This window comes from Crinia signifera, chromosome 5 (genome assembly GCF_055691185.1).
Source record: "Crinia signifera chromosome 5, ASM5569118v1, whole genome shotgun sequence".
In the NCBI taxonomy this organism is placed as follows: Eukaryota; Metazoa; Chordata; class Amphibia; order Anura; family Myobatrachidae; genus Crinia; species Crinia signifera.
The window spans coordinates 126,552,697-126,696,875 of NC_139221.1; the positions used below are offsets into that span (position 1 = coordinate 126,552,697).

General features: G+C 43.3%; 1 protein-coding gene across 1 annotated transcript; it reads left to right on the plus strand.

Annotated features, from left to right (window-relative positions):
• The first annotated feature begins 26,148 nt into the window (after window positions 1-26,148).
• PXDC1 (PX domain containing 1) lies at window positions 26,149-95,556 on the plus strand. Its single transcript, XM_083188010.1, has 5 exons — window positions 26,149-27,339; window positions 59,308-59,399; window positions 62,086-62,203; window positions 82,427-82,538; window positions 94,167-95,556. Exons 1-5 carry the CDS (start codon window positions 27,084-27,086, stop codon window positions 94,282-94,284), a joined length of 696 nt encoding a protein of 231 aa, XP_083044136.1. The 5' UTR covers window positions 26,149-27,083; the 3' UTR covers window positions 94,285-95,556.
• The last annotated feature ends 48,623 nt before the right edge of the window (window positions 95,557-144,179 follow it).

The following is a 144,179-nucleotide window of genomic DNA, read 5'->3' on the forward strand; positions in this document are numbered from 1 at the left end:
AAAATGACCAAGAAATGTATTAACAATGATTATAGGTCATAACACATTTAGATAAAATACATATATAAAATGTAGGTAAAATTGAAATTAAATAAAAGTATACAATAAATAAAACACTGTGTTGGTAGGGGATGCAGTCAAAATCCCGACGGTCAAAATCCTGGCAACCATTGACCGACGGTCAAAATCCCGACAAGGTCAAAATCCCGACATTTAAAATCCCTACATGGTCAAAATCCCGACATGGTCGAAATACCGACAAGGTCAAAATACCGACTTTTAAAATCCCGACAAGGTCAAAATACCAACATATAGAATGTAGACAGGTGAAAAAGTCAACATGACTTACGTTTTTTTCACTGTTTTTTGACCCGACATGTGCCGACAGGCGATATTTTCATGCCCTACCACCCACTAGGGCGTGATGAGAGAATAAAATAGTGTGCCGAGCACACCGTGCCTGAAGCATTGCGAGCAAGGCGAGCGATGCGAGGGGCTGTGGTTGACTTCCAACTGTGTCCATGTCGGCTGTGTCAACATTCGGGTGAAAAAACAGTGAAAAAACCCATGCTGACCTCACGATCTGTCGACCGAAAGTCATGTTGACTTTTTTCACCTGTCTACATTCTATATGTCGGTATTTTGACCATGTCGGGATTTTTAAATGTTGGTATTTTAAATGTCTGTATTTTGACAGTTGGGATTTTGACCGTTGGGATTTCATACCGAATCCGTTGGTAGGACTTAGACCATATGTATGCCAGGGTGGATTGGTATGTTCCGTCTTGGCTGATAGTCTGTTTGGAGGTATGAGGTGGATAGCATATAGCATATGATGTGCCCACTGGACTTATAGTTACCCAGCACCTCTACAGGATGCCAATCCCTTGGGATAGCATTGCAGCAGTCATCTTCACGATCTTGCGGCAATATATCAGGTTGATGTTTTTGTAATCCAAAGTAAGTCAGAAAGGTATTCTCTCCACAAAACTTAGCTAGTTAGAAGCCAAAGTCAGCCACAGTGTAAGGCTGGTACCTTGAACAGCACTTTGAAGAAATCCCCAAATCCTTGCAAGGGTCAAAACATGGCATAAAGGTCTGGTCCCCAAAACTACTGATGCCTTTTGCTGTTTAGGTGATGCTTTGCAGAGCAGAACAGTGGTGACCACCTCCACGACACTGAGGCCCATGGGAGGGAGAGTGGGACAGTGTCCAATTAGCGGGGCTGTCCTGCTATAATAAGGAGGTATGCTATACCTAACACTAACACTAACCCAACACCTAACCCAAATTCTGTACTCTCAACATTGTAACTGCCTACATGTTCAATGATGACATTTAGTCCATGTCAGCTTTTTGAACATCAACATAATAACTATATACTCCTAGAGACACATACTGTAGGTTCCTATAGTGTATTTCTATCTATATCTGATGAGCTGGAAGTTGCAGAAATGCATGTTTTCTGTGGCTATAGTAATGAGCTGAATGTGAATTCGTACATCAATAAAGCACAGTATAAAACATTTTAGATTTAACAGCTATTATGTCTTTGCAGCAATCCTGCAATTATATTTGTCTTTAGGAAGTTAGTGTACTTATGCCTGAAAACAAATCAGGCTAATACCACAATGTGGCATGTCTACAAAACAAAACTGCTGACTGCGCACAAATATCAACCACATCCTACTTTCTAAACAACAGAATGGCGAAGACAGCATTGATTTGTTGTTAGCAGTCAGACATTGTTTTAACAGCAGCTTCCGTTAGTTAAATGCATTCAGTACAAGATGAAACCTTTTTAGTACATGACAGTGATATTTATAGTATTTCCACTGGCCAAAGTTCTCTTTTTCTCCTTTAAACACAGAACTGATACAAATCTTCCTATCTTCTTGTTTCAGTCTTGTGACAGAAGCAGTGTCATATCCACAGCCCATGCTCATGTACAGTCAGGGCCGCAATCAGGGGGTGCTATGGGTGCAACTGTCCCGGTCAGTTTTGTTGCACATTCCACCCCCGACCGATGGTGGGCCGCATCTTGCCAGCCACCTTCATTTAACAGCGTAGGGCTGTGGGTCATAAACTGCTGCAGTCAGCCAGCCTCCTTCATTTAACCGCGGTGGGCCGCGGGTTGTCTGCTGCCGCAGCCCAGCACACACCGCCCGCATCCTCCTTCATTTACCAGCGCTGGGCCGTGGGTCTCCTGCTGCCCGGCGCTCAAGCAGACAGCCGAGCCTCCACATAAAGCCCCTACTACCATGTGGCGTGACTTTTTGACATCACGCCGCGCCAGCAGCCATCCTAAAGAGCAGGGAGCTGAGCAGCTGGTCAGCGTTAGACTGTGATGCTGGCTACAAGGAGTAAGGTAATTTTTAAACCGCACAGCAGTGAGAGGGGGAAGGGAGAGGGACCGGGGCTCTGTCTATTTAATCAGTCCTGGGTCCCGCAATTTCTGATGGCAGCCCTGTCTACAGGATTTCTTAAACATCAGCTAAAGGGCTGATCCTATTAACCGCAAAGGGTGCGAGTTCCCTTTAATGCTGAAAAACATCACCCGAATTAACCCTAACTCGCACCCTTCACAGGGCTGAATTAGCTGAAAATTGCTCGCACCTCTATGGCAATGCGAGAAGTTTTCAGCGAATTCGGCCCGCCGTAAAGTGCACCCGGTGTCGTGACAATTTGCAAACACTAGGCGCATCCACACCCTTTGGGTGTAATAGGATTGACCCCACTATAATATACCTTTTTAGAGTCAGTGCTTTATTATTTTACTGACGCTTGGATGGTAGTGGCAGGCTTTAACAGCTCAGTTCCGGGATGCGGTCTTTCAACAGTGTCTACGAAGACAGTCAAAAAGTCGATCACTATTGGTCAACAGTCAAAAGTTTAACACATGAAAAAGGTTTACATGAGTTTTTCATGAGTTTTTTTTAACCAACATAGAGGAAGAACAAAATAGTGCGCCCAGCGCAGTGAGGCTCCATGCCCGAAGCATGGCGAGCATAGTGACGCGGTACTTTTTTTTCAATGTCAATCTTTTGACCATGTCGTTCTAATGCATGTCAACCATTTTTCATGCGTCGACCTTTTGACTGTCTACCTAGCCCATACTCCTCAGTTACTTTCCCTAAACAAAGTGAAAAACAAGTTCTGATGTTTGCATTGGAACAAGTCCATGATATTGATAAATTGCAGTCCAGGAAGTTTTCCAATACATCTCTTTTCTATTGATAGGGCACTGTGCCTAACAGGCATGCATGGTGGCTAGGGATGTAGAAAACACCTTCAGCAGGTACCATTGAATATGAGTGCACCGATCTTAACTTGATCTTGCAACAACAATATTATTATTAACAATTAAGGCACCACAAAGTTCTGCAGTACAATATAGAACATACAAGTAAATACAGGTAGCTAACCAGCGTTTAGCATGCTCCGTGTGTAAATAGGGCAGTACCACAATCTGACATGTCTATCACATAAAATTGCACCTGCACCTTTGTCTCCTGTAAGACTTTTGGTAAAAATTATCTCACATAAATTGGTAAGGATATTGGGTAGAGCTGTGCCAGTCACACAGAAATCACAAACTTATTATGCGGGTGGACCCTCTTTGTGCACTATTAGTATTCAATATTTCGATATGCGAGGGTGAGCTACCATAGACAGAGAATGAATATATTGGGGAGGACAGAGAAAGGGTGTCTTTGGTTGGTGCAACAACAGAGAATTTAATAATAAAACATGACTTTTATTGGTTTCATTAAAATAGTTGCGAAGATATAAAAAAACACGAACAACACATACAGTAGGACAACATTGAGTGATTTAAAAAGGATATAATATAACCTCACCTAGTGGGACCCCACTTCACACTGTCCCTGAATAATTTTATAAAGCACGGTGGTTGACATATAGGTACTTGTGGAGTATCACGGCTCCCATCGCATGCCATATGTAGTGGCATGCGATGCGATTTGTATGTATTTTTTATGCATTTGTCATAAAAATCATATGCCATGGCATCGCATGCGATGCGATGCCATGGCATGCGATTCTGATCACAAATGCATCCAATTAGTATTAAACATGTTAAATGTCATTTTTCACACTGTACCACCCCCACTATCAACGCCAACCCGAAGCGTGGTGAGCGCAGCGAGCCCGCGAGGGGCGGCGGTACGCGTCCTACGACCTTTTCATACCCCCACTATCCACGTCGACATGGAGTTGAGAATAGAAAGTGTGGCGAGCGCAGCGAGCCACCGAGCCCGAAGCGTGGCGAGCGCAGCGAGGGGACGCGGATACCTTCATAGGTATCGGCGTACCCTCGCGGCCTTCACAGGTATCCGCGTCCCCTCGCGGGGCTCGCTGCGCTCCCCACGCTTCCGGCTCGGTGGCTCGCTGTGCTCGCCACACTTTCTATTCTCAACTCCACGCCGACGTGGATAGTGGGGGTATGAAAAGGTCATAGGACGCGTACCGCCGCCCCTCGCGGGCTCGCTATGCTACGGGTTGCCGTTTATAGTGAGGGTGGTACAGTAACAAATGCCCTTTGGGGTGCATTTAACATTATTTTAACAATGATTTCTGTGAAAAATGTCATCGCATGCGATGGCATGTGATGCGATTTTTTCCTGTGCGATGCCCATCGTGGGAGCCGTGATACTCCACAAGTACCAAAATATAAGAGTGGAAAAGTTATGTCTGGTATTGACAGTTTTACAGTGTGTATGCTTATCCAGGATGTAACAATTATCAGATACAATGTATATATTCCTGGGGCTCACTATGCAGTAGCGATAAATGCCTGAACACGGGTGTGATCCCGTTTCAGCGCTACCGCTGGCTGGAGCCGCTAGTTCCACAGCCTGTGTGCTGACAGCAGAGCTGTGTCTGAGGTGTGCCGCCATGCACTACCTCGCTCTTGCGTGTCAGATCAGACAGGAGTGTGCACGGCTTTTGCGCTAGAGTCCGTGTCACTGTACTACAGGGAACCGTGTGCTACGGATACCCTGTGTCGCCACCTGCCTAAACAGATCAAAATACAATCATATGGGGGGAAGGGAAGATGAGTTTAACACACTAGGTGTGCAGTCAAGTGTACGCTTTCGCAAGAGCTTCTTCAGGACCAACAGTTGGTCCTGAAGAAGCTCTTGCGAAAAAACTGTCAAATACCAAAACTGTCAATACCAGACATAACTTTTCCACTCTTATATTTCAACCACCGTGCTTTATAAAATTATAAAATTATTCAGGGATAGTGTGAAGTGGGGTCCCACTAGGTGAGGATATATTATATCCTTTTTAAATCACTCAATGTTGTCCTATGTGTTTTTCGTGTTTTTTTATATCTTCGCAACTATTTTAATGAAACCAATAAAAGTAATGTTTTATTATTAAATTCTCTTTTGTTGCACCAACCAAAGACACCCTTTCTCTGTCCTCCCCAATATAAAAATTATCTCATTTGCACTTTGAAAATGCTAGACGGCCTCTGCACAGAAAGTTTGACTCATATTCCTTATTTCCTTATTTATTATGTACTGTAGCCACCGTATTGCTCACAGAGAGCTGAAAGCAAGTTCCATGCAGTAATTTGACAGCCACTATATGCACAGTGAGTATTGCGAGATAAGAATGCATTTTAACTGTGTGCGCATTCTAAATGTAAACATGCTGCTTAATCAGCAAGCGGGTTTAGATAGAATGCCTGAGCTGGTAAAAGGTGCACTGCACCTTTGAGTGAGTTAGGCTGTGTACACACGGGGTAGATTTGGAGTGTGCACCAGCGATAGGTGCGTGCTCCCGTTTTCTCCCCCGTAGTGATCGCTGGTCGCAGGAACATGCTCCAGCTGATTTCCACTGCCGGGCTTCTCCGGCAGTTTCTTTTTCATAAGCGACCATCTCTGGTCGCTCATGTAAACGGGGCACTGAGCGATATATCGCTCATCGCGAATGATATATCGCTCAGCGATATATCGTTCGGCGATATATCCCCCCCTTGTGTACGGGGCTTTAGACTGTCTGGCTTGTTAATTCCATTATGCTACCAAACGTCTGACCAATACTTCACTACATGCATTGGATTCCACTCTTGACTAGCCCACATGCATGTACTGGTTTTCACACATGGGCCCTTATTCAGATCTGATCGCAGAACAAATATGTTCTCAAAATGGGCAAAACCATATGCACTGCAGGTGGGGCAGATGTAACATGTGCAGAGAGAGTTACATTTGGGTGGGGTGTGTTGAACTGAAATCTTAAACCCCTTTCAGACAGAAAAGTCTGAAACTCCCAGCAAATACACGGCATTTCAAATGCCGTGTCATTTTGCTGGGAGCAGCCTGACCCCCCTTCACACAGAAGAACAAATTACCGGGTTGAAAATTTCTACCCGGTAATTTGCTGAATATCATGGGTATTTCTTCTGTGTGAAAGGGTCAACCTGGGTCAAAAGCTATGAGCTTTGGAATTGATCTCCAGACAGCAATCTGATGCATACAGATGTAGCCGGCCACATCTTTGCAGGGGCTGGCGATTCTATCGCCATCCCCCTCCAGCGGCCAGCTACCGACAGGGGTGTGTGCACAGGAGACGCTCGCGCGTGGCAACGGAGCCTGCCGCCGGTCCCCCTCGCCGCCCCGACCCCCCCCAAACTGGGCAGCATCTCCCTGAAGCGGTGACGGGCAGGGAGACGCTGCCCAGCCACCGTGATACTGGGACTCCAGTCCGTATTGCCGGCGCTCGCCAACGAGCTCCATCTGTACACGTGAAAAACCTAGGCCCTTATTCAGATCTGACCGCAGTACAAATTTGTTCTCAAAATGGGCAAAAACCATTTACATTGGGGAAGATGTAACATTTGCAGAAAGAGTTAAATGTGGGTGGGGTTTGTTGAAACTGAAATCTAAATTGCAGTGTAAAAATAATGCAGCCAGTATTTACCCTGCACAGAAACAAAATAACTCACACAAATCTGACTCTCTCTGCGCTTGTTACATCTTCCCCACCTGCTTTGCACATGGTTTTGCCCATTTTGAGAGCAAATTTGTACTGCGATCAGACCTAAATAAGGACCCTAGTCTATTTTTATACAACAGCAATTATTGTAATACTGTAAAAATGTATCCATAACTACAAAATTACATTTTTTATGAACTGCAAAACTTATTTTACAAATTCAACAAAAAAGTAAAATTTTTATTCTATATGGTGCGGTGGGGCCAAATGAAATAGGGTGTGAGAATCAGAAAGTGAGAGATTTTGGGAGAGTTTTCCCATTTGTTTAAAGCGGCAATCATTTACATTGTAAAACCAGGTTGATTTTTCCATGTAATTGATTGCCGCTGTAAAAAAAATTCGAAAACTCTCCCAAATATCTCACTTTCTGATTATCACACCCAATTACATTTGGCCCATAATGTCATCCAATATTAAAGCAGCCCAAAAATATTTTTCGGTGAATTTTCTTATCACATGAAGGCAGTAATGCGGCAAAACTGTGTCTTTTAATTTAAACCTAATCACCAAATTGTCTGCACACTATGTGAAAGCACGTCTACGTAATATCCTGTTGTTCTCAGTAAAGAACGCCCTTTATAAATGAATGGCCGTCAGTCTCCTTGGAAATCTGTGGAACATTCACATTGTGCTGTACACACCCATTTGCTCACATGTCAAGTGTAAGAAGTCAGTTTACTGAGTAACATTCCAGACATATCCCAGTACCATAACAATAACTGAGCCACACTTGTTTTATTATAATCCTGGGAAAGGCAGCCCATTCCCTTCTACAGGGGAATATATGTACTGTCCTAATAAGCAAGCTCTAAGCACAATACAATGGCTCCTTAAGAAAGGGAAAATGAGGAATTCTAGTACAGGAAGGAAAGCTTCCTGAGCTCTTAGGGAATAGATGTCCTACGGTACATGGGAAAAGAGCAATTAATGGAATTACACTGAAGATGAGCACATACTGTGTATGGATTATATAAGTTAGAATTCAAGACTGATATACCAAAGTGGGTTCATCCATCTGGACACAATCAAAAGTTTTGTCCATGGCCTTTCACCTTTTCACAGCTTCAAATATATTCAACATGTTCTAACACTTTTTACTACATCCACCACATGTTCATAGTAGAGATACAGAAAAACAAGTATTAACTGTGTGGACTCTTATTTGCAGAGCATAAAGGGAAAATCTTAAAAGACAAAAAGTGAACAGGCACGTGTTTCTACATCATTGCTGGGTCAATGAGTTTATTATACATTGCAGCAATACAGAACACATTTTATGCCTAATTCATTCACTCAGATTGACAAAATCCTGCTGCTATGCAGATGTTTACTCTCCCTCACCCACAGCCTAAGCCTGCCAACATAGAATTCCAGCAATATGTGCATGAGCAGCAAAAGGCCACCTATCAGCATTGTGGTGTCACTTGGAGGCAATCTTGGGTACTTGTTTCCTAGCACGGCCACAATCGGGAGTAATCGTGTACCTTAACTTAAGGTACACGATTACCCCCGATGGACCCGATTTCCTTTGAAATCAGGTCCACTTGGCCGGCTAGGATAAAATATCGGGGGCATCGCGTCGGTCGGGACCGTTAACAATGGTCCCGACGCGACCGACGCGATGCCCGCGATTTCCCCATAGGCTTTAATGTTAAAAAATATTTTAACATTGAAATCGTGTCGGGAAAGGTAAAATATCGGGGGCATCGCGTCGGTCGGGACCATTAACAATGGTCACGACGCGATGCCCCCGATTTTTCCATCGGGTTCAATGTTAAAATATTTTTTGACATTGAAATAGTGAAAAAATGTGAAAAATGTGAAATGGGCCAATATGACCCATTTCACATTATAGATGTCCCCGTCGTCACCCCACGATAGACGCCAACCCGAAGCGTGGCGAGCGCAGCGAGCCCCGCGAGGGGACGCGGATACCTTCACAGTTATACGCGTCCCCTCGCGGGCTTCACAGGTGTCCGTGGCGACGCGGACACCTGTGAAGTCCGCGAAGGGACGCGTTTACCTGTGAAGGTATCCGCGTCCCCTCGCCACGCTTCGGGCTCGGTGGCTCGCTGCGCTCGCCACACTATTCTATTCTCAACTCCACGCCGACGTGGATAGTAGGGGAATGAAAAGGTCGGAGGACGCGCACCGCCGCCCCTCGCGGGCTCGCTGCGCTCGCCACGCTTCGGGTTGGCGTCTATCGTGGGGTGCGGTGTACGCCGTTAAATTTGGGGGGGTTGGGAATATTTTTACATTGAATTCAATGTAAAATCGGGTCCCAGGGACCCGATTTACATTTCATTAAAAAAAAAAAAACGGGTCCAAAATCGGTCGGTCGCGTCGATCGCATCGCATGCGACCAAATCGCATGCGATGCGATCGACCCGATTTTTCCGACACGACCACCCCGATGTAAATCGGTGTGGCCGTGCTAGGAAACAAGTACCCAATCTTGCAAAGCAGGTCCCTCACTGATGGATATAAGGTAATGCTATGACAAGATGTTGCTACCCAGTGGTGCCAGGATGGGTGGGCAGTACTAATTACCTGGCACAAGCTTGTTGGAGGTTCCCAGTGGAGGTTCGGCCCAATTCAGCTGCTGTAGAAGAAAGCAGATGTATCCTGTTCAACCATCAGTACCCCCTGTGGCGCTGCAAGAATTGCTCCACTATCTTTTACAGTGTTTGAGGGACATGGTCAAGGCTGCTCGGATGTGGCCACATGCTGGCCAGTACCCTGGTCCGGATTCACTTTAAGGTGACCTTGGTGTTACCTAGAAATTAATATTGAACCACCTAGTAGTGAGGCTGCATCAGAAATCAGATGTAGCTGAGGTAGATCCTTCTTGGGTGAAAAAAGGGATTATGACTTTTTCATATATACAGTATATACAGTTTATAGACCAATTCACAAGACTCTGCTTGATGCAAAAATGTATGCTATGGTAATGAACCTTGCCACAATCCTATTAACACCAATTGTACACTACAGTATGTAGACAAAAGAGTTTGGATACTGACAGCAAACAGAACAATGGTATTTTAGTGAGGTAAGTTCTTTGTAGGTTCACCACATGCATTGATATTGCAGGCACCCTTCTTGGCAAACTATACACAAACTCCTGGGCAATAGCAGGCTTTATGTTCTGCCATTATGGTTAACCTGGCCTAGAATGCACCTGTCACCCCAATTCCTTACAGAGGTTCTCAATTTAGTTCAGATACAGTACAGATTTGTACTCTGACATACATTATATAACTAGTGGACCCATGCCAAACCAGATGAAACAGCCCCACAGGTGTATCTATAATGGGTGCAGTGTGTCTGGTGCACACGGGCCCCTGAGTCAGGGGGGCCCACACCATGTACACTGCACCCATTTTTCCAATACATTCCCTCTGGAGTCCAGCTGCAACAGGATCCACAGCAGCCATTTTTCCAGTGATCTGCGCATGCGCAGTGGAATCTGAGCGCTCTAGTGCTCAGACTCCACAGCGTAGAGTGTAGCAGCGCTGTGAAAATCACTAGTGGCTGCTGTGCCATGTTTCTGGAGGTTTTTGCATGTGCAGTAGGGTCTGAGAGCTCTATTGCTCAGACTCTACTGCTCTTGTCAGAGAGGAGGGGGCCCGGCCGGAGGAGACTGCACATGGGCGTCCTCCTCTCTTAAGACAGGGCCGTAACTAGGGGGGGGGGCTGGGGGGTCACACGCACCGGGCGCTGGAGGTGAGGGGCGCTGTGAGGTCCGGTGACAGGTGTGTGGACGCTGTAGCGGCATGTTACTTTGACTCCGTCCATCTCCTACTAGCGCGGCTGCAGGAAGCGCTGATGACTTCGAAAAGACTTGCCGGACGCTGATTGGCTGAATTCAGCCAATCAGCGTCCGGCAAGTCTTTTTGAAGTCATCAGCGCTTCCCGCCGCAGCGCTAGTAGGAGACGGACGAAGTCAAAGTAAGATGCGGCTACCTGCAAGGCGGTGGGCCTGCCCAGGGCTCCCACTCTGTGAGCAATCATCCAGGATGGCCCCAGCCAGCTTCAGAGAACTCTTCATACAGCAGCAACAGTCCGCACACATCCAACCGGTACCACTACTCCCCCAGCCCGCCCATGGCCAATGGAGGCAGCAGGGATGGTGGCTACAACAACGGCATCAACGTAAATGGCAGAGATCAATATACACCCCTGGCCAGGTCTCTTAACGGATCCTATGCCAGTCCCTACACATCCTATATGGCACCGCCTCTGGCCTCGGCCTGGTCTGCAGGGCCCTTTGACAACTCCATGCTCCACAGCCTTCAGAGCAGACCTTCACCCATCCCAGTAAGAGGACATCCTGGAGGTAAGGACACCAGCTGTTATGTGCAGGTCACATCAGTCTATTCTGATGACTAACATATGATTTTATATATTTGTATTACTTTAATGCTTTATAAGAGCCTCTTCTCACTTATATAGTGACGTGTGTTCCACATAGCAATCATTGTACACAGCGAGTGCTTGGTGTCACTCTCAGGATGCTGGACATGGTTCCTATGCTAGGAGTCAAAGGCTGTTACTGTGTTTTCTATAGTAATCATTAACCACAGCTACCTTACATAACGTGTACCTACCTGCTGAGCAAATTGTCACTGCATGACGTCCTAACACAAGTTATGTTACACTGAATGCAATGTAGGGGGAGAGAGAGAGAGAGACCTGTGGTTATATCGATGACGCTATATATTTAATTTATTACGAGAGATCATGCTGATAATTACTGACTCTAGGATATTTCTAGCATGTATTTGTATTCATATGAGATATCTGGTAGGCCACAGATAATTGCTGGACCAATATCACATAGCACTTATAATAGGCGCAGCTGGTTTTGATGGCTGTGTAATAGATTATGTGTAGGGAACTGTTAAATCATCATCATCGTCGTCATCATAATAACCATCATTATTATTATTATTGTACTTGTATTGGGCCTTTGCCACGCCCCCAAATTAGGCCACGCCCCACGAAAATTTCGACGCGCCTCCGGCGCGCAGCACCATCCCTGGGGGAGGGGGCACCAAAAGACTGCCTTGCCCCGGGCGCCGGAAACCCTAGTTTCGGCCCTGCTTAAGACGCTCCTGCCCACAGGTTAATGTAACCTCCTCCATGCTTTACTGTAGGTATTCTCCTGGCAATCATCAAACGCATCCATCTGATCTGATGTACATGTTTGGATTTTATAACTTGTCTGCTGCAGGTCACACCATTTTTCCTGCACAGGGGTGCCCAATCAATTTGGTTTGAATCGTGTATTAGCATGCTAAGCAGATTTATGTAATCTATCAATACCTTTTTCACTGAACAGTCATAATCCATTTAGCTTTACTTGATTGTAATGTGTTTCACAAAATTGCAGCTCAGCAGAACAGAAAAAGTTATGCTTTTTTTTTTACAGTGCAATGAACCCTGGGGTCAGGGCTGGGGTGGTAAAATAAACATCTGCTTTAACAGACTGAACCTGTTTGTGATCTGCACAAATCATACCTCTGATGTACAGGTTATTAAGGATAATGTAGGAACATGCAAAAACGCATCCCTTTAGTGTATACTCCATTTCACCGTGCAAAATGAGAATACATCTTTCACTTATTTTGAGTTTTCTTATCTTTTCGATTACCTTTTTCTGTACGATTTACTGTACAGTACTTACATTTAATACCCATTTAAAATATATTAATTGTAAGCATACAGCAGGGCCCTCCTACCTCCAAGTCTGTCTGTTGTTACCCAGTTTGTTTTATCAGTCTACAATTGTAAAGCGCAACGGAATCTGCTGCGCTATATAAGAAACTGTAAATAAATATTAAAGTAGTGTAAAAAGTAATGTAAGAGTAGTGCTGTTCTTTCATGTAAGCACTGCTGTCACATCATAGGGCAGTATTTAATGAGAAAAATTCGCCCTGTTTTATGGCGAATTTGTGCTTTTTTCGCCTTGGACAGAGCATTTTGCTCTCCAAAAGCGAGCAAGCCTATTCAATGTGAAATATTCGCCGTCTTTTTAAGTGATTTTCGCCGTCTCTCTCCGTGTAGCAATTCTCCATCTTTTCATGGAGAGCTGGAATGTGAACTTTTAAACTAAAAGTTTTTTTTTTTAATTTTGGTGTAAAAAAATCAGGATTTTTTTTCTGTGAAGGGGCATGTTATTTTTATTCATGTGCTTATAGCACATTAATATATTTAATTTTAAAAAATATATATTTTTAAAATTATTATTTTTTTTTTTTACACAGAGCAGCCAGCAGGGGGCCGGAGCTCTCGAGCCGCTCATTAGATATTCATATATTCACTGCATCTGATCATTACATATGCACGATCGGGTGCAGTGAATACTGGGTCCCCCGCTGGCTATAGGGGGGGGCAGCTTGTGCTGCCTGGGTCCCGGGGAGCCCACCTCCCCTCCACATATGTTCTGGGGCAGCCAGAGAGACTTTATTCTCCCTGGCTGCCACTGTCCCACGGCTCCCTGCCGCGGATGCTCGTCCGCTGCAGGGGTTAAGACTCGCCGCGAGTGGCGGCGAGTCTTAACCACATTGAATAGAGCGAGCAGGAGTGGCAGCGAGCCCTCCGGAACAGGGCGAGTGCATGGCGAGAGAAAAAATCTCTCGCCATGCACGGCGAATTTTTTTCATTGAATACTGCCCATAGACATTAGCAGTATTTAGATGAAAACCAAAAAAGTTTAACTCAATGAAGAGGATGGTCCTAAAGTAGTTATAGTTATTATTTTACCCTTTTCAGAATGTGATCAGTAGACCGACATCGGAATCCCAACTGTTAAAAGCCCGACAGTCGACACCCCGAATTATGGGGGGTAGTCTCCTCGACCCCTATAGAGGGAGAATAGAACCTGTGGCACACATTATGTCCTAGGTAGCCAACCCTAGTCCTCGAGAGCTACCAACAGTGCATGTTTTGCAGGTCTCCTCACAGAATCACAAGTGAGCTAATTAGCTCCATCTGTGTATCTTTTAAAATGTGTCAGTGATTAATGAGTGCAGCTGTGCAGCAGCTAGGTTGTCTGGAAAATGTGAACTGTTGGTAGCTCTCGAGGGCAAGGGTTGGCTACCACTGCATTATGTGATACAAGCAGATCTCAAAATTAATCTAATAAACAATATACACTAAACATCGGCACTCACCTTTCCTAGTTTTGGGGTGCCCTATGGCTTGTGACCACATTGTTTAAACATAAATTGTAGGGGGCTCTGCACTCACAAAATTAACTGATAATAATAAATAGTGGAGATTTAGTTCATGAATTGATCAGTGCATTTAAGCCTGCAGCCCCCTCCTGCTTAAATGCATTGATCAATTCATGAACTAAATCTCCACTATTTATTAATATCAGTTAATTGAGTGAGTGCAGAGCCCCCTACAATTTGTTTAAACAATGTGGTCACAAGCCATAGGGCACCCCAAATCTAGGAAAGGTGAGTGCTGATGTTTAGTGTATATATTGTTTATTAAATTAATTTTTTAATTAGTCTTATTGTGGTCAAATTCTCTCATGCACCCTGTTTTAACCTATACTTTATAGCTCAGGCATGTCCAAACTATGGCCCTCCAGCTGTTGTAAAACTACAAGTTTCATAATGCCTTGCCACAGTTTTGCTATTAGGAAATGCTAAAACTGTGGCAAGGCATGCTGGGATGTTAGTTTCACAACAGCTGGAGGGCCACAGTTTGGACATGGCTTTCATAGCTTATGTTAACCACTTCCCTAGATGATTAGTGACAGGTGTGTTGGTAAAACTGCTCACCTTTAAAAGCATAGTCTGCTGGATTTGATCACTTCCAAAACATTCTTGAATTTCTGGCAATGTATTTTCATGTTCAAGCCAAAGCTAATGATTGTGCGTAACTGTGATCTATTCATTTCCAATGCACTTAAAAATTACCTGTAGATAATCTTGATCCTCATTGCAAATGGGTTTTAGTTTCTGCTGACCCTGTGTTAAGACAGAAATGTACCATGTTGTGCAACTTATTTATGTTTTCCTGAAGTTATGCCATACTTGCCTACCTGACCCTCTCCATGCAGGAGAAAATGCTCTGCTCCTGGACTTCCCTGGTAATGTACGATTGCCAGCACCTGTAGTGAAACACCTTTACCCAGTTCCCCACAGGTGATGGCAATCATACATTACCAGGGAAGTCCAGGAGCAGAGCATTTTCTCACGCATGAAGAGGGTCAGGTAGGCAAGTATGAGTTATGCACACATATTTGTATTGCATATCATTTTATATTTCTCTAGATTTTTAAAAAATGCCCAAATAGTAGGATATATAAAACTCATTAATGGATTTTCAGATTGCAATTGTTACTTTTAGTAAATCCATTGTGTACTCTTTGTAACTTCAATTATTTCTCGATAGAGTGGGGGAGAGTTGTTTATTTTTTTTGCATATAACACAAAATTGCTGTCTGGCTACAACCAGTCAACCGTATCAAATGCAAAGACCTGGGTTGGTACAGGGGTAATCTTTGGTAGGCTCCAATACCTGAGGTCCCACACATTCCTCCAATGTCAGGTTCCAGACTCTGCATTCAAATTATACATCGTTACTGTAATAGATGGTCATTCTCTGGCCATAACCATTAATAATGCCCACCTACCACTGCATTTCCTGCGTGGATCCTCCTTACCCCTCTGACACCGCATGGTTGTGTGGTATCATGGAGTAATGACAATGAATTCATCTCCCTAACTACATATGATGACTGACAAACAAAAAAACACAGAAATATGCTCAACATGCTTAGGGGTCTATTCATAAAGATAGGGCATTCGCTCACAGTTAGTTTCACAACAAATTGTGTCATATCAATGCGATATATCTTGAAGTTACAGATTTATTTAGAGCTACTAGTCCAGACCTGGCCAACCTGTGGCCCTCCAGATGTTGTGAAACTACAAATCCCATCATGCCTTGCCACAGTTTTGCTATAAGGGAGTGTTAAAACTGTGGCAAGGCATGCTGGAGAGCCACAGGTTGGCCTGTCCTGTACAAGTCCTATAAAGTGATTAAGAAGCCATCCCCCCAAGATCCAGGTAAGAAATGCGGTACTTCAAGTGATTGGGTTTACAGCAAGAACGTGACTGTGCATACCCTGGGACACGGTTGAACCAGATAACAGGCAGAGCAGTTGGGTTGGAACATCTTGCTCTTCTGCTGCCTCCTCTTTGTCTCCTTGTATTATACTGGGGAAAGAAGCACATCATCGGGACTTCTCACAAGCAGGGCTGGATTTGTGGAGGGGGAGGGTCTCCCTTTCAACCGGCATCTCCATCCCTGGGCCCATCCAGTACCCCATCATACTGGCCCCATCTGACCTTAAAGTACTCATAATATAAGAAATAGGCCACATTTCGCCAATTTAACCCTTTATTTAAATGGGGCCTATTTGGTAAAGATTAGCAGTGGTGGCTGCAGTGCGGGGGGGCAGTTAGCACATTTGAACATACCGTACACACAGATATGTATGCAACATATGTGCTGGCTCCAGAACCCCAGGTACAGTATAGTTAGTGTTATGTCTATCACATATTTCAGTATGATGTAGATATATTCACCCTAATCAATCAATCACACCAATGCGAAAATCTGAGATTTCTCCACAGTAACCCATTTTATGAATAGGAGAAAGCATTGAACAGTCCTGTCATCACTGTTAAAGGGTTTTCTCTGCTACATACAGTAAGTAGACCCTATAATGGTCTTATAATTATGGCTTTATCTCTGTCTACTTTATTACTTTATCTCTCTCCAAGGGTAAGTACATATACCTCTACATTTTTAAATTAACCAATTATTTCATAAGTAAATTTACCTGGATCTGATGGTGAATAGGGTCTACCACTCCCAGGTTACCTTCTTAAAGCCCCTAGAACAGGGGTGTCAAACTCAAATTCATCGGGGGCCGCATCAGCAGTTTGGTCACCCTCAAAGGGCCGGTTGTATCTGTAGGACTATGCGTCCACTCTTTATTATCATAAATTATTGTCACTGCATTCAATTATTACTGTTTTTTGTAATAATGTAAGTAATAACTAGCAGGGAAAATGGCTGGGGGCCTGGGACAGGGCACAGTGACGTGACGTCAGATCGCCCAGCAGGTGTCCTGGGCCTCTGGGTTCTGGACTGGTGGTGACAGTGGGACAGATAATGATAATGACCCTGGACAGGCAGCCGCAGCAGCATGCACGTCACGGTGTCACTGGCACTGCTGTCAGGCGGGCGTGTGTCACACATGGCAGCGCCGTAGCCGCTGCCCGCAGGAGGAGCCGGGGAGGAGTCGGGCACGTCACACAGTGACACTAACAAGTCTGTGTTCACTGTCCTGCCTCCCTCCTCCTCACAGCGAGCGCCGCGGCGGAGTGACTGTGTCACCCGGCTTCCTCACGTTGTTAGGTATGTCTCTCAGTTACGAGTCGTCATGTGAGTGTCACTGAATGTGATGTGACACTCACACTGTGATGGCTTCCCGCAGTAATGTAATCGGCGCCAGGCGGGGGTGGGTGGCGGCGGCTGCGCGGGCCACATGACGAGGTCTGGCGGGCCGGATTTGGCCCGCGGGCCTTGTGTTTGTGTGTGCCCTAGAAGGACTGGACGTGGCCTCTTCTGTTTAAGCTTGGGTATGGAACATGAGCAGGGAAAGTTAAGTTTATCTTTTCACACAAGTAGTATGTTACTACAAGAATCAAAGATGACAGCTAATAATCCTCTAATAATGTATAGGGCAGTATTCAATGAGGATAATTCACCCTGTTTCACGGCGGATTTGTGCTATTTTCGTGTTGGAAGGTGATTTTTTGGGTCAGAAAGCGAATCACCCTATTCAACATGCACTTCTCGCCATCTTTCTAAGTAATTTTCGCCGTGTGTCACCGTGTAGCAAATCGCCATCTTTTCATGGTGAAGTGGAAAGTGAACTTTTAAAATAAAGTTGTTGTTGTTTTACATTTGGTGTAAAAAAAATCAGGAATTTTATTCTGAGAAGGGGCATGCTATTTTTATTCATGTGCTTATAGCACATGAATATATATTTAATTAAAAAAAAATATTATTTTTTTTTACACAAAGCAGCCAGCAGGGGGGCGGGAGCAGAGAGCCGCTCATTACATATTCATTTATTCACTGCACCCGATCATTACATATGCACGATCGGGTACAGTGAATACCTGGTCCCCTGCTGGCTCTCCCGGGGGGCAGCCTGTGCTGCCTGGCTCCCGGGGGAACCCACCTCCCCCCCACATACGTTCTGAGGCAGGAAGGGAGACTTCCATCTCCCTGCCTGCCACCGTCCTCAGGCTCCCTGCGGCGCCCGCCACAGGGGTTCACACTCGCCATCAGGGGCAGCAAGCCCCTGCGACGTTGAATATGGGGGACAGCGAGGCTCCGGAACACGGCAACTGTGCAGCGAATCCTAAACAGGATTCGCTGCACACCTTGAATATCCACATTGAATACTGCCCATAGTCTTCAGGCCCTTAATGGATTGCTAATCCTACAGTACATTAAGCTGAGCTTTCTAAGGTTTGATCTTAAGGCCAGAGTTATTTTAAAGATCACATCCGTGGGGTCCATCAATGAAATGTTTATTGGTTGGGGGGAGGGGGGGCAGTTTAATTGTACTCGGCCACGAGCTACATGCTGTTGTCTTGCCATCTATACAGCACCCAGCATTCTGCTATCCAGGTAGCAGGTATGTACTGTAGCTGCATCTGTGATAAACAATTGTTGCTGTCACTAAATAAACACTCAGAAGATTACATAGAAAGAGTTCAATGCACTATGCAAAGCAAGCAGTGAGAAGAGCACTACGTGAGGCCCAACACAATGTGACGGTAACATATTACTATGGAGGTGACAATTGACTGATTATCTATAAATCCTTGAGACACATGACTGTGATCTTAATCATAATGACATGATTTATTTTAAACACTTCTTTTAGAGATGTGACATGTCAATCATTCGACTTGTATGCTACATGTGTAAACAAGTTAAAAATCAAGGGCCTTAATTCAGAATCAGTTGTAGTTTTTGTTTTTGCGAAGTAGTGCTGTCACTAGCATGCAGGGGGTCGCCCAATTGCAACTGCATCACAAAGATGTGAACACTTTGCTGCACATCAATCGAACACATCTTATGGGTAGCCTGCTGCCTGCGCACTCTAGCTGCGAAGGCAGGTGCCGGGCCACCAAGTTTGGGCCGCATGTCTAGAGCCGGCCCTAGGCATAGGCAACCTAGGCAAATGCCTAGGGCGTTTGGAATGCCTAGGGGCACCAGCAGCTTCTGCTGATTAAAATGATATGCAGCATGTCTATATTCTGTGTGTGAGGGAGGCTGTATCTGCATACAAAATAGTGTATTAATGGAAATCACTGTAACATAGCATTCCATATGCAGGTACAATGGTACTAAGGTAAAGTGGTACTACTGTGTGATATAACATGAATAAGGGACAACATCGCATGATATAATGTGAATAAAGTTGCACTACTGTGTGGCATAATTTAAATTGGGGGTACTATTGTGTGGCCATGCCCCTTCCCAGCAAGAACACACCCCTGTTTAGGCTGCGCGCCGAATGTGGGCATTGTTTCTATTTAAAATATTGTGGGTGGGATCACCATAATGATAGCTGCTATGATGAGGGTTGATGGTGCTGGGAAAGGGGAGCAGGGTCAGATGTGGAACTAGTGGCAGTGCTAGGGGGCACCCACCAAAATCTTGCCTAGGGCGTCATTTAGGCTAGGGCCGGCTATGCGCATGTCATCATCATCAGCTGGTGTGACGGACATGCCGGCATTGTAAGGATCGTGCCCATGCAATGCCATGTTGATGACCCGGCAATTCAGCATTGCCAACCCCCACCCTCCCCACTGCTAGCCTATAGACTGCAGTCACATTTTTCTGAATGGGACTGCCGTTTCAGGGCTCAAGCATGTGTGTACAGGCCATTCCCCCCACAAAGCCGCATTGAAGCCGTAGTAACACCATGTTGACTCTCTCTGCACATTTTACATCTGTCCCACCTGCAGTGCACATGGTTTTGTCCATCTAAGAAGGATTTTGTCAGAAAGAGTGACAAAAGTTACAAAAGTTCTGTTATGCCGTGTTCTCACTGCGAGTGAGAAATACACGGCTTTTCCCCGGCATTTACTGCCGCGCTGGACCCCCGTTCTCACTGCAAGGCAAATTCCCAGGTGAAGAAGTTCTACCCGGGACTTTGCCTTTTAACATGGGTTTTTCAGCAGTGTGAACGGGTCAACCCGTGTCTGCATACCCGGATCTCAGACACGGGTAAAAAGAAGGGTTTTACCCGTGTCTGAGATCCGGGTATGCGACCCGTTCACACTGCCAAAAATCCCGTGTTAAATAGAAAATTCCTGGGTCTACATGCTAGACCCGGGAATTTGGCTGCAGTGAGAACGGGGTATTACACAACTTTGTTTGGATCCTGTGGATTTGCAAGTATAAAAACAATACCAATCGCTGAACTTTCCTCATTCTCACTTTAAAGATATTATACACTAAGTAGCGAAGTATTTCAATATACTGTATACAGTAATTTGGAAATTCCTCAAACAGCACTATCATTGTCTGCTGCTGCTCCTGCCCACCTGAAACAGTTCAAAAAGAAGAAAACAGATGTTTCTGAGCAGAGAACATCAGGTACATGTAGCAAAACAGACCTGGCAGGTACGGCAACAACTGTAGCATAGTAAAATCCACATCTTATGAAGCTTACAACAATTTAAACTGAATACATTGGGAGATGGCCTCTAAAAAATGTTTTCACAGTCTTCCTTCATTTTCTCTCAATCTATACATATTTCGGTACTTGTTTCCTAGCACAGCGCCCGTCGTGGGTCATCGCATACCTTAAGTTAAGGTATGCGATGGACGCGACCGACGCGATTTTAGGGCAATTTTTAGCCTTTTCCCCGACAATTAAAAAATCGCGTCCATCGCATGCCTTAACTTAAGGTATGCGATGCGACCGACGCGATTTAACATTGAATGCAATGTTAAATTCCTAAGTAAAATCGGGTCCATTGTATGCCATTATAATGGCATACAATGCGACCGATGCGATGGACCCAATTTTACATAGGGAACAATGTTAAATGGCCCAAGCTTCGGGCTCGGTGGCTCGCTGCGCTCCCCACACTATATAAAATCAACTCCACACCGACGTGGATAGTGGGGATATGAAAAGGTCGGAGGACGCGTACCGCCGCTCCTCGTGGGCTTGCTGTGCTCGCCACGCTTCGGGTTGGCGTTAACAATGGGGGGGCATTTGAGCCATCAGGGTGGGGATACAATGAAAATTGGGGTCTGGGGGGCATTTAACATTGGGGCCAATGTAAAACCGTGTCTCAGGGATCATTTTACATTGGTTCTAATGTAAAAATCACGTCGATCACGTCGATCACATTGCATGCGATTTGGTTGCATGCGATGCGATCGATGCAATTTTTTAGGTCCCGATGGATACAATTTTTATCGCTGGCGCCATGCTAGGAAACAAGTACCCATATTTCATACATTTCCAAACCATGAGACACAGATAGGGCTGTGTTGAGAGCAGTACAGTCAGTACCACCACCTAAGGCCAAGTTTACAGCATGATTGTTGCACTGGTAGCACCTGTCTCCAGATCGTGTGGTGCCTAGAGGGGAACCTCACTGCCTGGGACTTGGCTGAATGTGTCCAAATAGGGCCTACACACATCCCGATTTTGGCCAGAGATATAGCATGCCAGATTTAGCATAGCAGATTTCCTTTGAGCACAAAATCATCTATATTGCTTAGAACGTGCAAAATGTGTCAACGATATGCCTCAGCGATTCTGCTTAGCGATTTAAGCATGCCAGATTGACACCACACAAAAGGCACCCGATATGCAGGGTCTTGCTAAACGATTTTGCTAGATTGATGGGACATGCTCATTCTTCATCTTAATGCGATTTAGACACGCGGGGCCGCGCATCTATATCGGTTTAGCCCCCACACACACACCGATGTATGCTTAGTTTCTAAGCGACCTTGCTAAATCGCTTAGAAAATGGCACAAAATCGGCATGTGTGTAGGCCCCATTAGGGCATTCCTAGAGCTGAGATGGCTTCTTATGGCCTTCTCTTCTGACATAGAGCATGAAGCCCCCTGGCATCGAGCAAGAAACCCCTAGCAATGAGTATGTAGGCTAGGCAAGCAGCACTTATGTGGCATAATATGTAATGGACATTATGCTGTTTGGTATAATATGTAATGGGCATAACGGTGTGACATAATATATAATGGGTTTTATGATGTGTGGTATAATATGTAATGGGCATCACGTTGTGTCATAATGTGTAATGGGCATTACTGTGTTTGGCACAATGTATAATGGGCATTACAGTGTGCGGAATCCTGTCACAGTGTATCAAAGAGGTGCTAGCTGGTGCAGTGTGCCTAAGGAGCTCTAGCTGGCACAGTGTGTCTAAAGGGCTATACCTGGCACAGTGTGTCTAAGTAGCACTACTGTGTGGTGTAATGAGAATTGTTACTATTATGTGGTGCACGCTGTCCCTGTTTTAAGTATGAATTGATACTCCAGCCACATTGTAGCTCCACCCACAATAGCTACAGTGAGGGGTGATAAAATCTATGTTGGCTTACCAACAAAATTATGCTTGGGCCAGCCCTGGATGTTGTCCAATATTGATACATTGGGCAGCATCGCATCCCCCATAGAAACCTATGGGCAATGCAGCTGCCGGCAGAGCAGGAGGGATTGCAGCAGGTACTATAGTCGTGCCTATTTTTCTATTAGATTTCAATGCTGCGGGGTCATGGGATTGCATTGGAATAAAATGCGTCTGAAAACTGGTCAATGTCCATTTGATATCGATTTGATTTTGATCTGATTTTGCATATATAACCAAAATCGAATAGAAAAATAGACCAAATCGAACTGTGTGTATGAGACATTAGAATGATGTCTTTCACATACATGCCTTACTGAACATTTTCATGTGTCCGAATGCAAGGTGTTGTAACGTTAGAAAAATGTATGTCAAATACAACTGAGCCCAGCATTTTGACTTAAGGAGCCCACACACGCACCAATGCCGGCAGTGCGATGCTATGCGATGGGGAGCGCGCTCCCGCGGCACCTCATCGCACAGTACAAAAAGTATGTGCTGCACATACTTTTTGTACTAGCTTTTTCTAGCATAGCATCGCATCGCATGCACATCGCATGCACAAGGCAGGGATCGGTGCTTGTGTGGGCTCCTTTACTTTTTAGATATTTCATTTTGGTACTTATGTAATATCTGGGCTCCCGTTTTTCTTATGAGACCGCGTCCCCTCGCCACGCTTCGGGCACGGTGGCTCGCTGCACTCGCCACACTATATAAAGTCAACTCCATGCGTAGTTGGATAGTAGGGGTATGAAAAAATGGGGTGCATTTACCATGGGAGCCCAGATAATACATAAGTACCTTTGTTTCAAAGTATCTCAATGTAACAAGTAGTCTAGAATGTGACAAATTCGGTAGATTCGGTAGAGATTGTGGGTGAGAGGAGAATGATCAGCAAGATAACATCATTATTGGATAATGCTTCACACCCGCTCAAAAATGTTTTGAAGGATCTGTGCAGCACTTTCAGTGATAGGTTGCTTCACCCTTGATGCTCAATGGAGAGATATCGCAGATCGTTCCTTCCGGCTGCAATCAGAATGTACAACTGTCATGGTCTGAAGAAGACCTGCATGTTCCTAGATTCTTGAGTTATATTGTTTGGATCTTATCTTATTATGTGTGTTCTTATTATTATGCTATTACTCTTATCTGTTTTTGAACCTTGCTGTAACACTGAAATTTCTCCATTGTGAGACGAATAAAGGAATTCTATTCTATTCTATTTAAATGAGTTTGGATTACTTGTAACAAGAGAAATGACTAAAACTGGACACACGCTACATTGATTCTTTGATCAAAACCACAACCAACACAAGTTTGTAGCCACTGAAAAGCCCCAAATTCTGCAGTATTAATTATACAATTAAACAAAAAATCTGCCTCATACAAAGATAATTTGCATATGTCCATCCAGAAGGATGATGGGGTACATAAAAATAATAATAGAAAAAATGGGGGCCCATTTTTCAATGAGCTTTAGCTATTAAACGCTTGTAGCATATGAAAAATGATGCTCTAGCCAATCAGCTCCCAACATGACAGTTAGGAGCGGATTGGCTGGAGAACCATTTATCATACTGCAAAGAGTTGTAAATAGCTAAAACTCATTAATAACTGTGTCCTATGATCTGATTATGATGAATTGAAATTGATAACAGACCCAAACTCAGTTCTTTGGTTTATACTATAGTATGAAATGTGGAATCTGTGCATTCACATGCACTGAAAATGCAACTGCATTCTATGGGCTGGCGGGTGCGGTGACGCAGCATTGCATTGACACGGCATTACGGGGGCACAGTCCGGACAATGCAGGTGCGTCCAGACTGTGATGTCACATGCAACTGCTGCTACCCTACACATCTCGGCCTCTTGTCTGGCTTTGCGGCTCGGCTGTGCAGTCAGGGAGCTACCCTTAGCATGCAAGCACTTCACTGTTAAAGTATGCAATTGTATTTCAGGAAAGGACTCAGCATGTGCGGCAGCCTTGCTCTGTGCTGGGTGGCCCCCTGAATGCTGCTGCTAGGAGCTGTAGTTATTCGCACAACTACAACTTTTACCGAATTAGGCCCATAGTGTGCACCTAGCAAAATATTAGTGACAGCTAGGAAAATAGAGATGTTCTGAATAAGCTGTCGGAGAACAGAATATATTCTTCCCTGTAAATAGGTTGGCCAATCCTGGGATCGTCGGGATCCTGGGATTTGCCCCCCCCCCCCCAAATGCCGGCAGTTCAATCCCGGGATTGGAGTTTCCAATCCCGGGATTTCAGGATTAGACTGCGCATGCTCAGACACTGCCTGGCTTCGCCTTTCCCCCAGCAGTGGGTTTCCATCAGCCCATTCACCTGGCAGCACCACACATGTAAGTAAATACGCGGGGTGGCCGTGGTGGTTTTTTTTTATTAGGGAAGCCAATCCAGGGAATCTCATGATTGGGCATTTTTCAATTCCGAATTCCGGGATTAAAAAAATGCCCTGAGGTTGGGATCCCTACCTCTAAGATTTACCAGGTAGGCATGCCACTGTGAGACACACTAAAGCAGGGGTTCTCAAACTCGGTCCTCAGGACCCCACTCAGTGAATGTTTTGCAGTTCTCCTCACAGAATCACAAGTTAAATAAGTAGCTTCACCTGTGGATGTTTTAAAATGTGTCAATGAGTAATGAGTGCACCTGCCGGGTGACCTGGAAAATGTAAACTGTGCTGTTCTGAGGACCAAGTTTGTGAACCCCTGCACTAAAGTATTTTATACAATATGTATTCACAGATCTGTTTAATCTATGCTTTCAACAGTTACTTTAGTCCAATGGTTCCCAAACGGTGTGCCTAGGCACCTAGGGTTAGTGGTCAGGGACAAAATCAAATTATTTATGGTCAAAGTGACAGGCAAATCCAGTGCTAGTGGCTGCGATTCATAAAACATGTGGACAACCATAAGCACAACTGTGCACACCACATAACTGACCCATAGGGTGACAGTAAGCATAATTCACTTCATTCTATATTTTTCCTCAAAATGCATCAATAAAAATACACTTAACCTAGCGGTGCTATGAAAAAGATGCTGATAGTCTCTATGGTGCTTTGAGCCATAAAAGATTGGGAACCACTGCTATAGCCCCAAGTAATGCAATAATAATGGATCTATTCTATAACAATTGTTTGTTGTTGTTCTTAACTGTCCCGTGGTATCTGCGTGAGTTTATCATTGAGGAAGAGGATGCCAGTAGTTTTTATGTGTCTGATCATGATCACATATATTTCAGGAGGGTGCTGAGGGCGGTACGGTACCATATTGGCTACACTCCTGTGCCTCCCAGTAACTTGGCATGTGACAGCCCGGAGAGGGAGCCTGACCTCAGTGTGATCACTCCGCATTCCTGGCACTATAGAGCCAGCCCCAAGTTCTCTCCCAGCGGATACATAGCTGCGAAGTTAGGGAAGAGCCCCAGCCTCCGTCTCCCCCCAGCCAGGGTTGTGCTGCTGCTGCAGCCTGTGTGTGGGAGAGAGGGAGGTACTCAGGATACTGCTCATCATCATCAGTAACACCAGACATCCACAGGCAGCAGCCGAGGGCTGGGGAACTAAAAGTTGGAGCGGACACGTAGCCTGCTGCCATCGCCCTGACCCTGACAGCAGCAGCAGCCTGGCCCCGGGCATCCTCCTGCCTCCACGACGCTTTCTGATCACCTGTATGCGGAGTCTACAGTGTCCTGATCGACGTTCCCGGCTACTTACCGATGTCACAGAGGAGATACATCCCCCGTGCAACACTTTCCAGAGGCAATTAGTGGCTGCGCAGCTTCCAGCAGTGGGTCTCGCTTTCTTGTGACGCGCGGGCTCTCTACTCCTGGGGGCAGTGTATCAGTTATATTTATCAACGTGAGGTGTATATCGCCGGAGGGCTGAGGCTGAGCTAGCGGCACACACTACAGCCCGGGGCTCCCATTTCCAGGCGCCGCTGCGATGCTCGGGGAGGTGGAAGCTGCAGATGGGCGTTCTGTGAGTGCCTGGCAGTAGCAGCCGGGTAACGGTGCAGATAACAGGGCTACCCGGGCCGCTGCTATACATGTGCCCCGGATCACCTTACTGCCCCATCTGATAACTCCTGGCACAGTGTCAGGCGTCTGAAAAGGGCCTGCAAGTCGGTCACATCTGCATACAGCAGCTCCCTGTGGGGGATCGCGTTACACCCGTGCAGGAATCTCCTTACACCCAGCGTATCAGTGGCCCAGTTGTGGAGAGAGCCGAGTACGCGGTGGCTCCTGTTGGGATGTGGGTGCCAGGGTCTGCAGCGGGCTGAGGATGGCATCGGCTGTGTTTGAGGGCACCTCCCTGGTGAACATGTTTGTCAGGGACTGCTGGGTGAACGGGATCAGAAGACTCATCATAAACCGGAGAGGGGACGAGGAGGAGTTCTATGAGATCCGGACTGAGTGGTCAGACAGGAATATACTGTATCTGCACAGGAGTTACTCCGACTTGGGGCGACTTTTTAAGAAGTTGTTGGAATCCTTTCCGGAAGATCGTGGGGAGCTGTCACAGTCATCTCTTCTGGAAGGTTGGTGGTCACTGGCACTTTGTAAGGGACAATCCTTTTTTTCCACAAAAGTGTCACTCTTATCATCACACTAATATATAGATATATCTATGTGTGCCTGTCTATCTATTTGTGCTAGATATACCCCATCACTTTACAGTTAACAGTAGTAAAAAATAAACTATTTATCCGCCTGTATATATTATGGATTGCATATACAATGTGATCTGGGCGAGATCTTACCGCCAAGGCCTAACAACTGAATATATGTCTCTGCGGACCAGGGACAGAGGGCGGGATGTATTAATATACATCGCCGCCCTTCGCCGCCTGTCCACTGCGATGCCAGCGCATATGTACTAACATATGCTGCTGGCATCGCGATGCAGTGACGGAGGTACCGCGATATCTGGAATTTGGTGTGCGGGGGGGTCTCCGTCACATCCCTGCCCCCTCCTGCATACCTCACATCGGGGACAGCTAAGCAGGCTGTCCCCGGCGCCTCCTCCTCCCCCCTGCAGCCGGAAGGATGACCGGCTGCCTCACTAGGGGGGGGGAGGTGTTACCTTTTGGGTCCAGGAGGACCTGGTAAGCCAGAGGGAGGGGGAGAGGGGGGTCGTGGGTTTTTCGGTGGAGGTGTCGGGCGGCGAAAAGAAGCCCATAGGCTTCTATAGGGTATCACCACCCAAAGGTGGCGATACCCTACAATGCAGTTATGTGGCGGCCGGGTAATAGTACATAGGAAAATTCGGTAAAACAGGGGTTTTACAGCATTTTCCCGTTAGTACATCCCGCCCAGGGTCTCTGAATGGTGCCTGTCCCTGTGATCTGCTTTGTTGGGAGACGGGGGCTGCATATGCACGGCTAGCGATGACCAGTGCTGGCCGCACTGCCGCTCCGGCAGTGCGATCTGTAGCCCATAGGCTTCAGTGGGCTACTGCCATCTCAGAATGGAGTTAGCTCCAGGACCCATCGCAATGCTGCCAAATGTTTATACATCAAGCAGCATCGCATCCCCCATAGAAACCTATGGGGATGTGAGTGCCGGTGGGGCAGGAGGGATTGCAACAGGCTTTGGAGATTCCTGCTGCGTTACCCTTTCTTACATTCGGGGGATACTTAATATTTGTAGCTAACCTCCGAAAACAGGTGTTTTGGGGGAATGTCGCACATATTTAATAGTAAATGGGCCCCTTAGTGAGGTAGAAAGGCCCTGCTTGCAAGATTACAATCTACATATATATATACAGCACACACATATTCCACAGCTCTTTACAGGAAATATTTCAGTGCATGCCCCAGTGGCGCTTATGCTGCCCATACACCCAACATCGAAGTGTGATGTCCATCGAACCTTAAGATGGCACATCGGGTGCTGGAAGAGGGCGGACTGAGGGTGACATTGTAGTGTAGCGCTAGAAGTAGCACTGACAGGGGTCAGTGGTGGCGGCAGAAGAAGTGTTTAACACACTGGGCAGCCCTCTGATTGGCTGAGAGAGCTCAGCCAATCAGAGGGCTGCCCAGTGTTTTAAACACTTCTGCCACCACCGCTGACCCCCATCACCCACTAGCGCTATGCTACAATGCCGCCCTCAGCCCACCCTCTTCCACGCCACCAGTGGTCCCTCCGGCCCCCTCTCCCCAAATCCCACGCCGCTGAAAGCCTTCCCTCCGCCCCCCACCCGCATGCTTTCGCTCCTGCAATTCGATAGATATTATGTGCAGCACATAAGATCTATACATGTCCCTTAAATATATATACAATCATTCGATTTATCGGCCAGATGTGGTCGAAATTGAATGATTGCATGCAATATTTCACATGGGCAGAGTTTGTATTTCATGTTACACATACTGTATACAGTTACACAGTAAGGTTCGTTTCTATTTATTTTTTGTCAGATTCCAATTAACCTACCAGTATGTTTTTGGAGTGTGGGAGGAACATGGTCGTGACCTCAGGGCTGCAAGGCAATAATGCTAACTAACATCCAACCTGCTCCCCCACAAGGCATTTCCTCTGTAACAGTGACAGACAATATGCGACTGTGGGTGGGATGCAGAATCTTAAAACTGTGGCCAAACCTTAGAAAAATGTAGTTTTCCAAATTTTGGATGCTCTTCTTATATGCACCAAGCTCCAAAATGTGATACACTCAGGGGGCATGGATGTTGTGGGGAACCCTATCTTTAAGTGGAGTTGCTCAATAGAGGCCTGTTGGCTTCTTTCACATTTCCCCCCAAGAGGTATTCAGTAAAAATCCTCCCAGTAGCCCTCCACGCTGCATGTTTGTCGCTGGACGCATGCGCAGAAGCTGGCCACATGTGCATAAACTGGACGCATGCACAGAAGCTGGACACGTGCAGTTCTAAACCCAGAAGTTCTATCTCACAGTACAGCTCTTACTGGGAGAACTTCTTCAAGAATCCAGCACCGCCATGCTTGTGATGACTGTGGTCATGTTTTGTATACCATGCTTGAATCTCCGGCTTGTACTTATTGCAAACCTAAACTAGACTAATCGGGCGCTCTCAATTTTAAAGCAGACACACAGAGAGATTTCATTGACTTACGGTTCTAAACACACTGCACTGTTAATTGTTATATATCGTATATACCATCTACAGATGACCTCCGCCTTCGTCTGTAACTGCTGCTCAATCCTGACAATACTGTATTGCCAACAGCACGTTCAGAGCCATGTCAGGATGACCTAGCTGAACAATATTGTTAATGTTATCACTCAGTGTGCATGTACAAGCATTACATCAACATTGGGAAGGTTGACATGTTTTTTCCACAGGTTTTTTTTGTCCCAAAATGCTTCGGGCACGGCACTATTCTATTCTCCTTTCATGCCCTAGTGGATGGTAGTGCATGAAATACCTCCTGTCAGCACATTTTAACCAAAAAAACAACAACCGTGAAATACACGTCGAACTTTTGACTATCGACCTGTCGACATAATGCTTGGGTCGACCTTTGACTCTGTCAACCTTAGGTAGTCAACTTTTCTTAGGTGTCAACCTAAAGCCTGTTGACCTTCAGTAATTGATTGACTTCATAAAATAGGGCACAACACTCCAGATCAACCCTCAGCCTCTTCACCCGGAATGACAAGAGTAAAGGTGATCTGTCCTTAGGATGTTGTAAGGAAAGTCCCAAAGGTTAAAAGCCCAATCAATAACACCAACGCATTGCAAACATATTGTTCTTCAACAGGGTGAATGAGTATGAGTACTTTCACCCTGTGGAAGAACAATATCTTTGAAATATGATTTGTCATTCCGGGTGAAGAGGCTGAGGGGTGATCTCGAGTGTTGTTCCCTATTTTATGAAGTTTTAGAATAAATCCGTTTGTACCTGGTCTGAGATCTGGAAAACAACTTCTCCTAGAAAGGGGCTTATCCTGGGAGACTCATTTTTCTACACACATGTTGATACTGCATTTACCAATTTGTAACTAGTTTTACATCTGTTCCAAATCATTAGGTCTTTACATCTGTTCCAAATCATTAGGTCTTTCTGCATATCTTCCGTATTTGAGCATTTTTTCAGTATTGTCACGTGTACAATCTTTACCAGAGTCTCTGAGTAATGTAGGCTTAAATTCAGTATCTGCCACTTGCCATTTCTGTTAAGCCCCGTACACACTGGGCAATGATGAGCTCTACTGCCGATATCATTAATGATATCAGCGGTAAGCCTGGGTGAACTACATAGTTTTTACACACTGAATGATATTATCAGTAATGTCACCCACCCTCTGGGCTGCTGCATGCCTTGCTGACAATATAGTCACCTCTGAGTATGCAGCACAGATAAAGGAGTGGGGTGTTAATGTTGTGCGAGAGCGTGCATCAACAATATTGAGCACGCACACTAAATTATTTTTTAAACAATATCACTCAGAAGGGCCAAAGTGAGCAATATCTTTTTTGGGAAAAACAATGATTTTGCTGTTTGACCCAAGCACAGAGATCACAGTTTGGCTACACATCAAATAGCTGAATAGGACCTATTAGTCATTTCAGTCAAATAATGTAATATGTAATATTACATCACACATAAATACTTCTAGGTTAAATAATAACAGACTTATAGTAAGAAACACATGTGTTACACCATGCCGACCTAAGAAGGGCTAAAGTGGACTTTTACTATTTTAAGTAAGCCAATCCTGTGCCAATCAGAGCTCGCAGACCGGCAGCTATGGCTATTGATTGGCTGCCGAACCGCGAGCTTTCATTGGCTCACGGACTGGGACCTGATTCCACTCACAGGGCCGCGCCATAGGAGACATCTCTGACTGACACCGGCTGCAATATGATCAGAGGAGGCGGCACTTCTCTACCAGAGCCCTGAAAAAAAACAGCAAGAGCACACTGCTGGGGGCGGATGTATAAACATATATGGCCAATAACAGCTATATCGTTGTCCCCCTCACGGCCCCCGGAAAGGTGGGCAACCCTCCCGGATTCGGCGGTGTCCCCCCCCCTCATGTACCTGGTGGCGACGAATGCTTTAAATTGCTGCGTTTCGCGGGGCTAAATATGCAAATTGTGCGTACTTAGTCCCGGCCCCTTATCGGAGACCCGCATATTGCGGTATTTGCATTACTGGGGGCAGGGACTGATGATGTCTCCATCAGGCCCCACCCCCAGAAGTGAAGTTGACAGTCTCCTCTCTGGGGTTCTCCCGGAGAGGAGACTATAAAAGTCGGCAACCCTGTGTATGAGGGCGAATAAGAGGCACACAGAAATATAAGTAGCATTAAATAGGGGAAAGTGGAGCGCATTTTTATATATATATGAGGGTGAATAACAGATCCTGGCACACTCAGTAAGATAGTAGTTTCTTTGTCTGCCAGGTGCTGTTATTCACTCTGATATATAAAATTGTGGTCCTCTCTTCCCTATTCAGCAATAATACTACTTATATATTATTATGTAGGGGAGAGAAGACTGTACTTTTATAGATGAGGGGGAATAACAGCTCCTGGCACACACTGATATATGGTATTATTATTATTATTATATAAGGGAGAGAGAACTAATATATGAGCCTAAATAACAGTCCCTGACACACTGATGATATATGGTAGTATTATTATATAGAGGAGAGTGGACTACACAGTTATATTCGAGGGGGTATAACACAGCGGTCAGCTCACACTGATAAGTGGTATAGTTATTATATAGAGGAGAGGTACCCTGACTGTGGGCCTTATTCTAGTTCACTCTTTCTGAGATGGACAAAACCAAGTGCACTGCAGGTGGGCAGATGTAAAATGTGCAGAGACAATTATATTTGGGTGAGTTATTTTGTTTCTGTGCAGGGTAAATACTGACTGCTTTATTTTTACACTGCAATATAGCTCTCACTTTGAAGTAAAACCCCACCCAAATCTAATTCTCTCTGCACAAGTAACATCTGCCCCACCTGCAGTGCACATGGTTTTTTCCATCTAAGAAGGATTTTGTCAGAAAGAGTGAACTAGAATAACCCCCTGTATGCCCATCTGACCTTAAATAACAGGAGGAGTCTCCTGCTAAGTCCAGATTGACAGACCTTCGTCTTGGTTCAATTTTAAAAGTTATAACATCCAATAAGATTTCTCCTGAAATTGGAAAATTGGTGACAGCAAAGAGATGCCAAGTATTGGGAAAAAAACATTACAGTAAGTGCCGATTTTGCCGATTCGCCAATTTCTGACCGATTGGACAATTTTTACCACAAAACCATCCGTAAATCGCTCGCAAATTGTCCGATCTCGATCGGATGCGTGCCCCCTCGGATCTTTTGCTAAAACTTCTGACCTTACATGCTGCATGAAAGATCAGAAGATTTAGTAAAAGATCCATAGGAATGTACATTGGATCTTAAGATAAATCTTTGGTAAAGATGTGCGCTTGCCTGAAATCTTTTGTCCAGGACGGACAAAAGATTTCAAGGGTAATTTACGCACATCTTAAGATCGCAGATCTTTCTAGTGTGTGGGCACCTTTGGAACTTGATTATTCGGCCCAGTTGGGATTTTGAGTTTGACATGCCTGCGTTACACAATGGACAATCTAAATTGATATCTGATTACTTAACCTTAATAAAATATATCCTGTTTGTTAGAGAGTGAAATACAATAGCACATTAGATAAACTAACAGTGGGCAACTTAAAATCAACTATGTGATCTTCACATAACAAACTCTTCTAAACTTTGCACAATACTTGTGTACAGAGTACTTATATACACAAAGCAAGGTCACAGATTGTTTAATATTAACTTTGATTAGAAAATAAACAATGTCCTAATAAAAAGTGCTATATCACAATAGTGTTCTGAGAAACATTTAACAAAATGTTCCCAACCAACCAAAATAGGGCACTTATAATACATCATGGAGTTGGGATTTTACATATACAGGTTGAGTATCCCTTATCCGAAATGCTCGGGACCATGAGCATTTTGGATAAGGGATTTTTGCGAATTTTGTAAAAAAAAATTCCCCTGTACTTTCCTGGTCTCCGGCAGTGCCCCGATAGTCCCCTTACAACCACGGTGTCCCCTGGCATCCATGGAGGCCTTTGGAAGCCTCTTCAGCAGCATCAGGAATGCTACTGAAGAGGATACCCATGGCCGCCGTGGCACCTGGGGAGGAGGTGAGTATGAAATAAAGAGGCGGGGGAATAAAACCCCCCACCCGCCTTTTTTTTTTTCATACTGACCATGTCCCCCAGGGGCCACAATGGCCATGGGAATCCTCTTCAGCAGCATCCCGGTCCCAAGGATGTATTGCGCAATGCACCCCTGGGACTGGAGATGCCGCTGATGCGAAACCCAAGCGGTATTTGGCGGGATGCATCGGCAAAGTTTATTACATCCCATCATAATAGCTTTGAAGGCACATTTATGTTGCCTGATGGCTATATTATTATGATTTTTTTTTATAATATGCATCATAGGAGGAAATATGTAATAAAAAAGGAGTATGCCTCACTCAGATGGCTGCATGGATGGTTTCTCCATTGGCAGGTTGCACCACATATTGATATGTTCATGTGTGGCGGGCATTCCTGGCCTTGGTCCTCGGGGCGCACTGGCGGTGGGCCACAGTGCAGGGCTGTTAGGAGTCAAGGGTGCAGGAGGAGGAGGGAGAGGACTACTCTGCCCATTCTCTCTACCTGCTGCCTTATGTCCTGACCATCCCTGCCATGCTCACTTCTTGCCTTCAGTTCTCCTGACCTGCACCTCATGTCACCTGTCTGTCTCCCCCTCCCTCTAGACTGTAAGCTCCTTGGAGCAGGGCCCTCTTCCCTCCTGTTCTCACAGCACTCTTCTTGCATTTTAATTACAGCTCTCTTACTCACCTACCATCTATACCTGCATCTCTTCTCATTCACTTCCCTATATCTCAGCTGTATTGTGTACTAAGAATTGTGCTTTAATTATGCTCTGTTTTTGTTCTTCTGTTGCTGTTATGTCTTGTTCTGTGTACCCTGTACTGTTCTACTGGCTGCCTAGGATCTGTGCTGCTAGCCAAATATGTATCCTGTGTCACCCCGGTAGTGTCCTAAATCTGTACCGTTTTTACTTGCTACCGATCTGGCTGGTGCAATCACCAAGTGGCGCTGCTGAATGGCTGCCTCGGTGCTGTACAGCTCAGTAAATATATGTTCCCCATGTCCGTGTCGCTCAATAGAGTACATGTAGTATATATCTGTAGGTGTCCTATATCTTTACTGTTTTACTTGTCTACCTATCTGGCTGGTGCAATCACCATGTGGCGCCGCTGAATGGCTGCCTGGGTGCTGCACAGCTCATTAAATATATGTTCCCCATGTCCATGTCCCTCATTAGTATGTGTCTAGTCTAGTGCATATCTGTATGTGTGATGTATATTTGTACTGCCATTGTTGCTCCTTCTGATAACCCTTTGTATTACAGTATGTGCATTATGTCTGTAAAGCTCCTTGAGTCCTGTTGGAGAAAGTGCGCTATATAAATAAAACGTACTTACTTACTTAATAGTTCTATAAACCTATACATGCACATACAGCATGCTTATTGTACTGGAGTCACTGTTAGCTGTAGTTTAGGAGTCCCAGATGTGTTCTTCCCTTTTGCTATTTAAAGAAATTAAGGCTTAGATAAGGGAATCACCAGATTCCCAAAGCTGGCGGAGAAGCGCTGCATCTGACGGGTACGCGCATGCGTGTGAGTCCCCTTCACTCGGTGGTGGATGGCATATCCCTGGATGGCAGATTCCATTCTAGTATCTACCGAGTGAGGTGTACTCTTCTTTTAAAGCTATTACCTTTCAACTGAGTGCCCCTTACATTGCCTAATGATCAGTGTGTACAGACAATAACCCCTCTGAGAAACTGCTGAGTAATACATGTAAGGCGTTATGTAGTTCTGTAGAATGCTGTGTAATACGCAGAAGCTATATAAATAGCTGTTAATAATAATAAAGAGGGTTCTACAGTATGTGGTTTCCTGTGTGCGCTCCAGATTCCTTAACAGACTAAAACATACTGGTGTGTTCCTATAAAAATGTGCTTGTGTGGTGGAGATTTCAGACTATAAACTGCTAGTTCAGAGTCTGCTTCTATTTATTAATCCTGCTTTTACATCGCAAACCCTGCTCTAACCCGGTATTTGAAAACGTTTCTGAAATGGGTCTGAGGCAGGGTTGCCGACTTTTGAAGTCTCCTCTCCGGGAGAAGCCCGGAGAGGAGACTTTCAGCATGACTTCGGGGGCGGGGCTTGAGTGTGACGACATTAAGCCACATCTCCAGGATGGGAAATAACCCGTTTTGCCTATATCCGTGGAGGGGGCGGGGCTATAATGACGCAATTATGACACTTTAGCCCCGCCCCCTCCACGGAGATCGGCAGGGCAGGATAGAGGAAGCCGCAATCAGGGGGCTGAGCAGGGGGTGTCCAGGATTCCGGGAGGGTAGCCCACGATTTTCGGGACCCTTCTGCCATTCCGGGAGGGTAGGCAACCCTGTGCTGAGGTTATTACCAGGTTGGTGTCTTTCACACTGAACACGGTTCACCCATAGAAAACAGTGTAATGTAATTTGTAATGGACTTTTGTGGCTCACATATTTGTATAATAGCTAAATATAAACTTGTTGGTTGATGTCTATATACTGTACCAATTATATATTAGAGAATCCTTTACAGTGCCAGTGATTTGCCTGGCAATTTCTGACTCCCTCTTATTCTAAACAACTCCCTTACCTCCTCATCAGTCCATGTTGGTTGCCATAACTGTATTCTCTAGTGTTGAAATATGCAAGCAATGCTTCTCCACTACTTCCAATGCTATTTCTCTTGTTTCCTGATTGAGGATAGTGTCATCAGGCAGGGAGACAGCCTATCACCTCCTTTTGCAGAGTCATGTGTACAAAATACCAGGTCTGATTTGAACTGTGTAGGATTCTTTTTCTAACACGGTTTGAATTACTGTTTTTTTTTTTTTATCCAGTATTTTGACTATGGAGCTTTCACACTGCACCTAGAATTGTGTTGACACACCTATAAATTGTCAATATGCCATTATAGCTGTGGTATGAAAGGGGTATAAGTGTAAATCATACTTGCCTACCAGACCCCCGTCAGGGAGAAAATGCTCTGTTCCTGGACTTCCCTGGTAATGTATTAGATTAGATTCAACTTTATTGTCATCACCCTAAACCAGTGGTTCTCAAACTGTGGGTCCTGACCCCAAAGTGGGTCCCGACCTTCTCAGAATGGTGTCGCGACTCCATGTTGCTGACCATCAGGCTGATGACTTTTCTAATCACAGTCATTGAATCTGAAAGATCTGTTTAGTTGTCTGTTATTTTAGACTCCTCCCATCATTCTGTGCCTCCACAGTGCTAAAGAGAACAAAATGGTAGTGGAGTTTGAACAGAAGAGCGCTCAGTGTGTAACCAGATAGAAGAAATAACAAGGTTATTATATCACCATTTAACAGCACTGTTTCCAATTTGATTGAGCAGGATTTGGTGAAACCTGTAATGATAACCACCAAATTGTAGACAAATAAAACAGCATGGGTAGATTCCACAGTGGCAAATACAGCAACAGGTGAAGATGTGACAAGATGCAGATCCACTTCAGCAGTCCAAAACCGACCCGTCCGGAACAGGGAAATCAAAGACCAGGGATACCGCGCAGTGTTCCCTCTAAGCTGTGCGCGCGTGCGCGCGCACACAACTCGCCGAGCGTGCGCACAGACATTACAACAGAGCGCACAAAGCAGCAGTGGTCCCTTTTTGCAGTTGTGGACTCAATTTCACCCATTAACTACATTGAGTGCTGTGTTTTGAATGTTTAAATGTTTAATATAATTTTGAAGTAAAGTTAACACAAATGCTGAATGTCATTTTCCAGTTATATATAAGTGACGCACAAAAATTTTAATTTCCTTCCAAAGTTGCACAGCCAAAATCTTTTGCCGCACACAGCCTTCGTAAAATTAGAGGGAACATTGATACCGCGTCACCTCAAGCTGTCAGCGAACCAGGGAATCCTCCATCCAACGACACTCAACGCATTTCAAAATCCTTTCTTCTTCAGGAGTGTGTATCTCCACAGTGCTGCCACGCATGTGTGGTCTGCTAACCTTCTGCAGTAACTTGCTGGGGTCCTGTAATTATTTTTATTGTCTGATGGGGTCCCAGAGGAAAATAGTTTGAGGACCCCTGCCCTAAACATTAGGGCAACAAAATTCAAGTTTTGCATCTATCCAAAATACAGTAAACACAATAAAACCTAGATCACGTTAACCCTCCCTCCTTAACTCAAAGTAGTATTTCATTCTAAAATGCCTACCTGAAGGCAATAACACAGTCAGTTTGCCGGATGAGTCCTATCCTTTAGGATATTATGCCCCCTACGCAAACAGCACTTCCTCTGAATATCATCAGTGGCTGGGAGAGAAGTACCTATTATCCATTGTGCCAATTTAATTACCCTCTGAATTGACTTCCGCTCCACAGACATACAATTCCCATACCAAACAGAGATACAACTCGTCACAATGCTGTCAATTGCACAGAGATACAAGTTTAGCAGTATACGCAATGGCAATTGTTTTCTCTTCAGTATCCTAAGAAAATAAAGGCGTTGATGAGCCTTCTTTACAAGACACTTACTATTTATGGACCATGCCAGATCCTCAGAAATATAAGTACCTACAAATTTGAAACTAGGGACATGATCAAGATTTGTCCCGCTGATCTGTACTGGCATAACCTGAGTAATGGTGCCCACATACTAGAAAGATCTGTCATCTTAAGATGTGCGCATAAATTAGCCTTGAAATATTTTGTCCGTCCTGGACATAAGATTTCAGGCAAGTGCACATCTTTAACAAAGATTTTTCTTAAGATCCCATGTGCGTTCCTATGGATCTTTTGTTAAATCTTCTGATCTTTCATGCTATGGCCCTAGGAAAAAACTGTTGCTCATCGTATTGGTCCTACTCCTAATACAGCTAAAACGCCTGTAAGATCAGAAGATTTAGCAAAAGATCCACGGGAGTGCGCATCGGACCGAAATCGGCCGATTTTCGACCGATTATCGGTAAACATCAGACGATAAATCGACCGATTTATCGGAAATCGGCCACTCCGCCAAAAAATCGTTCTAGTGTGTGGGCACCTTAGTTTCCTTCTACGGAAATCCACAACAATCTCCTTTGTCTTACTAGCATTAGATTGTTTGTTGTATGATTGCCATCACCTGTGGGGAGCTAGGTAATTGATAAGAAAGGTGTCACCACAGGTGATGACAATCATACATTACCAGGGAAGTCCAAGAACAGAGCATTTTCTCCCTCATGGAGAGGGACAGGTAGGCAAGTATGGTGTAAATTGTTAAAACCTTTCTAAATTATATGCATGAAGTTGGCAGTATCAAAATAGATGAGTATTAAAATGTTTTTGCCAGCATTTGTCATTATTAGTAGAAATCTGTATACAACTAGCAAAATGAAAACTTGAGCTATTAGTTCATTCCATACTTGCCTACCTGACCATCTCCATGCAGGAGAAAATGCTCTGTTCTTGGACTTCCCTGGTAATGTATGATTGCCATCACCTGTGGTGACACCTTTCTTATCAATTAACTCGCTCACTACAGGTGATGGCAATCCTACAACAAACAATCTAATGCTAGTAAGACAAAGGAGATTGTTGTGGCTTTCCGTAGAAGGAAACTAAGGTGCCCACACACTAGAACGATTTTTTGGCCGAGTGGCCGATTTCCGATAAATCGGTCGATTTATCGTCTGATGTTTACCGATAATCGGTCGAAAATCGGCCGATTTCGGTCTGATGCGCACTCCCGTGGATCGTTTGCTAAATCTTCTGATCTTACAGGCGTTTTAGCTGTATTAGGAGTAGGACCAATACGATGAGCAACAGTTTTTTCCTAGAGCCATAGCATGAAAGATCAGAAGATTTAACAAAAGATCCATAGGAACGCACATGGGATCTTAAGAAAAATCTTTGTTAAAGATGTGCACTTGCCTGAAATCTTATGTCCAGGACGGACAAAATATTTGAAGGCTAATTTATGCGCACATATTAAGGTGTTGCCAATCATACATTACCAGGGAAGTCCAGGAACAGAACATTTTCTCCTGCATGGAGGGGGTCAGGTAGGCAAGTATGGTTCATTCCCAGGTCACGGGGCCTTATATTATGTCATAGCTGCCGACTGTTTTTGCTGCCCTCTCCGGGAGAGGACAGTCAGCTCACTGTAGCAGGGGGGCGGGGCCATGACCGGGAAGGGAAAAGGGACAGTCCGGGGACGGGGCCACAGATGGGCTGCACTATTGGGGGCGTGTCTAGCGTGATCATGGCATTTTAGCCCCGCCCTCGCTGTGCAAAGCCTGTATATCAGACATTGCACTGCGGGGGTGGGGCTAAAATGCAGTGATCGCATCATTGGACCCATGGACCCATGGTTCGCGGAAGATTGAGGGAAATGCGGGAGAGTTGCCCCCCTTTCCGAGGGGCCGGGAGGGGTTCCGAGACCCTCCCGGCCATCCCGGGAGGGTAGGCAACCCTGTATTACTGTATGTCAATTCTTACAAGTACTGCATAGCTCCCAACATGATCCATTCCAGGAGGGACACAATGCTCTGTTTCTGGACTTCCTTCTAAATTTATGATTGCCACCACCTGTTTTAGACAGGTTAATTGATAACAAAGGTGTTTCACCACAGTTGATGGTAATCTTAAATTTAGAGGGAAGTCCTGGAGAGGGTCATGTTTGGAGGTATGGTAGTACTGTAACAATTAAATTAATTTAAAATGAAATGCACTCAATGCAATCATGTAGGCATCCATGCAGCAAAGGCTGGTTTATAGGGATAGCAAAGATAGCAACCATTATTGGGTTTATCCTGATAGTTTTTTCATCTCTGCAGGAGGTCCAAAAGCAAAGTCCAATCACTTTTGTATTGCTTGTGCATGTGTGATCACAGTCCCCTTCCATTTATAATTCTACTGGTTTGTAAACCACACAACTTTTATAGGCTGGATGGACTAGCATCTAAGACAACATCAGCCAGTTTGTAAATAACAAACAAATAAGTCAGTGCTTGGCAAGTCTAATGGTGTGCACACATGGTGAGATTCCCTTGCTATTTGACTAATGCTGTGTACACACGGTACAATCTAGCATGAGATTTTCACTATATAGTCAAAATCGCATGCAGATCGTATGAAGATCACACAGGTTTTTTACCTTGCGATCCCAAGAGATTTTGACTATATAGTCAAAATCGCATGCAGATCGTATGAAGATCACATAGGTTTTTTACCTTGCGATCCCAATGAGCGCTCCTGTGACAGCACAAATCGAAACCCAGATAGTCAGGGAAGCAATGACTATGTAGTGCAGATTGAATGCAGATAGCATGAATTGTATGTAGATAGTGTCTACAGCAGGGTTGGGCAATAAGCGACTCTTTAGCTGGTGTGGGACTACACATCTCAGCATGCCCAGCTCTAGTTTTGGTATCAGGTCGTTCTAACACTGCAGGGCATGCAGGGATGTGTAGTTCATCAACAGCTTGAGGGTTTCTTATTACCCAATACTGCTCTACCGGGTACCAGCTGCGGTACTTGTGGATTATCACGGCTCCCATCGCATGCCATATATAGTGGCATGCGATGGGATGCGATTTTTGCCGGTTTTTAACGTTTTTGACAAAATCGCATGCGATTTGATTGCATGCGATCGCATGCGATTTTTAACAGAAAAGCATCCAAATGTATTGAAATTAGTATGAAACATGTTCAATGGCCCCCAAATGGCATTTTTGAGGCTGTACCACCCCCACTATCAACGCGAACCGGAAGCGTGGCGAGCGCAGCGAGGGGACGCGGACACCTGTGAAGCCCGCGAGGGGACGCGGATACCTGTGAAGGTATCCGCGTCCCCTCGCGGGGCTCGCTGGGCTCGCCACACTTCGGGCTCGGTGGCTCGCTGCGCTCGCCACACTTTCTATTCTCTACTCCACGCCGGCGTGGATAGTGGGGGTATGAAAAGGTCGTAGGACGCGTACCGCCACCCCTCGCGGGCTCGCTGCGCTCGCCACGCTTCAGGTTCGCGTTGATAGTGGGGGTGGTACAGCCTCAAAAATGCCATTTGGGGGCCATTGAACATGTTTCATACAAATTTCAATACATTTGGATGTTTTTCTGTTAAAAATCGCATGCGATCGCATGCGATCAAATCGCATGTGATGCGATTTTTTTTCATGTACGATGGCCATCGTGGGAGCTGTGATACTCCACAAGTACCCCAGCTGCATAGCAATATAAATGCACTGTATGGATACAAAACAAAAGACAGTTGTCAGCGCTTGTCCTCACTGCTGCTGTATCACATAGTGCTGCAAACTGAACAGTTTAGTCATTGATAGACTTTCACAGAAATATGTCAGCAAGCAGTTAGTCAACTCTGAATGATTTCCTGTCTATGACAGAGCTGTTCTTGCATTCAAAGGAAAACAACCCCACATACTGTATGACCACACTTGGCTCTGGTGATGTCATTCGAACATGGGGTGATTTGTAATGGCGTGAACCTATTTTTGCACAGTTTCACCCATTTTTATAGGAAGTACATATTTCTGCCTTCGCAAATAATGGCTATCAATGGAGCATTTAGTAGAAAAAAAATTGTTATTAAATGTGGGAAGAGAACAATTGTGAGCTTCTGCATGCAAAAACAAGATATAGAGCAGGATGTATTAATATACATTGTCGCCACGCCCCCGCCGCGATGCCAGCGCATATGTACTAACATATGTGCTGGCATCGCGGTGCGTATGTTAGAAAAGGCTTACTAACTTAGTTTATAAGCTGATACGTTTATCAGCTTAAAGGGGCATACACACAGAGAAATTTTGTGCTCTTTTCTAAGCAATCTGACTAGATTGCTTAGAAAGTAAGCACAGATCGCTCAGTGTGTATGCCCCAGAGCAATGGCGATGCACGGTCCCACATGTTACTATCACTCGCTAGTTAAGTCAGTGCAAAATCTAGTCAAAATGCTTAGAAAGTGAATGCAAATCTCTATGTGTACAGAAAGAGCGATAGCGATCTACGTCATCCTGATCCACTTCCCTGCCTTTTTTTTAAAGTGTAATGCTTACCCCGCGAGGGGACGCTGACACCTGTGAAGCCCGCGAGGGGAGGCGGATACCTGTGAAGGTATCCGCCTCCCCTCGATGGGCTCGCCACGCTTCGGGCTCGGTGGCTCGCTGCGCTCGCCACACTTTCTATTCTCAACTCCACGCCGACGTGGATAGTGGGGGTATGAAAAGGTCGTAGGACGCGTACCGCCGCCCCTCGCGGGCTCGCTGCGCTCGCCACGCTTCAGGTTCGCGTTGATAGTGGGGGTGGTACAGCCTCAGAAATGCCATTTGGGGGCCATTGAACATGTTTCATACTAATTTCAATACATTTGGATGTTTTTCTGTTAAAAATCGCATGCGAACGCATGCGATCAAATCACATGCGATGCGATTTTTTTAATGTACGATGTTGATACATCGGGCAGCATCACAACCAACACAGTAACCTATAGTGGATGCAGCTGGGATCGAAGCAGGGATACATTCGGGGGGGGGGGTATCCGAACTGATCATAGACTGATTCATGATAGACAGTCATATGGTCGACAGGGTTTAAAGGTCGACACACAATAGGTCGACAGGGTTTACGGGTCGACAGACAATAGGTCGACATGGAAAAGGTCGACATACAGTTTTTTTACTAAATTTTCAGCCAACATGTTCGACAGGTGGTGTTTCATGCCCTACCATCCACTAGGGCATGGATGAATAAAATAGTGTGCCGAGCGCAGCAAGGCACCGATCCCGAAGCATGGCCAGTGCAGCATTACACTTAGACAGTGTCCATGTCGACCTATGTCGACATAGACACCATAAAACATAAAAAATTCATGTCGACCTTTTGACCATGTCGACCTTTTACATGTCGACCTTTTAACCTTTTTCATGTTGACCTTTTTCATGTTAACCATATAACAATGTCGACCTTTTACCTGTCGACCTTTAGACCCTGTTGACCTTGTGACTGTCGACCATTAGTGGTCGACCATATGACTGTCTATCATGAGACAGTCTTTGATGCATACCATAACCATTCACGGGATACTTAATATTTGCGGCTAACCTGTTGGGGTTTACCTGCAAAAATTTAATGATAGATCCCCTTAGCCTGCTTGCACTTCCCACTTTCAAACACACCATTCAGATGTTGGAGTGACAAGTAAAGGTGCGTACACACGGGGGCGATTATAGCAAATATCGCTGGAAATATGGCTGAGCGACCATATTGCCAGCGATGGGAGTGTGCACCGGCGATAAATCGCCGGGTGCGCGCTCCCGTTTTCTCCTCGTAGTGATCGCTGGTCACAGGAGCTTGCTCCTGCAAGCAGCTGATTTCCACTGACGGGCTCCCCCGGCAGTTTCTTTTTCATCAAACGGGACACCGAGCGATATATCGCTCAGCATGAGCGATATATCGCCCCGTGTGTACAGGGCTTAAGACTATACACATTTCTATTGTTGTAATTTTCTCTCCCCTGTAGGCCAAACAACCCCCTCAACCTTCTGTTTTCCATTAGCTTTTGGGGCAAAGGGGCTGGTTGTATCGCTCTTTCCTGTTAACTCCGTTACTAATTTATATTCTTCCCTTGTTCATCGCTTTGAAAGAGATCCTTCACATTTGGCAAGAAAGTTTCTCTGAGATGCCAGCTGGTGACATAGACACTGCATCCTGTAGTCTGCCTAGGGATGCTCCCTACTCAGACATACAACTTTGGCCTTTAAGTTTCTTCAGTGCGTTTGATTGATTCCACCCCACCCAAGCAGATGTTTCTGTGAGTAATAATTATGGCTAAAGGGCTCAGTATTTTTAAGGCAATGCTTTTGTCCAGTCTCATTGTCTTAATACATCTGATGGACATGTTGAGGCATCTTTTTCAGGAAGCAGAAATATGATTGTGGAAACAAGCTGCTTGTAAAAGTTCAGTCTAGTGTGACAAAATAAAAAAAAAATTCCCTTCTATTTTAACCCGTATATATATATATATATATATATATATATATATATATATATATATATACACATACAGTACAGTAGTCAAGAATAAATTATACACACTCTCCAACTGTACAGTTTTTAATGCTCTGTAGCAGCAAACAGGCATTGTACTGGGTGTCTAGAGTTCTATATATTTCTATAGTAGTGTTGCGGGGACACGCCCTCTTTACCCATGGGCACACCCCTTTCCTCATCTGTACTGGTACTTAACTCAGACATGTTAGAAGGTATGAATTAAGGGAGTCGGTATGAAATGCCAGCGGTTGGAATCCCAACGGTCGAAATGCAGACGACGAAATGCCGACAAGGGGGGGCCGTACACTTGTATGCTCGCCAAGCAGCAGGCCCAGTGCCTCGCTGTACTCGGCATTGCGGCGGTCGGGATTCCGGCGTCGGTATTTCGTCCATCGAGATTCCGGCATATTGACCGCATCCCGAATTAAGGGCCTGATTCTGTTTCACTTGCAAAAGCAAATTCTAATGGATAACACCATGTGCACTGCAGGGGGGGGGGGGGAGCAGATTTAACATATGCAGAGCGTTACATTTAGGTGAGTTATTTTGTTTCTGTGCGGAGTAAATACTGGCTGCTTTTTTTTTTGGTTGGATCAGTTTGGAGTACAAACCTCACCCAAATCTAACTCCCTCTGCACATGTTTCATCTGCCCCAGATGCAGTGCACATGGTTTTGTCCATTAGAGAGAGAATTTGCTTTTGCAAGTGAACCAGAATCACGCCCAAAACGGCATGCATGTGTACACTCTTACATCAGCCTGATGCCCAAATCAGTTACCTCCTGTGGCTACATTAAAAAATACTGGTAATTGTTTAAAAAATTAAATCTATCTCAACACAGCCTTATATATTTGAGAACACGAACAATAAAAAAATATTCAGTGTTAAGAAGGCATATATATACAACATATGGTGAAGGAATGTAACACCGCTTTGTCCAAGTATCTTTTATAACCCACGAGAACTTCAACATTATTATTATTACCATTACTTTAATAAAAAAAATATTTGTAGGGTCTCTGTTTAACAATTTGGATGGAATGTGTAGATATTGTATTTATATGACACTGGTTACCAGCCCGTCAAAATGCAACATAACCAGAATGTCAGCACCGGTGGCTGTGCATGCTTGAACGTAGCAACACTTGAATTGCTCCATTGGTCGCCATCTAGTGGTCGCTGGTGTGCACAACACTTGCATTTCCCTCAAGGATGTGTAGCAGCATTTCAATTGTACTATATAGGATGTAGAGCACTACAATAATGAAAGCCAGCTGCTAGCTCCACTCTGGATATGACTGCAGTGAGTCCTTACATATTCTCTGTACAGTGCTGCATAATATGATTGGTGCTATATAAATAAACAATAATAAATAGAACTAAGCTGTTGTCAGAGAGATAAATGCATAGGTTATTTTTAGACTTATTTCCACAACTCCTGTGATGCATTTGGTTTATACGCATTACCTACATCTAGGTGGAATTGTTATTATTTCCGATACAGACCTCATTAAGTTAGAACCTGAGAGATGACTGATACCCGTTTCACAACGCACAAATACCCTGGGTCCAACATGGGTTGTTGTCGGGTTGACCGGGGTCTCTGTGTGGTGTGAAAGCGCCTAAAAGGAAAAACCTAGGTCCAACAAACCAAGCAATCTGACACGGGTTATAAGAAGGGTTTGACCCGGGTTACTGGGCAGTGTAAACGGTTGACGCGGGTTAAGCGACCCGGGTCCGGCTTACACTATAGGGAGGAGGCAGCACCTCGGCCCGACCCCGTGTGAAATCAGCGACCCGACTTATTGCCGTGTTGCTTCACCTCGCAAATGCTGGGTCACCCGCAGGACGGACTAGTGTTCAAATTCCGGGTGCGACCCGGCATTTGCTATGTGAAAGCAGTATGAGAGCTATTCCTAAAGCTGGATTCACACTGCATTATGTGTGTACCCAGTGACATCATCCAGCAGTATGGCCCTCGCTAGTGAAGTCCTCCATCGGCCCTGCATGCAGTGCGCATCATCAGCGCCATAGGGGTACACACTAGATGATGAGCCCCTTATGTCTGTCTGATTCACCAGGTCGGACGACATATTGTCTAGTGTGTACCCATCAGTGGCGTAAGTTCGTTCCAGTTACCCGGAGGCAAAATATATATTGGTGCCCCACCCCAAACACACACACACAAACACAACCCTATATAACCTTATATAAAATATATATTTATTTTATTAAATATAGATACATAGAGAACACATATATATTTCAGAACTCAGCCACAGAAGCAGTACATTGGCATATAAATAACTGATTTAAACTTGCATGGGGAGGAGAGGTGCCCCCTTGGGAGCAGGAGCCCAGCGGAAGATGACTCCATTGCCTCCCAGAGTTCTGCCTCTGGTACCCATCTTAAATTCCACCCTTTAATAAGAATATACTCTTGGACTACACTACAACCAGCCATATCTTGAAGTGTCTGCTGCTTACGGTTATTTATATTTTTATTTTAACAATCACACTATTGTTTGATTATAGACATGTCCAGTCAACTGCTCTCTTCTAGAATTCATTTCAGTGCCATAATAAGGCAGCACTGCGCCCTGTCCTGGCCTGCCCCTTATATCGCAATGTCATTGTGCTACTCCAAGGGGAGTGGCAGCTGATACTGCTGCCAGCATGGAGGTGGGGTTGCTGACTCCAGTAAATAGATCTTTGCTTGCGGAGCTGTTCCTGGTACCCGGCAAGCCACATGCAGGTGGTGTGGGGCATCATACAGGACTGTGCGGCGACACTTCTACAGCATCAGATCTCTGATGGCTCAGGGCACTTCACTGCATTAAGTATTAGGCCCCAATAGTAGGTCACACCCACTTATAAAGCTGTCTCCATCTCAAAAGATAAAACTCATCCTTCACTGACTGCACTGCTGCTGGGTGCAGCCAGGTAGGGTGCATAGTGAGCCAGGCCAGGGCAATGTTAGCCGCATTGCGGGGGCCCACTGGGCAACTGCCCCACCTATAATCTGGCCCTGTGTTTTATTTTTAAAGCCGTATAATGATGTTTTAAATGGGCTATTTATGATGCAATAGATTGGTGAGGTCAATGTATTCTGTGGTCATCTTGTAATGGGCTGTGCATTTTCCTATATCTTCAGAGGTCCTGACAGCATGTAAGGTGTTTGCAAGTACATTTCAATCCTGATGGATTTGTGTGGGAATCAGACTGATTCAGTGTGGATCCCGCATCATTTTTCAGCAAAAAAAAATAAAAAATTTAAACAGAATACATTAATTGCTTTTATTTTAGGTAATTCTTTACTTAATGAATCATGAACATGGAAAAAATAATAAATTGTGCGTGACCATCTAGAGGTGTTAATTGGGAGTGGTAAGAAAAATACAGGCGTCTTGGCCATTTTTGAGAAATATATCTGCCATCAGCTATCAGCTGTGCAGAATGTAGCAGCTACATCGCTACTACAGAGGCATAGGCTACCCTTAACATCACTGTTCCTCATTTATTGTGTGTGCATAATTGCAAATGAGTTTGTGATGGCTCCGGTGGGTGTCTGTCTTAATTTCTCGGCGGCAGCTTTCCTTGCTAACATTAGCAGCTCCGAAGCCTAGAACAGCGGTTCTCAAACTGTGGGTCCTGACCCCAAAGTGGGTCCCGACCTTCTCAGCATGGGGTCGCAACTCCATGTTGCTGACCATCAGGCTGATGACTTTTCTAATCTCAGTCAGTGATTGAAGGAAACTGAAAAATCGGTTGCATTGTCTGTTATATTAGACTCCTCCCATCATGTTGTGCCTCCACAATGCTGCCATGTATGTGCTGTCTGCTGACTACACAGGTGATGTGATGACCTTCTGCAGTAACCTGCTGGGGTCCTGTCATTATTTTTATTGACTGTTGGGGTCCTAGAGTAAAATAGTTTGAGGACCCCAGGCCTAGAAAATCACACTTGTGATTACATGTGCTTACATTCATGAATTAGGACATTAGTAAATAGACCCCCTATTTCCATCTGATATGTTTAGGTGGTTTTCCCAGATTTACTTTGTTCATTTTGAATTTCTCCAAATGCTTTCCGATAGAATTTTTATTTATTTCTTGATATTAAGCATTGTAGAAGTGGGATTCTACTGCTGTACCTTCAATTTCAAAGGTACAGCAGTGTCCCTGTGTTATTAGTATGGTACGGTACAATCCATACCAGACTTCACTGGTGGAGCCAGTGAAGCTGCTGCTAACAGGGCACATGCCTTCCTACTTTCACCATCATCGATGAGACATCTGTACCTAAAGCAACAATATAATTCTTTCAAGTTGAGGTTGAACTCCTCGAGGTCCTTCTGTCCACGCAATGCTTTGCCAAAAATGACCCCTTAATAGGAACTAATCCTAGATTTTTAGAAGAGCATTTTAGTGGACAGGACAGTAGGTTTATGTTCAATTACTTCAAATATTTTTTAAGTACATTAGTCAAATGTCAAGGAAATTTTTACATTTCTCCCTTGAAGTCTTTTTACTGGACACTATTTTTTCTGTTATTTGTATGTGAGAATGTAATGACAATGGCTCTTACTGTATTTGAGTTAAAAAGTCAATTTGAGACCACTTTTCAGGAATAATCTCAAGTCTACTGTATGTAAAGGATAAATTCTTGTTGGTCGTCATTTGTAAAATTATTATTGCTATTGAATTCTCAGTTGAAAAATTGTAAGTCGCCTTAACCTGATTTTGACAATTATATTTTCTTCCTTAAGCCCCATATACATGAGATGAGATAGTAAAAGTTATCGCTCAGAAGGGCTCTTCTGAGCGATATCTTTTACAATCTCATATAGTGTGTACAATGTGTACAATGCGCGCACATCGTTAACAAGCCCCTCCCTCCTTGTACAGATGAGGGAGGTTCTTGGTAAGGATGGCTATGTTGCAGCATTACCCTCTCTCCCCCCGACCCCCCTCTGCCTATGCTCTCTCCCCGTCGGCATCGATGCCGGCCCCCTGCTGAGTCCACACCACCACCAATATCAGCATCAGTGGGGATAATCTAATGTGTATGTGGCTTTAGTAATGATTTCAGTTAAAAATAGAAGCAGATGACTTGATTTTTAAAAGACGGTATAATCCTTTTCACGATTGTTGGTTCAATTGTAGAATTTTCATACATACGTAGTTGACACTTCCATTCCAGACTGTGTTTGGCCAGGTCACCACTTTACCACTTTTTTTTTTAACACCACTTATTCCAGAAAAAATAATCTATTTTCTATTCAAATGGATAAAAGATAAACGTACACTGGTGTTACTTATGTTATACATGTATACATTGCAAGCAAAATCTCAAAACAAGTAAGCAGTTGGGGCGAGGATTGTGTGAAGTGTTCCTGAAAAAACAGGTGCATTGCTCCCATTTTTCTTTTAGTTCCATGACCAGGGTCTGCGTCTTCCAATGCTGGGCTCAGCTGTGGAGATGCAAAGACCAATCTGAGTAACCTTGGGGTTGGGGGTCAAATGGACAATGGTTTTGTAAATACTATGTCTTGAGCTTGACCTGCATAGGCAGAAAAAAGGTTGTTGGTCACAAAAGTGGCCCAAAGGGCGCCTGAGTAGAGTTGTTTTGCTGGAGCTGCGGTCTCTGGAATTGGGAAGTCTAGCCCAAAAGAAATACGTGGAAGAAAAAGGGGATTTGAGACCGCGCTCGCTAAAAGAGGTGTGCAACAGGTGTACTTAAAACATTTATTTTGAAAATGGGTACATGTAAATATGAAAAAGAAATTTTTTACGATAAAAATGCAATAAAAAGATTGGGGGGTATCACAAGTAAAATAATAAGAGCAGGGATATTCACCCACAGTCCAATGGTGGTAATGTCCTGTGTCCGTTCCTATAATACCTCCAGGTAATTATCTTATTGAATGCCAATTGCAATGGGAATAAGGAAGAACTGTTGGTCTCCAAACCAGGGAGCTCCCGATGTTGGGGGGTGCTCTACCCGTTGGGCTCGATGTTGTTGCCACTTGATTTCCTTGATGTGAGTGATGTTGATCTCCTGACCAGGGAGCTCCTGATGGTAGGTGGTGCTCAACCTGGTGGGCCTGATGGTATTGCCGCTTGATTCAAGGAAGGAGACAGTTCAGGAGGTTGGTCCGGTTTCAGGATGAAGATGAAAGGGGTGTCTGTAGATAGGGGTGTCCCTGCTCCCCTTCACCAACGCGTTTCGCTATGAGCTTTATCAAGGTGATACCTGTGATGTTCACTGATGGGGTTTATATACCCTCAATGGGAGGGAAAATCAGTTTACACCTGTTGCACATTGATTAGGACATTCGTGTGTTAAACTATTATACATTTCTTATTAGATGAGTCAGAATAGGAGACAAAACCACACCCCCTTGGGTGTCCTAATTAAAAAAACGAGCAGTACAAAGCATAAAATTTAAGCAAAATACATAACTTACTAGAGAGATCCGTTTCCGGATATCCGGTGCCATCATTTCAAATCCCCTTTTTCTTCCTTGACCTGCATAGGACCTGGTCAAATGCATGTTGTGGAGCGGTCGAACGAGCTATCATATGTGCTTAAAAGGCACATACGATCTGCTTAAGCCTGTAATGAAAGCCGATTAATCATATGTGCAACGTATATGATCTGAGTGCTAACCTTAGGACCCGTGGGGCTGCAGATCGTGCGCACAGTGAACACGATGTGCACATGACCTGTCGCACGATTGTGCATTCGGGTTCGATGTTGTTCTGATGTATGGGGTCCTTTAGGGTGCATCAATCCGATGCTGAAGCAGACGTCTTTTTCCCATAGACGCCTCCTGCTCCATTAGTATATTTTTACATTACTGTTGCAAAGAAAGACTTGGCAGTTATGTGCACTGCGCCCACCTCTGAATCAGGTCCTGTGTTTGAGGAATGACAGGGAGATGATTGGTACATATCCCTATCCACGCTTTGACACATCTCCCCCCATAGTCACATATCATACAATAAAATATAAATTTTTACTGTAAATATTTTATTATGTGCAGTATAAAGCCCCGTTCACAGGGGGTATTTCATTATGAATCGCTGGGGATATGGTCGTTGAGCGACCAACATACCCGTGTGTACGGGGCGACAGTCGCCGGGAGTGTGCTCCTGCGACCAGCCCTGAAGTAATTGCTGCTCCTGTGATCAGTGGCTTCCCCTGGCTGGTCGCTGGTCGCTGATGAGAAGAGGACACTGGTCAATATGTTCGCTGAGGGATAATCGCTCAGTGCATATCTCCCCGTGTGTACGGGGCTTAAGAAAATCATGTTGTTTATCGCATACGTCTGAGAAAGAAAAGCTTTCCTTATACGGCCTACACACATGCCGATATTAAGGCATTTTCTAAGCGATTTTGCTTAGTTTGGCAAAGTCGCTTAGAAAATGCCCTCACATCGGTGTATGTGTGGGGGCTATATCGGCAGCAGTGCGCGTCCCCGTGCTTCTTTATCGCTGGCCAAGGTTGATGGACAGTGTCCATCAATCTCGGCATCGGCAGGGTTCTCCCACCGGAGAACACTGGCGATGTCTGCTCGCTTAGCACACAGAGCTGACAGCTCGCTCTGTGTGTGGGCTGTCAGCTCTGTGTGCTGAGCAGAACGGCCCGACGTAGCACAGCTAGGTCGCCCTACACTCATCGGCATGTGTGTAGGGCCCATTAGACTGAAGTTTTTTTTCCATGTCATTTTCTGCCTGTCAGATGAGATCATATAGACAAGTCTGTAAAAAAAGCAAACGTTTCATTGCATTTTAGAAAAATAACTATCTGTAAAGCAGAAATGTTAATATAGATCATTTTCATATTCAAATTGAAAAAGTTTTCAAATAAAAACAGAATACTTAATGACTTTAAAGTTATATATAAAATGTCATGCAAAAACAACTAATAATGGAGAAATGAATATAGAACACAAAGAATTATTTTTAATAACTGATTCATCGGTCAGACTAGAAGAATTGAGACGTCAAACACTTTGTATAAAAGAAACCTTATACATGCAGCCTGGTCTATTGGCCACAATGCGCAATCAGGATCCTCGTTCTCTTTACCAGTTCTTGAACCTGACCTTAAACTGAACATTCCATTCCAATACTGGATGCTTACATATCTGCTTGGAAAATGTTTATTGACTTTGAATGCAAAATTCAGAACTGCCTAAATGTGCTTGAGAAAGAGAATAGGACTTTTTGCATTGAAATGTTAATAAGAATCACTCAGTAAATAATGATTAGTTTATTCATCTTACACTTTCATTCTGGGAATTAGCAGAATAGCAAAGATGCTATACTTAGCATCAATGAAGTTGTCTTTTGTATTCCTTTCAGCAAGCCCATGCATGATTTAATAAGCTGGAGTTTTTCCGCTATTGCCAAATGTATGATAATTGAACCTCCTTTATGTCTGTCCTCAAAGCTAATGAATAATTAAAGCACGCTAATCTACTTATGAACAAAAGGGTCGTTGGAAGTTTTCATAGGAAATCTAGTTATAAAATGTTGCATATATTTTTGCATAAATTATTCTTCATTGGTAAAATGTCACTAATTTTAGTCTACTCCAGGTATTAATGTTAATGTTTCTGAGGGTTTTGTACCGCAATACTTAACGTGAAATTCAGCGGAAGTGCACAGTCTATGTTTTCTTAGAATCAATATGTGATTTCACATACATAATACATTATATTAAATATAATAGGATAATATGCAACATGCAAATATATAATTACACACTGCCACTAATCCCGGACTGGGCTATCATTTTAGAAATCAAGTGGTCTGTTTCAGACCTTTTAGCAAGGCTGATATTTTTTCAGATGGACAAACCCATGCTGCACTGCAGGTGGGGCAGATGTAACATGTGCAGACAGAGTTAGATTTGGGCAGGGTGTGTTCAAACTGAAATCTAAATTGCACTGTAATGGGGCCTACAAATGGGGCGATTATGGGATATTCTCTAAGCCAGGGGTGTCAAACTCAAATTCATCGGGGGCCGCATCAGCAGTTTGGTCACCCTCAAAGGGCCGGTTGTATCTGTAGGTCCCCCTGTATAATTATAATGCCATGACACCACAGGCTGCTCCCCCTGTATAATATAAAATGAATGCCATGACACCACAGGCTGCTCCCCCTGTATAATAATATTAATGCCATGACACCACAGACTGCTCCCCCTGTATAATATAATAAAAGTAATGCCATGATACATAAATGATTATACAGGAGGAGCAGCCTGTGGTGTCATGGCATTATTATTCTTATACACGGGGACACCTCAGGAAACAGCAGATATATATATTTTTTTTATTGTGAGTGTGATCCTCATCCTCACTTACTGTTTCTCCGTCTGTCCTGCAGCTGCTGCGGCTTCCAGCTTTTCTTCACTGCTTGCTGCGGCCACACTGTCCCCGACTCCCGGTTCAGCTTCCATGCCTGCTCCTACTTGTCTACAGACGCATGGGCGGGCGGCGTCATCGTCATGACATCCCCACCCAGTGTCCGTCACTGCCGGGCATCAGAAGGAACAGGCGGCTGGGCCCTCCTCCACGTAGCCGTGGAGGCCGGCGGCCATGTTTCTGTAGCCGCATACATATGTGCCTACAGGAACATGGCCGCCGACAGTGGAGGAACAGGTAAGGCGGCCGCGGTGGGGTGGGTGAGAGGAGGTGGCCTATGCATGAGCTGGGACACACTGCCCTGCGTGCTATCTCCTCGCGCGGGCCACATGACGAGGTCTGGCGGGCCGGATTTGGCCCGCGGGCCTTGTTTTTGACACCCGTGCTCTAAGCGATGTCACTAGATTACTCAGAAAATGCCCCTACATTGCTTTGTGTGTAGGGGCCATAACAATAGCGAGGAGCGGCCACGCACATTGCTATCACCCAGCGATTAATATCCAGCATGCTGGATCAATCTACTTAATTGCCATTCCATAAGAGCAGACAAACAGTTTAAAGTTGCCCATACCCAAGGTGATTCACATTCGATTTGACCTCTTTTCATGTGATTGTGGCAATAGAGTGCATAAAAAGCATCCAAATCGAAAGTGTCTGACGTCAAGTCCTACGCGATGTGTAAAGACTTAGCAGTTATGTGCACTGCGCCCACCTTTGAATCAGGTCCTGTGTTTGAGGAATGACAGGGAGATGATTGGTACATATCCCTAACCACGCTTTGACACATCTTCCCCCATAGTCACATATCATACAATAAAATATAAATTTTTACTGTAAATATTTTATTATGTGCAGTATTCTTGGCTGGTCTGTGCCACGGTCCGGCGCTCCTCGAACTTCTCTTAATGAAAACTGACCCTCCCAAAATGGCTGCCCCTAATAGCAGACCATTTTTAAGAATCCTGAAAGACTGTCTTCTGTATGGGGGCAGCCATTTTGTGGAGGGTCAGTTTTCAGTAGCACTACAGCAGGAGCAAGGAGGAGACGGAGAGCCTGGACCACACAGCCGCCACTAACAGTGAGTCCTGGCAACAGACGCTGCAGCGGCGTAACCATAGCTCCGCAGACCCCTGGTGACCACACTTTCTCAGCGCCTCCCCACCACTGCGGGGTCTGCAGGGCTATTGTTACGCCACTGGTGTCAGTGAGGATGTATTTGGCTGCTTATGATATAGAAGCACACATGTCAGATGTTTAACAATCAAGTAATACTGCTTTCACATTGCAAAATGCGACCCTGCATTTTGCTCTTTGTGGCCCCTTCAGCGAACCGGCAATATCGCCGGGTCGTTGATGTAATGCAGGGCCAGGCGGAGTGGCGGATCATCATCCAGGGCGGTGGAGGAGGCAGCACTTGGAGCTGGCGCTGCTCCTAGCACTGCCTCCTCCATCAGTGCGAACAGGAACTGGGTCGCTTGATCTGATTAACCCATTCACACTGCACAGCAACCCGGCAAAGAACCAGTAAGAAACCTGCTTTTTTTTACTGGTCCGTAATGCTGGGTGAATGCCGGTTTTCTGGTAAACCCTTTCAGATCACACTTATTACCGGGTCGTACCGGGAACAAACCTGCATAAACCCGGTAATTAGGTGCGGTCTGAAAGGGGTATAACTGTTATATACTATTTACTAGTTTTGAGCAGATACAATTGAAATCTGGGCTAGCTGTGTACTCTTTTCCCTCGTACAGCCCATAAAGTGGCCAGAATGAAATGTATGGGTTTCGGATGGTTGGTCAACCATGCCTGGGTTGAAGTCAGTACGCCGACATGCATGTGGTCAACATGGTGAAAAGGTTGACACAAGCAAAAGCTCAACATGCCTATGGTTGACATGGGTATTTGTGGATTTTTTTCTTAATTATTTTAACTTTATCATACTTGACTATTTACATGGACCACGAACAGGAAAGTCTGCTGAGTGCAGCAAAGATATGCACGGCGACGTTGTAAACGAATTGAAGGTCTACGTGCTTAGTTGTCAACATTGACACCCAGAAAAGTGAAAAAACTCATGTTAATCTTTTTATGTGTCAAACTTTTCCATATCGATCTTTTGTTGTGTTGACATTTTGTCACTGTCGACCTTGTTTATGTCGATTTTGGTGTTGATCTTGGGGGTCCACATGCTTAGGTGTCGACATTGACAGCAAAAAAAGTGAAAAACTCATGTTAATCTTTTTATGTGTCGACCTTTTCCGTATCGATCTTTTGTTGTGTCAACATTTTGTCACTGTTGTGATCTAGACATTGTCGACTTGGACATCTTTTGTAGAGAGAAAAACAATTGTACACAGCTAAAAATAAAAATGTTACTAATGTATTAAGGGAATGAATCAATATTGTAATATTAAAGAGTTGGTTTAGCTGCTATAGTATCATGTAATCACGATACATGTGTGATAGTATGTGTCGTACTAACACACTAAGGATTAGTAAATTCTTAAGCTTAAGTCGTTTATAGTTTAATTAGTGGAGAGATTGTCAAATGCTCCTGTCCACAGCATATGGTTTCAATTAGGTTAAACTGTATTAGATTTAAGGCAGCTCAGTAAGGTGCAATTATTCATTCTACAAGACCATTACGGAATCCCAATTCTAAAGGAGCACCTACAAGCTATGGTCCTTTTTTTGGTTGACTCGCAAGGCTGCAATTTCGCAGCCTGCGAGTCCCCCTGCCCCACCCCCCACGAACCCCGCAGGCATGCAAATGGTTGATTTGCATAATCATCCATTTGTAGCCTTGGGTGCGGGGGAGAAATCATTTGATGGTCGGCGACCATCAAATTCATCGCTTTTCTTCATTGCTCGCAGATCTGAGACACCTCTATGTCTCTTCACATCGCAAAAATAACCAGGGTCAATCCTGGGTTGTTGCCAGGTCTACCCGAGTCTCTATGCGGTCTGAAAGAAGTGTTAATCCAGGGTCGGACACTGCTGTGCAGTGTGAACGGGTAACCTGTGTCAAGTTGCCTCGGTCCCGTGGAGGAGGCAGCACTTGGAGACAGCATCTGCTCCACGAGCTGCCTCCTCCCCTGCCCTTGATGATGGTCCAGTGCTCTGCCCCGCCCCCGCCTGACGGGAAGCTGTGGGAAGCTGAACTTCCCAAATGCCGGGTCGCTCCCGGGACGGACCTGTATCCAAATGCTACAGTATATCAAAGGATCTTTATTGTGTTCAGCTAGGCACTTAATAAATATAATACTCTGCGAGTTGCAGTTAGCTGCCTGGATTTTGGTAGTTTTAATGCTAGATTAAAAGCATGAATATGTTAACCAGATTGGTTTTGCCTTTTAAATTACTACAGAGTTAAATCTAATAGGTAAATTGCCAAAATCCTTCATCTGGCTGCAACTTTCAGGTTAATGCATCTATTCCTGTATTTTCTCTGTGAATCACATTTTAAATAACTAAAGGTACAGTTGTTGGGTGCGATGAGATGCGCGCTCCTGTCACTCATCGCACAGCTCAAAAAGTACATGTTGCACATACTTTTTTTTACTAGATCTCATCTCATCTCATTGCATTGCAAAACCTATGCGATGAAATGCAATATTGTATACAATATTGAATACAATAATGCTGCTTTCACACTGCTAAACCTGCTTTGACCCAGTTTTTCTAAACGTTTCTTTAACCGGGTCAGAGCAAGTTTAACCCCATTCACACTGCATGTTGTAAACGGTATATTACTGGTTAATTACCGTTTTTGTACCTTTCACATTGAACCCGTTGTGAAAGGTACACGGTAATTAACCAGTAATATACCACTCATTCACCAAAGCAAAGGGACCCCACTGCCGGGCATTAGAGCTGCAATGCCGGCAGTAGGCAGAGCGGGTTCAGGGGGTGACCCAGGGGCGGCAGCCACAGGTGTTGGTAAAACAGCAGATCCCCCCACACACACACAGCCAGCACCTAGTAACACCCCCACCCTCCCCTGGTACCTGCCTGCGGCAGCGCGGTAGGCGCGGTAGGCAGCGGGCGTGCACATATGTAATGAGCGGCTCCCGATCATTAAATATTCACTGCGCTGATAACCAACTCAGTGCTAACTGTTGCCTGAGTCCTATATATCATACAGAGCCATTCACACTGCATAAAAAACGTCTCTAAACCGTGTAGGACTCTGCTTTTTACCCGTTTGCAAAACAGTTATTTGTAACCGGTAAATGCAGACTGGAGCTTTCACACTGCAGCTCTATCCTGTTTAAAAGGTAAAAAAAACAGCAATATACCGGTTAAGAGCTGCAGTGTGAAAGGGGTATTCAGGGCCGGTGCAAGGCTTCTCAGCACCCTAGGCAAAACTTCAATCTCCTCCCCCCCCCCCCCCCCCCCAAACCCCCCCCCCCCCCCATTTATTTTTAGCTCATGTGGACATCCAATCCCCATGACCCCCCCCCCCCCAGAAGGTGGCCAAGTCCCCTGCTTTTCCTCTGCACCCTGGAGGAGGGGGCAGCAATGTAGGAAGTATGACTCAAGGGAAAGTATGGAGGTGAGTTCTTAGAAGTTCCACAGCCGCCACCTGCATTAAGTACAACAAGGATCCTCATAGACATCCTTGATTTTTCGATTTGCAGACTTGGTGGCGCCCCCCAGATCCCGGCGCCCTAGGCAGTTGCCTAAAGCTGCCTAGTGGTAGAGCCGGCCCTGGGGGTATTACTGTACCTTGTATGGACACCTTTATTTGCCAACACATTATACATAATACCTATACAATTATTGCTTTGCGATTACTATAGTTAAAAGCTACACCAGCTCACTTGTACCCATACCTAATTCCTGTTTTTGTTCTTTGTTTTAGGACTAATCACAATCAAAGATTCTCATGAAATAGAAGCAAGACTTAATGAGGTGGAAAAACTCCTGAAGACTGTCATAAACATGCCTTGTAAAGTATGTACGCCCAATATAACAACTGTGTAATACATATTTTACATACAAATATTAAGGGGCCCATTTATCATTGAATATTTGCGGCTTAATCCCTGAAACATTTTCTGGGGTTTACCATAAATTTGTATCATCTTAATCGTGCCAGATTTACCAGCTTCCTGAATGGCAGTAGCCCATAGGCTTCACTTCGCATTGTGAAAGGTTTTCTCTCCCGTGAATGGTAACCAGCAGGAGCACCAGCAGCACACTGAGCACATTGCAGGGACTGGCTCCATTCACATGTTGTGTAAATATAATAACATTTGAATCCATTTTATTTTATAAAATATAATTAACACTAAAATATCATTTATTTTATATTAAGAAAAGTGATATATCCATTGTTAAGTCTTACCCATACTTTCTACTGCAGTGTTAAAAAGTAGTTTCATTAGTTATGTGTTCCATCAGACATAAGTCTAGCGGTACTGTTTTAGGACAAAACAGTAAAAATGGCAAAGCATTTCACGTCAGTTATGCATTATTTGAGTGTAATGGTAGTGCACCAATGTATAGGAATTCACAGATCTGCAATCTGAATAGAGGATTTATGTATTTTAGGAGACTGGCATTATCTGGCATCTAATGTTGAGGCAAGATAGTGAAGACTAATCCTCTTAAGAACCTGTTTGCAGATGCCCACTCTCTGTAAAAGAAACAGCAGACAACACGCTTAACAGAGCTAAATATAAGTGCTACAGTTATTTTAGGTGCTGCATATTGTTTATTACATAGGTGTGCACCGAATTATTTTTGCTGGTTTTGGTTATAAATAGTTGTCTTGTTTGGGTTTTGGATTTCATCTGTATTGGATTTCTTCCGCTTTGGATTTTTTTCAAAAAGTGACAAAAAAAATAAATAAGATACGGTAATTTGGGGCTTTTGTATTATTAATCTGAATAGCATATATTTTCTGCAGCGAGCTGGCTGGTTACACATAGTGACAGAAAACGTATTCGGTGCGTCATTGTACACAGCTCAGTGACGTGTGGTCAGTATAGGGCATACTCTACTATACTCCAGTTTTGAATCTAAAAATATTAGAAAAATGCAAATAAGATATTTTTTACTTATACATATCATCTTTGCATTATTCTACACATTTTTATAGTCAAAGCTCACTAAAGTTGCAGTGCTCCACTTTGTATATAGTGCCCACATAAGGCGGCACTCATAATAGCCAGTGTATGCCCAGCCATTGACTTAACTGCATGTCGCTGGTGGGTGTCTCAATACACACCCATGCAGCTGCAGTATTTGCATATTTCAAACTGAGGGGCAGATGTATTAAGCCTTAACAAGAGATAAATGCAAGTGTGATAAGGAGAGATAAACGTCCAGCCAATCAGCTCCTTACTGACTTTTTTCAAGCACAGCCTGTAACATGGCAGTTAGGAGGTGATTGGCTGGACGTTTATCTCTCTTTATCACCCTTACATTTATCTCTTGTTAAGGCTTAATACATGTGCCCCAGTATCCGAGTACACATCCGTAGATGCGGTGGCATTAGCGTACATCTCTGAGGGCCTTTTATATCAAGCTTCAAAAAGTGATAAAGTGAAGAGTGATAAACAGGCAGGCAATCAGCTCCTTCTATTACTACTACAACACCTGGCAGCAATCATCCTCAATTATATGTAGCAAGGGAAATTATATTATTGGCCTACTCCCATTGTATTCATTTTATGTTAGGTACAGTATAATACCATACATTTGTTCATTAGAATGGATACCATAGTCATCAGTCATTTATCCTCAGCATCACCACTGTGTTCTCTGGGATGTAGCTAGCACTGAGAGGTATACGGTTGGTGCTTAATTTTGTGTCTAGGTGGAAAATTTGTCAGAGACCAAAAATAGGAATTGAATCGAGCCACGTGGTTTGAGTGAAATTGCGATAACTTTTTTAGTTAGTTTTCGCTTTTTAATGATGCAGTTTAGACCCCCCAAATAGTGAAACTGCATCAATAAACAAGGGCTTAAAAACAGGTGAAAATGGCTGCAATTGAATACTGATGGCTCAATTCAAATGGATTTCCCAGTGTGTGTAGTCTGTGCATAACCCAGGACCTACTCGGCCAATGCGATACAAATCGGCTGATCGGGGCCGGAGCTGATGTCACACACCCTCCCTGAAAATGCCTGTTTTTTTCCTGACACTCAGAAAACGTCTGGTTTCCACCCCCAAACTCTGGCTTCCTGTCAATCAACTTACAAATGGCTTGCGTTTAGAAAAGACGCTGGATTTTATTGCAAGATGGTATAGCACACGCTCGCTACGAATTCGCAGCCCAGCGTTCCGGCCTGAATTACTCCATATATCACCACAAAGTCGGTTCCAGTATCCAGACATGGTTCTAACACTACTTAAAGCATTTAGTTGTACAGGCATTATAAATGTAATCATATTTGTAAACAGGCATGTCTCAAGCTGTCAAGCTTGTAGTTGAGATGCTGACATTGTCCCTATTCTATGTATTCTTACATTTAATATAAGTACAGTATAAATAACTTGCACCTGGTTGTACAGTAATGTGCCATGAAACAGTTGCAAATTGTATTGGTTCCATGTAAAATTGATATTTCTAATAAATAGTTTTTTTTCTTCTGTGAGTTCTTATATTTCTTTACATTCATTATTTTTCAGTATTCAAGATCAGAAGTTGTCCTCACATTCTTTGAGAGATCCCCACTGGACCAGGTGTTAAAAAATGATAACGTTCACAAGATTCAACCAAGTTTTCAAAGCCCAATAAAGATATCTGGTAAGGAATAATCCAGCTGCATATAAATCCAGGGCTGAAATATAACGGCCTGAGGGCCCCTACACAATTTTGGTAAGATAGCTGCTAGATTCAAAGCAATAATTGTTTTACAGGCAAACCCAGGTTGGCATTGCCTTGTACTTCTTGCTGCTTTAAATGTATGGGCTATCTGACCAAAATGATGCCAATGCCTGTCTGCAAATCTTAGGCTGCTATATTGAGAAATGCTATAATTGGTCCTATATCTGTGTTCATTGATAGTGCTTTTAAGAATACCTGCATCTTACAGTATATTACTATCATGTCTGCTTCAGCGTATTGTAGAGTCGTTACTAAAGGCCGGGTTGTATACTCACCACACAAAACCAGGAGCACCATGAGGAATGCTGGAGTCAGTGACAGATAATGAAAGAACTCACCACTCCCTTCCTCATATTCTGCTCCACAGGCATCCTCCCTTCAGCACCATCACAAAGAGTTTGGCATTCGGGCATTGGTTTGCTGTTCTAGGCAGCAGCTGGTAAGCAACAAGTGACAAGTGACATTGCAGGGGTTCTCCTGGCATCCTTACTCCTATCCTTACTCCCATCAGCAGCAACAGAGGAATTCCCATCAGCAAAATTGATCATTCCAAAAGTGGGACCCCCTTCAGACACAGCCAGTATCTCATGCAGGGCCACATGCTCAACTACACACATAGACGTCCACAGTAGAACACAGGAAGTGCAACTACCATAGAGCTTAGTGCAAGTTTCCATGGTGTGTCTAAGACAATACTAGTAATTCTTCTTAGATAATCAGCAATTATAGGCCAGGAAAGGCTCCTTCTGGTCATGTTTTTTTTTAATACTACTCATTGCAGTAAATGCTCGTTCTTGTCTTTTTCAGATTTTTTTTTCTGATGGAAATATTGAGAGATGCATATATATATTAATGTTTCTGCTTGAGGGCTTTCCACTGCGTCCATAGACATTGCTGCCTTACAGCAAACTTTCCATCACTTGTCACTCCACAGTATGTTAATTTGTGATTGGGGACATAATCTAGCATTGTGTTTTCTGTTATAACAGGATACTTAAACCTGTTGAAAAGGGGGGGGGGGGGAATTGATAGAGAGCAGCCAAGGTGAAATGTGTAGGTCAGAATACATGTAATAGGCCAAACAACAGAACGTTTGGTGGGGCTAGGGAAAATAATCGTCTTTGCTGCCTTAAACTTTTATTTTCATACTTGCTAACCTTTTGCCCAGGCCCCCATGGAGATGCAGTAGGCAAGGTTCAGGTTGGAGATGCATTTATGTGATTTTGGGAGCCGCAATGATGGCCACAGAAACCACTTTCCTTGTATGTATGATGCTGTGTAACCAGTGATGGTTTTTAACTCTGCCACTGTAGTGAAGCCAGATACAGGGCGAGATTCTCTATTACAGAAATGCGGTAAAAACCCCGTTATCGGGGTTTTTACCGCATTTCTGTATTCTCTAATGTCCCTCCGCAGTGTCACCGCTGCGGAGGGAATCGCCAGCAAAAGCTGGCGGTTCCCTGCAGAAGCCTATGGGCTTCTTACCACAGCGGTGTGTGAGGGATCCGTCACGGATCCCTCCCAGCATGCCCTGCGGCCGGCGCGTCAGTCTGCGCATGCGCAGACGGACTCCCGGGTCATAGACCCGGAAGTCCAGCAACGGCGCCGCATCGCAAGGGACAGCTCTTACCGCAAGAGCTGTCCCTTGCGTTAATGACCGCATATTTTAGAGAATATGCGGTCATTAGAAATGCGAATGCCGGCGATACTGGGCTGCGGATTTTAGAGAATCCCGCCCATAGTCTGTGAGACTGCGCTGGCTTCACTGTGACTGTCAGTGACTTCCTATTGGAAGTCTGATCTGTCAGTCACTCAAAGGCAGTCCCATTGGGAGGTGTTTCATCCCTCCGGGATGCCTTTCTATGCGCGGCTGCCCCTAAAAACGGGTTCTGCGCATGCGCAGTACCACGGACGATACTGCAAATGCGACGAACCCGGTAAAGTCAATACAATTCAATGGGTCTGCTCCCAAAGTAGCCCCATAGCACCTTGGGCCAGCGCATGTGCAGTACCAAAGAGGCTACTGTGCATGCACCAGTCTCGCAACGGTTATCAGGACAATAAGATGGAGGTGACGGCGGGGACCAGCAGCAGTGGCACCAGAGGGGGGGGGGGCAGCAACTTGGCAGCCCCTTTCCTCTGTCGAGGTAAGAGCCACCACTATGTATAACTAAAGCCAGGGGTACTATGCGCCCCTGTCATTATCTGTGCTGCTACCAATTAGCTCACTGATCTGCTGACAAATGGCACTGATTGTTGCCCAACCACAGCACTGTTCCTGGCTACAGCAGCTGCTGTGCTCCATGCTGTGCATGGGAGATCTTGGTAATGCTCATAAGTTCTCATGCATGCCCACTGGAGCCAGGCAGGAGGTGTGATATAGCACATCAGCACTAGGGATTTGGCAGGGATCTTCAGAGGGCTTGGTTTTCACTCCCCCCACTCCAGAAGACAAGATGTTAATACATCTCATTGTTAGTGCTTCCTGCTTCGCTTCCCCCCAATTTCCTAGCTCACCCACTTCTCTGTGAAATGTGGTTTAATCCTGGAATCTGGGCTACTCTTTTGAGATCCTGAAATTTGGGAGCTTCCCCAGGTTTTCAAGTGAATAGGCAATTATGAGACTGTTAATAGTAGTTATTTTATCTAAAAGTGCATTACTCTTAGGTTGTTTTTCTTTATGAATTCCTTTTAGTTACTTGTATGCGTTTTCAAAGTCAAAGAAACTAACTATTGGTGTTGATTTTAAACATAGCTGTGGTGTCTGTACATAGGTGACAGGTGACTCTCCAAAACCACCAGCAAAGATCCATTTGACTCAGTTTTACCATTTTAGCCCCTTAATCCCTTAATTGTATCTTTCTACAATATTGTGATAGCGATGGAAGTGCTACTTCATAATATTCAAGCATAAGCGATTAAATACAACAAGAAGGAAAATAGTGTGTTGTATGATGTACACTAAGGTAATCCTAATTATTCTGTTTAAAATGTGTTTTAATATACACATTTATTATACAAACTTATTAAATACATTTATTATACAAACTTATTATACACATTTATTATACAAACTTATTAAAAACATTCACCTTCATGCTGTGTACACTCATCCTGTTGACACTCATCCAGTAGACACCTGGTGGGATGCAGTTAATATCCCGGCGGTCGGGATCCCGGCGTTCAGAATCCCGACGCCGGAATCCCGACCGTCGAAATACCGACATATTCTCCCTCCGTGGGTGTCCACGACACCCCTGGAGGGAGAATAAATTAGTGTGCCGAGCATAGCGAGGCACCGGGCCCGCTGCGTGGCGAGCGCAGCGAGCCCGCAAGGGGGGGTGATCCACGTCCCCCCCTTGTCGGCATTTCGGCTGTAGGGATTCCGGCGTCGGGATTCTGAACGCCGGGATCCCGACCGCCGGGATTCACTACTGAATCCCACCTGGTGCAGTGGTCACTAAAAGGGTGTGTGGCTTCACAGAAATTGGAGTGGGAGGGTACAAAGCTAAACATTCCAAACCCCTGTTTCTATCACGCTGGGGAACCCGGAGATACAGGCTGCCCCTCAAGATACTTTGTCTGCAGTGCCGGCTACTACATGGTGATAGGAGCTGGGTGATGCACATAATGTTACAATGCAGCACTTGGCTCCTGTCATTGAGCAGGAGACAGCACTTTGGTGTCACCTCTCGGTTGGTGACACACAGGTGCAGCTCACACCGCGCCTTGTGATGCCACTGATCTACAAATATAAAGACCCATAGACGTATTTAATATATATATATATATATATGCATTTACATTTGGGGCAGTACGGATGGTGTAATGGTTTGCATTACTGCCTCACAGCACTGAGGTCATGGGTTTGATTCTCACCATGGCCCTTACTGTGCAGAGTTTGTATATTCTCCCTGTACTTCCTCCCACAATCCAAAAATATACTGGTAGGCTAATTGGCTCCCAACAAAATTAACCCTAGAATGTCTGTGTGTGCGTGTACATGTGGTAGGGAATTTAGATCGTAAGCTCCACTGGGGGAGGACTGATGTGAATGTTCAAATATTCTCTGTAAAGCGCTGCGGAATATGTGTGCGCTATATAAGAAACTTAATAAATAATAATAATAACATTTTTTTGCTCATGCATTTGAATATATACCCAGCCATTGTGCTAGGGTGCTTAGGCAGTGACAAATACTGGATACTGCTTATACTTTTCAGATGTTTTCACTGTATGAAAGAAATGTCTCTCCATGTTTGTCAGATGCTTTGTGCAGAGGTTATGGCTTGATCATGAGCATCACTATGTAGCATCTGTTATTTGTTTAGGGCCTGACTCAGAGTTAGATGCACTTTGCTAATAAGTGTTAATGTAAAATGTGCCGTGGAACAAGTCCGCTACTTGTATTCTGCTACTGATACAGAATGGGCTACAAATGTGACCAAGGGCCTAATTCAGACCTGATCGCATTTTGTTCTCTAAATGGGCAAAACCATGCCGCACTGCAGGTGGGGCAGATGTAACATGTGCAGAGAGAGTTACATTTGGGTGGGGTGTGTTGAAACTGAAATATAAATTACAGTGTAAAAATAAAGCAGCCAGTATTTACCCTGCACAGAAACAAAATTAACTACCCAAACCTAACTGCACATGTTCCATCTGACCTACCTGCAGCGCACATGGTTTTACCCATTCTGGGGGCACGTGCACGTCGAGACGATTGTCTGCCCCATTCTCGGCAATGGACGCGCATGCATGTGAGATGCTCGCGCGTCCATGTCCCACCGCCGTCCGCCAGATTGCCAACCACCAGAAACCTGTGGGTGGCGGTCTGGTGGCAACACTGAGAGCGGCTCCATCTGTATGCTCTTTTTGCATGGGAATCATTATAGAAGTCACACTTTAATGCCCTATAAGTATCAGTCAGCTGACACAGGCCACATGAAATCACTGCCTGGATGCATGCGACTCCAAAATGTGCTGCAGCCATTGTTAAGAGTTTAAAGTGAGTTCTGCAGGTAACCAAGCATTGCAATTGGTTTAGCCTTAACTATAGTGCTTTGCACCTGTTACTTTTTGGAAGTGGGTCACTGTGGTGCAATATTTGGGCAATTTTGGAGGGGCTTTGGGTGGGTCTAAAACAAAAAAAAGTCTCACACATGTCAAGATGCTCAAAAAATCTACAGTGCACTGATTTTGTGCATTGAAGTACAATTTTGGTATAAAGTGGAGCGATTTGACATAGACAATTCTTAGTGCAATTCCCACTTTTAGCAAAATTATTTAGGTGATGTCTTTTCTGCTGGTGATTTGCCGCGATATGGAGCACTAAATTGCTTTTGACATGTGACTTCCGTGAAAATTAGGTGAGTTTTTTTCCAATGGCAATTTGCTGCAATTTAGAGAACTAAATTACATTTGACATTTATTTATTTATTTACAGTTTCTTATATAGCGCAGCATATTCCATTGCGCTTTACAATTGGAAACAACAGTGATAAAACAAACTGGGTAGTAACAAACCTAAATAGAGGTAAGAGGTCCCTGCTCACAAGCTTACAATCTATAGGGTAATAGGAGGGATACATAAGTATATTAATCTATTGCATGGCAGTCCCACCATATTACAACACAGCCTGATGGGATGCAATTACATATGAATTCTACTAGAGGTTATTTGGGGGTTCCAGAATATGATAAGCTTGCCTGAAGGCTGAGTTTTCAGGGAACGCTTGAAAGTTTGAAGGCTACAGGAGAGTCTTAATGTGCATGAAGGGCATTCCATAGGGTGGGTGCTGCCTGACAAAAATCCTAGTGTAAGTGGGAGCGAGTTATGAGAGATGCAGATCTTGTGCAGAGAGGAGAGGTAGAGATGGAATATATTTTGACGTGACTTCAATGCAAATTAATCCTTAGTAAATATGCAAATTGCTAAACCGCTGCTGTTTTTGCGGTTATAGGAAGTTAAAGTGAAAATAAAACAAGCTGATGTTTCAGTTTAGCTGCAGGATTTTTTCATCTCTTGTATAACATTGCCACCTACAGGTATAATATGTGTGTACTGTAAAAATACTTTCATGATAGTAATCTTAAAAAAGACATAACAAATAAGACTTAACAAAATATATTACATGTATACATATACATGTAATATATGTTATTGTTATATTTTGTCATTGTTAAATAATTAAAAAATAGTGGTGCGAATGGTGAGCTGAGTATATGTCCTTTTGCTTAGCGTAAAATGTGCAAATTTGTACTGTTACTATAGAAATTTTTTATTTTCCTATGTTGATATGCAGGTCTTGTGCTTCCTTGTGATGTAAGATAAGAGCGAGGAATGCAAGGTCCATTCCAGTAATAGTAAGAGCATATTCACGGAATTTTAGAACAAAGGGTGACATTTAATGGGATGCACATTTTAGTGAGGTTCTGAAATCGCACATTATTGCATTTTCCGAAATTGGGGATTTTTTTTTTTTTAAAGTCGACTATTTAATGGGATGTGAATTTGCAGGTGAACAGTGAGATATGGTGCGAGTTTTAGTCACGGACAATTGAGATTTTGGAGACATGGTAATGTCGGTTTAAAAAATAAATTAATTAAAAACAGCGTGGGGGTCCCAGGGCTCAAAGAGCCGGTCCTGGTTTAAAAAAATCACGGGGCATACCAAATAGGGGTCCCTTTGTTTTTTTAAACCAGCACATGGCTCAAGGGTTGGTCCTGGTTCCCAAAATATGGGGAACAAAACGAGTAGGGGTCCCTCGTGTTTCAAGAACCAACACCAGGCCCTGCCCCACCCAGCCAGCAGGGTAATGCCACAGCTGGGGGGAAACTTTTTATACAAGTCCCAACAGTACAAATAGTGAAAAAAAAAACCACACATACGAACAGTAAAACTTTATTACATTCTACAGTCATCCACTCATACATTACCATGGGCCCACTAATGGCCTGTCCTCTTGTCCATGTAGAATCCATTTGAGTTCCTTTTTAAAGAGATCATACTCACGCGCTGTCTTCTGTGCTTCTCCGGCTCCCCATTAACACTGTTCACACAGTGCGATCTTCTATTCACATCCATGGCTCCACCCACAGACTGGGAGTTAGGCCTGCCCACCAGCTAATCATGATCAATATATATATCCTTTTAAACATACACCTTTACCAAAAGATTCTTTTTAAAATGCAATTTATTAATTAATATCATTAAACGGTGATGCATACCTGTATACGATGTATACAAATGAAGATAACAAAAATCTTTTAGGGGCCATTTATCATTTAATATTTGAGGCTAAATCCCCTAAAACACCCATCGGGGGTTAGCCGCAGATATTAAGTATCAACTGAATGCTTCAGGAGGGACCGCAGTACGATCCCTGCATCGATCCCTCCTGCACTGCCGCCAGCCGCATCCCCCATAGGTTTTATTCTGAGATGGCAGTAGCCTATTGTAGCCTATGGGCTACAAGCTGCACTGTTAACCGTGCATGTACAGACCCCCCCCGGCACCCTGCTGAGCACATCGCAGGGACAGGCCCCTTTTGGATGCCCTGTCCCTGCATGTGCAGGGTGATACATCTGTACAATAGGATTGCATATTACAATGTGATCCAGTGTGGTAATGCGATCCTTAACAAATGGGCACCTAGAACACTTAAATATGAAGAGACAACAAAGCAACACATCCTAAAGCCATCCCATAGGAAATGTATAAAATATAGTGATCAAAATTCTTTATTACATGCTATTGGAGCTTTACCACTAGGTGGCAGTAGAGATTTGATGATACAGAAGAACAGTTTATTTATTACGTTATATATATTTATATTTGGCCATTCACATCAGCCTTGCCCCAGTGGAGCTTATGTTCCCTATCACAGGTACTAATACACTGGGTGATGTTTTTCATCAGGACCCAATTAACCTTACAGTATATATTTGGATTGTGGGAGCAAAACCACACCAGCACGGGGAGAATATACAGACTCCACACAGATAGGGCTATGGTGGAAATCAAATCCATGGCCTCAGTGCTATGAGGCAGTAATGCTAACCATTACACCATCCGCGCTGCTTATAATGACATATTATTTTTAACATTTGCTGTTTTATATTTTGTGTAGTATTTAATTAGGACTAATTATCCCGCATTTTACTGTATTACCAATAAATATTAATTGTTAATTGATAGCATCAGTGTGCCCTCCAAAAAACAAGAGTACTTTCTCTTCTACTTTGTATTCAAAACAATAACACAATGAAGTATGTATATATATATATATGTTTTCCAATAGTGGAAAGGCGCCTATAATATTGAAACACAGTCCATAAGTGATAATGCTTTTTCAATGATGCAACGAGGATTTCATCCAATATTAGTTTTTATTTTGTCCTTTAATGGAGAGTCAATAGTACAATCAGATGCAGAAAAAACGTCCTTATGCATCTGATTGTACTATTGACTCTCCATTGAAGGACAAAATAAAAACTAATATTGGATGAAATCCTCGTTGCATCATTGAAAAAGCAACAACATTTTGTCAACAACATTTTGTGGGCTTTATTCCTTGAACCCTCTGGGAATTTTGTGGTCAGGCAGCCAAGTCACGATTGTTTTAACTTGTATACCTTGTTATATTTGCATTTCTGGTAGCGCGTTTAGGAATATTGGGGATCATATATATATATATATATATATATATATATATATATATAGGGTCCAGGGGGATGGCGGCACTCTGCTGAAATAAGACTCCACACTCAGGTAGATATCACCAACGTTTCTGGGCTAACTAGCACCTTTATCAAGGTGCAGGAAGAACCTTCCTGCACCTTGATAAAGGGGCTAGTTAGCCCAGAATAAACGACCTCTGTCCCCTCCTCTCACAAGGGGAGGCATGTGATCCACCAGTTTATACTTTAATTGTTCATGCAAATGTTTATTTTAGATGTGATTAGTTATTAACCCCCGTTTATGTACAGGTATCCGTTACGAGAGATCTGTCACTGGATACTGTCAGTGATGACGAGATGATGCGCCCACAGCGGTGCTAAGAGATGAGCAACGCCGGGGGACTCCCTGTGTTCTCAGCGAGCTGGATCGCTTGGGCTTTCTGATGAAGTTTGCCATCCCTGGCGCGCTGACGTCATACGCCGGCTGTGCACTTCCGGATCCAGTGTCCGTATGAAGAATCTTGACGCCAGTAGTGATGGGCAAAATGGGTCAATAATGAGAGCTGGGATCCAGCAGATCAGTCAGTGAAAAGATCTGTATCTTTTAGGCGGGTCGGCGGTTCACTTTGAAAGAAGGGGTAATTGATAATAACGAAGCATAATTTGTTTTACAATCATTTATTGCCAATTTTTTTACTTTTTTTTTTTAAAACAGTGAGCTGAACAAATAAGAACATACATAACCAAGTAAAACACTGATCGATAGCTGGGTGCAGAATCTCCATCGATAGTGTCTGCACCGATGGCCATCCCTAGCAGCAGCCTTGTTATTCTTTCTTTTACTTGCAGTAGCAGCACTGAACTCAGTCTCCAGAGGTAGTACATCTCAGCTGCCACAGGTGGCTGTGCTGAGATCAGGCAAATACATTGTAATGGAAAACGAAACTGGAAGTAAAAGAACGACGGATCAACTTTTTGGGATCGGCGGCTCCCTCAGTCTTTTATGGGATCCGTTCAAAAGAACCGCTTCATTCGCAAACGACCCATCTCTAGACGGCGGGGGATTCTGCACTGTTCAGTAAGGTATAAATACCATATTATGTGCTGTTTATTATGCACCCTGAAGAAAAATGTTGAAATACATTTGAAACGTTGGTATATCCGTGTGATGCGTCTTCTTTGGAGTGCCGCCCATCCTCGTACGTTATCTAAGGAGCACCAGCTGTATCTCGGGAGGGCACCCAGGCTTTGTCAATCTGTTTGTGGAGTGCCGGCCACCATCCAGAATTATATACAGGAACTCTACTGTTCTAGGTATTGCAGCCCCCAGGTTTATTATTCCATCAGTGGTTGGTTCACTTTTTCGCTTACATGTTGTTCACTGAATTGCACTTTATTCTGCACTAATTTGCACAGAAGGGGTCTCAACCTATTTCTGGACTGTAACTGAGTGGAGGCAGCGTGTCCATGTTTGCATCTAAATTTGCACTTTATTGATAGGATAGTTTGCATCTGAATTTGCACTTTATTGATTGGACAGTTGCTGCTATTGGAGCACAAATATCAGCATTTTGTGCATGATGCATTAGAGTACTTGGACAGCTGCTATTAAATATTGACACTTAATGTATAGGAGTACAAACACCATCATTTTTTGCACAACGCAGCACTGCACTTTAAGGAAACCTCCACTCCCCCCCTTAATCCTGCTAAATAGAGTTATCATTGATTTTTATTGCACCGACTGTGTTCCTCTGTGAATTGGACCTTAGTTAAGTTAAAGGTCACTTAAGACCATGGATTTCCAAGGACTCCTGATGTTGAATCTGAGAACAGGCGATATTCTGAGCTTTTCAGATACAGATGCTGAATCAGTATTGATTAAGGAAACTTTGAAAGCTTTCTCAGGCTCAGACACTCCAGAAGAAATTTACAACACACAAATTAAAGAAGAAGGAAATTGATTTCCAGTTTCACGGAATTAGCCTATCAGATTATTATAGGGAACGTAAAATTCCAAGGGGCTTCTGGATTAAAAATATTCCGACTATAGGCCGAAACAGCACAGAATTTTTACCGTCGATGGGTTGCGATATTAAATAAATGTTCCCTAGATTTAATTCTTCTGGTGATAGAAGAATCAACGTGGATCCTGGAAAAAACCAAGGTTAAAATAAGTGACCTGGAACGGACAACAATACAAGTATTGGTGGAGGATAAGAGCCAAGATCGTCTCATAAAATTAAAGAGCAATATTGAATCCTACAGGCGTGACCTGATTAAATACAAGAAAAATAAACTTATCACAGTGGAAAAAGACTATTTGGAGCAGTCAGTCTATCCGTGGGCAACAGGAAGATTCCCAAATAGAAGAATTATGAAAATTAGACCAAGATGTAATCAACACAGAACTATTGGGCAGGACATTATGTCAACAGATCAGAGCACATCCCAAAGTGATACGGATAATCAAGCCGGTCCAAGTGTACAGAAAACCCCTTTAGGGGCTGCGACCAAAGGAAAAGGAACCGGACATGTAGAGGTGGTCAAACATCCAGGGAGATCAAAGCTCACTCCCTGCCAGTAGATCTGGTCATAAACCTCTCCTCTCATGACCTAACAGAGGAAGAGAGAAACTTTCTTAATAAAGGACTTTCCTTTGCCCCAACAAATAGATTTAGAAAACTGGAATAAAGTGTGGAGGTTTCTACACATCACCGGCATTTAAAATTGAAAGAATTTTTTTCAAACCAGGATGATAAACATGAGCTACAAGATGTGAAACATCCCTTTAAGTAAAAAATTAAACCTTTGAACCCCTAAGTCTCAACCCACCTATTAAAAGTTATACCAGATCCTTAGAAAACATTATTATGGAGGAGGCCAAAGTAAGCAAACAAGTGATGAACAATTAATCTAAAGAACTGGTACCCCTGAATAATTTGAAAACGAATTACTAATCAGGTCGGCGGACAAGGGAGGTGCCATCGTGATACAAGATTTAGACAAATACAAAGAGGAATTATATAGACAACTGGCAGACATAAAAAATGACCCAAATGACCAAACTTCTAAATATAAAAAGGAAATTGATGAGGTCCTTCAAGAGGGAGTCAAGGACAAGATTATTGATATTAAAACCATGGAAGCCTTGAAGGTGGACAATCCGATTATGCCTCTTTTATATTTGTTGCCTAAAGTACATAATTTCGGCCCGCGAATAATTGTTTAGTATCATTGCCAAATATTTGGATTTTTGGCTACAACCGGTGGTGGCGCATCAACAGACCTTCCTCAAAGACACCATGGATCTACTGATTAATCTTCAAAAAGTGGAGCCAGCTAAAGAAAATTATCTGTTATGTTGTATAGACATTGTGTCGCTATATACTAATATTCCATATGGTAACAGTGGTTGAACACTTGTTGAGGAATAATGAACACTATAAAGGCCCTGAAATTTCCTTCTTTTTGAGATTACTGGAACAGACTGAAAAAAGAGCTCAAGGATGCCAATACCATCCTAAGTGGCTACTTTTAAACCCTAGTTTCATGGAGATTGTAATTGTTAGTAGAATGCACCACAAAAAGCATGTTACCCTGTTCAGGGGCATGCCATGTTCCATCCAAGAGGTGTGTCTAGCTCCACCAATGGGCGTATCTGTTGCCACTCAGGGGTGTATCCTGCAGTAGTAGATGAAACTTATAGCACTGTGAGCACTATACCATCACAATGGGTTTGTGTATGTTGTGCCAGGCTGCTTTGTATTGGGTGCAAAAATAGGAACAGCGCAAGAATTCAGGAGGAATAGGGGAACACTCACTGAATAAACTGTAACAAAATATATTTTACATTTATTGTTTTATAGTTTTCATTCATTTATTTAAGTATAAAGCTAAATAGCACATAAAATCTGTATTAATAAAGCATTCACTAACTAATTGAATAATGTGATGAAGATCGTTCTAATTAATTTATTTTTGTCAGCATAATGTTAATTGGTAATGAGCTATAAACTAAATGAACGAATTGGAAATCCAATTGAATAAATGATGGGTTGAATATTGCTGAAATATAAAGGGATAGAGAAGGTGACTGTCAGTAGAGACAGTGCTGGTAGACACCCTGATCCCGCAATAGGAGGTAAATGTAATGATGGAGTCAGGGAGGTAGAGATAGTAATGTGTGTACCTGATGACCCAAAGGTTGAAGATCCTTCAGTGACTGTGTTTCTGTGAAGCTGGAGCACAGGGGTGCAACAAATCCTCTGGCTGGCAAGCATCTCGGCTTGACCCTTCGCAGCAGGCTACAGGAGATGCTGCCTGATGATTACCGTGGGGCTGTGAGGTTGGCTGTTCTGTCATACACAAGGGTTGGCCCCAGGAACGGAACTGATTCAAAGTGAAGGTTCCAATCAAAGGTTCCTTTTGCCCAACTCAAAATGCTGACTGTAGAGGCTGAAAGAATTTGTCTCAGAGAGGCAGCTATGATGTGATTATAGTAGTGGGATTGTCTTATCACCTGCACTTTTGAACAATCTATTGGTGTCTTTATCTAATGCCCCACCCCCAGTTAGCTTGCAGTCTCCTATCACATAGAGTAATCGAGTATGTGTGATTTTTTTTTTTATCCTGGGTTTATTCAAGTAGTGAGTTCTACTCCCATGTGTATCCCATATTTTGCCATGAGAAGCCTTATTTGAAAAAATGTATAGAACTTTAGGATCACTGTGTCTGATAACCAATGCAGAATAGTGACACTGATGATCCGCTTTCAATGTATAAATCTCTAAGATTTATTTTTTCCCCAAATACTAAACAGCTTAATAATGTGGTTAAGGGGCAGGGAAGTTTGGTAGACTTATCATAGAGAGTGCTGCTATTTCAGGAAGTCTCCCTGACATTCAGGGAGAGTTGGCCAGAATGATACAGATCACTGTTTTTTAGAATATACTGGAGCTGATGCAGAATTGCATACAGGTCCATCTTGTGGATGGATCAGAACTGTGATCAGCACTGTGTGTGCTCCTGGGCACCTATGCAAGATTCCTAGTACATAATGGGGATAATTATGTTTGGTTTGCAAAAGCAAATCCCTTCTTTAATGTAAAAAATCATGTGCACTGTAGGTGGGGCAGATGTAACATGTGCAGAGAGAAAAAAGAAAAGTGGAGCGCTAGGTGGATCAATTGGATATCACAATTTTAATTTTGTTTTTTAAAAATTATATATATAATATAAAAACAATCAATAAAAATAATTGTAAACAAGCATCTGTAAGTATGACAATAAAAATAGATGGACAAGGAAGATAATACTTATGTCTCTGCGTAGCTGCCGTATATCCCTGATGATTTTGGGGCTTTGGGATTTAGCCCTGGATTGTGGGGGTAAACAAACTGCCGTCCTGGATGTTGCAAATTGGAACGCTGGAGGGTGATCTAATTCCCGATAGTGGGGTCCTCGCTATAATGCGCTCTTTTCAGGAGGGTGCCAAAGTGGGTGGCTCGCTGGAGGATGATCTATTTCCTTCTGTTGAAGGGTCCTCACGATGTTGCGAGTATTGGGGGTCCACGATGTGGTGGTGGAAGGTTATCCAAGTAGAGTGAAATTCGGAGGGCAATCCAGGGTGACAATGAAAGGGAAAATAACTTGAAACAGGGGGGGCCAGCGGAGGCAGAGATTCTTCCTGGTCCAATTGGAGTTAGCAAGTGCTGCCTAACATGTTTCGTCGTGATGTCACGACTTTATCAAAGGTATGGCCGCATTATAGCGAGGACCCCACTATCGGGAATTAGATCACCCTCCAGCGTTCCAATTTGCAACATCCAGGACGGCAGTTTGTTTACCCCCACAATCCAGGGCTAAATCCCAAAGCCCCAAAATCATCAGGGATATACGGCAGCTACGCAGAGACATAAGTATTATCTTCCTTGTCCATCTATTTTTATTGTCATACTTACAGATGCTTGTTTACAATTATTTTTATTGATTGTTTTTATATTATATATATAATTTTTAAAAAATAAAATTAAAATTGTGATATCCAATTGATCCACCTAGCGCTCCACTTTTCTTTTTCCTATTGTACCCATAGGAGGGTTGACATCCCTCCAGTAGGAGCAGCTGAGCATTACACCCCATAGGGCGCCTATTCCTACTCTGAGTACCCCATCTCGAGTATACCCCTACCACTCCCATGTGCAGAGAGAGTTACATTTGGGTGAGGTGTGTTCAAAACCGAAATCTAAATTTCAGTGTAAGAATAAAGCAGTCAGTATTTACTCCGCACAGAAACAAAATAACTCATCCAAATATAACTCTCTGTGCACAAGTTACATTTGCTTTTGCAAACTAACCAGAATCACCCTCAATGTGTATACCCAGCAATGTCTATTCTGGCAGGGGTGCCGGCATTGCATACTCACTTGCCAATACCGGCATTAATGAGCGCCGCTGGGGGGGGGGGGGGGGGGGGGGGGAGGTCCTCCTTCATCTATACATGAAGGACAGAGGAGGACATTTGTTAATGACCCGAGGGAGTGTGCGCCATTAACGATATAGTGTGTACACAGAGTGCGTGCTGTTAATGATATAGTGCGTACACACTAGATGATATGTGTGATGATATCGTTAACGTGCATATCGTTACCTTTTATCGTCTAGTGTATACACATATCCACTTGTCACATATCCACCTGCAAAATGGCATTTACCTCTACTGTACATTTAGTCAGTGCATGCAGACAGATTGAAGGCTATTATGGTGTCTGTCTGGATCTCTTACAGCCTGATGCATCTACATTCTGATAATGTAGATGGCTACTTTATAATGCATATGTAGAGGAGCGATTTGTCCGCATAGCTGCATGTAACTTGGCAATCATATGCATCAGGGGCATAATTCATGTTCATATGCACTTCCCTATACTGCTGCATATGTTTAGCCTATGGAATTGCTTATCATCACAAGTGAGACTGCTGCCAAGAAAAGAAGGTCGGCGCTCACCAAAGCCATTGCAAACTCATTTGCAACTGCGTACTCCTACGCTCCATACTCATTGACAAGAAACATCGACTGCTAGTAGCAATATGGTTGCCTGCATTTTTGCAGCCACTCCCTATGCCACCCCTAAATGGTCATTCTGTGAAGAAATCGGAGTGTCATCGCAGAGGTGCCTTGGAGCACACCGCTATGTGCAGTCAGGAGTCTGGTGGTGGGAAATCCAGTGGATTTTATAGGGTTTGGGGCAGCGGGAGACTCCACAGAGAACCAGGCATTTCCCGCAGGATGCAGGAGTTTAGACAGCTATGAAGAAAAGTAATTGACATGAATTTGAATAGGATTTTCCCTACAACACTAATGAATTTAATAACATAAAACACCATTTCAGAGTATAAGAAGAATCAATAATAAGATTAGTAATGCTTGGGGTGTTTTGTGTTTGCAGTGTACAATTGTTACAGAAATCACAACTCCTAGGGAAATTCATCTGTAAAAATGTGATTCTCCCTCTCTTTCTTGGGCTTCTTGTCAGTTTAGCATATGCATAATGTAACTCGCTTATTGCTATGTGCCGTAGAACTTTAGAAACGAGCACATTCTTAGTTACTTTCATCCAGTCCTGGAAATACGGAGACATTCAGGACTCTTTATTGCAAACTGACAATAGGGGATTTATTCATGAAGCAGCCCGGTGCTTCTCATCATGTTTATGCATGATGTTTAAAAGAGCAATTATTTTACTAGCAAGACGCTGCTAGTAAAAGCATTGCCCTTTAAATATTGGGCATAAACACAGATAGAATCGTTAGGTTTTACAACCTGAGGACTCTTAAATAAACCCCTAAATGTTGTAACACATTCTATAGTATTAGTACATTCCAATGTGCTTCACAGGGGCAGACGTGTGTCTGGACGTGCTTGGGATATTTATGTTCACAGTCATATTCATACATATTTCATAAGTGTCTCTAGCCCTATCATAAAAAAATTATCCCTTTACTGCGCTCTAGTTTGTTGACTACGGTGGACTATATTAACCCTTTGTGTGCCAACGTTGCTGTGAGAGATCCTCAAAATATCCGTTAAAAATCCCAGCGCTGCTCACAGCGACTGTTCTTTTTCACTCTCTGCCAACAGATGGCAGTGTTTCGAAGACTCACGGACATTACATATATATTGTTCATTCATGCAGAGCTGTTCACCAGAGTGCATCTCCTGAAGGAGACAATGCTTCCAGAATTGTCGGATCTGTATTGAATTATCATTTTACCCTCAATTTTATTTCAAGAAAGGCATTCCAATTATCTAAGGATCCAATAACCATCATATTGTGAATACACTCTTCTTCTGAGAAATTGTCTGAAATAAATCTCTATAACTGCAAACCCCTGATGAAGTCCCAGAAGGGGACGAAACGCGTTGGGTTTTGTTGTTTGCTATATTCAAGTGTTTGAAATACCAGAAAGAATTCCATTGTCATCTGGAATGTTGCCATCTATGTTTAAATAAGAGACTTTTTAATAAATATTTAAAATATATGGACTTCTTTTACATGGTTTCGAGAAGATAAATATTGTAAGGCTTTTTTGATCTAATAGTAAGATCAACACTAGGGGTGCAATCTTACAACTGTAGGCCGTATTTTTTCCCATCCCCTGTCCAACAGGGGATTTTGTAAGCTAGGTAGCCTACATAATCACTTATAGTAACTGTGGGTGTGAAACGAGGGTCTGTTCGCAATATATATATATATATATATATATATATACATATATATATATATATATATTGATGATTGTGTCTCCATGCCTTCCAATTGGCAAGATAGTTTAATAAGGATGCTGTCCAATTATCTCATCTGCCGATACCTGTTTCCCACTGGTTTTGATGATGGTTTTCTTATGGGAGGGCGTGTTCAGTGGTGTTTTTTATAAGGGTTTTGCATTAAGTAAATCTAGGATTTTCAAAACTGCTGCAAAAGCTCCAAAAAAAGTCTGATCTGCTAAAAATGCTGTTTAATAGATTTGCCCTCTAAACCTTATATAAAGTTTACTATGATGTATTGGTTTTGTAGGAGGACAAAACCCTCCCCAACCTGATTTTGAAATACATACAGTTTCAATATTTTTAATAAACTTGCCTGCACTGTTTCGGCATAGCTATTTTCCTTCATTCTGGCAATCTAGCAATCTTGTAGATATACTTATGTATAAATTGCTTTCTGCCTGAGTATTTTAAAATGACTCTTATTTTGCAGAACAGAGTATTAGGAATAATGTGTTTATTGTAAATAAGAAGCAGACAAAAAAGGAACATATTGTATACTTTTCTATTTATGCTGTGCTTAAAGGGGATTATTACAGTACACAATACAGTACATATGTCGGTATTTAAATGTGACATACAAAAGATTTATTTATGTATGTTACTCGTTGTGACTTCAAATAACTACAGACAGGACAACAGGGGTATGCCTTGCATTTCTGGCATTCCCCGTGAGGCCACGTCCCCTACACACAAGGCCACACCCCTAATTTCAGGCGCACAGAGATGGCCATACTCCGTCATGTACAAAGGTAAAAAATATGATATAGCCATCAATGACTGAGGTCTGCACAGACCTCAGGCATCAGACTAGCCCTGTTAATGTTACACAGCGATGCTACACTATTGATGATGCGACATCTGTCATGATGCCAACGATGGAAAACACTACATACATATCCTGTTCAACGTAAAGATTCTGTTAATCAGACAGTTACTAAATGGGTATCTGCAAAACCTGCTTAGAGGGAAGACCAGGGGTAAAATGTAATAGCCTGCGAGGTGCAGGACGTTGTGCAAATCTGCCTGTATTTTTAAAGTGGCAATCATTTACATGGCAAAACCATACTTGCCTACCTGACCCTCTCCATGCAGGAGAAAATGCTCTGTTCCTGGACTTCCCTGGTAATGTATGATTGCCATCACCTGTGGGGAGCTAGGTAAAGATGTTTCACCACAGGTGATGGCAATCATACATTACCAGGGAAGCACAGGAACAGAGCATTTTCTCCAGCATGGAGAGGGTCAGATAGGCAAGTATGGGCAAAACCCATCAGCTCATAACTGGCCATGTGTTTGAAAAATGATAGGAGCTGATTGGCTGGAGAACCATTTAAAATTAGTAATAAGTGATAACTAAAGTATTACTTGTTAATAAAAAGTCCCTATTTTTTTTTTCACTTTACATTGTTCCAATGGCAGAGGCTTTCTCCCCACCCTAAACTAGCAATCTTTTTCCCTTCAACAAAGAAAGTTTGCAAGTCTTAGAGCCTTGCAACTTACTGATGCACTACAAACGTGCCAATAAAAATAGCTATATGGACCAAGGGGGATATTCAATCCTGGGTCACAACTGTTGGGCTGGCCCGACAGACGTGACCCTGTCCCGTTCTCCGCCGGCTCGACTAGGAATTGGCAGGTGGGATCCTGCTGAATGCCGAAAAGGGGGCGTGGCCCTGAGATACATCGAGCTATGGCCAGGAGCTCGACAATCCACAGCCGTTCTCGGCAGAACGGGCCCGTCTGCATCTAAAGTTGGGTCCATTCTGCCAAGATCCCTGTTCAATGCTGTCGGGAAAGACAGCATTGAATAGGCACCCGGCGCTATTTGCCCCATCAGAAATAGGGCAGGGGATTGAATACCCCCCTAAGAGGGAAATGTATCAAACCTTCTCAAGAGGACAAGTAAAGTTACCTATAACAACCAGATTCTAGCTATCATTTTATAGAACTTACTAAATAAATGATAGCTAAAAGCTGATTGGTTGGTACGGGTAACTTCTTCCTCTATCATTTTCAGAAGGTTTAGTACATCTCCTCCCACATTGAAATCCTTCCACTAACCCTGAAAGATCAGGACATGAACCAGTATAACAAATCCAGAACCCAATAATGTAGTAACATGAGCATTATTGGGAAAGTATAATGGAATGCAATTAAGTGCTTTTACCCAGTTTATAATATGCTTAAATGTTGATAGTATAGACATAACTTTATTATTACTTTGAAGATGTGCCAGGTGACAGTTAGCTGCCACATCTTTTTAATGCAGGTAATACGCCAGAGAGCAATTAAGTGAAAAGATCTGTGGTGAACGTCTTGCATGGAAATAGGACTTACTGTATGATCACTCAGCATGCTGTCAGTTTCACAGTCCTAGCGCAGAATGAGTCACTACACTAGATCTCTCTTTAGTTCCAGCTTTTATGTGTTACATGTACATGTCACATGTTTGTATGATTGCAGCATCTGTAACCTTCCCAAATGAACAGTGCTCGGCAATACAATTACTTTATAAATTAATAATAATAATATATATTTCCTGCTGGAAGTTTAAATGAAAAAAATATTGTTTATTAACTGAAATGATACGTTCATTTTTATAAACAGATTTCTATTTTTGTTCTAGAAATTATGCGATCCAACGGCTTTTGTTTAGCCAACACAGAAACAATCGTCATTGACCACAGCCTCCCCCATGCTAAAGATCCTGACTTGGATGTAGATTCAACAGATCATTTGTGAGTATACAGTATTACATGTACAGCAATAAAACATTTCCCTGTTTCTGGGTTCCGGCCAGAATATCTTATTACTAGATTGCAGTGCAAGCTCTCACCAGTGGCCTTACTTTGGCATGCAAATTAACACCAGAGTATTGGGAAAGCAGCTATTCATTGCCGTGTGTTAAAAAAAAACATCTAATCGTATCATCTTGTTATAACCATATAAGAGTATTAGCATTAACTCATTTTTACTGTACCTATAGCATAATGCACAGGTTCTCAAACTCAGTCCTCAGGACCCTACACAGTGCGTTTTGCAGGTCTCCTTACAGAATCGCAAGTGAAATAATTAGCTCCACCTGTGGCTCTTTTAAAATGTGTCAGTGAGTAATGAGTACAACTGTGCACCTGTCAGGTGACCTGGAAAATGTGAACTGTGTGGGGTCCTGAGAACCGAGTTTGAGAACCACTTGCGCAATGGTATCTGTTGTACTTAAGGGTAAGCAGATCTGAGCCTGGTCACATTCTAGCAGGGTAAATCGGTAGCTTTAGCATAAAAGTGACTTGGGCTGACAGGCTCCATGTTACTAATGATAAACAGCTGAAAATTGGTGCTCAGCAACTCACATTTAGGGATGATTCAGACACACAGGGGCAGATGTATTAAGCCTGATAACAAGGAATGTGATAATGCACCAGCCAGTCCGCTCCTAACTGTAGTTACATACATGTTTGCCGATGCCAGTTAGGAGCTGTCTTAATGCTGTGTTATCACCCTCCTCTTTAACACTTCACCAGGCTTAATACATCTGCCCCAGAATGTGGTAGCTGCAGAATGCAGAATTCATCTGGCAATGCAGATCTTATGCAGGGGATCATGTGTGTGCAAGCCAAAACCAGTGCCGCTCATAGCTTTTACAGCAACCTGCCATCATTAGTATTTGTACATGCAGCAGCCCATTCTTGGTGTAAGAGATCCGTCAGTAACAGGCTTCCCTTCCCCATACACACAGCTGATACAGAACTTTAGATACTCTCCCATGACACTGTACTTCCACTGGCCAGGTTCTATGTTCTTTGCCCAGCTTCATGGACAGATAGACCTGGCTAAGCTCTGTCCATAGAAGACACTTACCTTAAATTGAGTATCTTTGCTTTGCGCGTGCACTGTATGCCACAGCCCACCATTTGCGCCTGTACACAGAAATCTGTTCGACCCTAGTCCACGTCCTGTTTTCTTCTTTCTTACAAACCAAAAGGTAGCATAGATGAATCAGAAAAAATATTAACATCCAAACATTAAATTGCAACTTTGTTTTCCCAAATAGAATTTTCCAAGCAAATTGTATTAGGACTTTCATGTTGTTTATCTGAGTAATAAAAAGCTGAAATACGATACGTTTTGAAAAATTCAATTGGTTGGTATGTAGACTTGTCTATTATTATGTTGGCCAATAATTTAAAAGCAAAGTGGGGCACTTGTAGACCAACATGGAGGGCTGTAGAGGCATCGTGCAAGCCCTTTTCTGAAACTGGGCGTATTGCCAGGCATGGGAGGGTGTCGGTACACTGCGACTCTCTGAATATGCACAAAAGTGGAAGCAAGGAAGAGGTAAGCAACTATCGACCAGTGAGCCTTACATCAGTAGTAGGGAAATTGATGGAAACACTCTTAAAACAAAGAGTTGTAGAATATCTCAAAACCAGCAATTTACAGGATCCAAAACAGCATGGGTTTACTGGGGGAAGATCATGTCAAACAAATCTTATTGCCTTTTTTGACTGGGTGACTAGAGTAATAGATCAAGATGGGGCTGTAGATGTAGCTTATCTAGACTTTAGTAAAGCTTTTGACACTGTCCCACATTGCAGACTGTTAAATAAACTTGAAAGCTTGGGATTGGATTCTAAGATAGTTGAATGGATAAGAGCGTGGTTGCAGGACAGAAAACCGAGAGTTGTAGTAAACGGAGTACAGTCAAAGGAGGGAAAGGTTACAAGTGGAGTACCCCAGGGATCTGTACTTGGACCGGTGCTTTTTAATATCTTTATTGGTGATATTGCAAATGGAATTGAGGGTAAAATGTGCCTTTTTGCAGATGACACAAAGGTATGCAACAGGGTAGACACACCAGGAGGGGTAAAACAAATGATTGAGGATCTAGGCAGATTAGAGAAATGGTCAAGAGAATGGCAACTACAGTTTAATGCCAAAAAATGCAAAATCATGCACTTGGGTCTCAGAAATCCAAAGACTCAATATAGTATAAATGGCACTATAATGGAAACTACTGAGGAAGAGAGGGATCTAGGTGTCACTATTTCAGGGGACTTAAAAGCAGGTAGGCAATGTAACAAAGCAATGAAGAAGGCAAGTCAGATGCTTGGTTGCATAGGGAGAGGTATCAGCAGTAGAAAGAAAGAAGTAATAATGCCACTGTATAGGTCATTGGTACGACCTCACCTAGAGTATTGTGTTCAGTTCTGGAGGCCATATCTCCAGAAGGATATAAATACATTAGAGACTGTTCAAAGAAGAGCAACTAAAATGGTGCATGGCCTACATCACAAAACGTACCAGGAAAGACTAAAAGATCTTAATATGTATACTTTAGAGCAGAGAAGGGAAAGGGGGGACATGATAGAAACTTTCAAATATATCAAGGGCTTTAACAAGGTACAGGTGGGAGACATTCTTCACAGGAAGAGGAGCAACAGAACACGAGGACATGCACTGAAACTAGAGGGAGGAAGATTCAGGGGAAATGCGAGGAAGAATTTTTTCACAGAAAGAGTAGTAGATAAGTGAATAGCCTCCCAACAGAGGTGGTAGATGCAAATACAGTAGTACAATTTAAACATGCTTGGGATAAGCATATTGATATCCTTACAAAAAAATAAGGATCAAATATGGTTTGAGGTAACATGTTTAAAAAAAGGGGCAGACTAGATGGGCCAAGTGGTTCTTATCTGCCGTCAAATTCTATGTTTCTATGTTTAACAAATACCAGGGTCTGTGGGGTTTGTACCTCCCTACCCTCAACATCAATGTTAATATATTTTTAATAGAATCTTTCTGTGTAATTGTTATATTATAATACAGCACAGAGAGTGAATGTTGTGTGAGTGTCGTTTGTCTAGGCCTAAGGTTATGTACACACCACCAAGATTTAATGGCTCTGCAACAGGGGTGTGGCCTTGACTACGTTGCACAGAACTCACTACTGTGCAGTGCTCTCTAAGATGGTGGCCACCTGAACCTCTGCGGCACCCCCTTATCAGAACAGCACCTACTCTCCGGAGACGGACCTAGTACTCCGCTCAGTGGGGATTCTTACTTTAGGGTGCATGTAGTAGTGTCAATTGGGTAATGTAAGTGTAGTACTAGGGGTCAGGTGGGAGATATGACTCAAGGGACTGCCAGGAGCCATTGGCAACATGAAGTCAGTGGCACCGGTATGGAACCTGTGGGTGGGCGAGTAGCTGGAGGCTCAGCGGCAATGGTTGTCACTAGTCGCACAGTGTGTGGCGCGGCACCCGGTGTGATTGCACTGCTTATTCCCCTGTAGAAATGTCCCTGTTTTTGGTATCAAATGGAACTTATTGAAGTATTTTAATAATCATGTGTTACATTACAGACCTTTAGGGGTCAATTCAGTTAGACGTGAGAGGTGTGAATTGTCTATTGTTATGGTGTAGAAATGCCATCAATAACACTGCAGCTCGCCCCTCTCACGGTACAATCTCACACTGTACATAATGCTGGCTACACATCAGACCAACTTTCCTCCAACCATTCAACTAGATGGTTGGTTGGACTGAAAATCTGGTACTGTATGGGGGCAAGTGCCAAGAAGCAATGTGCTCACAAACTCAGGAGAATGGACAAAAGCATTCAGTAAAATTCTTTTAATCAAATAGGTCCAACTACAGTACATTGTCTGACTGACAGTTGTTGTCCATTTTCCGATTTAAAAAAAAACAAATAACATTTGCTCCTATCCAGTACCAGGTTTTTATTCCATCCATCCAACCAACCAACTAGTTGGTCTGATGTGTGGCCAGCAAGGAGACTGCAAACCAAATTTCACAAGCCTGAAGGTACCTAATTGAATCAACCCCATAAATTTGTATGTACCCTGAGACTGGTTCAGGAAAGCCCTGTGCCAGCTTCCTGTGTAGTCTTACTGGTTTACAACTAAATAATAATTCATACGCTTCGTGTGGCAGACAGTGAAATATTATCATATATGCTAGACATGATGTGTAAGCGATTAGTGTCTGGTACCCCAATTGTTAAAACCTCTCATTATTTGAAGCGGAAATGTAACATTACCAGCTTAATATTATTCCTTACACCTGCTGTCTGACTGATTACAATGAAGTAAATTGATTGGAGTAATTGCTGCCAGCACAGCTCCGTATAGTCAGACTACAGAGCAGGGTTATTTGCTTGTCACAGCACGAGACATGGCGATACTCTGAGGAATGTTATCCTGCAGCGCTGGTCACCTCTGTTGTGCGCACAGGACATTCTTTCATTCCTTCGCATCTTATGGAACATTTGTCCCTGACTGGGCATGAGCTTGGTCAGTGGATCTGAGGGGAGAATTGGGAGTGGAACTGTGGATAATTTGTTTACTTGGCATTTGATCATGTCGTCTCAATGCCAGAAAATGTCTGCATCACGCTGCTCCATTACACATTTTGGCACCTGCATGTATGACGGAAATTGTATCCTAATCTTTTTTATTTCCAACCCTACAACATATTTCAATTAACCCTTTGAGTGCCAACATCTCTGAGAGATGATCAGCATAGCCGCTAAAATGCCAGCATCGCTCACATTTGTTATATAAATTCAAATAAAAAATGTTGTGTAAAAAAAAGATTTTATTCCCTATATAAGGTAAACCTTACAGGTCATCCATGTTTGCTTGGCAATTTTCACACCTGTTTTGACAAATTCACTTGGCACTGAAAGGGTTAAGAAGTCGTATACTATTTGACAAAGCCCATAAAATCTTCCATATCTCTTTCTTTGCTTTTGGTCCTTTTATTGTATTAGCACAACTGTGACAGCTCATTAATGTTTAACTGATGGGACAAACAATTGGAAATGTATTCAGGAATTCATATGTTGATGTGTTTTTCTGCATTGACTTTTCTCTACTCAGTAGAATAAATGCTGTAACACTGCCACATTCTCAAATAAATGTGAAGGTAGGAATGGAATAAATGAATCAAAGTGGCACATAATCTGCCAGTATGGCAATTCCTGCGTTGCCTCGGTATTAACATTTCGGCTGCCGGTGAGAGGGAGTGAAAACTCTTGCAATACTCATGAGCACTCACAGTGTATCAGCCTATTGCCAATGCACTGTGTAACCCAACCCCGCCCCTCCAGCCATCTCCAGTGCCCATACAGGCTCCTGCACAGCCATCATACAGGCTCCAGCAGAACTGGCAGCTGCTGCAGGAACTATAGTGGCTCAATGGTACAATGTCACATGCAGCTTGTCATGATATCTAATTGGATAAAGCCTCAGTTGGACCAGACCAGTATCCTAATACATGTGGTAATTTGCTGCATGGTATAAACTGTATTTTTAGCCCAAGTTCTATTGGCTATCCAAATATTGCCTGTTTTTACCGTACAGAAATTGACCTGTGCCAGTTCCTGGACCCATGTATTTTTGGATAAAAAACAGATCTCCTGGGGCTGCTTATCAGGGATTCTTCTTTGTGGGCCTCAGGTCTGTCAAGCAGAATCCCCAATAAGTACCAGCTTACAGAGTTAATTGGATAACCTCCAAGGGATCCATTAGTTGCTGTTATTTACTGCAGATAATAGGATGCTTCATGCCAAATGTTATTAGGTACATAAATTGCACTATACACAAATTAAATTACCTTTGCCTGACCTTACATAGACGTCTGAATCCTGCTTTTTGGGCTCTGTCCCATCTACAGGCCACAGTGTTTAGTGGGGAAGGAATAGAGATTGTGAGGTCTCCCAATCTCCTTCAACTGCATAGAAGAGAAGCAATTAAATATATGTGCCATCTAACTATTACAGAGAGGGATGAGAAATGAGGGAGTGATGTGCACCACAGCCCCATGCCAAGTGGCCCTGCCCCATACCAGGATGCCACATGTCCTTCTCATGCTAAAGGTGCACAAAGTCGCACTCTTCCAAATGTTGGGTGGTATGCATTGGGCAGCAATGGTACTTAGTAGCTGATTTATACCTCTCCAACATATCTTTCTGAAAGGTTTATTAAATCTCCCCAAAGTGAATAATATAGCGCACATTAAATTTATACATTGTATTAATTATTTGTATATTACTCATTCTGGGCCAGATTCTCTAAGCTTCAAAAGTGATAAAATAGAGAGTGATAAACAGCCAGCCAATCAGCTCCTGCCTGACATTTTTCAAACACAGTCTGTGACATGGCAGGTAGTAGCTGATTCCCTGGCTGTTTAACACTCTCCATTTTATCTTTTTTGAATCTTATAGAATCTGGCCCTTTATGTCATTATCATTATATCATTGTATATCATGTGACTGTTAATTTAAATAGCACCAAGACTACTATAGCATAACCTAAGGGACATTTACAGAAGTTATTATTGCCCTGTATATCCCCCAAGAAAAGGCTGGGCTTCTCTTCGCTATTGGGATTTCTGATATCTATCATCACCAACTCTTCGGTTTACTGTTACCTCTGGTGTAAGGACACTTTACAGACTGTGCTGTTCCTCACCTACAGTAAGGTTTACAGTGTTTGAAGTACATATTACACTATGGTTTTTTTTCTGTTTCTTTTGTTTTACAAGGAACATCTGATAATATAATAAAGAGCCAGTGTTTCCAGTAAAAGGAAAGTTGAAATACTATTTATGTTTTGCACATTCATTAAGACAGCATTATTTGAAATTTTTTGTGCATTATTTATTAGAAGATCAGGTGGTCTTCCTGACCTACACACGTAGCGATTGTTCCTATTTTCTAAGCGATATGACTAAATTGGACTAGATCACTTAGGCCCTTATTCTGATCTGTGCGGCCGGAGCCGCATACGTTGCTCCGGCCGCACAAACCAATCCCCGCCTACAAGACGGATCGCCACGGCCGTCCGTACGCGGACGGCTGGCGATCCGCATGAAAATGGTGGGGCGTACGCCTCCACCATGGTGGGAGCTGCCCCCTGCATTCGATGGTCGACGACCATCGAAGGCAGGGCCGCACGCTCCCCCCGCTCACGCAAGCTTAGACCACACGGACAATCGTCCGTGTGAAAGCTTGTATTTGGGCGGAGAGCTGACATCCGGCGATGTCAGCTTTCCGCCCCCATCACTGGCGTCATAGCCTCATTACCATGCATACGCCCCGCGTTTGCATGGGAACGCCCATGAAACGCGGGGCGTATACATAGGTAAATGAGGCTATCAAGCCCCTCACGCCCCTATACGCCCCCTTTGCGGCGTATAATTTTTGTGTGCGGCGAATTCGCCTGCACATGTGCAGAGTGAAAACATCGGCGGTACGGCCGCACGCGGGCCGTACCGCACAGATTAGAATAAGGGCCTTAGAAATTAAGCACAAATCGCTGTGTGTATAGGACCTATAGCAATGTGCGGCCCCTCGCATCGCTATTTCCTGACTAGATTTATACTGCATGCTGTATAAATCTAGTCATCTCCCGTGCTCTCTCTATTGAGAACACGGCCAGTGACATATCGTGCAGCACACATCTATGGTGTGATTAAGTGTCGCTCAGCAAAAAACTCCCATCGCCCCATGTGTAGGCCCCATTACTGTTTCTGCTGCATAATCATTAAGTTCCATCTCCTCATTGCCCTTATTTCAGTTATGAAAGTTCTTTGATGCACTCCTGTGATAACAGCCATCTTTCTTTTCAGTCACACAGGCCAGGTTAGTAGCACAAAGGTAGCTACAGATTGTAAATGAGTGTCACATAAAGTGACCAAAGAAAAACATTAAATATAAAAAGAAGGTTTTTATAAACACATAATTACCACACAAACTGCGAGATAATAATGATAATAGCACAACGCCACCTATGTGCTAAACACATTATAAATACACTTACATGGTATTAAAGAATCTTTTAATTAATAAAGCGGTTGGCCTCTAAAAATGGACGTTTTCATGAATGTTTTTGCAATATGAAAAAATGTACAAAATCATAATTTCTATAGTATTGAAGCTCATTTTCATGTCATCAGTTTGCAAACAACGCATCAGCATCTAGAAGTGCAAACCAGAAGTGTGGTAGTTTAGAGATACAATATAAAGCTTAAATAGCTCTTAAGGTAAAATGGAAGAAAAATCAGTATGATAAAAAAAAAAATCCAGTTTCCCGAAGTGCCTCACAAATTGACACGGTCCACTATATGAAACGAATCTTATCTGCACCAGACAACCTCAGGACTGTGCAGACTTTACTTTGATCCGAAGCTTTTCATGTATAGACTGTGCATAGAAATATCTGCCGTTTTCTGCAGTAAATGTCAAAGTGCTGGTGAATACATGTTGCAGAGAACTGATGGATCACAGGAGAACTGATGTGGACTTACAGTATTTCTCCAATATCTTTCCCCCTTTCCATCTCTCTCTTCTCCCGTCTCTTCCTCTTTTCCCATTGTCTCCCCATTTCCCCTGTCTTATCTCCTTTTTTTCTCCTCCCTTGTCCTTTCCTGTTATTCTCTGTCTTCTATCATGTTTTCTTTGTCAACTCTCTTTTGTCTTTGTTCACTTCTTTTCTTTATCTCTCACAGTAAAATAGCCTTGCGTATTGCACATCATTGCATGCTTTAAGTGCCAAAACATCAGGTGATGGACAGATGTTGGGAAGGTGGGTGAGTGGGCTAGCCAAGCTGGTGCCGGGTGGCAGAGGCATGTTGTTCATTGGTGAAATTGGGAGCTGTGATCCGCGCAGCCATCCAGATCTCACTGCGCATGTAATATTGCTGTATAGATGAACAGTTTAGCAGCACTATATTACTGAGGTGAGCAGGAAACAGTGACAATGTATAGATATCGTGTTTGTCGAAGTGGGAGAGAATTAGATTTGGGTGGGGTTTTACTTCAAAGTGAGATCTATATTGCAGTGTAAAAATATAGCAGTCAGTATTTACCCTGCACAGAAACAAAATAACTCACCCAAATCTAATTCTCTCTGCACATTTTACATCTGCCCCCCTGCAGTGCACATGGTTTTGTCCATCTAAGAAGGATTTTGTCAGAGAGAGTGAACTAGAATAAGGCCCTAGGAGTACTGTGTTTATTATATAGAAACCCTTGACGCATAGCAGATCACCAATTTGTAGTGAAATCCAACTAAGTTTATTTATTTTTTTAAATTAAGAAGCTTTTTCCTTACAATACATCACCACATAATGGATTCATTTCAATCTATTTAATTCCTATAGCTAATAAAATAAGTTACAGACTTAAAAATAGGTCATACTGATTCATTTTCTGATTGTTCTCATGACAACCTCAATGATGTTTTTATATTTTTAACACAGAAGGCAAGAATGTACTTGAATTACATGCACGTGGCGCTTTATTCTTTCTTGTTGCAAATAAAGATAGAAAATGAGGTTTTCAATCTTTAACCCTTTGAGTACCAACTCCTGTGAGAGATGCGCAAAATATCTCATAAAATTGCCAGTGTTCCTCTCATTTGTTATATAAATTCAAATCATTTTTGTTTGTGTAAAATAAAGATTATATTTCCTATTAAAGTTAATTTTTACAGGTCATTATGATGAATACAAATGTTTGCTTGCCAATTTTCACACATATTTTGACAAATTCACTTGGCACTCAAAGGGTTAATTACATATTAAACTACTAATGTTTTAGTTCTGTGTATTTGTAAATTAGTGGCGTTGGCCTGGAAAAATATTATTTTAATCATATAATATTGTAATTTGTATTTAAGGCATGCAGTGTTTGGGAGGTCAGTTTTGGACTGGATCCTCTTCTGAAGATTATTATACAAAACAGGGCACCAATAAAACGATGGATACTGTAGGTTTAGATGTCACTTATGCTGGTTTTAGCATACCTCCCAACATGACCCATTCCAGGAGGGATAAAATGCTCTGATCCTGAACTTCCTTGCTAGTGGCAGTTGCAGAGGTGGGACTGCACCACTGTCTAAAATTCAAATAGGTGAACCACACCTGCCAGTGGGTCTTGGACTGCGGTGTTTGGGGTGGTAGTTGGTGGGGCTCCCCTATCTGAATTTTGGACTGTGCTGCCACTCTGCAACTGCCACTGGCATGGATGTCCAGGAACATGGCATCTTGTCCCTACTGGAATGGGTCATGTTGGGATGTATGATTTACGTCAATTACTCTGTGTCTGGGATAATAGTGAAATTGCTTGTAGAAAATAGTAGATTGTTTCAATAACCCCTTGTTTGCCAATCAGAAGACGTGTGGCTGTGTAGTGCCAATTGCCAGCCAATGTTCAAGAGCTACACACATGTGTTGGTAAGGGCTGTCTAGTATAAAACTGCAGAATGTCAGAGCAATACACAGCAGAGAAAGGAGTGGCCTAATAAAGATACACAGTCGGATAAAAAACTACACATTTGCAAACATTTGACAAATCACTTGCACTATGAATGCTCATGACTAGAAGATGGCAGTCCCTGTATTGTCCATGTGACAGTCCATGTGAGTTTTAATCTGCAAGCTATCTTGGCAGGAGGTAACGCAGGAGCCCCCCCCCCCCCCTAATATGGCACCTAAAGGCCCAACACATGGTGTCAGCTAGTCGCACAGACATACACAAAATGAAAGTTGCCCAATTTCTACGTGTCAACAGATGATAAAAATAGGGCAGTCTAGAAAAGAAACACGTCAGACTGTATTGCGTTTTACCAGGCTTACAGGCATCAGTCAGTCAGTTCAGCACATCAGTCAGTCCAGCACATTTGCTCCTGTTGCACCAGTTATTTATATAGCTCACACATTTTCCACATACCACTCCCTGTCCCAATAGAATTTACAATCTGTATCCCCTACCACGAAAGCACGGGAAGAATATACAAACTACACACAATTAGGGTCATATCGGAGTTGTAAACATGACTTCATTGCTGTTAGGCAGTAATGCTAACCATAATGCTAACCATTACACCATTACTCAGGAACTCACCAGTCATACTGCCCATGTGCATGTAACATAGGTTATACAACTGGCATGTATGATCTAATGCTTGTGCCATGTGAACACTTTGGATTTAGGCTGCCAACTGAGGCTGCAGCACTATGTACATAAAGTAATGGTTCCAACAGTAAGCTACATTGGCACAGCCATCTGGTAGTCATCTTAAGAACTTTACCCCCCACAGTACATGGGGACAGGTGATAGCTAATAAGTATGGAAAATATTAGGCCTTCATTTTATTCCTAAACAGTCCTGGCTCCCTAGGCTGTAGCCTAATCCGCCTGTTGGTTAATCAGGCACTGACCGTCCATATAATGGTTTGCCTTTTTGTATTGATTGTATCTGGTGGTCAAACACAGCCACTTCATTGTTATTGTGTGCTGCTATTCCAGTCTTATTTATTATTCATTTGTCCTTTCTTACAGATTCGGAAATGGAACTGAATTTTCTCCAGAGGCCGAGGACACTGATGACCCAACAGCTTATGTTACTAATTTGTCCTATTACCATCTGGTTCCATTTGAAACAGACATTTTAGACTAGAGCTATCAAAGGATTTATTTGCCGTGAAGGTGAAAACTCTTCAGTGCTGCTATCCCTGTGGCCTTTTATAAACAATAAACTATAGCAACTAGCACATAGATCACAGCAAGTAGAAGTACAGCAGAACTTACAACATGCCTTAATATCAATAAGATGCAGAAGAAATGCTTTGGATACCACAATACTTTCCGGGCCTGTTATCATATGCACCCAGGCCTTTCTGAGCGTAGCGCATGTTCATGACTCTTACACGTTGCCTGAATGTTAAGGATCTAGGTACCCGCAGCAATAAGTATACTCTCTTATTTACCGTGTGTCACATCCACTTGAAAAAATTGAGGCTTCCATGAAACAATATATCAGTATTAGTACACAGTGTGAAGAAAAACATGTTCAAAAGCTGGACATGTTCAAAAGCTAGATATTTTTAATCAATAATATCCTTGTAATGAGAAGTTGTAAAGAAGACCAAACAGACTTTCATTGTTTGTGGTTTCCGTAAGGACATCAGAATGTTAAGGAAGGAATATGCCAAATGCATGTCACATGAGACCCACCATTGCTGGACAATTGCTCATGTTGCACACCTGCCACATCCATGTTCCAGTGTAGGACAGGGTTGCCGACTTTTTCTGTCTCCTCTCCGGGAGAAGCCCGGAGAGGAGACTTGCAGCTGCAGTTCGGGGGGCGGGGCTTGAGCTTTACATAATTAAGCCCCGCCCCCAGGATGGTAAAACCCCCTAATTCATGGATCTTCGTGGAGGGGGCGGGGCTAAAATGTCGCGATTTTAGCTCCGCCCCCTCCTGAGACCCGCGGATTGACGGATGTCAATCCAAAAGTATGGGCAAAACGACGCAATCGGGGGGTGGCGTGGGGGTCCCCCGGAATCCGTGAGGACCGTTGCCCACCTTTCCGGGGGACCGGGAGGAGGACCCGATTTTCGGGATCCTCCCGGTAATTCCGGGAGGGTCGGCAACACTGGTGTAGGATCTTGTGCAATATTAACCTTTTGGATTACTTGTTTTGTATAGGGATTTCTGCTGGGATGGTGTTTCCTTGGTGGGTGTAGACTTATTTGCTGGTTTACATAAACACACACACACACACACACAACAAATACCCCCCACCCCCCAGATCTGCTACTAACAGGAACTACATTCTAATGTAAATAATAGTAAATTATTGAAAATCTGAAATCTTTTATACAGTACATTTTAAAATCTATTTTATTGAAATAAAAAATATTACCCTCAATAAATATATTTAATATCTGATTTGTGTGATTTTTTAAGCTTCTTCTATATTGTATTTTTTTAAAAATGTATAATACAGAAATGAAAGTAAGATTATCTATGGAGGGACTCGCTTCCTGATCAAGTAAGGTAGGAAGCGGGTGCCTCTGTAGCGGGTGCCTCTGTTGCAATCTGCTTGATTGCAAATGGACAAAACCATGTTGCACTGCAGGTGAGGTGTGTTTAACTAAAATCTAAATTGCAGTGTAAGAATAAAATAGCCAATATTTACTAGACAAAAAGATTTACAAATAACCAGCGCTATAGTAGATAACAAGAGAAGATTATCTTCAATGCGGTATCTCTATTTTCTGCATATAATTCTTCCTGATGCCATATGGAAGTAAACTTCAATTCAGGTGTGCCCGTAGCAGTTTCTTTTAAGCAGACTTCAAAATGCAGGGAATACCAACATGAACTTAACTTGCATGGAAATTCAATCTCGCATGCACATCAAAGGTTTCTTTACCAATTGACGGTCGTAGACATCAGAGGACAGGTAAGATGAATTTATTTCACACTGATCCACGGATACACACGACAAACAAAGATAAAACAGTGTCCAAAGTAGAGCAGGGCTGATAAGCGGGTGGCCCGCGGCTTCTCCCTCAGTGCTGGGCATGCTGCAGACAACGCCGGGGAAAGAGGGTGACAGTAACGCCGCTGAGATCCGTCCTGCTGCTTCTGCTCCTGCTCAGTGATGATTGCGGCCCAATTTACTAGAGATGAGTGCCGGGCCAAAGATTTGGATTTGTCATCGGGATTTGGCTTTGTTAAACGGCTGTGAAAAGCTTTGGATTTTGATTTTTTTTTTTAAATGGTCAAAAAACACCCAACTCACATAATTTTTGCAAATTTTTTTTGTCCCTAGAGTAATATTAACCTCAATATCATTAATTTCCAGCCCTCTCCAGATAATTTTGACCACTTTACAGCTCACAATGTTGTTTTCATTCAATTTAGGCCAAGGTCTGCAGTAAGCTGACTGGTTATTAACACACAGAACTTCTGACTATCAATATGGTGTATTGGGGTGCAGTACACACAAACAATAAAGAAGAGCAAAATTATTTTTTGGTTTTATTATTTTTTTATGCACAGCTTGTATAACACTGCATGGAGGCAGAACAATCACACACAGAACTTAGTATAGTATGGGTGCAGTACACACAAACAATAAAGAAGAGAAAATTTAGATTTTTTTAGTTTAATATCTTCATTTATTTTTAATGCGCAGCTTGTATAATGCTGAGTGGAAGTCGAACAATCACACACGGAACTTCTGACAGTGTCGTATGGGTGCAGTACACACAAACAATAAAGAAGTGAAAAATAGCTTTTAATTTTTACTGTTATTTTTTGTAATGTGCAGCTTGCATTACGCTGTGTGGTGGCAGAACAATCACACACGGGACTTATGGTGTACACTATTGGGGTGCACTACACACACAAAAAAATAAAGAAAAGCAAAATATTTTTTTTCTTTTTTTTTATGGACAGGGCTTGTATAACACTGCATGGAGGCAGAACAATCACACATGGAACTTATTCTGACAGTAGTATATGATGTATTGGATTGCAGTGCAGCACACCACACACCATAATGAAAAATAAACGAAAAGCTGACTGACAGCCTGCCTGTGTACTGTAGCCAACTACACTGACTGACAGCCTGCCTAACACATGACCAGTACAATATAACTCAGCACAAACCCCTCTGCACTACACAAACCCCTCTGCACAGCACAACACCTCTCTGCACTACACAAACCCCTCTGCACTGCACAACACCCATTTGCACTGCACAATACCCCTCTGCACAAGCACAGCACCCCTCTGCACAGCACCCCTCTGAAACACTTGTCTGCACAACATGCCCAGACCCCTGCACTGCAGAGCTGTGCGCAGCTTGTGGAAGCGTGTGTGAAATGGCGGTGCCTTCTTTAAAGACTCTGCATCTCGCGAGAATCCGACACAGACGTCGAGCCGGGCTGTGTTAAGCCAGGCTACCAGACAGCAGCTGTGTAGCACAGTGCTTCTCCAGCCTGACTCTGCTGACTTTACCTTGGGTGAAATTTAATAGGATGAGAGATTCAGAAAGTGAGAGATTTGGTAAGAAATCTCCAGGTTTTTCATAAAGCTGCAATCATTTACACTGCAAAACCAGTATGATGTTGCAGTGTAAATGATTGCCGCTTTAAAAAACCTGGAGATCTCTTACCAACGGCGAGATTTACTAAAGGGAAAATGCCGTAAAACCCCCGTTTTACGGCATTTTCCTATGTATCAATAAACGTCCGCAGCGTTTTCGCTTTGCAGGGTATCGCCACCCTCTGGGTGGCGATACCCTATAGAAGCCTATGGGCTTCTTTCGCCGAACGCCGTCTGCGCGCCCACCCCCTCCCGTCCTCCTGTGATCATCTCCTCCCCCTGGTGTCACAGCCGGCAGGACATCCGGCTTCAGGGGGGAGGAGGAGACACAGGGGGACGCTGGCAGCCGCCGGGAGGTGACGGAGACCCCCGCAGCCAACATCACAGGTATCGCGGGGGTCTCCGTTACCGCAGCCCGATGCTGGCCGCATATGTTAGTACATATGCGGTAGCATCGCGGCGGCTGCCGTGTGAAGGGCGGAGGTGTACGTTGATACATCCCGCCACAAATCTCTAACTTTCTGAATTTCTCATCCTATTAAATTTCACCCCTTGTGTTCTGTCTTCCCTGAGTTAAAGAAACAATAAGGAGAGAAGCACCCACTGTAAGCTTTCCTACTTAGTAAATATGGATATATCATTTAAAAAAAATATGTCATAGTGGCTTTTTTTATTTTTCTATTGAATTGTCTCATATGTGGGTATATAACCAATCAATGAAAATAATAAAATTAGGGGGAGGGTGGTAGTGTTACTGTTGTGTCTATGGAGCACCCTCAACCCTAAATCTGCCCCTGGAGATACTGTATGTAGGAGACAGGTTGGTCATTGCATTATTACTGTATATGACAGATTCTGTGAAGCTCTCTGTATTATATGGAGGTCACTACAATAATGTAACAAGGTCTCTGATGCTTTTTGTGTTCTATGGCAGTCACTGTGATATGTGTCTTTAGTTTCCTCTCAGGGGCCAATACATTTTATTGTTTCATGTATAGGGCCAATATGTTTATTTTTTTCTATCGGGGCAAGTGTTTTTCATTATTTTCTATTGCAATTTTTTTGTCTGTGCACGTGTTGGAAGTTCCACTGCCCATGTGTCCTGATGGTGTTCATACAGAGTTGCACTATGGATTCAGATGCTTGCACAAAGAAGTGTGTTAGGTTGGATATTAAAATGCAGATGGGTAAGTTTTTGCAGTGAAACGGGTGGGTTTCTGAAAGTGCTTGTGTAAAGAGAAGCTGAAGTGCTCACATTAGTAGCCATACTTACTCAGTTGGCTGTTGATGCGCCTGATGATCCTGCTGCATCTTTTGGACCTGTAATGTCAGCATCAGGTGTCGTTTGCCTTCAGAATAAGGACAGTATTCAATGCCGCCGGCAAGGGGGTTTGTGCGGTGAGGATGGCTTGTTTTCAACGAGTATTGACGAATACAAGCCATCCTCGCCATCAAACCCCCTCACCTGCAGTTTGCTGTATTCAATGTTCCGGGGAATCCCGCGCCATCAGAGGATGGCGAGGATTCCCTTAAACAGTGAGGTTAGCCGAAAATGCAGCCTGCTGCATTTTGTGGCGAGCCCGCTGTTTTGATGGTCGCACTCGCCGTTTTCACCTTGCTGAAAAGAACCAGCAGGGTGGGAACGGCGAATGACGGGAGGGCAGTTGAATACTGATGGCGAGCTATAACGGCAAGCTATTGGCACTGCTTGCCGTCATAACTCGCTGTCAGAGCTTTAAATATACCCCTAAGTATTAGCATATTTATGTACAGCAGCTGCATTCAGACACAGCTGCTGTACCATCCTTCACTGAATCGGGCCACAGAATTTTACTACTAGGCACAAAGGTGAAAACAATATTTAAATTATTTTGAATTGCTAAACATCAACAGCCTTTTCCAATCAGACAATTTAGTTTCTGTGCCTTAAATCAGTGGTTCTCATACTCGGGCCTCAGGACCCCACACAGTTCACGTTTTCCAGGACACTCAGCATGTGCACAGGTTCATTCATTAGTCATTGACACATTTAAAAAAATCCACAGGTTGAGCTAATTATTTGACTTCTGTGTGGGGTCCTTGAGGACCGAGTTTGAAAACCTGTGCTTTAAATTAATGTAAATTGTGCAGGTTTTTTTTTTCTTTAATTAACTATGCAGTGTGTCATTGGTATTGCCATGTTTCGTGTGGATCTTTAAATCACAAATTGGGGTTGGGTTTTTTAAACCACCATGCGCTGCTGGATGGACTATTCGGTATGAATACCACTGGACAGAAGGACACTGGACACACCGCAATGAATATATAAATTTTATGTAAATAAAATAGGTTATACAAACAATTAATACATAACAATTATAAAAAAATGCACAATACAATCAATAACTAGAATACCTAAATGGCCATACTGTGGGTCACGTTTGCAAAATAGAGGTAGATAGGAGCTCCGGGATTTATTTATATCTGGGTAGATGAGGTTAGTTGCGGTCACTTATTAGGGTTAGTAGTGACAGAGGGGAAGAGATTGAAGCAGAAAAGCCAGTAGCACAGTCAATCAGCGGTTAAGCAGCATTATGCAGAGTTGTTAGATTTGGTAGAATGGTGCCTTAAGTGCGGCACTGAAAGCAAGTTTTGTTATCTCACCCTCAGTTGGTGGAATCGTGGGGGATGCCGGGGAGCTTATGTTGGAAATAGCTCTACCCGGTTAGATGTTGTAGCAGAACGGGGAGCTTGTTGTTTGAAAGCTCTACCCGGACGTTGGTGCTGAGTCCGGTGTAGCCGGTAGGTGGTGGTTGCTGATGTCACAGCGTAAGGGGATGCGGACGGCTGAGGTGTATGCTGATCAGCGGGAGGGGGACCTCGACCGCTGGCTGGAATCCGGTAGCTGCTGCCCAGTGACTGTGACTCAGTGATGGAAGACCGCGGCAGACCAGCTTGAGCAGGAGACAGTGTGGGGGAATCACAGAGATTTGCAAGCGTGACCAGGAAGTGACGTCGATGCATTTCGTCTCTATGGAAACAGAGACTTTTTCAAGACGGATGTGTGCTTCCTACTAGCAATACTATTTAAAGGCTGTATAGCGCTCATTAATCAATTAATTCATTTAATCAATTATCATATCATTGGTAATGTTTATTTAGGTGCGTCCAGTGTCATGACTACTACAGATTTAAGGAATACATAGAGTTACGTGGTTAAAAGACAAATCAATTATAACAAGCAAATTCTATGTCAAACAGGCGAGCAACATTATATATATAGTAACAAGTACTATATCTTGTATTTTATTACATCACAATAAATTTATTTTGCAGATTTAGTAAAACGGCAGTTGTTTGAATGAATATGTATACACTGCGGTAAAATAGAGAGAGATAGAGTCCAAAAGTTTCAGATGGCTTAGTGCAAACGTATATACTCTTTGTATGTATACATAACAATATTATCGATGAAAATAACACATTTGTAGATAACACAACCCCAATTTCTGTAACCCTATGAGTTCTAGCTAACTCATAAACCACCTGCAGCAGCAGTGGACCTATTAACAAATTTCTTCCTTTTTACTTACATCATTTATTTTTAAATAACAGCGCCAGAAAAACAGTGTAACGTGTGTTGATTTTTTCTTCACATATTACACACCCCTTTCTCGATCTTTAAATCACAGTCTAAAATTGTGTCAGTAGTTGCTTCTTTGTGGAGAATCACATAAAATAGAAAACTACATAAACATTTATTAGTTGCTTTAAATTGCATTGCTACCATGTAGCCTTGACAACAGGAGAAATATGGCAGGGTTTTCTCAGCTGCAAATGAAGATCAGTTTACTCTCAGTGGGTTTGGATTAGATGCATGTGAAATGGAAAACAACAAAACATGCCCTTTAGGGGTTAGGTGTTCCGCACAAGAGAGGCAGAATACGAACAATTCTCTTTTAGGCACGGACTTCGATGGTATTGCAGAGTTCACGGTCCCCTGCTTACATCATTATTTCACATGCCCTTGAAATGTTCTATAAACTTCTCTCAACTCCAATATCGACTGAATTATTGTGAATCGACTGTTTTAGCACATAAAAAGAAATCATTTGCAGTTAACAGGATAAGAGTGAAACCTGCTCAGACATAGAGCAAGATCATCAAGATCTTAAAGCAGTCTGAAAGGCTATACAGGATTGGCCTATTTAGTTTCCTGGATACAACTCCCAAACCAGGTTCTTTCTTCTGGCACCACAGAATGTATATAAAAGTTTCGTAACACACTTGCAAAGACATCTGTATTAAGTACCCTTAAGCAAAAATAAATGTTTCAAAACGGTAAGCATGTCAATATAAGAGATGCAGACTCAGATTTCTGGAAAGATTGCATGTCCCAGGGGCAGGACTAGTGCAGGCTTGGCTGTGTTCTCTCACTTTTTATCTTATACTATTCTAGTTAACATTATAACTCCCTTTGCACACTGAAGTAAAGGGGGTGGAGCCTCAATGCACTCCTGTTCGTGTGACTCTGAGGTGTTTGCAGCACTCTCTGAGATGCCAGGCTTCCCCCAGGGCTCTCTGCACTGTGAACATGTGTCTGCTATTCACATACCTCCCAACTGTCACGATTACAGCGGGACAGTCCCGATTTTCGGGTCCTGTCCCGCTGTCCCACCCGCGGCAGACATTGTCCCGCTGCGGGGGGTCGCAGTTGGGAGACCCCCCAATCTAATAGAATAGACGCTGTGCGCACAGCGTCTATTCTTGTATGAAAATGAGTTTGCGGCTAATTAGCATAAGCCGCGCCCTCATTTGCATACGCCCTGCGCGAGTGTCCCTATTTCCACAACATAGAAGTTGGGAGGTATGTATTCAGAGCCGCAGCAATTTGGCATACACACGGGGCAAAGTTAAGCTGGCTATACTGTACATTAGATATTTAGAATGTAAGTTTGTTTTGCAACATCTGTTGTCCACCAACAAAGACGCGCCTTTGTGCATTGCTCCCAAACTTGCATCAGTCCTAAAAAGTTTGTTTATATTTTTTTACCTTTTATTTTATTATGTCAAGCTATAGAAAATACTGATTTTGTAGTAAAATTGTTACCTGAAACAAATATACCTGTGACAGGTTCTAGGTGCTGGATACATAAACTAATGCCTATAATGCAGGCCATATGTATATGGGGCAATTCCCCAATGCCCATTTAACAACCCAATTTACCAAATGCCTGGCTACGGGATTGGCACATGTGGATTGAAATTCCACATGTGATTCTAAATCCACACTCTGATTCTAATCATGTTGGATTTTGGTGATCACCTGACCCAGGTATCAGCACAATGGGAAATTGTCCCAATAGATGCTTGTGGAATGGGCCCCTTATGCCTAGGTGAAATTCAGCTAACTAGTGGTCAGAAATGAAATGGTACCATGACAAAGTAAGGAACTTACCACATGTGTGCGGAAAAGATTCTATTATCACTCCTGCTTACAGATCTCAGGGGACTGTATTCAGACCCTTCAAACAGAACACAGAGACACAGGGAGAAGACATGTCTGTGGGCACGGTGACTAATGTGGACAAGATGGTTGACCTAAAAGAGAACTGAACTCTTATGCTGGGTACACACCAGGACGACTAGGGCCCGATCCCCACAATCTAGATCCAATTCCAATCAATTGGATGTAGATTGTGTGCTGATTGGGCCCTTTTCTGACCTAGTGTGGACCGATACCGATCCGATGCGCGGTCCCGCGGGTCGGTCGGTCGTTATTGAGATCCTACCTGCTGCAGGTAGGATCTCAATGACGACCATACAGCCGGGTGCGGGTCGCAATCGGATCGGACCCGCTCACGGTGCACATCGTGAGCGGGTCGTGCCCCCCCGCTTCACCGTGAGCGGGTCGGACGAGACACTGACGACCCGCTCACGATGTGCATCGTGAGCGGGTCGTCCTGGTGTGTACCCCACATCACATTAATGACACGTATATCAAAGGAAAATTTGAAGCATGCTTAAACATTTATTGACAAAATATCCTGGCCATCCAAAAGTTCCCAAAGGAGAATTACGCAACTACTGTGTGATTTCATGACATCCTATGGACCTGCTGTCGCTCCCAAAGTCCCTTTGATGTTCTTTAATAGGATAAAAACTATTTTGACACACAATATGGTTTCATTTACTGTATGTGTATCAGTCAGTTTACCTTACATGTGACATAAGTAATAAGACTTCCAACAGACTTAAGGTGGCCATACATCTACAGATCGATTGTCAGATTGTTCACACAGCTAAGCCTTTATCGGTAGACTGTGCATGCACCAAGGTACTCTATCGATGCTGCCTGCAATCAGCAGCAAAAATATAGTGCTGTTGATTGTTTGGGAGGGCCCCAAATGGGTATCTTGCCTAGGGCCCCACGAGATCTAAATCCGCCTCTGACTAGGACTCTGCATCTGATGTACACCACGATGTTAAAACTATTTACTATTGCCATCAGATCATCAATGCTTGTTCTGAATGTTTGGTCACTGTTGTTATGCCCATGTACACTGTATGAGTAATTCACTTTTTTTTCTGTAACACCATGAACCAAGAGCTTTCTTGACTCCTAGGGCGAGATGTACTAAGCCTTGAAAAGTGATAAAATGGACAGTGATAAATGACCAGCCAATCAGCACCTACCTGTCATTTTTCAAACCCAGGCTGTGAAATGGTAATTAGGAGCTGATTGGCTGGTCATTGATAAATGTTTAAGCTTAGTACATCTGGCCCTTAGTGAGTACAGGCAAAATAACACATGACTGTTATTGGCTACTTGTAAATGTACTAATCATCAATCTGATATTCTGTACGGAGATACTGCCTACTCTCTTCCCTAAGTCTTGTCTTGGGGCAGGGTTGATATTAAAAATATGTTGGAAATATGGCAGCATTCAGGCAAGCATTCAGCTTGATTGTGCTTCCTATCAATACATGCAAATATATAAGGCTCTCTAATGAAGAATAATGGATCTCTGTGTGACTGAGCAATTGCAAGAAGTTTAAGTAAAAGTAAACTGGTATGGGTATGTCGACCACTGAAGGTTGACAGGCTCTAGGTCGGCACAGACAAAAGGTCAACATGCATATGATCGACAGGGTCATAAGGTTGACACATACATAAGGTCGACAATGTATGTCGACCTCAGTTGTGTTAACCTAACTACTGTGTTCCAGAGTAGACCTGTCCATTTAAAGTTGAAATACCGCATGCTTAGTATTGTTTGAGCACGAGAGATAATAACTACTGTCCATAATGCCGTTTCCATGTAAGCTAGGTAATAGTTTAATATCTGGTTCATATTAACTGAACAGTTTATTTTGATGACTAGTGCTGAGCTAAATCGGTACAAGCAGGACATTCCTGCACTAAGGGATTGCCAGCCATCATCAAATTATTTTTGTAATATGCAGAGAAATTTGAGTCCTGTTGATTATGATGATGCAGATTTTAGTGTAACGCCACTAATATGATGAGAGTATGAGAAACATGGCTGTACAGATGTCATACCACAGTTTCTGCATTCAATAAATATGGAAAACTTAAAAACATATATTTATTCCTGGAAGGAAGTGACCCCGAACCGAGCTAGATGATGTTTACAGCTGCTCCCCAGGGAAAGATCCTCTGTTAGATAGGACCCAGAAATAGAGATAGAGAAGGGGGGATCCCTTAAGGCGCTAGAATCAGATCACTTCCAATTTAACATTTGTTATCAGAAAAAGAAACATTTACAAAGCAAACATTTGAAAACATTATTATAAAAAAAAGGTCCTTGGAAGCAGATTATGATCTGTCAGGATTCTTTTATATGAACTTCAAAGTGTAGGCGAAACCCAACGTTGCCTTGGCCGTGTTTTATACGCTCGTATGTAAAATTGCAGCCATGTTCATTACACTCTAAACAGTTGTTGCCATAACAACGGATAGTAATGGGTCAGAAAGTTTGCTATAAAGGAAGACCATCTATAAGTGGATACCGTATATATACCAAATACCAGCAATGTGTATACGATGGACAGAGAGGCATGATAGAGATGCATCACAGGAAAGGATGACCTTTAGCAGCAGCAGTGGCAATACAGCCTCTACAGAGAAACCAGAATCTGTCTGTGACATTTTAAACACAATTAACTTTTAACCAAAGCATAAAATGTAAAAATAAACTGGTATTAACGCCAACGGCATCCGACAAGCATCTCCAAAATACGTAAGAGTCGTAGTACTCACCAAATCAATTGCAGCGACCCTGTATTACATTTATTTTTTATCACTGTAACTAGTGTACATGATATCGTATTCATCTGTATTCATGAAATGGCTTCCTTGTCTTTCCTGCGTTAGCACTGAGCACAAATGTCACAGGAGATGTTCTCCGTTTACACTTCAAAAGCACTGCTTGAAAGTAGAGAGTAGGAGACAAAGGCGATTAGATTATGTGGGAGAGAAGAAACTGAGTACACACATAAAAGGTTTAGTATGTGTGGAAGGAAAACTGTCACACAGATTGGCACTCTTGTGTATTCCATGACACTTTCATTGCAGTTTTCAACAGTTTAAAAGCTTCTGGCAATCTACAACCAATTAAACTTGTTTTCCTCACCTATGGATAGATCAGGATAAAGGTCATACAGTGAACTGTGCATAGCTGCCTACACAATATGGACTCGGGGACTATAATATTTATTTAATTACTTGTTTCCTTGTCAGAGTTCATACAGTACCTGCAGAGTTTAGATGTAGGCCTGAGATTATAAATAGAGATTTTTTTTAACACGGTATCTGGTTATCCTGTTGTGAAGTAGGGCATGCTAACAAAAATCAGATGTATTAAAAACTCTACTTTTGCTTGTCTGTTTAGTTTTTATAAGTGTTTAAAATATATTTATTATCAGTCCTAAAGACAGCAATTAAATTGGTACTTATGTATTTGCAGGGCGCCCACTATGCAAATAGCTTAGTGGGCGATTCCGTGTAAGAAAATCGCATCGCATGCGATCACAAAGCACATAAAATCGCATGCGATCACATGCAATTTTATAGGGTGCGATGCCATTTAATTTAGTATACACTTGTATGACATACAATGGGATTTAGGCACCCCCCCCCCACTATACATGCCACCCCGAAGCGTGGCGAGCCGCGGCGGAACGCGTCCTCTCGACCTTTTCATACCCCCACTATCCACGCCGGCGTGGAGTTGATTTTAAATAGTGTGGCGAGCCACCGAGCCCGAAGCGTGGTTATGTTACATGTATTCCGTATCCCCTCACGGGGCTCTCTGCGCTCGCCACACTTCGGGCTCGCTGCGCTCACCACACTATATAAAATCAACTCCATGCCGACGTGGATAGTGGGGGTATGAAAAAGATCAAGAGGATGCATTCCGCCACCCCTTGCGGGGCTCTCCACGCTTCGGGGTGGCGTGGATAGTGGGGGGTGCCTAAATCCCCTTGTATGTCATACAAGTGTATAGTACATTAAATGGCATCGCACCGCCCAAGGACAGAGAGCAGTGAATAAATTACATAGGAAAATCGCATCGCATCGCATGCAAAAAAATTGCCGTACGTATGCTAATTGGGTGCCCAGCTAATACATAAGTACCATCATCATACAGTACTAAATCATACAGTACTTAAAGATGACTTCCAAGACACCTGTGTGTGGAACCTCCAGGCCCAGCTGGCATTGCATAGTGATTCTCATTTTCATACCATGGGGCGGTACCGTGATGATGTAATTCAGAGCAAAACACACTGAGCGAAATGTAATAGGGTGCCATTTTTTAGACATGTGCAATTTTTAGTAAAAACAAAGTCAGAATTTGCACGTTTCTGAAAATCACACATGTAATAGAATGCGAATTACGGTAAAATCGCACTTTTTTTGACGAGAAATTCTGTCAAATTTTTCACACACTTCACATCCAGATGTTTTCCAATTATAAAGTATGCAACTCGCAAATGTAATAGGGTGCGATTTTTGGTAAACCATGAAGTTACCATAAATCGCAAAACAAATAGACCAAGTTCAGGCTGGCAAGTTTGACAGAACCATGCACAGATCAGTAAGATGTGTAAAAGTTAAACCAAAAAATAAAATGGCGTGGGGTCTCCCCTCCTGAGCATAACCAACCCCCGGGCTCATTGAGCCGGACCTGGTTCCAAAACATACAGGGGGAAAAAGTGTAGGGGTCCCCCCATAATTCTTAAACCAGCCCAGGACTCCAACAGCCAGCAGTGTCATGCCACAGCCGGGGGACACTTTTTAAGTAAGGTTCCCTTGGCCATAACATGTAGCTTCACCGTCCAGGGCTGAATCCTGGGGCTGTCCCTGGCGTCCCAGGGTGGTAGATGCTGGACTTATATGTGTGTAAAATTACAATAAAAAACATAGCTTTTTACAGTTGAACTACAAGTCCCAGCAGGCCTCCCCCACATGCTGGGACTTGGTAAACCACAAGTCCCAGAATGTGGGGCATTAATGGGCCCCCTTAGACTTGTAGTTCACCTGTAACAAGAATGTTAAAATAAAAACACACACACTCACAATGGTACAGCTTTATTACACACACATTATTTTTACACCAATATACATTACCATCCCTCTGTCCAGGGGTGATACTATGCTGTAGCTCACCCCGCAATGACTGCAGGGTGAGCCTGCTCCCCTTGCACTGACAGCGGGGAATAGCGCTGCTATCCGTGCTGGGGAAGCCCTCAGCCCTGATTGGCGGTAGTTGTCTCCATGGAGACGCTTTCATGTAGTCAGGGATGAGAGGCTTCTTCTGATGTAAAAAGTGTCCCCCAGCTGGTGGCGGGTATAGATCATTGTATAGACAGACATACGGTCTACAAGCATTAGGTCAACCACTGGAGGTCAACATGCATGAAGGTCGACATGACTGAAGGTCGACATGGGTTAGCTTGACAGGGTCATTAGGTCAACATGGGGTTTTTCACTTTTCTTTTCCCAAATGTCGACAAAGTCAACATGCCATGCTTCAGGCACAGTGCCTCGCTACGTTCGGCACACTACTATATTCTCCTTCCGTGCCCTAGTTAACGGTAGGGCATGAAATACCACCTGTCGGCACATGTCGGCTCAAGAAAAGTGAAAAACCCCATGTCCACCATTTGACTGTCGACCTTTCCCATGTCGACCTATTGCTTGTGTTGTCCTAAAAACTTTGTGGACCTAACCCATGTCGACCTTCAGTCATGTTGACCTTCATGCATGTCGACCTTCAGTGATTGGCCTGCTTGTCGACCCAGTGATCATATTCCACTGTTGCATGACACTGCTGGCTCTTAGAGTCCATTGCTGGTCCAAAATATGGGGGACCCCCAGTTTCTTTGTCCCCAATATTTTTGGAAACCCCTACACATTTTGTCCCCTGTATTTCTGAAACCAGGACCGGTTCAATGATGCTGCTTTCAGACCGCAAAACCTGCTTTAGACCAGGTATTTAAAACATTTTTTTTTAAAAAGGATCAGAGGAAGTTTACCCCCTTTCACACCGCATCTAAATACCTCGTCTAAAGCAGGTTTGCGGTGTGAAAGCTATAGTGAAAACGGCTCACATTCAGGGGGAGAGAGGCTGCCAGCAGGTCCTCCCGCAAAGCTGATTAATTTATTGGGGGGGGGGGGGCTGGGCAGCCCCCAGGCAGCCTCTCCCCCTCCCCCCCCATGAATCAATTTTTACAGAGGGCAGCCTGGGCAGTTTTGCGGGAGGACCCGCGGGCAGCCTCTCTCCCCCCTCGCCCTCCCCCAGTAAATTAATCAGTTTTGCGGGACGTGGGTAGGGCAGCAGCGTCTTGTGAACACAACTGGGTGCGTGTCACCCTGCCAGGAAGACTCACCCTCATTAGCCCGAAGGAACATCTCCGGGTGTCCCACATGCAGCAGCAGCACTGTGTGGAGGGGCTGAGCACACCTGCGCATGACCGCGGTTTTGAATGGATGTCCTTGCCAAATCAGATAGCACCGGCAGCTGCTGCGTACTCCCCTGTTCACAGCTGCTGAATGTCTTTGACCTCATCCGGGGATGATCAGTAAGGTGAGAGCGGCAGTGTCCGGGCTGGTGGGGTCTCTGTCCAGCAAGCACAGCGCTCTGCCCGGCCCTGCAGCCCCCACTGAGAAGGAGCCCCCCAGCGCACCCATCGCCAAGCTGCAGCCCCCCAGTAGACCCGGCTTCCTACAGCTGTCACCGGGGCGAGGGGGGAGAGAGGCTGCCCGGGGGTCCTCCAGCCCCACTGCACGGATCCTACCTGGGCAGCGCAGCGCAGGGGGTCCCTACAGTGTATGTTATATCAGTGGTGGGGTCCCTGCAGTGTATGGGAACTAGTAGCTGCAGGGACCCTGCCACTGATATAACATACACTGTAGGGACCCCCTGCCCCCAGCGCAATTATTCCCCTCCCTACGCTGCCCAGGGTAGAGATGGGGGGGGGGGGGTAGGAATCCCGTTTCAGATCCGTTTTGACACCAAAAAAAAACGGGTCTGAAACGGGTAGGACCCCGCTTTTTTACCGTTTCCAAAAAACATTTTTTTGGAAACGGTAAAATCACTTTGCACCTTTCAGACCGCACAAATAACTGTTTCAAAACGGTTAAAAAATCAGCAAAATACCGGCTTTTTAGTGCGGTCTGAAAGGGGCATGAGCCCGGGGCTGGTTATGCTCAGGAAGGTGGGCCCCACTTCATTTTTTGGGGACTAACTACCGCACACTTTCATGTCTAAAGAAATCGCACATTTTCAGTACTAAACTTCGCACATGTCTAAAAATCACACATTTTCCTTACTAAAAATCGCACCAAATTACATGCGATTTCCGACTTCCCTCCCTGTTACAAAAAATGTGTAATTTGTTCGCATGCGATTTAGTGCGATTTAAAAATCACATGCTGTTACATATCACCCGCTATCTCTATCCTATATCACCCACTTTTCTACAGGGTGTTCTCCAGAACATTATTAAAGAGTTGCCAAGTATGGATTACCGTTATAGTGTACCGATGTGTGTACTTAATCACATCTATATTTCAGCATATCATGTATTTTGATTGACATTTATCTACTCAGTAAATATAATTTTTCTTTTACACTGAGACAGCTATTTAAATATATATCCTGAAAAAATAGGTAATGAAACATATGTATATAAGGTGATTATGGTTTTACAAGCAACCAAATCAACTATATCTAAGATGCCAACATTTGCTACATTTTTACATTTACTGGGCTAAAAAGTCACCTTGGAAAGACACTTATTTTTTAATATTCAGGAGAACATAATCATTTGTCAAAAAATAATGACACTGTCCATATTCATATTCATGGCATGTACTGGGTCCTCATGTGTAAAGCTTTTGCAGTGGGACTGAAATGTAAAAAAATAATTGACACAAAGCACAGGCAAAATAATGACACTAGTGGGGATACCCAGCATTGCCCATGTTGAAAAATGGACCTTGAAGTACAGCTACAGCCTTCAGTTTTATGCTGGGTACACACCAGGATGACAAGGGTCTGATCCCATCAATCTAGATCCAATTCCGACCTATTGGATGTAGATTGTGTGGTGATTGGGCCCTTTTCTGTTCTGGTGTGGACCGATACCGATCCGATGCGCGGTCCCGCGGGTCGGTCGGTCGTTATTCAGATCCTACCTGCAGCAGGTAGGATCTGAAGAGCGACCATACTCCCGGGTGCAGGTCGCCATCAGATCGGACCCGCTCACGGTGCACATCGTGAGCGGGTCATGCCCCCCCCCACATAATCGTGAGTGGGTCGGAACAAACACTGATGACCCGCTCACGATGTTACCTCAGCACTGAGGTATAAACACATAGCATTTTTTCATTGGAGAACATGGCTAGTAACAGGTAAGTAAGTTTTATTTATATATCGCACTTACTCCAACAGGACTCAACAGGTGCGTGTGTAGTGTGATAGTTGACCCTCCGACTCCTTGCTCTTGCATTGGACATTGCCTGCCCCCACTGGTACATATCCGCCTGTGCCTTCAGATCAGGTCAGTTTCCAGCTCTAGGAGACATCCTGGACAAAGTTGCTTAAACAAAAATTTTAATTCAGAGAAGCCACAGCCTAGTTGGTGGGCACTATGTAGACCTTCATGGCCCTGATGAAACTCAAACATAGCTAAAAACCTAATTCTAGTCAAACCGCATTACCATGCCAGATTTGGTGGATCTACTGTAGGTAGCAAACACTGGCCGTGCATAAAGGACAAATAGACAGGCAGACTTTCTCATTTATTATATAGATACAACCATAGTTGCTGACTTTTTGTCTGCCCTCTCAAGGCTGGGGCAGCCTGGTTGGAGTAGAGGGAAGGTGCTGGGGTCATGGTGCGGCATTGGAGGTAGCATGGGGACCCAACTAAAATGTCACTGGCCATCTGGATCACTCTCTTCATCTTTAAGTAGGCAGCTGGCTCTGGGTGATCGCCGACGCTGATAGACCAGCTTTTGTATCATCAGGAATACTACCTAGTTTTCTGTAGCCTCCTGCCCATTCCGGGAGAGTATGTAAGGATGAATGAAATTTGTAAACAGAGAATACAGTTTGTAGCTGAAATATGAATCTTTTAACCCTTTGAGAGACAACATCCCTGTGAAATATCCACTAAAATTGCCAGTATCACAAACATTTGTTAAATAAATTCAAATAAAACATGTTGTGCAAAAAAAAAAAAAAAGATTATGTTTCCTATATAAGGTAGACATTACAGGTCATTACAAATAATAAAATGTTTTCTGAGCAATTTTCACACCTATTTCCATAAATTCACTTAGCACTCAAATGGTTTTTCTGAGCTGCAGGATTTTACCTCTGGGCTCCCAACTTGTGTAACCCAGCAGATGCCAAAGGCCTAGTGACCAGGGGCTTGTGATGCTCCCGCAAAGCCACACCCCCTTTTTTGCCACTGGTGGGACTCTGTGAGCTGCTGGCCATGCCCTCAGTCTCCCTGTCTCAGGGAATATGTGGGGTGGGGGGGGGGGGGTGCGGCATCGCGGTCAGTGGCAGCCAGCTTCCTATACTGAGGTAGGAGCCACCGCTGAAAATAATCCTAACCTGGCTTCTTTTGGTTGAATTTTCAGAGATGATGTGAGGCAATAAAGCTCCTGGCAAAGTCACTGCCAAAGGCATCCTTTTAAAGTTAAACTTTAAGCACTCACAAACCTTACCTTATGACCATCTGTCCCCCCACACCTATCCATTTGCATGCTGTCAATCCCTAACAATATGATTGTTGCATGACTTTTGCATGCCTGCTCTGAGAATTAATATACATCCTGTCTTTAAGGTGCCCATCCACTAGTCCAATTTGGGCCCTTTTCCTCTGAATTTGATGGATTGGGCCAATAAATTGGATGAAAAGTGTCAAAACGGTTGTGTTTTGTCTCCCATGCTGATTCCATGGTCATCCCCATGCTCATCGTATCTGAGCTGGAAATCAGACCTGCTACACCAAGGATCTATCGGATCCTACAGCCATTACTGCCATCACATACGATGTATAGTATGAGGTCCAGCCAACTGGGAGCTGCCAGGTGAGTTAGTGGGGCATTGCATGCAATACCTCGCAGTAGATGATGGGTTCCTTTACAAGCATCAGTTTACACATGGCTTCACGGGGCATATGTAATGGTGTCAGAGTGTTCCAGAGGTGTGGGATATGGGTGGATCTTTTTTTAAAGCATGAATCATTTACAAGGCAAAATCAACATATCCCCATGTCTCTTGTTTTACTCTGCCTACTGCTGTAGCACATTATAAATATATATTTTTTGATGATGATCATGCTTGTACTTACTGAAAATCCAAATAAGCATTGTAGAGAGTGGTATTACAAATAACTGTTAGCAAAGAGTTTCAGGAAAAGTGGACATGTCCTTTAAATGTAGTAAAAATGGAAAATATAGCTACCCCCAAACAGTTTAGCTCTATATGAACTCTAGATGCCTTAGGGATAATACAATCCCTTTTACACTCTCTGGAGATAATAGTAGCTTATGCCATTGGCCTGGAATATCACAAGAATGAATAAGTCTTCTCCCCTGTGTATATAACAATAATATTGAGCTTATTGTGGAAGGCATTCAGTAATGTTTGGAAGTGCTAACATCTGTTGCGACCTAGCATAGTGGTATAAATAGGCAAACTGCATACTACTAGCAGACATACCTGCATAAAAACACAAAAGGCACAGAACTAAATGGCAGGAATTTCTTTAAAAAGTGTAACTACCAATATATATATATATATATATATATATATATATATATATATATGTGTAAAACAGAAAAGAAGGAGCGCACAAATGAGCAGGTGTATCGAGTTTTTCCTGCAGTTGGTTCATTGTTGACTTGCTGTGTTCCTTATCCAGAGGAGTCCTCATTCTACATTTCCTAGGACCCTCACACGTTGTCAGACGGAATTTGATGCAGTTGAGCTTTAAATATTAAGATCCTCTACAGGATCCGACCCTCTAGAAGGACTTCTACATTTTCCTTGATCCATTTTCGTAATACAGTTGGAACTTGATGCAGCTGTGCACTATATATTAATTATCCTCATAGGATCCGTTTTTTAGAAGGTTTACATACCGGGAGTGATTATTCTCACTACCCACCAACATACGGAAATTTTACCCCTGAGGAAGTCGTATCGACGAAACGCGTTGGGTGTATTTCCATGTTCTGTATGAATTATACTGCACAGATGAAAACTACATGTTTTTAATAAATGTTGTATTAAATCAAAAATTGTGAATATTGTGCTGGAATTACCATTGATTTATGGTTATTGGTCATATTCTGGTGGTGGAATTTACATTAGGGGCGCACTCTGTTTTTCTTTTTTCTCCATATATATATATATATATATATATATATATATATATATATATATATATAAAACAGAAAAGAAGGAGCGCACAAATGAGCAGGTGTATCGAGTTTTACTTAAAAAAGTGTATAAAGCTCACATACAAGATAAAAAAGAAATGTCGGCATATTCACCAAGTACCAGCATACGTCCACGTCTGGAGCCTGATATCCAGCAGGGAGAGATGGTGAAGATCAACCCAGTGGTGTGGCGGCGTCAGCAGCACGACCAAAGAAAGCAGATAAGGACGGAGCAGCAAATTCTGATCAGCGCGTCAGGTAAGCACACCCCAACGCGTTTCGTCACAGGGGACTTCGTCAGGAGGCGTGATATATGATATATATATATATAAAAGCAGATAATAAGAACATTTTAGAGTATTTTCAAGAAAGAAAAACAAAACAACATTCGTTGATTATTATGCAGTAAAGGCAATCACATACCTCCCAATATCTCTGCATTCTACTATGTTTAATTACTGTATTCCACCTCCCCCTTTGTTTATATTGTTCACATATTTGATTGAGTCAATGTTTTAGAGAACTATGGAACCAATTGAGACATTAACGTAAATGCAATATTTGTGTACTTCTCCAACCTTTTGAGATCTGCACAAGGAGCCGCACTATGCATGTGCAGATCTGGGACTGCTACATAATTCCTCTCTCAATAATACTATATGCTGCTGCTTCTAAAATTGGGGGCAGTGATGGAGCATTGTCCTAGAAAAGGTTGGCCTCATTTTTGGGGCGTAATGGAGCCAGTAGTTGCATCTTTGGATGCAGCTTCACTGACCAGCTGTTGGACTTAGCCAGACATCTTGAGAAATCTGAGGGTTACTCAGATGTCCAATTGTCACGCAGTGTCCTCGGATGCAGCGGGGAATCACAGAAGCTAGCAGTAGTCATATTTTAAGTCAAGATAACTCCTGCAGCTGCTGCATACTTTAACACAGCTGTTGCATGCAAAAATGCACCCATTTCTGAATCAGGACCTATGTTAATCAAAATTTACTACAGTATTTAGCATATGTTCATTATTTTTTCTTTATTCAGTACATGTTGAATTTATTATTTATGCAAGTAAGTTTGTCTTTACTACTAAAAACAGTTGCATAATAAAATCAGAAGCCTGTGGACAGCAATATCAAAAGCTGCAGAGTTAAAAAGAATGAGAAGCAAATAGCGGCCTTTAGATTTAGCAGGAGGAATCAATCAATTACCATGTAAGCCAGTCTCTGGAATGAAAGCTTGATTGAAAAGGTTCCAATACTGTAGGTAGCAGGGGAACAGGATACAGGTAATGTGAGGACAGGCAGACATCGCAAGTCAATTGGAAGGGTGCGGAAGTTAAAAGATGAGATGGTAATTTGAGAAATGAGGACAAGCCAGATAGCCCAGAGAAGGAGTCAAAGAAGGAGCATCAATGTGTTGTTTGGGGAAGAGGATGAGGGCAGAAGCCATTGCAATAGGTAAGGCACAAACAGGTGCGCCAACAGGTCAGGCAGGCTCGGTAAAATGGAGGGGGCATGGCAACGCCCCTGTGAAAAAAAAAATGATAGGGAGAGAGAGGCCAGGCTGCCGCTGCAGCTGTCTCTCTCCCTAGCTCAGCACATGGTACTGAGCAGCGTGTGCTGAGCTGGGGAGAGAGGCTGTGCTGCGGTGGTAGCCTGTCACAGGGGCTGGCTGGCAACTTTCAGCCTGGGGGGGCTACACAAGTAAGTGGCCCACCACCATCGCCATCATATCACCACCCTCCCCTCTACTATGCAGCAAGGATTAAACAATCATTTTCCTTCACACACATACACCAGAAATGGGGACAGTACACGCCGAAGGCAAGTTGCAAAAATTTACACTGTAATGCCCATTACACATAAAGCCACACACCATAATGCCCATTACACATAATACCAACACCGTAATGCCCATTACACATAATACCAACACCGTAATGCCCATTACACATAATACCAATTAATCCTGATGCTGAATGTAGCTAGCACTGTGCGAATCAGTGTCATTTTCAATTCAATTTTGACTATATAGTCCAAATCAATTAGAAAATTACACTGAATCACACAGTGTGTACACAGTATAACCCTCACCCAATTTGCTAAAACTAACCCTAATATTCCCCATCAGAATCCAATGGCAATGCATTGTGACCATATATGTGTGCACATGCTGCTGACAATCTGCAGGACACCATTGTTTATATCACTAAACAGCAATGTATATGCCCCCCCCCCTAAATGTGTACTACACTTCCTTGACCCCCACATTTGTATTGTACATCCCTGACGTACAATAAAATCATACATTCATTTAATTCATACAAAGGTCTAGTAGTCCAGCCCATTATGTAAATTGTGAAGAAATCTTTTGATCATCAGGTGTTTTGGTTTACACTATTTATTGTGCATCTATCCAGTATGTGCTTAATAGAGCGTTAGTTTGCACACACACACTGTGGGTAGCTAGTGAGTCACCTGTACAGGCAACTCAATCTGGGGCTGTCGCTAGTAGTTGTAATAGTCCGCATCAGAATCCACTTGCAATTAATTGTGACCATCTGGATTTCCCTGAGGAGATCCTGACCACTGGTATCCTGGCTACATCCCTGTGCATCATGTGGTTTTCTGCTAGTCTGTGCTGTGTGAGCAGGATCTGTAAAATATGAAAATAAAATTTCTATTACAAATACTTAAGCTTAGTGACAATGTATTTAACAATCAATACAGCTGCGGTAAGGTAGCGATGCCTAATCTCTAGGAGACTACAACATTTTTGTGATCCACCAGGAGAGCAGGTCCAGAGGCAGAACTTTGGGAGGCAATGGAGTCATCTGCCGCCGGGCTCCTGCTCCCAAGGGGGCACCACTCCTCCCCTGCCAGTTTAAATCAGTTAATTGAAAGCCGTAGATATCACTTTTGTGGCTGACTCTCCGTCCATAGACGTCACACTCTCTTTATTTTAAACATAATATACATAACATACACACATACATACATATATTTATATAAGGTTCTGTGTGGGGGGGGGCACAAATATTTATTTTGCCTCCGGGCAACTGGGAAGAACTTATGCCACTGAGCAGGTCATCCTCCAACTGACCACACACTTCCTAGTGAAATGGGCTGGATGGGGGCATAATGTAATTCTCAGCAAATCATATCTCATTGCCCCATCTGCATGGTATTGTAATTTCTATTGATAGAAATAAGTAAAATAAGCATCTGCGGACTCATGGAGGACTAAGGCATGCGTCATTTTTACTCTGTATTCTCTGTTATGTTTTTTAGCTGTTTTTAGCTGATTTGAAGGAATTTAAATAAAAAGTTTTTCAAAAATATGCGACTGTGAGACTTTCTAAAGGGAATCAGATCGTGCTTGGCATTAGAAAGTGCTCAGTTTAACATTCCAACAAAAAAAGCACACATTACTTACCTATACAAAGATTAGCATGATCTAAGCTCAGTTCTCCCCTTCACATTGATATGTTAATGACAAATGCCATTGCCTTTTCAAAAACATGCCACGCACATGAAAAGAATGCTAATAACTGGTACTGTGCTAAGGTCCTGGGAACCTGAGGACTATTGTATTATGGTTACACTTGCCATTAGTCAGATCATCTCTCATGAGAGTGCCAAATAAACAAAGAGGAAACAAAAATGGAAGTGATTGGGATGTACACTGTGTAACACACAGCCCCGCCTCTCCCTGTGTGGTACATCTAGATAGAGTTATGGCGTAGGATAGAAAGGGTTGTAGTTGCTATACTACACTAATCTATTATAGCAGAGCTATTATAAATATTCCTCTACTGTTCTCCATAGATAACTGAGGATAGAGTCATACTTATTTGAACAGAGATGGGTGAAAAGGGGGGTATCTCTCCCCTTCCTAAATATTTGAGGGGCACCACACAATATACTAGGATGCGGGGTACGGTGCCACCACTATCTAGGCTTACCACAGGCAGGATGGAGAGAATTCCCTTCCACTTCCTCCCTCACAACCCTTCTCCGCCCAACTCCGGGGGCCTCCTCTACCCTGCACCCAGCTCCAGCCACTAAAGTGGGTGAATACTGTGGGCTTGCCCCTCCTCTTTGACCAGCAAGGCACCCTTCTTATCTCCCACTTCATATGTTATTCTCTTCTTCCCTTTAGCTTCCCATTTGACTTTTCTCTTCCATTGCTAGCCTCTACAAAAGACACAGAGAACCAAAAAGAAAACGTGGGGCGCTCAAAGGTGAACAAGATGAATATACAATTTATAAAAAAATGAACAAACAACACAAATAACATACATGTGTGAGCATATGCACAATGGGCCTCGTATTCTTTGGATTTGAATAGGATGATATTTGTTAGACCAGTTCAAGTCCAATTGATTTATAGCTGTAGATTCACTTTTCTTTTGGACCATACAGCATCCAATTAGGTAGACAGTGTACACACTTTAAGATGTAGGGCAACAACGCAATGCCTCAGTAGCGAATATATAATGTAGCCACTCGTTAGTTTGAAAACATTTGTCTGCCTTTGTGCAGAGTGACAATATAAAGCAACAATGTCCGTCCTGTTTACACAGGTAGCTCTTACCACTCTGTTGAGTAAGCGGTTTCAAAGCCGTTTGCAAATGTAGATTGCGCCGCAGCGCCCGCTCCATCTGTACCTCACGGCTGACCCTTCTGTGTGGATCCAGCCGCTGTGATGTCCCAACAGTAGCCACCTCCTCGCCGCAGCTTGTTACTGGTGTATGCTCCGTACAACGCTGTGGTACAAGAAAGTGATATGCTAGCGCTCTAGATACCAGTTGTATCGAGGGGGCTGCCAAGCTGGAGTGGTCCAGACTCCTAAATAGCAATTTAATAGGGTAGTAGCCCTGCGCTCACCCTCTAGTGTGGAGAAAAGTGAAGGTGTAATGAGCAGATGTTCCACTGAAAATGAGAGACGTGACACACTGGGTTTATAATATCAATTTATTATAAAATTGTGCTGTGCTGTCATACAGATGTATTCCAAATGTTCCCAGTATGCCCGTGGCTCATGCTGAGAGCAGTGTGCAAATTGCACTGATGCTGGGCAGTAGCTTAGATAGCACAGAAAAAGGGGTGGGTTGGGGTGGTGGTAGCGGGGCAACTCTGCGGTTGGCCAATGGAGTAATGATGTGGGCTAATGCGGGCTGGAGTTCAAGTAAGTCACAGTGATCAAGGTAAGAGTGTAAATGTCACCGGGGCTGGTGTCCCTAACCTACCGGTGGTGCATCTAACACTTACCGCATACCTGTCCCTCTGTGGTGTGGCATACTGCCACAGCGTCTGTGGTACCGAAAACCGGGACGTTCCCGCGGAAAGAGGGATGGTTGGGAGGTTTGGTGGCAAGGACTTGTAGTTTCACAACAGCTGGAGGGCCATAGTTTGGACATGCCTGGCCTAGAATGTGCCCATTGTAGCTCTGTGGGCTTTGCTCTCCTGTTGAGAAAGCCTATGGACATGGTAATAAACACTATTATGATAGGGATGTATGTACAAATGACACCAGCATGTAAAATTAAGAAAGTAAATGACCTGTAATTTATGTATAATTTTGCCACTGAGGACAATCCAAGAATTCTTATTGGTGGTAAACCTACCTTCCATACTCCCACCAAAACACTTCTCTACGTAGAGAATCAGAGCAGCTGGCAAGTCTCACAAAAGTCATGTAAGGTAGTATACACAGCCAATTCTCACAGGTATAACAGAGGATTCCATATTGGGTTTAGTAGGTAATTAGTTAGCTGTGCAAGTAGACAAAACACTGTATTGTTGATATATACTCCTAGACAGGACTCCCTAGGGGAGGAATCCCCTAGCTAGCGCACGCGCACACACACACACACACACACACACACACACACACACGTGTTACATAAGGCATCTGCTGTATTTGACAGCATCATCTTGTTTCCAGACATAATATATTCATATAGAAAAAATATAGTATACAAAGGCAAGCCACAAATCTAGAAAGCGGTTTCTTTGCCTCAGGTTATTAGATAATTTACCCACTATAGACACCTCAGCAGAGAACCACTGACTTGGTGATATCATAATCCTTTAGGTATTATACATAGCCAAGATAACCAACCTCTAGGACAATGTAGGCTCTCACTCTATAAGCTGTGTATGTCACGCAGCATACTGTAACAATTCCAATACTGTTATATAAAATATTATAGTATTTACTATACTCACGTACAGCATGCACTCTACTTCCTAATGGAGAGTCTACCGTAATGGTTAATACATGGCATTTCTCCCAGCATTTGTTAATAGCATTTAATTATTCACTGGCTAGAAAATAAAATATTTCTGTGGCTTTTCTCTCCAAGGATTTGCCTAACTGCTATCCCAGCTATCAGGCTTTAAGCAAAGTAAATTTTACAGTCTAATTCTAAGTATTATTTAACAATATGGATCTCCAGAGACTTTTGAAAAAAGCTTAAAGCAAATTACATGTCTTATCCTCAACTTTCAATGCCAGGCTCTGGAAATCAGACTATCATATGAATAGCACTTATTTAATGTTATTTTAGATTTACACTTTTTGCCCAGCAGAACATGAGCATACTAAGAAATGAGAGATCTGGTGTTTTCAGGGCCGGACTGGCCATCTGGCACTTCTGGCAAATGCATTGTGGGCCAATGGCCCTGTGGGCCGATTTTGTGCAGAAAGTTCTCAGTTCTGAGAATTTTCTGCAGTATCGCTGAGCCGCTGCCACCCCGCCCCCACGCGTCATTTGCATATTGACGCGATGACGCTGACCCTGAGGCCTCTCAAACAAGAAGAAGCTAAGTGCTTCCAGTAATGTAGTGTGCAGCTGACGTAATGATGTCACCCGTGCATCCACACACAGCCGGAAGTGACAGTGGCTGGCGTGGTAGCGGCGTGTATCAGCAGCCGACGTCTTTTGTCTTCAGACAGGTGCCGGTGAAGTTACCCGAGTGTGGACTACGTGGGACGATTGGATGCCCGGGAGCCTTCAGGGTATCAGGTAAGTGCACAGTGCACCATCGGGGGTGCATGGGATGCCAGCCTCCGGTGACACTTCTGCACCTCCCTTGACCCACGGACTGTTTCCAGCTATCCAGCGCAAACCTGTGTCTGGCAGACACATCCAACCCCGTCCAGGCCACTTCTGTGCATTGCCCAACCACAGAGTGACCGGACCGGTACGGCACCCTCACCCATCTCCCCACCACCACCCTAAACCTCTCTTCACCTACTCAGAGTGGAGCCTCCAGGACTGGTTTCACTCTGAGAGTCCTCTCCCCGCCCACAAAACGTCTCCCAGCTGGGAACGTTCCCCTCCACAATGCACCCCCGCTGCTCACAGCATCAGAGGTGCGATATTATTCCAAATATGTATATACACCCTGTGATCTACATATATATGTGTGTGTGTGTGTGTACCCTGTACCTGAGTAAAAAAGAAAAAGAAGTGGCACTGGTATTGGTGAAATAATCATACAAATATTTAATATCAATTAAAACAACATGACATAAATCAATTACATACAACAATAAAAAGGTGAATCAATAACTGGACCGGAGGCTGAATGGAATGAACCCCATAAATGGTGAATAAAGGTTAGTATCTGGGATAATTTGGGTTGCCCAATAGTTACCACTGATGGTGATTATGATCCAGTCCCGAAAGCTGAGTAGCAAAAAGTCCTCAAATGGATGCGACTGTGGGGCCACAGTTGGTTAGAAACCCAATTGGTGTAGTAGGGCTGGAAGCTGTTTTGGCCACAGTTGTCTCACGTCGCTAGAGGCTCCAATAATGGGGATGGCATCAAATCACAGGTGTCCTCAGGGTTGGTGAATTTTAAGACCAACTGGTCAGTGATCTCAGTTCGTTGTGACCAACCTTGATTCCTGCTCGGAAATGTATCCACGTGGTAATGACAATAATAGGCCGCAAATGCGGGATGGTGAAGAAGCGGATATCTCTCAAGATTTGAGAGTGGGCAACCCAGAGCGCTGGGGAATCCGATTGATGAGGTCCAAAAGTGATCAGCTGGTCCTGGTCCAGGCTATAGCCTAACGCGTTTCGCTGCTTGTAGCAGTGCAGCTTTATCAAAGCCACGGATCTACATTGTATGTGGCACTTGTCTGAAAAATTCCGAAAAAATGAAATAAATTTTTACTGCCGGATGAACCGTCAATAAATGTTTACCTGTTTTTTATAAAAAGAATTCTTTATTTATTGTATGTATAGCCACCAAGTGGTACATTTAGCGCACCCCTATTCTCTTTTCCTATCTCTTTCCTACCTGTACCTTTACTAACAGCAAGGTACTATTGAGGTGCTGCTCTTCTAAGCGCATTATTCAGGCCACTATCCTTTCTAGAAAGACAAGATATAAGCGATAATTCGCATATATCTAGAGAGCGCCACAGTTGGATGAATTCAATACAAATTTATTAATATAAAATAACACACAATAAAATTATACACTCTCCATATTTACCTAATTGATTCAATAATCTTTGTGTAATTTTCCAGTTTTTTATTATTTTCTATTTTTTCCCCAAAAGGGGGTGTGGTCACTGATTGCGCCCGATTGGTTTGTTCTTTCTGAACCAGAGCTGTTATCACTATCCTTTCTATACTGTATATAAGATTTACAATTAGGCAGGCTGTTAGAGAGGAGAGATTTAAGCTAGAGTGTTGGTAATGGGCATTATGGTGTGTTCCATATTGTGTAATGCCTCCTTTTTTGTGATGCCACGCCCCTTTTTCGGTGCGCAAGGGTCCCGCCTCCTGCAGTTGGGCCTGTGTGCTCAAAATGCCAGGGCCGATTTTTGGTCCCAGTCCAGCCCTGGGTGTGTGACAATAGTGCCCTTACTCCATAGTTGCCTACCCTCCTGCATTCTGCAGGAGACTCCCTGAAATAACAGCAATCTCCCTCTCTCCCTCATTAGTCTAGCAATCTCCCTCATGTCACCTATCCCACATTACACTGTTAGATTTTGGGGGGAAAAAAGGAATGAGAGATAGATACATTTACATTGAATCATCAGCACCATTTCCCAGCACTTTACCAAGTAGCTCTTACTAACTGCTCTGGGGATCATCTACATTTGGATCTAAGTCATTTTAGAAGATTCCGCTCAGATGTAGCAGTGCACACCCACACTTCTACGTGCCACATTCACAATCTCTCTCCATATATGGAACTAGACATGCCCTTTGGGTGGAGCATGAAACGCCCCCGCAATGGTGTGCTGTGCAAATTTCTTCTACCAACTATAATCTCCCTGAAACTAGTTTTCATAAGTATGGTTATAGATCATGTGGTGTTAATTCCAAGATTTATTGCAAGACCTGTGACATTTACCCACAATATCATGTAATATTTTGAAGCTCTATAAATCATGATAAAATTATTATGTTAAACTGCTTCAGCTAATTGTTAGCCCACATTTATACACATGTAAAACAATAATAAGCCTATGTAAAATAATGACTTGGAGACATATTGGCGATGAAAAGGGTCAGGTTTACTAATTAATAGCTGAAGTACCTGAAGGTTAAATGTTCAAATTATTAAATTATCAATGAGTTGGATTAATTGTCAACTTTAAAAAAATATTTAGCAGTTTAGCAGCTCTTCCAACACACCCATGAGGTGGCTGCTCAATGTCGTTTTTTGGGGGGAGGGTGTCGCCAGTAGCCATACTCCCCAGCTTGTTCACGTCAATTCCCCCCACTTTCAAAACGGAAAATGAAGTAAAAGAGAAAAACACTGTAAACATGTAAAAACGATTGTTGGAACTGGAAGGATCAGTGACAAGTCTTTTAATAATTTGAAAAATACAAAAATTTTTAATAAACAAAACACTGTAAAAACTTGAACTTTAGAAACAGGAACTTTCTTACTGCTTTAGACCATTGATCTTATGTTATGTTTGGTTCTTCCGATTTGCTGGGGAGCCTAATCACCTCCTCCCACTCCCGTGTCCAAGACTTCTCTTGCGCTGCCCCCCTGCACTGGAACAACCTCCCACCACCCATCAGGCTTTCTGATTCCCCTACCTCCTTCAAGCAACCCACTTTTTTCGACTAGCCTATCCCTCCTCCTAACCTCTTTTGATCCTCCTATCCTATCTCCGTTCCCATCCGTTCCTACTTATCCTATTGTTTTTCGTTCGTCCACCCACCTCCTTTTAGTATGTTAACTTTTATTTCCTCCTGTACTCACCCTACCTCTTTGCCTCACCTGTGCTCCTGTCCTGTTCTTCCCTTACTCTACTTCATCTTCATCCTCCTCGACAATTTCGACACCTACTTTTGAACTGATGCTGATTTTCGTTCTACCAGCTATACCCTTATTTATGCTGTATTTTATCAACACACCCTGTACGTTACCTTGTAATTTTTTTTTTTTGTTTGCTATGTACGGCGCTGCGGACACTTTGTGGCGCCTTATAAATAACCGTACTACTACTGCTACTACTATTACACAGGGGGACATGTGGGAAACCTGTGGGAAACAACCAAAAACAGGGTGTTTTAAGGCATATGCTCAAACTCACATCTGCTGCTAGGACTACTGGATTGTACCGAGCCACATGGAAACTCACATACAGAGTATATACACACATACATGGGTTCATTGGTCTGGGTTTGTCAATCGCACAGATACTAATCACTTAGTACTAATCACATTCAATCACATTCAAGTCTAAAACTGGGTACACATATATACAATCGTTGGGCCGTTCTTCCGTTCTGGGTCGGACGGCCGTTCAATTGTATAGGTGTGTACGCTGTCCCGTACGAGCGATAAACGGCCAAAAACGGTCTTGTCCGTCCATACTAAACAGGACGGTCCCATATTGGAACAAAAGTGTAGTGTGTACGCACACTTAAAATACGGGGGACCCCTAGTCATTTTGTCCCCCGTATTTTGGGAACCAGCCCCGGACCTGGAGCCTGGGGCTGGTTTTAAAAAATCAGCGAAGCCCTATTTGTCAGGTTTCCTGATTTTTTAATACCAGCCCCGGCCCCACGTCATTTTTTTTTTTACGGGTAAAAGGGTGACTAAAATGTAGACGCATAACCCGTCTATATAGAAGTTTAGTCACCCTGCCGGCTGACTAAAGTTCTATATAGACGGGTTTGCGTCTAAACTTTAGTCAGCCGGCAGGGTGACTAAAGCTCTATATAGAAAGGTTTGCGTCTAAATTTTAGTCACCCTGCCGCCTGACTAAAATTTAGACGCATAACCCATCTATATAGAAGTTCAGTCACCCAGCCGGCTGACTAAATTCACGTATGTAGTGGTTTGCCATAAGTATGCCCTAACCCAGCCCATTATGATAATTTTGTTCACATATGACGTGTCAATAGCCCAAATCGAGACAGTGTGTACGGTGGTACAATCTTTTTCTTGCGACTGTTTGGACGGGAGTACATCGGACGTCGCAAGTAAAATTGTACAGGTGTGTACGCGCATATCGGCTGTTTGTGGACGGTCCGACAGGTCTACGGTTGGTCGAATGGTCGGAAAAAATTAGGGATTGTATAGATGTGTACCCAGCTTTAGTCTACCAAGATATATATATATATATATATATATATATATATATATGTATATATCATAGTTGCCTACCCTCCTGCATTCTGCAGGAGACTCCCTGAAATAGCAGCAATCTCCTTCATTTCACCTACTGTAGCTCACATTACACTGCTACATTTTGGGTGAAAAAAGGAATGATAGATACATTTACATAGAATCATCTGCACCATTTCCCAGCACTTTACCAAGTATAGTAACTATTACTTACTGCTTTGTGGCTTATCTACATTTAGATATAAGTAATTTTAAAAGATTCCTCTTAGATGTAGCAGTACACACCCACGCTTCTAGGTGCCACATTTACAATCTCTTTTCACAATCTCTCCATATATGGAACTCGACATGCCCATTGGGTGGAGCATGACACTCCCCCTCAATGGAACGCTGTGCAAAATTCTACAACCAACTATAATCTCCCTGAAACTAGTTTTCCAAAGTAGGCAAGTATGCCTTACTCATGTGCATAACGCTCCTCAAATAGTTTGTATGAAAAATTGGGGCAAGGAACTGAGTGTGCCAGTGCAAGGCTTTTTGGGACCCCAAGCACAACTTCAGCTTATTGCTGCCACCAGCCACACGTGGCGTCATAGGTTCAAAGGCTGCTGTTTGCATTAAATTCAACAAGGCTACCTGTTTCAGAGTTATCCTTACATAAGTGATAGTAAGACAAAGGGGTGCCCCCCATATTCTGGAGCCATCTTTTAAAATAGTTACGCTCTGAAGTCCCGCGATGCCAGCTTCAGCACTGCCGAAAGCCATTGTTGCAGAGACTTCAGCAGTGCTGAGGCTGGCATTTCGGGACTCTGGAGGGTATGTGTTCAAAAAATGGGTGCAAACTTCATCTCTTCTTCAGGTTCTCCCCCCAAAGAAATGCTAGAGGCACAGAATGTGACCCTTCCTAAACCCGGAAAGGACCCAGCTTGCTGCCACAATTACTGTCCCATAGCTTTACTCAATGGCGACATCAAACTATTTGCTAAACATATTGCCATGCGGATTAATTCCTATTTACCTTCGCTGATACACTTGGACCAGACTGGGTTTGTACCTGGAAGGCAGTCATCTGACAACACTCACAGAGTGTTTAAAATTGACTCCTTGCAGGATAATCAGGGTCTTCTTCTGCTGTCATTAAACGCAGAGAAGGCCTTTGATCGCTTAAATTGGCTCTATATGCGCAAAGTCCTTTTCAAATTCGGTTTTAGAGACCAAATCCTATCATCTATCCTTGCTCTATATAGCGCCCCTTCGGCCCGAGTGTTCAGCACCGGTTTCCTATCCAATTCCTTTTCTATCTCAAATGGCACTAGGCAAGGCTGCCCCCTCTCCCCTTTAATTTTTGTGTTGTCCATGAAACCCCTAGCATGTACAATTCACCAAGATCCTCTTTTCGCTGGAATACAGATTGGCCCCTCCACGTATAAATACAGATAGTGGTAGATGCTCAAATTAGTTCAGTAATACTTTTCAGGTGCATGCAAGGGAGGGGTTAATACTGAATAGTTGGTTCCCCCAGCACACTGAATAGTATTAGCAACCAATCTTGAACACTACATGATAATAGAATTCAGAGATATTGGTTACATATACCTGCGCAGGTGTATGACATGCCCCCAAGCCGTGTCAAGGCTGCCCTCCACGTATAAGCTGAGTCTTTTCGCGGATGATGTTCTCCTCTTTGTCTCTGATTCTACCTCAACCCTGCCTTATCTTCACGACACCCTCGACTTATTTAGTAGAGCGTGCTACTATAAACATAACACCACGAAAACTGATGCCCTTCCCATTAACCTTGCTAGTTCCTTGCCAAGATTACACTCTAAATTTCCCTATAATTGTTAGACTGAGTCCATCCAATACCTGGGCATAAATATCCATGCAGACACCAAGAAAGTTTTCGAGGTAAACCTTCCGCCCCTTCTAAGATCCCTAACAACCCTTACCAAGTCCTGGCTCGCATTCGATATCTCCTGGCTGGGCCGAATGGCGGCCTTCAAAATGTCTCTCCTGCCTAAATTAATGTATATATTTCGTAATATCCCATATGTCTTCCCTAAAAAAGAGCTTGCTACATGCACCTCAATCATGCTTAAATACATCTGGTCCTCTGGCCCCCCTAAATTGGCCCACTCCAGAATGATCCTCCCTAAAACCAAAGGCGACCTGATTCTTCCAGACTTGAGTCTCTACCACAATGCTTGTAAATTGGCACAGTTAAATCTCCTCTCCGATGCAAACTCTGACTCGAGGTGGGTGGGTCTTGAGAGGTCCTATGTCCCGTTCCCTGCTGAGGACCTTTTTAGGATACCTACATCCCTCCGGCCCAAGTTCCATTCACTCCTCCCCTCTACCCAAGCCTCCCTCCTAGTATGTGATTTACTAGTGACTAAACTCTCTTATCCTACGTCCCAACTACCATACATCTCCCTGAAGACGTTATCCAAATTAATACCCAATCTGCGCCAATCGCTCTGGATTGCTTCCGGTGTGACTAAACTAGGTGATATTCTAGATGGTCAATGCTTGCTATCATTCCCCCAAATACAGTATACATACTCCATCCCTGCGTCTGAACCTTCCAAATATGTCATTGGTGGAATAGTGTCGCTCGCCAGTCTGGCCCACATAACGCCTTATCCCCACAAATTTACTCTAGAGGAGACATCACAATCTAGAGGAGACATCACATTCTGGGACAAAACTTATCCGATACCCCTAATAAAACGCACAGAAAAAAATTGGAAACTGACTTAGGTTTAACACTCTCAGATGCCCAGTGGAGTAAAATTTGTCTCTCTTCCCATTCCATGTCACGTTGCTTAAATCATGCTGAAATGCATATAAAATTGATCCATAGGCTATATTTGACTCCAGACAGATTACATTTCTTTTGGCCCTCTTGCTCCAAATTCTGCTGGAGGCAATGTGGAGAAATTGGCCATATCTAATCTATATTCTGGTCCTGTCCCTCCATCACTGACTATTGGAAGGATATATTTGACTTAATTAAACAAGTTTTGGATATTTCACTGCCCCCCTCCCCCTCAGTGGCGCTACTAAACATATTTCCTGATTCTATTCCCCCTCACAAACGTTATGTTCTGGGGTGCATTCTAATTGCAGCCTGCTCGGCCCTCGCTCAATGCTGGAAACAGCTTACACCTCTCCGACTTGTGAAGGTCATTCAAAAAATCCACTTCAATTACACTATGGAAACAGAATACATCCCATATTCCTATTCAACTTCCTCCCCACTAGTGCGCTGGTCCTCTTGGCATGACTACGTCGCTGACGGAGAGGGTTCACAATATTTCCCTAAGCCATCCCTCTGCAACTCCCGCCAATTTAGCCTCAATGAGTGAGTTTAGATACCTCCAAGCAATGTACAATCTCCCAATGTCACATTTTCTACATGCCTGATCTCCTGCCCACACAACATGGAAAATGTATGACGCCCGCAATCTCCGGTTATCATTCCTGGCACGTTTGCCATTAGTTGTTATCTGTTTTTGCCTATGTCTTTCATGCTTTGTACTTTATGTCTAGCATAATCTTTCTGTCAATTTGATTGTATGTTTGCAGATGTCAACCCCCCCCCCCCCACACACACACACACTTGTACCCCCTGTCCCCACTACCCTAATTATTTTTTCTGTACCCCCCCTTCAGCATGTGTGGTGCCCCCACTTGCACCAATTATAAATACGCCCCTAATCAGTATATACACAAGAAGGGAGCATAGGCATATAGGCAGGTGTGGGCAGCAGCCACTTTGTTCTGGTCCAAATATCTTCCATGTGATTCGTTTTGTTCATGTCATTTTATAGCTCATGTGTTTCATCTAAATATTTCACAAATTTGTGCCTATGGAAAACACTTTTTAGGGAACCTATAGGACCTGCTGGATTTGTTGGCCCTGTACCCTTATATAGGATCTGCTGGCCTTATAGATGTTTACAGGATCTGCTGTCCTTTACCCATATACAGGATCTCCTGGCCTTATACAGGACCTGTTAGGCTTATACACTTATACAGGATCTGCTGGCCTTATACACTTATATGGGACCCACTGGCCTTATACACTTATATGGGACCCACTGGCCTTATACCCTTATACAGGTTCTGCTGGCCTTATACATGTATACAGGATCTGCTGGCCTTATACATGTATACAGGATCTGCTGGCCTTATACATGTATACAGGATCTGCTGTCCTTTACTCTTATACAGGATCTGCTGTCCTTATACACTTATACAGGATTTGCTGGACCCTGCTGCTGCCAGACCCGTGGCACCCATCACTGTCCACCTCTGCACATAGGTGTGTGCCAGGGGTGCTTCACCCCTGGCACACACCTACGGACCGGACCCAACACATTGAGGGTGCTAAAAAGCACCCGCGATGTACCACTGATGGGTCAGATATGATAGGAACGATCTATAAGGAACAACTCGTTGCGTGTTCCTGTCAAACACATCCAATTTGGGACGAGAAATCTCAGGCCAATCTGTCGGGATCAGGTGAAATCGGCCCAAATCTTACTAGTGTATAGGGGCCTATATACATTTATACACAATCTGCTTGTCTTATAGACTTATATAGGATCTGCTGTCCTTATGCAATTATACAGGATATTCTGGTCTTATAGACTTATATATAATCTGCTGGCCTTATACAATTATACAGGATCTGCTGGCCTTATACAATTATACAGGATCTGCTGGCCTTATACTCTTATACGGGCCCACTGGCCTTATACAGGATCTACTAGCCTTATACACTTATACGGGACCCACTGGCCTTATACCCTTATAAAGGATCTGCTGGTCTTATACATGTATACAGGATCTGCTGACCTTATACATGTATAAAGAATCTGCTGTCCTTTACCCTTATACAAGATCTCCTGGCCTTATACAGGACCTGTTAGCCTTATACACTTATACAGGATCTGCTGGCCTTATACGCTTATACGGACACACTGGCCTTATACAGGATCGTCTGGCCTTAAACAGGACCTGTTGGCCTTATACATGTATAGGATCTGCTGTCCTTATACACTAATACAGGATCTGCTGGCCTTATACACTTATACGGGCCCACTGGCCTTATACAGGATATGCTGTCCTCATACACTTATACAGGATTTTCTGGACCCTGCTGCTGCCAGACCCGTTTCACCCACCACTGTCCGCCTCTGCACATAGGTGTGTGCCAGGGGTGCTTCACCCCTGGCACACACCTATGGATCAGACCCAACACATTGCGGGTGCTAAAAAGCACCCGCGATGTACCACTGATGGGTCAGACACGATGGATTGAACATGCAGCAAGTTCAATCTGTAGGCTCCGACCAGTTGCGCGGTCCTGTAAAACACATCCAATTTGGGTCGAGAAATATCAGGCAAATCCGTCGGGATCGGGTGAAGTCGGCCCAAATCTTACTAGTGTATGGGGGCCTTTATACATTTATACAGGATCTGCTGTCCTTACACAGGATCTTCTGACCTTATACACTTAAACAGGATCTACTGGCATTAGTATACAGGATTTGCTGGTCTTAAACAATTATACAGGATTTGCTGGCCTTATACAATTATACAGGATCTGCTGGCCTTATACAATTATACAGGATCTGCTGGCTGTATACAACTGTGATACTGCTTATGTACTTTTGCAGCCTTAACATTGGTAATAGTGTAGCCCAGGTAATGTATTGTTATATATTATAACAATTATATAACAACACTGTATTTACACTTTAACTAAGCAAGATTACATTGAATTATGTTTTGTGACTAAAAAGGAAAAATAGTAGTGCTAAACAATGATGAATTAAAAAACATTTATGGAATTTAATAAATTACATCAATACCTATCAGTTGTCATGGGCTGCTACCGCAGCCATCGCTGTTATTCATGTTCTGTGTGGGTTAATAATTACTGGATCAGTGCTCTAGGTTTTGGCTGATCCAACTTTTCCTTATTTCCGTCTTTATTGGCTGTGGTTGCTTCTAAGCTACTTGGTATTTAGTCATACTGTAAGTCCTCAACCCTGCTGGTTATATTCATGTGATACTCCTATTATATTTCTTGTTCCTGGTGATTTCTCCTGACCCAGATATTCTCAGAGATTCATAGCAAACTCCTGTCTGAGATTATTCCGGAGTCCAGTGTATTCCAGTCTATAGATCTAAGACCTCAGTGCAGCAGCTGTGTCCTAGATTGCTCCAGCCAGTGTCTGAGTATCCCAGTAAGCATACCTGCCATGTATCCTGTGAGATCCTGTCTGTGTTAGAGAACCATTGCATCCAGTTTGTGAGATCGTGTCTGTGTCCAGCTTCTGTTCGGAAGTGTTGTAATTACTGTACCAGCGGCCTCCCCACACATTGTGGAGGAAGTTGCACCTTTCTTTAACCCCTCCCCTATAGACGCGGTGACAGTTTGGAGATGTCTGCTGTCCCTGACAGCAGACATCCCCCCTCGCCGCCCAGGTTGGGCAGGGATGCCCCCCCCCGGTCGGCGATCGCTGTGATTGGCTGTTCAAATCTGAACAGCCATTCACAGCGTTTCCTGTGTTACCGGCGGCTAAGCCGCTCGGTAACACAGAAAACGGTGGTGATCGGTGCTGTTAAATACAGCACCGATCACCACCGATGAGCAGGAGCCCCCCCACCCACTCACCCGGCAGCCCGGCAGGTCCTCACTAGGGGAAGCGCTGAGCGCACGCAGCGCTCCCCCCTCCCGCCCCCCCCCCCCGCCAGGCTCAGCAGCAGCAGCAGCAGCATGAGCTGCTGTAAAAGTAAAAAAAAAAAAAAAAGACACACTGAATTATATATATATATATATATATATGTGTGTGTGTATATGTGTGTATATAGACATATATATATGTGTATATATATATATGTGTCTATATATATATATATATATATATATATATATATAGACACATATATATATATGTGTATATATATATATATATATATATAGACACATATATATATATATATATATATATATATATATACATATATATATATACATATATATATACATATATATATATATATATATACACATACACATATATATATATATATATATATATCTATCTATATATATATATATATATATATATATATATATATATAGAGACAGATAGATAGAAAGATATTCCCGACATATGACGTATATATACGTCATGGTCGGGAGGTACTTCCCGACCGGAGACGTATATATACGTCATGGTTTTAACTGTCACCGCGTCTATAGACGCGGTGACAGTTTGGAGATGTCTGCTGTCCCTGATTCCCAATCAGCGATCGCTGTTATTGGCTGTTCAAATGTGAACAGCCAATCACAGCGTTTTCTGTGTTACCGGCGGCTAAGCCGCTCGGTAACACAGTGATCGGTGGTGATCGGTGCTGTTAAGTACAGCACCGATCACCACCGATCGCCAGCCCCCCCCCTCCCACCCGGCAGCCCCCCCTCCCACCCACCCGGCTGCCGCAGTGCCAGCACCCCTCCCACCCCCCCACCAGCCGCAGCGCCAGCCCCCCTCCCAAAGCTGGTGAGCAAAATGGGGTCACATGGGGGGGGGTTCCACTGTATTGGTGCTTCGGGGGTCTTGCTAATGCGACATAGCACCCACCATTCATTCCACCACCAAATATCACTCCTTCCCTTTTGAGTCCTGCCATGCACCCAAATGGTATTTTTTGGTCACATGTGAGGCATTGCCGTACTCGGGAGAAATTGGGGCACAGATTTTGGGGTGCTTTGTCTCCTTCATTCCTTGTGAAAATGAAAAATTTGGAGCCAGAACTGCATTTTTGTGTAAAAAATTACATTTTTTTACACAAAAATGCAGTTCTGGCTCAAAATTTTTCATTTTCACAAGGAATGAAGGAGACAAGATATGAGAATAATTTTGTGGTGCTGCGCTCCGTTAATGAAAATTCTACAGTCTGTTTTAAAATGAATAAATTGTTGTTCTTTATTTGTAATTAATAGAAAATGTGTATGCGGCAATAGACCTTTTCAATACAAACGCCTGACTTGAAAGACAGAAATAGTGTATTCCTTCAAGGTTCTTACAATTGCTCGTGGTGAATAAATACAAGAAAAGAATAAATGAAAAAAATCAATCAAAAAAATGAAAATGAAAAAAAATGCAGAAAAAATCAACACAAGTGTGTCGTCAGTTATCTGTCCAATAAATTGGACGGTGTGTACACAGTTGTCACAATATTTTGCAATAATTGCAGTAAATTCAGGGTTCCTTGGTAAGAAAAAAAGGTGTGTTTGTACTTAGTCTGTGCTTTAGAACAATGTCAAGCGGCGTCCCGCTATTTGTATTCCTCCTGTCACTGAGTTACCGGTTAATGCTGGTACCTGTAGATTGGCGTTCGTGTTCGGTCGCGGTTTTTCTCGTTTGGGAGGTGGCTTGGGATCGCAGGGTCCTGGACTTGGGTGCTGCGCCCGTCTACTACGTGGCACCGGCAGGTCCGTGCGTAACACGGCTGACCGGGCTGCAGTGAGGCAGACGCTGCTCCCTGTCTGGAAATGGAGCGGCTCACCGTTTCTGGATGGAGATCCTTCACGGTGACCGTTCGGTCTCCTTTACAAGACCCTGTATGACCTGCCTGGCTCACCCTCCTTCCGATACTCACCACTGCCGGTACACTTGGTATCCTTCAGTCTCGCTCAGGTCTCCGCTGCGTGGCGGTGTGTGCACCCACCGGCCGCTTCGACGTGGGATCCTTCCAGATGCTGCTAGCTTGGTTGCTAACAGGTATAGATGTGGTAGTAGTGTATATCCTCCAACGCGTTTCGGCTTCTGCCTTCTTCTAGGGAGATTGAGTGTGGAGTCACACTCAATCTCCCTAGAAGAAGGCAGAAGCCGAAACGCGTTGGAGGATATACACTACTACCACATCTATACCTGTTAGCAACCAAGCTAGCAGCATCTGGAAGGATCCCACGTCGAAGCGGCCGGTGGGTGCACACACCGCCACGCAGCGGAGACCTGAGCGAGACTGAAGGATACCAAGTGTACCGGCAGTGGTGAGTATCGGAAGGAGGGTGAGCCAGGCAGGTCATACAGGGTCTTGTAAAGGAGACCGAACGGTCACCGTGAAGGATCTCCATCCAGAAACGGTGAGCCGCTCCATTTCCAGACAGGGAGCAGCGTCTGCCTCACTGCAGCCCGGTCAGCCGTGTTACGCACGGACCTGCCGGTGCCACGTAGTAGACGGGCGCAGCACCCAAGTCCAGGACCCTGCGATCCCAAGCCACCTCCCAAACGAGAAAAACCGCGACCGAACACGAACGCCAATCTACAGGTACCAGCATTAACCGGTAACTCAGTGACAGGAGGAATACAAATAGCGGGACGCCGCTTGACATTGTTCTAAAGCACAGACTAAGTACAAACACACCTTTTTTTTCTTACCAAGGAACCCTGAATTTACTGCAATTATTGCAAAATATTGTGACAACTGTGTACACACCGTCCAATTTATTGGACAGATAACTGACGACACACTTGTGTTGATTTTTTCTGCATTTTTTTTTCATTTTCATTTTTTTGATTGATTTTTTTCATTTATTCTTTTCTTGTATTTATTCACCACGAGCAATTGTAAGAACCTTGAAGGAATACACTATTTCTGTCTTTCAAGTCAGGCGTTTGTATTGAAAAGGTCTATTGCCGCATACACATTTTCTATTAATTACAAATAAAGAACAACAATTTATTCATTTTAAAACAGACTGTAGAATTTTCATTAACGGAGCGCAGCACCACAAAATTATTCTCATATCTTGCCCATTTCTTAAACGGGATTAGTCACCCGTTTAGGTGCAGCTGCTAGTTAAAGATTATCAAAAAGATAGATTCAGTGCGCAGGTACAAACCCCTCGTTCTCTATAATGAAGGAGACAAAGCACCCCAAAATCTGTGCCCCTATTTCTCCCGAGTATGGCAATGCCTCACATGTGACCAAAAAATATCAGTTGGGTGCATGGCAGGACTCAGAAGGGAAGGAGTGATATTTGGATTTTGCAGCACAGATTCTGGTTGAATGACCCCTGAAGCACCCATACAGTGGAACCCCCCCCCCACAAGTGACCCCATTTTGCAAACTACACCCTTCAGGGAATTCAACAAGGGGTATAGTGTACATTTCAAACCCCCAGGGGTTTCACCAATTTTGATACAACTGAGCTGTGAAAATGAAAAATTAAATTTTTTACACAAAAATGCAGTTCTGGCTCCAAATTTTTCATTTTCACAAGGAATGAAGGAGACAAAGCACCCCAAAATCTGTGCCCCAATTTCTCCCGAGTACGGCAATGCCTCACATGTGACCAAAAAATACCATTTGGGTGCATGGCAGGACTCAGAAGGGAAGGAGTGATTTTTGTATTTTGCAGCTCAGATTCTGGTGGAATTTTGGTGGGTGCTATGTCGCATTAGCAAGACCCCCAAAGCACCAATACAGTGGAAGCCCCCCACAAGTGACCCCATTTTGCAAACTACACCCCTCAGGGAATTCATCTAGGGGTATAGTGTACATTTCAAACCCCCAGGGGTTTCACCAATTTTGATACAACTGAGCTGTGAAAATGAAAAATTAAATTTTTTACACAAAAATGCAGTTCTGGCTCCAAATTTTTCATTTTCACAAGGAATGAAGGAGACAAAGCACCCCAAAATCTGTGCCGCAATTTCTCCCGAGTACGGCAATGCCTCACATGTGACCAAAAAATACCATTTGGGTGCATGGCAGGACTCAGAAGGGAAGGAGTGATTTTTGGATTTTGCAGCACAGATTCTGGTTGAATGACCCCTGAAGCACCCATACAGTGGAACCCCCCCACAAGTGACCCCATTTTGCAAACTACACCCTTTAGGGAATTCATCTAGGGGTATAGTGTACATTTCAAACCCCCAGGGGTTTCACCAATTTTGATACAACTGAGCTGTGAAAATGAAAAATTAAATTTTTTCATTTTCACAGCCCAGTTGTATCAAAATTGGTGAAACCCCTGGGGGTTTGAAATGTACACTATACCCCTAGATGAATTCCCTGAAGGGTGTAGTTTGCAAAATGGGGTCACTTGTGGGGGAGGTTCCTAACTTTTAGCATCTTATGGTGCCTAGAAACCTACATGGTGCCTAAAAAATAATCTCATAAAAAGGAGGCTCCAAAATCAAGTAGGTGCTCCTTCTATTATGAAGCCTGTGGTTTGGTCAACGTGCACACTAGGGCCACATATAGGATATTTATGAAAACAAAAGAATTGGGGGAATCAATTTTTAGTCACATTTCTCTAGTAAAATGTACTGTGTTCCTTAGAAAAATGTATTAAAATTGCAAATCTGCAAAAAAAATGAAATTTTGAAATTTCACCTACACTTTGTTTTAATTCCTGTGAAACACCTAAAGGGTTAACAAACTTCCAAAATGCTGTTTTGAATACTGTGAGGGGTGCAGTTTTTGAAATGGCATCATTTATGGGGGTGTCTCACATACAAGTCCCTCAAAGTCACATCAGAACTGAACTGGTCCCTAAAAAAATCAGTGTTTGACATTTTCTTGAAAATTTGAAAATTTGCTATTCATATTGTAAGCCTCCTAGTGTCCAAAAAAATTAAAAGGAAGTTGAAATAATGATGGAAACATAAAGTAGACATATGGTCTATGTTAGTTATTAACTATTTTGAGTGGTATGATTATTTGTCTCACAAGCAGAAAATTTAACATTTTGCAAATTGCTAAATTTTCCATTTTTTTCCGACATTTTGGTATTTTTCACAAAAAAACACAGACTGTATCGACGAAAATTTACCACTAACTTGAAGTACAATGTGTCACGAAAAAACAATCTCAAAATCACTGGGATAAGTAAAAGCAAAAAAAAGTTATCCCCACTTAAGTGATACCTGTCAGATTTGAAAAAAAGGGCTCTGTCAGGAACGCAAAAACTGGCTCTGTCAGGAAGGGGTTAAAATCTGCCATTGGTTTTTTCGCACAGCGATATCTGGAGCCATAGGTCTTGTCCCGTGACAGTCACAGAGGCATTTAGGGTGCGGTCCTAACCGCATGCTAACTTGCCTTGTTTGTGTAACTTATTTGTTTGTCTCATGGCAGATGCCGGAGATAGACGGTGTCGCATAGGCGGTTAGGTTGCAGACCTATCCACAACACCTTTGGTATAACTACTGTTTGTGAAGCGGTAGTACCCTGAGCTCTGGACATTATCCCGGTCACAGTGACGTAACTGTGATCACCCCACATCTTGCCAGACTTACTGTATATACTTTTATCAATAAATTTCCTTTTTTTACACCCACAATTGTATCCATCCATTTGATTTTAGCGCAGGTTTCCTAATTCTTTACCTTGCATATAACTACTGTTTGGTTTATTGTGATGGATTCAAATTATAGCGGTTAGGCCGCAAATCCTGTATTCAGTCATTGTCTGCAAGGTTGCATGCTCTGATCTATGTTCATGTTCAGAGCCTAGTTTATCTTTGTATGTCTAGTCAGTGTATCCTCTTACCTTAACTTGGTTGGGAATTTGTGTCTCAGTGAAAGACCAGGTGGCATCCAAGTACGGGGTGGACCTAGTCCGCCCTTAGAAAGGCGGCTATTAGTGGCAAAGTCTAAGACCTCTGCAGGTGCCAGACGACTCAGGGTATAGTACTAGAGTCAGGGTCAGGCTCAGGTGCTGCTGTGGCTTCACGACCTTGGCCATAGAAGCACAATTCAGGCTGTAATCAACATCTCGCAGACCTGCCAGTCAGAATATATTTATAGTGCAGTCAATCTAACAATAAAACCATGTATGGAACTTCCGGGTTCCGTCATATACATTAATTGCGCATGCGCAAGATTTCTTATGATCTCGCAATTAATGTATATGACGGAACCCGGAAGTTCCATACATGGTTTGATTGTTAGATTGACTGCACTATAAATATATCCTCTTTGGTTAATGTTACTATACTCTCCTGATGAAGTCCAGCCTATGCAATAGGTTGTGAGTGACGAAACGTTGAGCTCTACCTGTTTCCTACTACAGCATTTTTATGTGTTATATTTCTTTTATTTTTTCACTTTATGCACTTTATTAAACTCCACGTTAAAATTTTAATTGGAGCTTTCTTCCCTATCACTGCGTGGCACCAATATTGGGACCTGACCCAAACCCGTGGGAACCCTGCCCTGAAAGGCTAAATTGATACATCCAGGCCACCACCCTGGTAAATCCACAAGGACAGGATACCCAAACATCACTTATTTTTGATGAGCACAAAAGTACTTCTGAACGGTAAGCACATTACAATTATTTGTAACCCACTTACTACACTAGAGAGTGCTTTCTTCTCATTCCTCTTTTCTAGTACACATTTATTCGAGACAACACAACAACGCCTCGACGGAGAAACATAGCGTCCACCTATACATAGGGTGTGTGGTTGGAAGAAGATCTTCCATCTAAAAAGACTTGGACTGGACATTCAATTTGCAAGCAATTCAAGACCCTTTGGGTTGAAGCGCTGTACAGTAACCCCCCCCCCCCCCATTTATATATATATATATATATATATATATATATATATATATATACATATATGTGTTATATTAACCATAGGGTTCCACCTAATAATGTGCAAGTTCATTGCTGAATGGATTACCTGTTGAATCTTGAATACTAAAGCAAATTAAGAAGGTTTACTCAGCACTACCAGTAGAACCCTTATAGAGACCATTGAAGGCATAGTACATGTCCTCTAATAATATTATTATAACCTTTAAAATGGTGGAAAGGTTTGTCCTTGAGAGTATAAGAGTATAAGAAGATACTTATCTTGAAATTGTTGGTTAAACTCTGAATGATGTTCTTTATTTGCTGTTCTTTATCCTTAATAACTAAGTCCATTACACTGTTATATCTATGTATGAAATTGTCATTCCTTTCTTGAATACTTAACATTGTGCTCTACTTTTTGTAGATTTGTATAAAAATTCACACTCCTGATGAAGTCCCGTAATGAGACGAAACACGTTGGGTACATGTTCTCATCCATAATCTAAAGAATACCACTCCTATGACAAGAAATTTACATGAAAAGCTTGTTTTAAAATAGAATTTGTTTATTTATGAAGTAAGGAAAGACAGGAATCACCATTGAATGTTTTTTGGGCACCTTATAACACTATTGTGGGGAGATATATATATATATATATATATATATATATATATTTAGAATTAAGTCCAATAGTGAAAGTGGTGAAACAATCAAGTATTTGATCCCAGGTGCACAAATGTAGCTTCAACTCCGTGGACTCTCAACCAGGGCTCCAGAGCACAGCGGTAGGGAAGCCACGACCAACGCGTTTCAGTGAATTGGACTTCAAGAGGGGTGTGGAAGGCTTCCTCTGGTGTCATTTAAATACCTTGCATCAGCCAAGTTTTCAATTATTTAAGTGATTAATCAATTTCAATATGCGCAGTACCAAATGTGCAATTTGTTTCCTCAATGTATCACAGGTTACAGCTTACATATTATCCATTCACAGTAGCAGGGCTGGGACAAAACTGAACACTGTCAGCTATATATTTGCTGATAGAATTTAATTCCTGATCTGTGCAGTGACTGGTGCAAAGCAGGGACTGAACTCCTGGGATCAGCAAGTGATGACAGCTGCAGTTAGAAAGATAAGACCTAAAGTACTGTACTGGTAAACACTTGCACAGATAGAGCCCACCAGACTCAAGAAACAGAAACATTTTGCACCAGATATGGCTCAGTTTATTAATCTTAGCACCCATTCAACATGTGTAAATCTGAGATAGAGGTTTATTATTATGCATTATTTGTCTTAAAATATAACATTTAGGAATAGTTTGGAGAGATACTAAGGATAAGATACAGTCACTGATTGCAACCAAGAGTTTGTTTCCAGTAGATAGGTATATACTGTACTTTATATTGTACAAAATATGACATTATAGTACACAAGAGAGAGTTAAAGGGACATTTCAAAACCATAAACTCACCATCGGGTATCCCTTTGGTCCCACCTGTCTGTTGATACACTTAAATATAACTTATATAACCTTATCTAAAAACTTAACCTAAAAGAAAGACACGACACAAGTGCTGGCGTTTCAAAACAGAATGTCAAATTTATTTGACAAATTAAACTAAGACTATGAATGGTGGCGGCGCCAAAGAACGGTCATTATAGGAAGGAGGGGTTAAAGATCACTAAATCATACATACAACGCTGGATGACCACTCTCCCTGGTCAGCCACCAGGCCTGGTGGTGACGGCCATCCCCCGGGCAGAAGCGTGGCCCATGACAATCGTTGTCGAGGGAGAGTGTACCCCACTACCTACACACACACAGAGTTCTTAAAGCATGACCGTTCTTTACCGCCGCCGAAGAGGAAAAGAAAAACAGGGAAGGGTGGGTGGGGCTTCTTGGACAGGGGCAGATCACTCTAAACTCGTGATCATTCCTACCCTGCTTAGACCCTCCCCCCTGTTCTGATAGGCCTTGTGCCCATCCTCATTATCATAGTCATGTGACCAACAGCAGAGTGTACCCTGTGAGAACCCTTAGTGGTTTATGTCACTTCAGGCTTAATCAGCCTTCTGTGTTTCTTTCTATTCAATAATAAAGCGACTGATGATTATATAGTAGTCCACAACATTATTTAATGGAATTGCTATTTATAGGTCCAACTGTTGATAAGTACTTTGCGATGGCTCTGGTTAGTGGCCCTTATTCAGATCTGATCGCAGTACAAATTTGTTCCCAAAATGGGCAAAACCATGTGCACTGCAGGTGGGGCAGATGTAACATGTACAGAGAGAGTTAAATTTCGGTGGGGTGCGTTAAAATTGAAAAAGTAAAAATAATGCAGCCAGTATTTACCCTGCAAGGAAAGAAAATAACTCACACAAATCTAACTCTCTCTGCACATGTTACATGTTATCTGACCCACCTGCAGTGCACATGATTTTGCCCATTTTGAGAACAAATTTGTACTGCAATCAGATCTGAATAAGGGCCAGTGTCTGTTTTTTTCTAGGTAGCAGCTTCACTTGCACTGAGTAATGGATGGATGGATGTATGCATGTTTCCCAGTGTTCAGCGCATTTTGATATAGAGTGCATAATCCTTACTCAGTGTTACCACTCCCTTTCATGCACCTATGTGATATCACTAAACTAATTCAGCGTCTGCCACTATATATGTGACTGTTGTGGGAGGCAGAAGGGAATTTGCATTAGGAGGAGATGCTTGTCTTGATATGCCACATGGAGCATTATGTGGCTGCTTCAATGTACACAGCTCTTAATGCCCCCATAAATTAGGCTGACCTTATTTCCTCTGAATGGTAGCTTCCTGGGAGAGCTTACTAAGATTTGCCACTTTATGTGCATCACATGGAGATGGGGCTGGTGAGGGGAGGATAGGGCTGGTGAAGAAGGGAATGTGAGGCAAATGATGGGAAGATGGCTCTGGGGATGGAATTGTATGGCTATTAAAATTGTACATCATCTAGCACAGTATGTATTAATATGGGAGGACTGCGGTAACTTCATACCAATCCTCAATGAGCAGCCGCTGTGCCCCATTACACTGATGCTATGACACCACAGATAGGCAGCTGTGTAATGTGACCAGCACCAGTAAGGATGGTTCTCGGTGCCTTCCGCCTCCTACTCCTACCAGGCCGGTCATGCTTGATCTCCATCATCTTGCAGTATGGTGTCTTCCTGGAGCCAGGCTTCTATAGCAGTGATAAACCAGAGGGCCATGTAGTGGGTACAGCCACAGCATCTGCACGCACAACCATCTTTGCCACTGTAGAGCTGTTGCCTTGAACCAATTGGTAGCTTGATTTGTGGGGGCCCACACAAACCAAGCACTTCAGCCACAAAAGTTGCAGTCCCTGTCATTGGAGGGCTTGGTTTGTTAAAATGTGCATGTCCTTTTTAATAACACACATAAGGTAGGCTGGCATCTTGCACCACGGTTACTGCACTGTGGGTATGGATCAAAAGATAGACAGTGTCTAAGTCGACAGCCATTAAGTTGACACCAAAAGGTCGATATGCACAATATTGATATTGACACAAAAAACATGAGTTTTCAATTTATTTTGGTGTCCACCTGAGCATGTGGGCCACAATTAGAGTAGCGTGTACCGTCACAAGGCTCGCTTTGCTCACCATGCTTTGGTCCATGTGCCTCATTCCGCTACTGCTGCACTCTGCACACTTTACTGTTCCAAATCAAAGTCCATGTGTATGTTAAAGTATGAAAAAAAGACCAAAACATGCCTGTCGACCTTCTGTCAATGTTGACCTTTTGGTGTTCACCTATTGACTGGCAAGTCAACCTATACATTGTTAACCTATCACCCGTGTCCCCTGCACTGTCCTTACAGTAACGATTTCTCCTTAATTTTCATCTAGTATAGAACTGCAAAATCCAACCTGCATAGATGTAATTATTGATTAACAGAAACTCATGGCCATAGGTATTCAATCTTCATTAAACCGTTTTGGGCCCACTTGTTTTTAGTAGTATGTACCAGATAGGGAATCCACTTATCTCCTTTTATTGGAAAACATCAGTAACACATTGTATTTGTGTTTTAATGTTAATTTAATTTCAGTCTCCCATAGTCATTGGCTTTATGACACATCTGCATGATGGTTCTTGCTTACTACACAAATAGATATTATTCCAACTCCACCTTTAACCAAAGATTGCTCAGTAATAGTTCAATCCTTATTGCTGGGGGTCAGTAG

Excerpts from the sequence above, each read along its gene's own strand:
- PXDC1 (XM_083188010.1), top strand. The coding sequence starts at position 27,084 with ATGGCATCGGCTGTGTTTGAGGGCACCTCCCTGGTGAACATGTTTGTC. Across the intron at positions 62,204-82,426 it reads AAGCCCAATAAAGATATCTG|AAATTATGCGATCCAACGGC; the intron begins GTAAGGAATAAT and ends TTTTTGTTCTAG. Across the intron at positions 82,539-94,166 it reads GTAGATTCAACAGATCATTT|ATTCGGAAATGGAACTGAAT; the intron begins GTGAGTATACAG and ends CCTTTCTTACAG.